The following is a 121,896-nucleotide window of genomic DNA, read 5'->3' on the forward strand; positions in this document are numbered from 1 at the left end:
TATTGTGATATTGAGAAATAGAGACCAGTCATAAAATAGTAAAAAAAAAATAAATTATAGAGTAGTGGAGGTCAAATGTAGTGGGTTGAAATCCATCACATGGCATAACGCCAGATGATGGTTTTCATTTGCAGTCCAGCTTTTTGCATAAATATCAGGCACTGATGTCATCACTCATGTAGCTCCACTTATTCAGGCCTGACCTGTTACGGGGAACAGCGCTGTTAGCACAGCAGTGGACAAGCTTTAATGGTAGTTGCCATTCACAAGTAATGTCTTAAGCCTGCAATCACTGCCTGAAATAAAAAGCTTTCTAAATGTGTGTGTGTGGGATGGGCCAAGTGTGGGGTGAAATGGAAATACGTGTGTGCACATAACAGGCCTTTTACTTGTGTTTATGTGTGTTTCCAGTCGCTGCACCTTCGCTGATGGCATGTCGGCAGCTCCCTCATCCTCACAGCTATCACGACGCACACTCTCTGCATAGGTCAATACGAAATGTCAAGTATGACGGATGCTCCCTTCACAAGATGTATGACCCTTGACCCCTCATGTAACAAGGCCGGGTCAAGATAGAACCCAAATAGCATTAAAAGTCCATCCAGTGAGCTTGTAAATGCCTCTCATTATAGCACAATTGGTTTCTTGGTTCAATAATCGCAAATGGAGATCAGTACACAGGTTTGGGCAATTCATCAAGTCTTCTCCTCTCATGCATATTAAGGAAGAATCAGATGGAGGATATCACTCCATTCATATTCATGTGGCAAGATTGAGAAATACTAGGGAGGTGGTCATTTGAATTTCAATAACTTGTCAGACGTTTTAAATTTGGGAATTAAAATTCGTGATGAGATCCTTTCCTATAACCTCATGTGACAGTTCATCCAGATCCCAGAGAATACATTTCCACCCGTCCACTGAAACCATCAGTGACCTGTCACAAACACAGCCTGATCCCTCACCTTTTAACCGCCAACTTTGGAAGCATTCATCAGTTTGAGGATGATTAGGCTTTGTGTGTGTGTGTGTGTGAGTGTGAGAGAGAGAGAGAGAGAGAGAGACAGAGAGCAAGAGAGGGAGGGAGAGGAGGGCAGAGATGGTCCAATCTGGTGTACAGTATGAATTTCCATCTGGAGTGACAGGAAATCAATGTGAAAGTGCAGCCGTTTGTGCTCCAAACCTGGATGCAGCTGAAGTATAATCACCTCACCGCCGACCTTCAGAGCTTCAGAGAATACACACAAACACACATATATATACACACACACACACACACACACACAGGCTGACAAACAAGCAGCGGCTGGCACATGTAATGTATACACATATGTGGGGCTGACACAAATATGCAGGTAAACGCACAAGTACTGATTATTGAGCCTGCTCACTCTCTCTCACTCACACATTCAGACACACACATAATGCTGGTTTAAGTATCCAGTGGAGGGCTTTGCACTGATTTATATATTCACTCCCTGGAGACCTAACCATAGCAGGGAGGAATGGAAAAAATTGTCAGACTGGCCCATAACCCACACATACTCTTCCCAATACCCTGCCTCTCACAGTATTACACATTTATTAGATATTTATTACAATAAGGCCTTTTTTTTAATTAACACTTGAAGTGGCTTTAATCATTATCCTTAGTGGGCCTAAAAGGAGAAGGATTATTGGGCTTATATTTGTTTGGAGGCAAGAAACACAACTTCAAATGAATGCTAATGTTGCTCCATATCTGCTGAATAAATAGTGTGAAGTGTCTGCTAACAAGTTTGCCAAATCAAAAAAATATTATTTAATACAGCTTTGATTAAAGGTGTGATTTTATGCAAGGGATGATAAATTGTACGAGCAGATTAGCAATGTGGTGATCATTAAGAATATCTACTATTCTAATATTTGCCCAATTATTTATGTTTATTGTGCTCAACTTTGAATCATGGTCTCTCAAATAATATGCAACTGAAGGCAACATACAGTATATTAACTCGTAGCAACGCATTTGGTCAAATCTGTGGCAGTTAATCAGTGAGCTCAGTGTACAATATGAAAAGCAAAATGCACTTAGATGCAGCAGAGCAAGGTCAATGGAGTCTTGAGAAATGGTGAATTTATTTCCTGCTACACACACTGGGCGGTCTGATGTGGGAACCAACATCGTTACACATCATTACACTTTGTTCTCAGATCTTCGTGTTGAGGTGCTTCTGGACTTAGAGGTGCTCTTTTAGCTCACACTTAATGCAGCTGCGGTGACAACAAATTGGAGACACCAGTTTTGCTCCTAATTAGATAAGTCACTCCCAGTCAGCTGGTTTAAATTCCAACTTGTCCCCAAATGTATGAAAAGTGAGAAACACACATGGTAGAAACACACTCGGCCCTTCCCCTGGAGGGCTGACTGATCTCTGCAGCCCTCAGAGAAGAGATGGCCAGACCAGCAGCTGAGACCCCACTGATTATAGTCCAGAGAGGCAGCAGGGGACAATCACGTGTGTGTGTGTGTGTGTGTGTGTGTGTGTGTATGCATGTGTATATGTATGCATAGAGGTTACTGATATCCTGCAGCTGTGTCCCATAGCTCTGAGGTTTAAGTGACAGGTTGGTGGTGGAGCTGATAGGCAGAAGGAGGAGAGCGATGGAGGGATTTGATAGCAGGGTGGAGGGGCGGAAAAGATGTGAGATGATGCAACGTTGGTGGGGGAAGGTGAGGAAGTAGGAAGAAACAATGGATATGGATACTGTTAGAGGGTGAAGGTCAAGAAAAAAGGAGGCTAGAAGGACAGATACAGACTCTGAATATGTTATGTCAGTCCATGAATGTTTCTGCATATCTATATGCATATGTATGTTTTTTAATATATATGTCTCCATGGTTTTTGAGCTTAAATATAGTTTATAGTTTTATACTGTTTGGGTATTTTGTGCCACTATTCAAAATCTCTCTCAAAATTTGACTATGTAATCGATAAGCCAGTAATAGCTGTAATAAATAGTAGCTGTAATAAATAAATGGATTTTATTCTTGCCAGTGCAAAATTAATTAAGATTGAAAGAGAAAACATAAAAGAAAGAAAAGTTCAGTTTAAACCTGTGTTTATTAAATTTTTTGAGTGGGATAACATGGAATGACCCACCTCTCTTATTCTGTGGTACTGGGAGATATTAAAGTATTAAAGTGGTACTGGAAGGTAATAAGTGATACTTGAAGATATTAAAGTATGCAAAGAAAATACACTTTCTTTGTAAGGGTTACAGATGTTTTACAGTGTCTGTAGCTGAAATCAGGATATAATTTGTTGTCGGAATTGAGAATTTACTGCCTGACACTGAATGGACACAAGCCAATATTTAATTGAAAAGAAAAACTGGCACCATCAGCTTGATTTATTGGCATAATGTATGTGTTCAGGTTCATTTCCAGGTTAATTCTAATCAGGATAGTGCTGTTTTTGCTTGTTGTCTTTGTATGCCTTCCTTTTTTGACTGTGTGCTTACATGTTTGTGTGTGTGTGTGTGCTGCCTGCTGGCCTGTATACATATAGTAAGCGTGTTTAGTCATCCACACCCAGGCGGACCAGATGGCCTGTGCTTTACCTTCTCTTCGTCACACATCATGTGATTATGGCTCCAGGTAATCCGCGCAATTATTATCAACACAGAGTTGTGTGGTCTGAATTAAATATAGAAGCACAGCATCACGGCAACAACAGCAGGGTGTTTGTGTGCCCCATCAAGGACCACACAACGTCAGCATGAGCTGGTATGTGAGGGAAATTAGTGCTAGTTTTATTTTTAGAGTGTGTCTCATTATGTGTTCAAATCTCAAATTGGAGTGCATTAGGACTTCTCTCACTATCCAAGTGTCCAGAAATGAACTTTCCATACATTTGTTTTCCTCTGTGAAAGAATTTAGATGTATTAAACCCAGTTCACAATGCAATTCATGTAATGAATTGCATTGTGAACAGTTGCAGTAGTCGTAAAATTGAGCTTCTCAAGCTGTAAACATGACATTTTCACACATACATCTTTAAAAAAGGGCTGAATTTGTGTTGGAAAACATGATGCTGGCCTCTTGAGACAAAGAGGTCTTGGTCCACAGGCGAACTATCAGGCAGCATAAAACTTTTTGGGTTTATTTTCTATTATTGATTCTGGACTCACTCATTCCTGTTTCTGGACACAATTGCTCAGCCCACTGGGAAAAAAAAAGTCTCCAGATGGCCGGTCCTCCTCTGGTCCAGTGTTTGGCTGCACTCTCTCTGCTGTGATGGCGCTGACAGAGGCAGCAGTAATTAGCCAACCTCTTCACCAAGCCTCAGCTGCAAAAGGTAAATGAATTGGACAGACATTATGACAAGGAATCAATTTGTTCAGACTGGGGGCATCTTCAAACTAGGCTCTGCCATTTCTATATTTTATGCCACCATGCAATATTAGCCAGGTTCACTTGAGGTTGCTTGCTGCATGGAATCTGAATGCATCCTAGATAAACATGCTCCAAGGGGGGGATGGTGGAAGATCCTTCACTTAAATAAAAGTCAGAACAAAATCAAAAGAAATCAGTACAGAAATATAAAAATACTGGTTTGATCCCTCTGACTGATATATTATTATATATGATGTCATTAGATGATTTATAATGAAGCATCATTGTGTAAGCAGCAGCAAGTTACTGTTTCAACTACTTTACACAGTTTTATATACAGGGACACCAGATTAATCTGATGGGTGGGAGATGATTAATGAGAGGGAAAGGAAGAAAAAAAAATCCCAAATTTGTTTTCAGTTTTGGGATCTTTCCTCTAATCCTTGATGACATATTGGGTCATTTGATCATTTATTGAAATAATACCATGGGAGAAGATTAGAGGGCAAAATCTCTATTTGGTGGAGTTGTTAACAACTCATAGACATCTGACCCAACTACACACTGCTCCCTGTAAGATTTCAGAAGAAACAGTTTGAAACAACTGGTTTAATCTGTAACAATGTGTTGTATCTTAAAAGCTTATTATTGTACTTAATTTGTGTAAAATCTCCATCTTCAAAGTAACTAGTAACTGTAAATGCCCGAAAACAACACAGTAGAAGTATAAAGTAGCATAAAGTGCAGTACTTCACGAAACATACCCAGTTACTGTATATTCTCCCACTGTCCAAACCTGACAAGAAGTGTGCAGCTGTAAGTAGCTGTTTGTGTTAAAGTAAAACACAGCTCATCTACTTTTCCATAGCTCTTTTTATGCTTCACTAGACAACATATGGTGGAGAATGACAGCACACATGGAAAAGAAGTGAAACATTAGCCACATTTGAACCCATGATCACATAATGTTATGGTGCATACGCCAGCTTGACAACAGGACGTTTCCTTCAACTTAAATTTGAATAATTTAGTTTCTTAAGGGAATCAGCTGTGAGATGTGTGTTTGGTTTTGCCGTGTCAGGACTTTCAGGAGCAGTTATAACACAGATATGCTCTATGTGTCATGAGGCTGTATGGTTGTGCAAGAACAGTGTGTGTGTGTGTGTGTGTGTGTGTGTGTGTGTGTGTGTGTGTGTGTGTGTGTGAGACGCGACCTTGACCACCCAACGGGCAGTAAGTCACAGCTGTGAGCTGATGGATTGTGCACAGCTCTTCATCCCAGCTGATATGAGAAAAGAGGAAAAGCAGCCAGCTCAGACACAGTGACAGACACCACACACACACACACACACACACACACACACACACACACAAACACACAAAATGCCACTTCTGTGTTTCCGACACACATAACTACCATATATATATATATGATATATATGATAACAAAAACTATATACATTATATGGTTATGTGAAATGTGTTTTTCATACACATGTTGTATATACTTTGCCTTTCTCTGTCAAAGGTTTAAAAGCTCTGTGAACACTCGAGAGGACCCAGCACTTCTCTGCATGAACACTTGTAAAATGTAACAAATTCAAACTTCTAACCCATGATCAAAACCTGCTGTTCAATCAAATTTGACAACTGTAATAAAGTTAGGTTGAGCTATGAAAAAAGATATTAATTTTTGGAAAAATATACAAAAACCCCCAAATAACTGATCAAAGTAAATAAATCAGCTAAAAGCTTATGAGGAACTGAATTAATGTGTTTTATGTTTAGAACTTTGGATGTTCAACATATAAACAGTTTAAGTGTGCGATATCAGCCTAAAGGTGCAAGTTAGGAATCAGCCAGAACAGCTGGTATATATGAGCTGTTGTTTCACACCTCCACCTGCTTCTGGTGTTAAAACCCAGATTAAAAGAACAAATATACTTCTGTCCTTTGAGTATCTCTACTTCACTAACTCTATGAATTCAAATGTCCATTATTTGGCCCATTGCAAATGAGTTAATAATTTAGATTCTTTTAACCCTTTAAGTCACCGTTTAATCCTTTTATCTGTGGCAAAAATAAAGTAATAATTATTATGTATCATAAAACAGGAAGCTGTGTAATTTGTTGCTCAATGGGTCTCTCTATAATAACGCTCACAGCTGCTACCCACTGCTTAGCCAGCTTCTTCTCACATTTCTTACTTCTGCAGGCTTTTCTAAAAACTCTTCCTCTGCGGAGCAGAGAGACTCCTTTCAGTGGACACATCCGAGCTTCAGTTAGATATCCTCTTTTTTCTTTCATATCAGAACTGCAGTTCAGGACGACAGTCACCAATACACACAGCTACGTCTGCATATACTCACACAGAGTGCTGGGCTGATACCACAGAGAGGCTGTAATGTGTGAAGATACGGGAGGTGGCTCACCTGGCAGAGGGAGACTGCTTACACAGGCCTGTGGCTCAAGAAAACAGTTTTTATGTATTTACATCTGCCTGCAATAGAACTTGAAAATTGATAGTCACTTTTTTCAGATCTGTAATGGAAAGTAAAACTGTCCCATGTGCAAATATACTTAAAGGGTGTAAAAATGATAAATTACGGGTGTGTCATCTTTTGAAGAATTCTGTCTGTGGGGACAATAATCTTGAATTCTAGCACATCATATTTTTTTTCATGTGTCTGAGCAATGAAATTGTCCTTTAACCTGTGTGTGCGTGTGTGTGTGTGTCCATGTGGGTAATCAACATCATATCTATATTACAATATTGTCATGTACTCTTCTAGCTGTCTCTCTATACAATCTCTTTGTGTATCACCTGCTATATTATCACATCTTTCTACTCAGGTTCAGCCGTCTTTTGCATCAGCTCACCTCGAGATTCTTTGAAAAAAAAAAAAAAAAAAAACAACGTCAGATGACCTTCCCACTCCTCTCCACACACTAAAGTAGTAGTCTTGTGGGCGTGTTTCAGCTCGGACTGAGGACAGAGGCTGAGTCTGCTCGACTGTGTCAGAGCCAAAGATGTTACACAAGCATCCATTCTTCCCACGTACTGTATATTTTTCTCACTCCTGCTGCTGTTTTGATACACAGACCTGGTAAAGTGCTGGACTCTTCCATTAGCTCCAATTGCATTCAAATGTGTGTGGCTGAGGACACATTTGCACAAATGTGAACTAAAAAGAATTCAGTCGTCTGGATAATAACAGTCCATTCATATAATCCAATAATGCTATTGTAAGGATGTTTTGCTCTGCACCTGGTTTTCATTGTGTCTTTGGCTATATTACAAGCAAACTAGATGATATGCAGTTGCAAGTTTAAAATTGGTTCTGTCTGCCACAGACATTTAGATAAACTTTTTTCAGTATGTACCCATCTCATTATCAAGGCTGTCCTTTTCAAGTTGCAGGACTAATAGGAAAGTGAAAGGCTTTGTTAGATCTACAGACAGAGAAATAATTATCACTTCTTCCATCCGGTCCAGTCTCCTCAGATAAAAGTTGTCAGGACTGCTAGACCAATGATTCATTTAAACCAACATGATGAACTAGTTCAAGTTAGACATGTACTTTTCCTGAACTGGGTGACCCGATCCATCCTTTCAGTGTGAGTGGTGACTGGTGCTTGGTAGAACATGTTCACAAATCCCTGTGTGATCTCAGTTAGATGTACTTGTTTTCAGGGTACGGCTGGTGAAAGGGAGGCGCGATCACACTCACTAAGAAACATGTTTCTGCTTACTTTTGTGTCTGACAAGCCCAGACAATCCCCTCTGACAACGGCTATCAGCAGCCATCAGGCGCCATGTCTTTCGAGTTAAGGTCCTGGATGAATGACCAGCATGTTAGATGGATGGATGATGGCTATCTTTGGTGGCAAGTTGAAGTGAGTTTTCTTTTTTCAGATGTGAGTCCATGTATTTTTTTTTTTATTATTATTACAAGTGGGATTCATTCCAGCAGGTTTGATTCAACCAAAACTTTGGTGTTTGATCAAATAACAGCAAAACTAATGGCATTCCCATCAGCCACAGCTTCACTTTGTGCTGTGCTAAGTAGCAAATTCTTACACTAAACTAAGATGGTGAATATTACAGGAGCTAGCATTTAGCTCCCCACTCTTTCCTGTTCCTGATACATACATAAAATGATACAGAACAAATTCACATTCATTTTCACCCCTTCTTTTTACTTTACACCCCTTCTTTTCCCTAGATTTCCAACTCGCCCATTTATTGAATCTCCTTTATTCGTCTCCTCTGAATGACTGGAGAAGTATGAAGTAAACACTCACGAATCTCCATGAATCGATTGCTAATGACATGCTCAGTTTCCATGCTTGTAATTATCTGAAGGCTTTTTTTTTTAACTATTGATTGTTGACCCAACATTACACTTTTCATTCAGTTTACCTTTACACAATATTGTTAATTTAATGTTAAATTAATATTAATCTACTCTGCACATTTTCCATCTGTGACTGTACCTCACACCTTATTTTGTATTTGTACATTTTTCTATTCACTGACTTTTAATTAATTACATTTTATGGCTATATTTTTTACTTTTTTACTTATTATATAACTATGTGTTGAGCAGTGGTAAAAAAAAAACAAAACATTTTCCCAGTTTTTTCAGTTTTTTTCTGATTCTCGTTTTTTAATGTGCCAGTGAAGGCATTGCAGGGTAAGGGCTGTACAAAATAAATATACAATGAAAAAAATATGCAAAAAAGGGAAACGACAGGACCAAAATAAAGCCTGTCAAAGCATAAAGAAGCAGACAGACCTCTGTTCTTAAGTTCAAAACGTCATTACAGCACAATTCCATAGGCTGGAAAAGCAAAACAAGAAGACAAAGTCCATGCCCTGGTTTAGAGTAGATGGATGAAACCCCCATCAGCAAATTAACAAGTATGTGGAAGCTTTCACATGTGCATGTTTTCACTCCTGTCCGCTGTCACAGTGGCCTGAGAGGGTGGGAGGGAGGTGAGACTTTCAACACACTATTCTTTTGACCTTCTCTTCTCACATTTCTGATGACTGCTGGGACACTGACACAAGTTCTGGGTCAAGGTCCGTAATAGAAGATCTAATAATAAAGATGTCTTGACATGAGTGCTGACATGACTGTGGGTGGATACAACTTATCAATTAAGATTTCAGTTGCATTTACAAAGTGTATACTTGAAGGATATCTTTCATAAAAATGGCTTTGATTTGAATGAACAGCCACTCCCATAACTGGCTCTGTCCTATTTGCAATTTTAAATAAATAATTTTGATATGAAACAGTCAGTGGAGAAAAAAAGAAGAAATTGAAATAAAAGCTGCAGCTTCAGTAATGTATTCTGATTTCTCACAGCGTGCTCAAAACAGCCACATCTGAACGCAGAAGTGTTTGTAGCTGTTTTGGTGGTCCACATTTGAAAGTGGGGCAGAAAAACAGCTGTCACAGCGAGCAGTGAGACATGACAATCATTTAAATGGTGAACAGTTTTGGACAATATCTTCTCAGAGTTGCACTTGGTTGTTCACATGAAAAGTGACAAAAGTAATTGTGTGGAAAAATAACCAAACAAGTGTGCTGGAGAGGGAAGTCTCCTTACTTTCTTGCCTTCATACGCCTGGCCAGTGGATGATTGCAAAATATGCAGATAATGTTCCAACGTCACGGAGGTGTGGTGGGCGCGGGGTGGGGTGTCTCTCTTTGACCGTCTGAAAAGCACTTCATGTTGAAGCACACTGACACCTTTACACTTCTTTGCCGCATTTCAGCTTAAACATATACATCAGCAGAAAAAGAAGAAGAATTCTAAAATAGAAACTCCAGGAAATGTATCATAGGTTTCCGGAAAAGCACAAATCTCCTTTGGTGCCATATCTTATTGAGACATAGAGATCAAGGCTTAAGCTCTTCAAAAAAGCTTTCAAACTTCAAATTTATAGTTTTATGTAATTCCCACAAAATCAGTTCCATATTAACTTTTATCCAAGACGCTCTGTCCTGTGTAAAATTAACAACATATGCAAAATCATGAGTCAAGTGACATTTCTCATTTATATCTTTATCACCCCAGTGGTGACTCTGGGTTCTTCACAGGATGACACCATTAACAGGAAGTGCACTCCCATAAATTAGGACATTTCTGTCCTCCCTAAATTATCGCTGCATTTTCCTGCTACTCGCTGCACCTATGCTGTTGGAGAAAAGCTACATCACACTGGAGCCTTTTGCAGATAGACCTCACACTATTTGTTCCACACTATATATACACCCATATGGTGCTCTGATTGGGCCAATTGTAGCTCTGAACTATCATTATGAAAATGGCAGGCATGTTTACAGGAAATGTTGTAGTGCCCTGAAACAAAAATAATTGGATGGAGCTGTGATGTTGTTAGAAACCAGGTCACTGATTATCGTGGCATGTAAGTTAGGTAGGTAAGTTGATTGGCATCTTCTCTCAACGTTTGGAGGGTGTTTTCTCTTGGCCACTGAAAGTTTCTTTACACAAACACAGTTTCACAGGATTATCCTTGCACTCCTGGCAATATCAGCCTGTTAAAGCCTTATGCTGTGTGTGTGTGTGTGTGTGTGTGTGTGAGAGTTTGACTTTTCTCTCATGTTGGTGTGTCTTTTTAAAGTTACCTCTACTTCTCTTATGAACATTGTGTTCTTAGACTAATTGATTGTGTGTGTGAGTGTGTCCGTATCTGAATGTGCGTATGGGCAGTGGTTGAGGAGCAGACCCCAGTTCCCTGAGCTCCCCTCCAATATCACCCATGGGCTTTGTTTTGATCCCCTCGCCAGTCATTCTTGCCACCTCTTAAGCCCCGTGCATACTATACTGCATGTGTGTGTGTGCACGGGGCCACAGGGGTGCATGCACAGTGCCCCCTTAAGCCTTTTGTGCTCCAAATTTACACCGTCTTGCCCTTATTCCCTCTGCCAATTTCTCCCCTGCTTGTTCGCCAGTGTGTGCAGTGCAGAGCTTATAACGGCAGAACAAGGCTTGGCTCTTTTCCCTGCTCACTCTGCCATCAGAAGTCTCAGAGGTATACTCCTCTTGCTGCTTCTTCACAGCCCAAGGCTTTTTTTCAAAGCGTGAGAGACAGTTGCTCTCGCCCTCGTTCCTGTGAATCCTCACTGAGAATCTTCTGCTGGATTCTTCTCGGGTTCTGAGAAGTTTGAGCTGAATGATGCATGCTTTAGTTCGCTGGAAATCATACAAGAATAGGCTGTTATCATCACGACAGTGTTTGGCATGCTACCCATCCCTTCAGTGCATCTTGCTCCACTCAATGAGCCGTTTCAAGGAAATTTTAATGCATTCCTGGTTAAAGTTCATGGAACAAATGCAGGTTTATTGCAAATGGAACACAAGATACGACACACATTTTGAATCTTGTATGAATGCAGGCATTATATTTCTCAGAAAGATACATGAGAGTACACTTACATAATCTGAAGGCTGTGTCATCAGCCTCACAATGACTGACTACACTGTATTTTGTTTAAATTTGCTCAGTTGTATTCGGTATATCTGTGTAATGTCATATTTTAAATCATTCTATGTTTTAATTCTCCTTGAATTTGTCTTTGCATCTGTACTTACAAGGCTTCATGACTTAATAGCAGCAGCAGCGTGGAGGTCTGTTTCATTGTTTACACCTTTACGGGTCTCTCCACTTGACAACAAGGCCACCCAAATGCCTTAAAGGTACATTTAGTGCAGCTTAAGTGCTTCAGATGTGTTAATGTGCTCCCTACAAGGGTAAAAAAGTCTCTAGTGTGCTTTTATGTATTCGACAAGGCAATAATGTCTGCTCTGCACTGTATTTTGGCCAACATCCAGATTACTGCAAGACTTAATCAGCTTAAAATGAAGTGGAGCAGATATTGTTTAGTGCACAAGACATAAGGTGCAGTGTGAAAGATTGTTGCTGGCCGTTAAACCACAGAGCTCTTCAGCAAAGTGAAGATTACCACTCTGATGCTTTATGACCACTGACTCTTTTTTTTTTAGAATCATTATTTTCAGTATTTAACATCAAGATGCAACAAAGGTTTGGTATTGTGCACCATTATATTAGTTAACAACAGTGCAGACACAGTAACTCTGGCCAAAACTAATCCGGTATTTTTTGTTATATTCTAATTTACTGTGAAGAGTAGTCTGTTGGGGCCGGTTTACAATAGAGCAGCAATAAGCTCTGCGTCTCCTCTGGAAGATTTGTTTTTCCTCAGAGTCCAGGATTAGAGATATTCATAGAGAGAACTACTGTATACACTCACACACACACACACACACACACACATACACACACAGCAGACAAAAAGGAAGAAAGACAGGATTTCAGAAAAATTGAAATACAGAGGTCATGGGTCCATGTTCCCCAGTTGACCTTTAACAAAGCCTCCTAGTCAGTACTTGCTGTTGCTCTGACTGTCAAGCTTTCTATTCTGTCACAGTCTATATGCAGCTTACAATGATAACAGTGACAGACTTACCACTTGAAATGTTTTGTACTTTTTTGAAAAAGTGAGGCCTTGATTCCTCCGATTTCCCATTTCTAACTGATAACTCTTGATTTTGCACGATGAAATAAAGCCTCCTGTTATAAACATGATAATAATTTATTAATATCAATAATAATCATTTGAAAAATGTGATTAGACTGTTAACATAACCTTGTTTTGCTGCGTATCTTACATATTTGTTTGTATTTTTATTCTTATGTAAACAGAGCTGCCTGAACTCTGACAGAATCCAGGACTCGATGCTGAGTGGAAGTCATGGTCATGAACATTTAAAATAAGCTATAACCCAACAAACTAATGTACTTAGTCAATGCTTCTTGGCAATGACAGTAACACTCAGTTTCTAGTAGATAGTGAGCTAACTCAGCTGTGATTGGACAATCATTGGTTAGGGGAGAGGCTTAATAAATCATTGGTCCCACCACTTACTCCTCTAAGAAACAGACACTAAAAATAATCATTGTTTTATTATTATACAGATTTTTCATGTTTAATTATTCTTTTCTGTGTAGCTTATTAAACTAAACTCAAATATTGACATCATGTCTTCAAACTCTAAATTACTAAATGGCACTCTAAACGTGACCTGCTCCACACTGCCAGGAATAAACCGGTATAGAGAAATACTGAACCTTTCATGTATTCATTGCCCTGAGAGTAATCAAATTTTAACAGTCTAAAGACACTGGAATCATCATCATGAAATATCCACCAAGTGTAAATGTTTAATGGTTGATTACAAATTCCTCCCAGGTTTCTCAAACCCCAAAAAGACAGAGGACATTACCAGTGTGTCCTCAATGGTAGCTGCAACACTGCACACTGCACTGACTGAACAACAGATACACCAATGCACACACACACACACACACACACACACACACACACACACACACACAGACACACACACACGATTGTAAAACGGACACACAGACCCTGCTATGAAGCTCACATGTACTTATCCCATGACAGACTAACGACAAACCAACCAACATGGAGAATGGTCATTAAGAGGCCTATTGACCCCCATTAGTGACTCATAGAAAGCCATGTTAATTCACAGGGGATACATTATTCTTGAGTGTGTTAATGTGTGTGGGTGAGTGTGTGTGTGTGTGTGTCTGCCTCCCTGTCTGTATTTTGACTATCTATGCAGGCATTTTTTTCTAAAATTTGGAAGATAATTATCTCTTCCGTTTGTTTATCTGTCTATCTTCTCGAGCCTTTGTGTCTCTTTCTTTTGTGCTGTACCTGCAGCAACCATTTCAATTTTCTGACAGAAAAAAATAAAATTTAAAAAATACTAGGATGTGTGCCATTAAAAGCAGGAGCGGATGCAGACAGTATCAGTGTGGGGATAATGATAGCTGGATGGCACGGCGAGGATTAACGCACGGCTAAGCTTGTTGTGACCACAGATTGCAGGGCACTCGAAATGAGCACTGCCAGGCCACGTTCATGCAGGGTGGATTAGAGTTGTGTAAGAAAGGTTGGGCTCAGGAGCCTGGATGGCAGCATGAATATCTAGATGGTCAACTTAGAGGCTGGAGGGTTTAACGGCTGGCTTGCTGACTGGCCGACTGGTTAGCCAGTCTGCTGGCTGACCGCTGGGTGGCTGGTTTGTTGCCGGGATCTTTGGAAGTCTGGCAGGCTGCCCTCTGAAGCTGTCGCTGGCAGGAAAAAGAGCCACTAAGCTGTTGGACTGACAGGTCATAATGTCAGGTCATGAGCCAGAGAGACTGCTAGTGATTTACACTTTGGTAAGATCTGCAGCACGCAGTATTTCCACAGCGACTGCTAATCAAAGAGCTATTCATATTTATTTCTAGATTACCAGATGCATTAAGCTATTAATGTATCAATCCACAAAACCATTGCAATGCCACAGCTGTCTCTTTTGATTTCTTTACTGGAATTCGCAGTAACACAGCGGCAGGGATTGTTAACATTGAGAAATCTTTCATTAACAGATTTCTCTTTTTCCCTGCCACTCTCGGTTGTGTCACTGATTAAGATACAAATTATGCACGCTCAGTTTCCAGTCTATTAGTAAGATCTAGTTGAAACTAATGTAGTCTAATACAACAGCCCTGCTATAAATCCAATCTTAATGGTTATGATGCTTATTTTTTGAGATGTTTGGACTCAACTTAATGGATCCCCTGGAGAATGCATTTTGCAGTGCTGCTGAATTGTACTGTTTAGTGATATACTGAACATTTTCAAATTTTAGTAAAAATATCTGCATTAACACAAAGTATACAGGGACAACACTGGACACTGGAGGGTAACTAGTAAGATACATTACATGACATGACTTATAAGATAAAAATATATATGATATGATATGATATGATATGATATGATATGATATGATATGATATGATATGATATGATATGATTAACTCTTGTCTCACCACATGACTTATAAGATAAAAATATATATGATATGATATGATATGATATGATATGATATGATATGATATGATATGATATGATATGATATGATATGATTAACTCTTGTCTCACCACTCACCATCTAAACAGTGCTAAAGCAGCACAAGTTGTGTTTGTCCATTTAAATGATATAAACATAAAGAACATTTTCCTTAAATTTGCCATGAATGGAACCTCAAATGAATAAAAGGAGCAAACACTGACACAAACATGATTATTTTTATATAATACTTGTACTGTTCTGTGTCCACACGTCAAACCTATTGTGCAACTCCTAGCGCATCGCACACCACATTGTGTGCCTGCTTCTAATGAAATGAACTTCATTTCATAACAAGGGAACCTGTAAACACTGGATGTTTTATAACACTTGAAGTGACACACATAATATCTATTCACTAACTAAAGTGTACTGAACCAATAAAACCAAAACCAATTCCATTAGGACTGTGGTTTACAGTGTATTACATTAGTATTAACACAGATTAAGTTGCATGCACTGGATTACTTGCAAATGTTTCAAAGATATAGCTCCCCCCACCCCCACCACCCACCCACCCACGGAGAGACAAACACACACACACACACACACACACACACACACACACACACACAGGATTCACCTGTTTTGACCTCTGAAATACCAACCTTTGAGGTCACCGAGCCACAGTCTGACTAACTCAGTAATAATACCGCTCACACTAGTCACCCTGAGATATGATTGTGCCCTTGTCATGTTGGAAAAGACTTAGTGGTGAATATCAACATCTTGATCTCTGAGTAGCACAACAACACATGGGTGTCTGAATAGTGGCTGCACAATACAGCATTGTGAAGGCAGCGACAGGCCTCATTAGCTGCACCACATCCTGGTTATCTGATCTCCATGCACAGTCTGACTTGTACCAACGCTTGTGAATTATGACTCACCTGAAGATCAAAGGCTCAAGTGTCAAACTCCCTGCACTCAGTCACATTTCCTGACAAAATGATGCCAAGAATGTGCTAACATATGTAACTGGAGACCCAGATTTGAAATAGGAGCTAATCTGGTCAGTGTTAGTCAACATTAATGCACTGCAAGTGATGAGATTTGTTTTCATGCAATGGGCGCTCACACAGAGTTGAAAAGGTGATTTGAGATGGTATTTAAATGCATTATATTATAACTGTATTTGTCCTTTGTATATGGGAGTTTAATTTTCCCTGTGTCAAATTATTCAAGTGTTCTTTCTCAGTTTACATTACCCTTAGCTTCAAACTAAGCAGGCACGTGCCGTGGCTTGATTCATTGTCAAGGACGGAACATAATACATGCTTATACAAATAACCCTCCTGCTAAGTAATACTGTTAGTGTGGGTTCTCCTCAGGACCGAGTCACTGAGATTAAGCCCTAAGGTTCACAAAACCTTCTTCAACATAATGTTACTAGGTACATTTTAAGCACCACTGAAGATAATCTTGGCATTATGGCTACGTATCACAATGGGAGTCATGTTTGAATCTTAAAAACATCAATTACTAAAGGTATTAAGTAATTTCTAACCATTTGAGGGCAGCAGAAAGCTGTAACCACAGCACATACTGTACATAATAAGATCTTACAAAGTAGACATGACAAACTTGTTAGTCAACAGTTGCTTATTTACATTACTAGCAGATATGAACAAACATTAGCATTAATTTGCTTAATATAATTCCAGCATTCACTGTCCTCTTATCTCTGCTTTGGTCTCCTTCGACTCCTGAGGGAAACATCTGGCTCTTTAGTCACTAAATGATTCACTCTGTTCACCAGACAGCTGCCAACTTTGTCTGTTGTTTGGTGCAGAGTAGGTAGTGTGAAGTGGATTTTTTAGAGCTTAGAGCACTGTTGCTGAGAACTACACTGATGAAAGCAGTGAGCCTGAACCAAAACAGGAAAATTAAGTGCCTGATGACCAGAACAAGGAGCTAACTAACATGAAAGTCCTCTGTTGAGCTGAGGGGAACTGTAGTTTGGGTAGTAATTCTCTGTGGGAATTATAATATAAAAACACTGATTATTCTATAGCCACTTTATGTATATTATTTTCTAATGTGTTCATCTGTATTTCTTAAATCTAGCCAATTATATCTGCCCTTGAAAAAGATATTCAATCATGCATACTCCTCCACACTTCACTTTGTAACAAAGCATTTCATTTTCTGCAATTTTGAAGTTGCCTTCAGCATATGTTTGAAGAGTTTATTGATCAGACTGATTAAATTGATTACCCCAGACTCACACTGCACTTATGAACTTTTACTGCCTCTGTGGACAATTATATAGTTTGGTTTAAAAGATGATTTCGAGTTCCTCCTGTACTAGTCTGCCAAACAGAAATCTGCCCCCACCCTTCATCAAATAGTTTGCTTCATTTAACCATTCAACAGGATCAAGAAGTATATGCAACACAGACCTCTTCCCTTTGCTGATAACCTTGTAGTTTTTCACTTAATAGATATGAGGTTAAAGAAATCAATTTCACTTGAGTTTAAATGACTTCATTCACTCGGATGTGCTTTGTATCAGAAGTAGAATCTTATTCTGAAGTAAAGTTTCTCAGATCTCGAGGGGGTTGGTGGAGGTTTTACAAACAAAGAGAAAAAGTGTACTTGAGGTCACAAAAGTACAATATTTTTCTTAAAACAGATTCTGTATGGGAAGAACCTTCACATCCTGTGCATTACCCAGACTTGGTTTTCCCCAAACAGTGATGCACAAAATTTAACAACTAAAGATGTTCCCAGTAAAAAGATAACCACCCCAGGAAAAGAAACAGGTGGAAAAAGTCAAGGACATATCCCAGTCTTCATGACAAGAATTTTATTTTCTTTTTTTTTTTTTTATTACATTTTGCATTAAATTAAAGAGTTTTTTTTCTTTACAACATACATTAAGCTGTGAATCAGATGTTAAGGAAGTGGAGAGAGTAGGGCAAAAAACTTTGTGACGTCACAATATCTTACAAGCTTACAAAGTTCAAAAGGTTGAGAAGAGAGTCGATTTGCATCTAATAGCAGTGTATTATAACAAGGGTGAAAGACAAAAAGGCACACACCAAAGAACCTCACTGTCCACAGCAGCCTTCACAGTCAAACCCAATCCAGTCTTAAAAACTTTACTCCGACATCAAAATGCTTGATATTGCAGAATCTGAAATTTACCCACAGCAAAATTTACTCTTCTACACAGGATGTGGACACTTAACCTTCTGACCCAGACAGATTTTCTTGTTCACATTCTGTGTAGACTGGACAGTTCTCCGAGGTGAGAAGCTGACACAACCAAACAATTTCAGACAAAGAACATTTTTCTGGGCCTGGGAAAGTTGCAGGCTCATGCGCACCTGAATCCACTGGAGGGTGCGATTAGGACCCCTTCATACTAATCTTGGGTCATTTGCACTTTGAAGATCATAGTTTTAACTAATCACTTCAATAACTGTCTCAGCTGACCCCAGACCATGTTTCTGAAGAGGGCAACTTCCCTGTCACTCCCACTTTGACCAAATGTGTTGCCCATGACCCTGTCATTTGCAACTGAACCCTGCGAGTATCTATGTACACATTTGTTAGTTAGGTCACAGATCCTACACGTCCTTCTCACGTTAGCTGTGGATTGAGACATAGTTGGCTTTCCTCCATTGAGAAACAGAAAATTGGTTGATATCAAGAAAACTTTTAGCTATCTACACATACAACACTAAGGGAGTGCTCTGTTGTTTTAAGTGTTGGGGGGTGATCAATAAAAATCCTTAAGTAAAGGAAGTGAAAGGGAGAAAAAAAAAGGTCAGATTAGTCAAACTCTCGGCCATTCTTAAGGCCTTGATAATGAGAGTTAGTGAAGCAAAATAAAAACGTATCTCTAAACGTCCTCAAACTGTGTTTTCTCTTTTTTTAAAAAAAGGGGTTAAATAAGGTAGAGTTTTTAATACCACTATTTTAAAATGTTAACTTTCTTCACAGGAACCAGCCTGTTTATGCAACTGCCTAACAAATAAGTGTTACTATGCACAGAAGAAGCCAAGAGGTGTGTTAGTAAACTTGGTGCTTACGTGTATCCCATCCTGTACAATCGCTATGACGTTGCATTATTATTGCAGTGCACCAGAAAGATACACATACATTGGCCTTTCTCAAGTAACAAATGCTAATTGTTCCTCAGTTAATCAGTCAATTAACCATCACTCCAAACAAAGAGACAGCAGAAAAAAAAGTAAAAACAAATACCAGGACTTGTATAAAAAAGAAAATCAAAAACACTCACAACGTCTTCATCAACACTGCCAGCACAACATAAAGGGTTGCTTTAAGCGCATGAATGGCACAATCAGAAATGAACCACAAAGATGTGTGTGTGTGTGTGTGTGTGTGTGTGTGTGTGTGTGTGTGTGTGTGTGTGTGTGTGTGTGTGTGTGTGTGTGTGTGTGTGTGTGTGTGTGTGCGTGTGCGTGTGCGTGTGCGTGTGCGTGTGCGTGTGTGTGCGTGTGCGTGTGTGCGTGTGTGCGTGTGTGCGTGTGTATTTGCATGTGCATGTGTTTTTGTGTGTGTGTCAGAGAGAAAGAGTAAAAGAGGAAAGAGAATCCTGCTTCCTCTCTCCCCTCTGGACGGTAAGTGTGTTATGTCTAGGGACCAGAATTACAACAATAACACCTACATTCTTTAATTGCATTTTTATCAAACCAGGGAAATATCATGATGTAAGAAAAATAAAAAATACTACAAGGAGACAAAGTTAACAGCTATGAAAGAAAACATTGTCACTACTTTAGGGTGTAAGGCACAAATTTACATGTGGAAAAAAGAAGCAGGCAATACAGATGTTTTTAGTTTGTTTTTTTTGTTTGTTTTTTTGTTTGTTTTTTTTGGCCTGCTCATCTGTGTGACTCCGGTAGAAAAGACGGTAACGTTCCAAGGCGGAGGCAACGCTCCGTTCGCTTGCAGCGTCACTTACAGCTTCTTTTTGTACGTGTGTATGCAGATTCCCATACTGTTGCTGCAGCTGGTTTTTCTTATATTTGCAACATGCAACAGTGAGCTTTGATGGCACCGGTAAGCCAGCAGGACAAATGTTACCGACTCACACAAAACCACAGTGCTGATTGAGGGAGGGGATGAGGGGGGAGGATGCTCATTGGAGGAGTGGAAGGGTGAGATTCAGGAAGTCTTTTTTTATGATTGGTCTAAACAATGGAAAGTCTGGTCCATGACGGTAAAAGTCCCTGTCTGGCACAGTTTAAATAAATATCTCCTCCTCTTCACATATATCTCAAGCTGCAGGTCCCACTGAGCACTCAGTAAGACCTAGTGGACCTTCAGTCATCAAGAAAGTTCTACTGGCTCCAGTTTAATGACTTTAAATAAGTTTTTTTTTTCTCACACTTGATTAATTAATATTAAAAGATCTCTTCTCTGTCCTCTCTCTCTCTCCGAGCCTAAAAAGTCAGTCTTTTTTTTTTTCAAAAGCACTTAATAAAAATAAATACAACAAGCTATTAGTATTAACAGTCATGTGTTATTCAGTAACCAGTACAGTAGAGGATTCTTCTGACCCAGGCTTTCAGTCAAACCCAGGCAGGACTTGATTGCTGTAACACTGAGAGGCTTTTCACAGTTTTCGACAGAACTCAGGCAGCCATCTGTCCATTCAGTCTGAGCTCAGTCTCTCTGAGTGCCTGTTCACTCAGATTCCCCAGTCCTCAAGGTACTGTACAACGATTACTCTCCAAACTCTGCGGGCTGTCTTCTTATGTGCTTTTACCAGCGTATCAAGTCAAGTCTCGGTGGCCAAAGACACCACAAACAAGAGAGCCACCGTCTTGGATGCTACAGAATGCCGTTGGATGAAATATTCAGGACAAGCATCATCTTCTTCTGTTTCAGTAGCACATGTTCCCATGTGTGTTTACAGAGGAACTGGGAGCCAGACAGAGCGTGAGCTCTATTACGGCAACAAATGACGACAACCATTTGTATAATATTTACATATTTATATAAAAAGAAAGTGTTTAGAAAAAAAAAACTGTGTTGAATTTTCCACTGTACACCAAAAACAAAAAAACACTAAAAGGAGATGCAAGTTGTACAGTATTCCCTGTTTTTTTCTCTTTCAGAAAAACCTTTCACTACTGTCTGTTCACATTGGACTGACTGGCTAACAAGCTGACTATGTGCAGGAGTCACTGGACTTGACTTTTGTTGAGAGTGAGACTACGGAGGGTTTGGGAGGGACATCAGGCTTGAGATGTTTAATGCCCGTTCGAGGCAGTGAACCATAGGAGCTCATACCAGGCTGCCGTGACAGAGATATGCCCTGTGCTGTCATTTGTATGGAGTCCACCCTCTGAGGTGCAGGCGGTGGAGTCTCCACACGGTTGAAGCTGTGATGTCTTGCCAAATGGGAGGAGTTAGATGAGTTGGTGTTGTGCTTCTTGAGGCCGGAGGATCCAGAAGCAGCGGATGCTGATCCTTTCCGGAGCCCGTAGACTGACGAATGGACCTCCAGGCGTTTGCCCATCTGTGGGACAGCAGGAGGGATGGTGAGAGAGGCCTCCCGTTGGGGCACACGAGGCGGCAGGACCCCGTCTGGATCCACCATGTTGAGGTTGTGACATGGGCTCTTTACTGTCTTGTACTCCAGGGTGGCTCCCTGGTCGTCCATGACACCATGGCCCATGCTCAGGTCACTATGGTGCGGCTGCTCCACATATTCATGCTGGTAGGACTGGTGTTGCTGCAGATGAGGCTGGAGCTGGTGCTGATGCTGCGGAAGAGGCAGGACCACCACGCTGGGGATGTGCCCCGGTGATGCCCTCAGGGGAAGATCTGTAGAGATAACGGGGGAGCCTATAGGTGGCATGTCCTTGGTGCAGGCGTTGATGAGGTTCTGGTTCCTCTCCCACTCACGGCTTCCCCGGCTGGGCTTGCGACGTGGCTGCATTGGGGTGGATTCAGGCGTTGGCAGAGCAGTGAGATCCAGGTGGTGCTGGTCTGCTTTTATCAGCATCTTCCCGTTTGGTGTCATCCTCCCATTGTGCATCAAAGGGGTGAGAATCGCCTCAGGCCGACCATCTTTGGCCTGTGTCTCAAACAGGCCCGTCAGCTTAGTCACGCTGTTCATGGATCCCCGGCGGGAGTGGAGGTGGTGGCTGTCCTTTTCCTTGCGGCCTGTCAGGTCCATGTCTCGCCGGCGGTGGTCACAGACACAGTAGACAATGATGCCAGAGAAGATGGCGCCCATGGCAAATGCTAGGATGACAGCGATGGCCAACAAGGTCACGGGAACCAGCTGGTCACGACCCTTCTGGTAGCTCTCACGGATCACACCTGCAGAGAAACGGTGAGATGACATTCAGACTGGCAGACTGACAAAGGGAAAGATGATACTGCTGCTGGTGTGTGTTGTTGTTTCTAAGAAAAGCAGAGCTGATGGGAAAGATGCTTATTATTAGACCAACTACAAAATAGAAAATGATATTGAATTACAATAATTAAAAATATTTTCTGGCTAAAAAGATTAGAGGTTTAAATAATTTCATGAAAAACATGCAAATGAAGGCGGGTTTATCCCATCATGAGGAACACCTATTCAGAACAGGCACAAATGGGAGCTTGAAGGAGCAACATTCAGTATTTCCCGAAAATCCAATCTTAGACTGAAAATGTGTTTTGGTGGGGTGATTATGATTCACATTTTAAATCCCAGATAAAACCCTCTGCTGAAATGAAAAAAGATAGGAGCGCAGATAAAGGAGCCTGAAATACCCAAACCCTTTCTTCTCATCGATGCAAATGGGAGACTTTTCATAAAGCTTGGATCCAATCTCATGAATCACAGAGAATACATTAAAAAGCCTCTGATTAGGCGCTAAATCCAATGAGCTGTGTCATCAGTGTCTTATGAAAGCGCCACTTTCAAAGACTGGCAAAGACGCGCTGCCATACAGCCAAATAAAAGATAATTCAATAAAAGCAGCTATGAAGTATTCTAGCGGTGGGAGAGTGGGAGCAGCAGGTTGTGCGTAATAAAATGGGGCTGCAATGATCTGCACACGCACATACGCATGACTGTGGACACATGCACCTCCCACACACACACACGCACACACACACAGACAGACACACTCTCATACATAAACACTGATGATAGCCTGCAGCCTGTTGATGAATGTAGACATCTAATGCAACACTTTGTTCCTCGGGTTAAACACACCAGTCCACAGCAGAGAGATTTACAATGAGTTCACACATGACCTGTGGCCAACACAGATCAGTTACCACAGACAGAGGATTAGACAGGTGGGCTCTATCATGTAAAAAGCTCCCACAGTGCACCGCTGGTCTTGATAACGTGACTCAGTTACACGTGCGTGCTGCGATCCTGGTAATATATTATTCACTGTACAGTTTTTGCTTTTGTGGAGTTCCTGTGGGGGTCATAACAAACCAGCAAACAAAAAAACTGTAAAATGCAAAAAAACACAACAGCTTTCAGTCAGTCTGGATGATATAACTAAAGATAATAACCTGATATCCATATGGAAGCATTTCAACTTCTCATAATCCATTATGCCAGTTTGCATCTCCTACATGAAGATGCAGTGAGTCCATGTTCTAAAATAAGCACTGTGTGGGTGATCTGATTTCTATAGCAGATTTCAGAAATCAAAGACATTTTCAGGTACTAGCAATTTAAAATAATTTTTCATTTTCATTTTTTAGCCACCCTTTTATGACTCTGCCTCGTCGGTCTCTCCTGTTGTTTTGTAGATTTTCACGAAAAGTAGAAATGTATTTTGAAAAGACAAACACTGTACTGTATTAAATATTTGAAATGGAAACAGGATATGAGCTGCAAACATCAAAGTTTAACACAACACAGTAATCAAAACATTTTCCAGCAAGCAGATCGATGCAATTTTCTCTTTTCACAGTTTGCTGTTTCCGCAAATCACTTCACTCTTCTTGCAAATTATCCTAAAGTGTTTCGATGTGCTCTGTAATTTTCCAAAAGAAGATGCCTCAAAATGAAGCGTTAGTTGCAATAATTCTGCAAAATCCAGAAGGGGCCGGATAATCGTGTTTAGGCTTTTCAGCTCGGCTGTGTCACCGAGGACGTACTCGGAGGATATCTTCTTTCTCTGTCTCCTAAGCGAGACATAACACAGACAAAGAAACAGCGCGGTAATCTTTTCTCATGGAACCGAAATCCAGACTCTCTTCGACTAACATCCATAATCCTCGCTAGCTGCAGTCATACATCATTAGCCCAAAAACATGACTTCAAACTCGTTTTCCCAGCTGAAATAAAGCAATACCTCAGTCACTGTATTAACTTTAAAGCTCCACCGACATAAAACAATATAAATTTAAAAAAAAAAGAACAGTTCCTTTTGCTCTGATCGTAGTAAAAACAAAACTTCACTTTCTTCTTTAATAGAGTGCTGACGACATGCAGCTCAGCCATACCTCATTTAGCATCAGACAAAAGGTTTAGAAACTTCTCTTCTGGCCAAAATTATTTCTTATCAAGGACGTGCCCGGCTGTGTAGATAGTGTGAGACGTGATGAGTGTTATCTGCAGAGAGGCATTAGGGTCTGACAAGTGTTATACTGCTCGTGTGACCAAATGGCTCGCCTGTCTGATGAAACATCTGCTTTCCATCTCATACAGTAACATCTGAGAGCGAGAGAGATACTTCTCCTCGCTGCTATCTTTCACTTTGTTGACTTTCTTCTGTCCTCACTTAGATCTTTTTTTTTTTTTTTCCTCCCACCACTTTCTGCTACTTCTCTTCTTTGCAGACGCAATGAATCACTTCCCTGACTTTCTTCTTGTTTCAGGGTGTTTTCTTTCACACTGCTCATCTTCCATATGGTAAGTGCTCTATTCAGTGGAAACTACGAAGGCTGTAATTATAAACCTCATGCGTTTTGCGAGTTCTCATCCTTTGGCAGAAATGACAAGGGTGACAGTTGCTGTGTGAGAGCTGCTGGGTTAAACATTTCTGCCCACAGTGAAGAAAAGGAAGAGGAATCCAGCTTCACTTGAGGTTAGGCCCTGAAAATCTCCAAAAATCATTTACGCAAGAAAATGAAAGGGCAGGCATAAACAAATACTTTGGCAAATCTCTATTTTACCCATAATCCATGTTAAATGTAAATACATTCATCCATCTCTGTCTGTAGTGCTTACATCCTGAGAGAGCAAGTGAAAACTGTTATGAATTTTCATGACAGCAAATTTATTGCAGCTAAAGCTTAACTTATTTCAACCACGGCTTTGGGGTTCACATTGAATAACAAAGCTGGAGGGCAGCAGAGCCAAACTGAGTGTCCGGTCTGGTGAAGGAGGTGAACTGTGGAGATGGATCTTTGCCTTCTATTCTGGGTGTGAGAGGTGGGGTTAAAGCCCTATTTAACCTGCACTGTCTGTGTCCTTTTTAAAAGATGATCCTCTCATTCTTCCCCTCACTTTTTCTCCCCTTCCATCTATCTCTCATGTTTCTCACACTCACACACACTTCCAAAGGCCACTTAGCCCAAGGCCTTAGGAAAAACACAAAAGAAAGAAGAAGAGGAAACTTTGAAGACTTCCATCTTTCATGTGAGGAATTGTTTCTCATCCTAACATCAAAGAGAATGAAAGCGGCCACAGAGGACACCTGAGCTGTCTCCCTCGAATCACAGGGCTTCAGGCTTCTGAATCAAGGTGGCTATATGGCTCATTTTTTAGAGACCCGTTTGTGATTTTGGCAAAACTTTTCAAAACTTTTACATCGTGACCTTGAAAAGTATCAAAGTGCTGCTACAACTCACAGATTTTCTGCTTTGGTCTCATCTCGCTGGCTGACTGTACAGTGACTTATAATCTTCTGGTTTCAACTCTGGCCTCGCCCCCACAATACATCGCAAGGCATCCTGCAGTTCGACACTTCTCTCAGCAGTTGAATTGATTAGAATTTCACACCGCCTCGGGCCTCAACATTCAGATATTAAACACGTATCTCAGATACTCAGATATTTCTCACTGTCAAAACAGCCTGGGTCGGCAACACTTGTAAATCAGAAACGTTGTAATCTTCTGTGACTGGAACTTGTGAATGCGCTCTCTCGCTCTCTCTCTCTCTCTCTCTCTCTCTCCCTCTCTCTCTCTGACACACATAGACACTCTTACACTTACATTTCTTCAGAGGCTCCAGCTGAGTTAAGCCCACAGAGCTCGTCTTTGTGTTGGTGTTGGGAAAACTTCAAAGGCAGTTAAACATCACAGAGGGGTTACGGAGAGGGCCCTAACCTCTGACTACAGGCCGCTACTCAAAGACGTTGTCTGCAAAATGATAAAAATCTTAATCAGACTTCACTGCACTCACTGACTCGCCACTTGTTGAAAGACGAAACGTGAACCTTGACAACTAAAGAACTAGCGAAGCAGAAGAAAGGATAAAGAGGAAGAGCAGAAAATGTTTACTCTGCCCTCACTGCAGTGGGAGCTTTAGAAACTTATTTGCTTTCAGGGACTTGCTTGATGTCATCTTTTAAAAAGAACATTGCTGTTTAGATGATGACAGCAATTCATTAAGTTCTATTGAATCTCCGGTTAGGATATTATCCCATTAAGTCTTGTGTATGTTTGCGTTCGAGAGGCTCTTAATGGTGTTATTCAATATTAAAGCATCAGACAATCCTGAGTCAGTGCACTGCATGCTAATGAGCCAGTTAAGGTATAATTAAGCCTCTAATTATATCATTTGGCACCTCAGGTATTAACACCAATGTACTACTTTATCCAGCCCCCTGAATATAAACTGTAGAATTTAATACTCACCGGAAATCAGCCTAAATTAAACATCGCTGGGAACATTTTTCATCAGCTGTTCAATGCCTTCAATTGACGCTATTACTGTTTGTATTAATGGGCAATAGACTTGTTAGAGCACACTGCCCAGCATGAACAGCTCAGCTAAAGCAATTAATCCAATTATTTCTGTATTTTCCGCTTTTACATGTTTGGACATTGAAGACAGTAGAGAAGGTTTACCACATGTATTGGAATCATAAATCACAATTTATAGAAATGTTGATTTTTCTATGGATTTTTCCCTATACTGTTGACTCAGTTGATGAGTCACAGTTATACAAATGGAGACCCACTCATGTGAAGTTAATCTCGCTTTGACTGCTGAAAGTATGTGGCAAGCTTCTGACTTGTTTGCTGATATGTGTCATTCATCCTGTTATAGGCGCAAGCCTTGATAATAGAAAACAGCCCCCACGTAATGCCACCAAAGAACAAAGACTCAGCTTGTATCTACTTGATGAGTGGCTCACTCATGGACATTGTGAACGTGATCGTTTAAATTCAGTTCAAAGCAGAATAGCGGCAGCTGCATGTGGGTTAGACAAGTTTCAGAAGCACAAAAGGATGAGCTGCTGTGATGTGAGATTCAGTCTCACATGGCCAAAAAGACAAAGCAAAGCTTTTGTATGAACCAGCAATGGTGAGACGTCTTACTGAAAAGCATAACCAAAACATACAAATGGAAAAGTAAGCAGTAAATGTGTGTGGAAAACAAAAGCGGTCTGAGAGAACAATACGCTAATCAGTGGAGGAAATTATGGCTTATGGCTTGACGTCAGTCAGGGAAGTGCGCAATGCCGGGAAACAGTCCACTGTTTCTATTATGATCCACAATGAACTGCAAATAATTCATCTGCCTCACAAAGGGCTAGCGTAATCTTTGGCCAGCGCAAAACCGTAAACCAAAATCCTGTAGTTAATACAACAGTGAAGGTGTTTGAATGACAAGAATATGAGTTGTGGGATCATTTGATTAAAAAAACATTTCCTTCGCTACAGTTCAGTCTTTCTGCATTAAAGGGCTGCTTCACCATCTTTTAACCTATATCCCATCATCCTCTTTTTATGGGATTAATCTAAATCCTATCATTCTACTGCAAGGACATATGAAACTACTGAGACTGAATTTCCCAATGTGCTCAACCTCACAGGCTGCTGAAAAACTCCACCAGCCAAATACATCATCAACTGACAGTGAGCAGAGTTCGTGTTAAACTAAAGCCTCTATTACCTCAAATCTTGTCAGCTCACCTCCAGGGGAGGGCAATTTGAGGGGAGATGTCTCTCCATAATAATCAGACAACCGAGAAATCCGTCCTCTATCTTTTTAAGCTCTCTAGTGGTCGAGGAACCATAGCTGAAGGGAAATGTGTGACAATTAGAGACTGACCGTATTTAAGAGTCATGGATACTAAATGCTCCCTTGTTCCTTGGCAGTAGTTGTTTGTTGTTTTAGTATTAGCTGCACTAATGTGGGATAAATCAGCGGTTGTACACATCTTCAAAACTGCTCAAGCTGACTTTTCTTGTTTTTGTAGTTTTTAATAGTACAAGCATAACTGTGTTTGCAAATTTGCCAGAAAAGCTAAGATCAAAGCCACAATTCTGCCCTTCTGGGGGCATGTAGCTGGACGGACTCAAGGCAATGAAGGCTGAATTCATTAAAATTTAAAACCAGAATTTGACTGTAAACAAAAAAGCTATTTTATTCTGCTAGTTTTGCACATAATTGACAGTTTTCCACCCCATAGCTACATGTAGTATTCAAGATTGACATGACATGCCCAGTAACAATGTTGAAATGTTTCTTCAACAGCCTTCCAGAAAGTGAAATGCTCAGGCTCAGACTTTTTAGTATGATAAAAAGTAGTGCTGGATTCCAGTGTGAACAGGGTCATACCCTTCCTCTATCGTACCAGCCTCACCTTGGCACACAGGTGTCAGGGAGCTGCCTGTAGCTGAAAATAACTCTTGCAGAGCAGCTGTCAGACAGTTGGCATTACAGTTAAATCCTTACATGGAGGGAAATCATAACTCTCAATAAATTACAGTAGCTCTCATTTAATGGTGAAGGAATATCTTCATAGTGCCACAATGTTGTTTTGGAAACATGACGTTGGGAAAAAAAAAATATATATATTCTGGTTCTTCAGATGAAATCTGCAAATCAAGTTTGTAGTTATCAAGCAGAAAACTGATACTTATGACTCCTGATTTTATGAATCATAATGAGCATGACAAAAGAAAACATCTCACCAGACAACCATGTCTCTTAGAAATTATTCTTATGCAGTCCTAATTTGCCTTCCCGATTGCATTGTGGTGAGAAGTGTAATTGTTGCCTGGATTTTGTGTATAGGAGTTTTCTGTGCTACACACAGTTGCCAGTTTGTTGTGCAGACCTAGCTAAAACTAATGCAGTCTAACACACATGTCCTGCAATAAATCCTCCTTCATAAAGGTTATAATGCTCAGTTTGTGTCGTGATGTTGATTAACTGTATAATCTTTTTGTCATTTGTGGTGCATTTGAACTGTGTTGCTATTATTTAGCCTGACGTTACCAATATAAACGAGGTGGAAAAATTAATAGAAACACCTGTCAGCATAACATAGTCTGTTATCGTTGTTAAAGTAAAAACACCCTGTCTCATGCCCCAGTTTTTCAGTATTTAACCAAGACCGTGATCTTTCCCTAACCTTTACCAGGTGCTTTGAGTGCCTTCACATAACCCTTAAAATGTTAATCATGCTGTTGCTGCTTTGGGCAGATTTTGTAGGAACACATATGCAACACCTTGTCAGTTTTGCTGATACGTTCATTACCAAAATGTAGCAATTTGCCAGTAATATTAATTCACAATCGCATTATGTTGATACAAACTTAATCTGGACGGCATTACATTTCCTTCAAAATGAATTTGCTGTTAGTAATAGTATATCACTGTAATTTCCAGGAGACAAGGTTTCACCAGATGCACTTGTAGGTTTTTTCTATTCAGCCCAACATCGTTTCAGCCAGGATTAGTTAGCTGGGTTAACATAAAATAAAGGACAAGAAAACTGCAGCTCGGTATGAAAACAAATGACTGAGAGGGATAGAGAGAAACACTGTTGATGACTCTGTTCAGCTGGAATAGCTCACTATATCTTTCATCCTCTCTTATTCCCCTTTCTTCCGTCACATTTGCTCAGTCAGTTTCTCTACCTTCTACCTTTTAACTCTCTTCCTTATAACCTTCACTGTTATATTATGGTTTTGTTCTGTTTAATAAATCTTTATTGTGCGTGCTCCTTCTCTCTCTCGCCTTCTCCCCTCCTTCATTTCCCATGTCTCTTCCCTTGTTGTCTCTCTCCATCCCTCTTTCCTTCCACCTCTTTTCTTGCCTGCCCCCCCACCCCACCCAGATAGCTGTTGTAATGAACCCATAAATTGGAGCAACACAGCGGTGGCTACAGGTCGGAGGTTGGGGGAGAATGGATGTAAGGTGGGACAGGGGGAGGGGGAGAGCTGAGCCTGACAGAGAAAGGGAGACAGAGGGAGAAAGAGGAGAGAGAGCGAACAGGGGGAGCAGGGCAAGGATTCATTCCTGCAGACAAGGGAAGAGATATGACTCCAGTTGGAGAAGAGACAGACTACAGGGGGGGAGACAGAGGGGGAGGAGGTGCAGAAATGGAGGAGGAAAAGAGACGGAGAGAGGCAGGGGGGAGGGGCATTGGGGGAGGACGCTCCATAAATTGGTTCAGGAATTAATTTGCACTAGGTAAGGTATAGCCTTGGAACATGCCATCCCAGTCAGATGAGAGGTCCTGTGGAAGGGAGACGGATCACAATGGCAGCAGACGGTGGAAAGTGGCGGGGTTGCTGGTTTTGGGGGCAGGTTGAGCAATGGGAGGCAAAGGGAGAGTTTTATGGTGGAGTGACAGAAGTGGAAGAAAATATAACAGAGACAGATGAGGTCCAAACAGACAGACAGACAGACAGACACCAAGCTCAAATGTACTGTGAAACACAAGCGGCCACCTGGCAACTGCGATGGCCCCACTGGAATGCCGGATAATGATGCTATTGGGTGCTAAATATCATCAGTGTGTGAACACTTGTCACTTTGCAGCATTTCTAATTACTCTGGTGGTGTTGGGCTAATACATATTGGCAGCACTGTAATATTCATTAGCTGATAAGATTCCACAATGTCTTAGCTGCAAATGGAAAAGTTGGGGATTAATTGTAATTTCTTTTAAATCACGAACAAGCTTGCAAACAACTTTGGATATGAGCTAATACATTGTCACTCAAGCAGAAACTTTTTTTTAACCTAATTTGAGAGATTGATGGTATAGTCGAATGTTTATCCCTTATGTCTTCTGTAAAACGGGTTGCATGAATCTCTGCGCCATTAAAATGCAGATAAAATGACTCATTTACATAACTCCATAATCATTTCTCATAGCCTATATTGATTCCATTTTCACTTCCAACATAAGCAGTTTGCAAAGTTTTCACAGTACAGTTGACACCTGAAGCCAGTAATACTGTGGGCGACAGGAAGGAAGAGGAGGCAGGATGGGTGGAGCAGGAAATGAATGCTGTTGACTGTGGTGCTCAATTTGCCATGCTGAAAAGCATTAAGCTGCACGGAGGCAAAACTGTGCTTAATACCATCAAAGCAATCAAGGCAGGAAAAAGGCAAATATATAAATAGCAAAAAAAAAGACATAATCTCACACCAAGCCATGCAAAATATCAAGAACTGCTCACAAGAAACCAACACAGGAAAATCAAAGAAATCTCATCAGAGCTGATTTTCAGAGAAAAGGAAAAACAAAAGACAGTAGAGCTGAAATTGATAAATACTGAAACAAGCTGCAAAGGTGTCTTATAAAAAATGATAATAATAATAATAACAATAACAATAATGATAATACAGAAAAACAGCAGGAAGCATTGTTTTGAAATGTGAAGCCCTATTGCAGTTACCTGAGCACAGAACTCCCACATTAACCCCCCCCCCCAAACAATAAGAAAAAGGGAGCCTTTATGATTCCAAGACGGCTCTTAGCTTTTGTTGTGTGTGACTCTCAAAGTATAGCATTCCTCACTATTCCTTGTGAGGCTTGAGGAATGTTAAAGCTGCTCAGGTAAAGGCAACAAGGGGAGCGACAGCATGTTGTGATGCTGGCTGTAGGCATGCTGTCTGAAGTCTCTGCCACCATTGTGCTTGGATCTACCCACTGGTGCCTTACTGCTTCCAGCTGACATGTCGCAGTCGGTGCTGTGCCTCTGTTTATTCCACAGACAGTAGACGGTGAAATGTGTGTACTGGCAGACTGAACCAACACAATGCCTTATTTTTGTTTTTGTAATTATGTGAGACGGTATGCTTTTAGGATGCCAAAGTTTGTGCCTTTCATGTATTATCATAAAATTATGGTATCCAATAGTATGGAAATATATATGTCAACACATCACTGTTCTGTAGGTGTTTCCAAAACCTTCAAAGACTCTTTCAACCATGTGGATGAAAAAAAAACTTCTGTTTGTTGTGCAATGAAATAGATTTTTATCCTGCTTGTTAGGTTGCAGCTGTACTTCCTTTCCAAGTAGCCAAGTAGTAGAAACTGAGCAAGGTGATGTGTTGATGTTTCTTTTTTTTAGTGTTTTTAGTGTCTAAGTTTTTTTTATGGTACAAGAGACCAAATATTTTTTCATTCAGGTGGTTTGAAGAATGTCTGGGGATTTTGGAAATAACTCCAGAACAATGATAAGTGTTGTCAAATGACCTTGAGGCTCTTTCAGAATCATTTTATATTTTTTTGCAAAATTGTATTCTTATCGCTGAAACTTGAATGTAGTGTTAATACATGACAGGCACACATTCGGGGTAGTTTTGTTGCATGAAAAGACGCACTGCAGCGCATGTTTTAAAAGAAACTTGACAAAAAAAATAACAAAATCTCTTAGTATAAGTTCATTAGCTGATTGTCAAAAGAAAGTATCTACCAGGCTGCACTCATGATGAATCACCATTATTAATAATCAATATCTCCTTTGATGCTGCCTCTAATAGCACGAACTATGTAATGTAGCTGGAACATGTTGCATGTTGTGTTAATAGGATCTGTAATAGGTCTAGCTGCATTATTAAGGGACATGGATCAGCAGCTCTGCAGTGACCTTTTTTTCTTCCCTCCTCCGATGTGTGTCATCCCTCTCGTCTCTTTCCCTTCCCTCCTTCTCTCTCTGTCTCATTTATCCGGTGAGCCGTCCTTGAGCCGCCACAGCATTAGGCAGGTTGTTAACACAGAAGAAAAGGGCATTCAATGTCATGTCACTGTGTCGCAAAGCATGACAGAGCCGGGGCCTGAGCCATCTTCTCCAGGAAATAAATACATCGCCATTTTCCTTTTCAGAGTGTAATGGTCTGGATATTACATCTCCTGTGGGACATTACAGTCCACGGATAATAAATCTATCCTACTGAGTGTGCATATGAGTGTTTGTGTATGCATGAACGGAGTGTGTATACGCATCTGTCTTCATATGTATGTATTGTGTGGGTATGTTTGCATACATCTCAGTGTGGGGTGTATATGCGCAGTTTTGAGGCAATTTGTCCCCTGGAGGGAAAGTGATCCAGTATCTCTGCACCTTGTCAGCTGGAAGCAGCCAGGCAGCCGTAAATCTCAATTACGCAAACCTTCCCTTCCCTTTCCCCCCTCCCTTGCCACAGGTGACAATGGACCAAATTGACCGCTCACTGTTGCGTTCCAAGGCTTACCATTTGCTTCGGGCTGAGTCTGAGAGGGCACGGCCACGTAGGGGTCCTCCCCTTTGTCTGAGCTCATGGGGGGGTCCTTCCGCTCCACCATGCGGCCCCGCCCCAGGGGGCCCTCGGCGGCCTCGGGTAGGGCCGAGGTGGGGAGTGAGAGGGTGTGGTGATGGTGGTGGTGATGGTGGCCTGCCGGACACAACACAGGTTAACCGACGCTCGGGGCAGACAGGGACAGGCTTTCAGTGCACGTGAGCACAGGCCAGCAGGGGTGCACGCAAACACACACACACACATACACATACACAAACATACACATCTATTCCTCCTTTGAAGCATGGACACATGCACACAAGGACAGCTGCTGGGCTGTGTGAGGCAACAAAGTGTCTCTCCCCCAGTGACCCCGGGCAACTCATTAGCAAGTGTGTGTGTGTGTGTGTGTGTGTGTGTGTGTGTGTGTGTGTGTGTGTGTGTGTGTGTGTCTCAGGATGGACATGTCCTTTCTTTTTTTCTGTCATTCTCTGCCTCTCTCTGTCTTTCTCACTCTCTCCCCTCCTGTTCTGACTGACATGTCAAAGCTCTGCTGGGTCTGTCAGAGCGGAGCAGAGTACAATCGTATCCCTCCACAGTCACCATGGGGTGTCTACCTTTGGTATGAAGGACAAGAGACAAACTTTCTTTCCATCGTGGCCTGTAACTTTCCTTCAGCTGCAAAGCGCTTCTGAGTCTGTTCATGTTCTTCCCCACTGCCTTTCTCAAGCTTTTCTGTTACTGTAAATCTCACTGTTCCATCTTTTTTGTCATAACGCTCCATTCATGCCAAATATTCGCAATTTTTCTTTGTGACATTTCACTGACTGTTTTTGTGTTTTCGACTGTTTGTTACACAAAAGAAGCAACTTAGAGATGCAACCATCATCTCCTCGGCTCCCTCTTTTCTTATCTTTCCAACTGCTCCTCTCTTCCTTTCTACATAGTCCCATGTACCCCCACTTTTCCCTCCTTTCTTTGTTTTAAACCGAAGTTCTCCCAAATGTTTCACATGTGCTCAGTCGCTTATCTTTATTTAGCACGGCCCTCAGCAACATGTCTAGATCAATCATCAGAAATATGTCATTAAGAGTTAATGAATTTTCTCTGATCTGACCCCTCCTTGTAATTAAAATTCCTTAATGGCTAAATGAACTGCTGGTCAACAGTTGAAGAGGGTACCGCAACACGGCCAGGAAGCAGCACTGATGATGATGAGGCTATAATAAGAACAGCACAAACTGTCTATCTGTGAAAATAAACCAAACGCACCTGAAAGTCTGACATTATCTGACAAATGTAACAAAGTACTCCATAACCTGTGGATGACATATGACACCTACACCTCCTCCCCGTCTACCACTGCACGTCTCGCTAACAATCTCTGTGCTTTCCTGCTTTCCGCCTGTCTCCGTTTTCTCATTTTCTTTTATAAGCAGAATTTCTGCACAAGCTTTGTCTGAATGTTTATTTTTGAACCGTGCTAATCACATTATCATCCCACATGCTTACAGTTAAGCCACCCTACACAAGATATATATTGTATTTAATATAATGTATTTAAGCCACACATTTAAGAAAAAAAAAATTCCCTTGATGAAGAGTGACAACACTTTTATCAACATCCTCTGTGGAGCTCAGCCCCCAATTCCCATTTTAACACGCTTTCTCCACGGAGGAGGTGACAGCAATGTGTGTGTGTGTGTGTGTGTGTGTCTGTGAGTGTGGTTGCAGATGTGCAAGTGCCTGTTCAATATGTGTTTATGCTTTTGTTTGAAGATGGGGAGACATTTTAGGAGGCTAACACTGATGCTGCTGGTAGACTACGCACATCAGACACCCGCACACAACACCACCCAGAGCCTCCTCCTCCTCTTCCTCCGTGTGGCGTGGCAATCATTAAAATGATTTATTTAACTATTGGCCCAAGGCTGAGAGATTAGTGTGACAGGCCTATTTTATAATTCATTCCCCCACCGCCAGGGGAAGTGCAATTCAGGCAGATGACACACATAGAGAGAGAACTCGGGGCCTCGGCGCTCCTCCATGGATCAGGGGAGAAAAAAAAAGCTCTAAACTGCCGACGGATGCACATCCCTCTCTTTCTGCAGATTAAAAGAGAGGCAACAGTGTCTAGTCTGGAGTAGAGGAGAGGAGAATGAAGAAGGGGCATTTATTTATCTTCAAATCCATATCAACCACTGACAGATAGACAGAGAGGCTCTGGGGCAATGGCTGAGACTTTGTTTGGGGGGTTTGTAAACTGGGTGTTATCTGTGCATGTGTGCGTTTGTGTGTGTGTGTGTGTGTGTGTGTCTAAAAACATACAGCCAAGCCTGTGGAAGCATATTCAGCACTATAGGGGTGCACACCAACACAGATGCTTTTTCCATGACCCTGGATCTCCAAAAGGAGGGAGAATCACAGTGGGGGTACAGCCACAGGGGGGTGAGAGAGAGAAAGCTGGGCTTTCTGGAACAACTTCAAAATATCTATTCTTGTCTTTCTGTATGGATCTGACTGTTTTGATCTGGCAGCTGTGAGGTACGTGCGTGTGTGTGTGAGAGAGAGAGAGAGAGTCAGTGAAAACCAAACAAACGCACCCTCCGATTAGATAAAAATAAGGTGGATATGAGTGTAGGTGTGGGTGTTATGGATAAGAGGGCCTTTGCTGCAGGCTAATCACATCTGTTTATCATTCTTGAGTGAGGAAAATGGTATCAATCAGCCAGCAGCCGAGTGTGATTGTGATATTGTGTGATTATTAGGAGAGTGAACATATCTGCACGAAGAAGCCAGCACCCAAAATATCCGTGCATGTTTACATTGGCCTCTCTGAATTAAGCATCTTTGACTGTGCGGAGAGTCTCTGCCAACTGCACATGCTTGGTCGCAGTTGGCAGAAACACATCTGATCTATGTCCACTCTAAACAGGCCAGTTTAATCTCTCTGTCTCTCTGTTGACACACATCCTGTTTAATGTGCATGTTGAGGCATTTCTGCACCATCAAGACCTGAAACCACCAACAACCAGATCCATCCAATTAATGAAGCAAAGGTCAGGGCTAATCAATGCTATCGCACAGGGGATAAAGAGGATGGGGGGGGGGGGGGGGGCAAGAAGGGAGAGAAGGTGTGACTGAACTAATAGAATCAGACTCACTATTCAGTGTTTTTAATTCTACATTCCTGATTTCTAATTCTACTAATTCTACGTCCTTTATTCTAAACACCGAAGGGGCTGGATGAGGAAATGCTACAAGAAGTGAAATTTACCGACCGTGCCTTAATGTTTCATTACCTTCGTAACTGGAAGGAACGTCTATCAAAAAGAAGGAATGAAATGAATTCAGTTAAAGCCTTGAGTCATTAATAAACCCTCTTTACACAGGTGGGAGGAGTTTTCATTTCCTTGAGAGGGAATGATTGATTGACTAGACGAAGAGGTGTGGCTGGAATTTAAGAGTCTGGGGGAGATGAAATGCAGCTCCTGTCTTTTTTCTTTCTTTATTTATTTTTTTTGATTGCCTCTACAGTTTATGTGGGATACTTACCGTTCAGCGCCACAAAGGTATCTGGAAGAAGAAGAGAGGAAATGAGGGGAAACGTGTTATTGCATGCAGAACAGAGAGCTTATGCTTTAACATGATCAAAAGCCATGACTTTTAAAGTAATTCAGAATCGACTGGCTGCTCAATGTTCTCCTTACTTTTAATCACAGGTGATCTATATGGCTTCTACAGCCAATAAAGGTACAACACTATGGTTTCCCTTGACTAAACATCCTGATGAAACTGAAGTGAAAATGCACTGCCTTCATTTACTCTGAGTAAACAGTCGAACTTGAGATGAAATGGACTATGATGAGTGATTTAATGTCAAATTGTTTTGAAGTTTCTCTTTCAAACTGAGCAGCTTAGTTGAATATCAACAGGGCACCAGCTATCCAAACAGTTATTTTGGACATGAAAAGACCAAATATACATATGTGCCATTCCCTGTGTTGTAGATTAAAAGAGACCTTTCAAAGCTTCTGAGTCTGACTGGGTTGAGAGCCCTGTCTTGTTTAATGTTTTAAAATGAGCCCTGTGACTGCTCATAAGTGAGATCCTTTCTCTGTGTGTCGCTGAATGTTTGGGTTGTGTTTTCATAGCTATTTGCAAGAAGGAACCCAGTCTTTGCGCAATGGGACACAACACTCTATTGACCGGGGGGACCAGAGAAACGGCGGGAGAAGGACAGAGAAGGATGAGAGCCGAAAGGGACAGATGGATGGAAGAGGCTGAAAGGGAGGATTGTGATGGTGGAACAGACGGGGGAGAAAGAGGTGACAGCAGCGAAGAAAGAAATGGAGGGCCGAGAGAAGAGGGAGACCAAGTTAACACAGAAGAGAGGAATGGTGGGGGGGTATGGAAGAGAGGAGGAAAGATAAGAGTGAAGAGGCCCTGCTTACTTTGGCAGTCTCCCAGGCCATCTGTGTTACCATGCTCCACGTCCTGCTCAAAGGCTGATCTGCGGGGGACAGAGACATCATGGTCAGCAGTGGAAAACAGGCCAGGCCATGAAGGCTCACCACACCTAGCAGAGTAACAAAGCTATATAGGAAGGCTACTTCAAAAACAGCCCCAGACACACAGCATACCCTATGCTTGCACAGTGTGTACTCTGCAGAGAGCCCTGTACTGGAACAAAATCAAAGAGCACCTATCAGGTACCCTGGAGGCCTAAAATCAGTGGTTATGAAGAATACTGGCAGGCGAGTAAATCCATAGCTGGCACAGTACAATAGATTTATGTTTTATTTGGCTGTAGTAAAAACAGTTATCTTATGTTGTATCGCTTTTAAAAAAAAATTTAAGTTTGACTTGATTTGCTTTCTTGCCAAGAGTTAGATGAGAATTAACACAACTCTCATGACAATATATAAAGTTACAGCCAGCAGCTGGTTAAATTAGCTTAGCACAAAAACAGCTAGAAAAAAACAGCTAGCCTGACTGTTCAAAGGTAACAAAATCGACCTGCCAGCAAAGCTCACAAATTAACACATTATACTCTGTTTGTTTAATCCACACAAAGAACATATGGTAACCTACAGTAGCATTAAAAAAGAATTATTTTTTTTTGTGAGCTTTCAAGATGCTTGTAGGTGGATTTTGCTGCCACTGGACAGAGCCAGGCTAGCTACTCCCCCCCGTTTCCAGTCTTTATGCTAAGCTAAGCTAACAGACATGACACTGGTATAGATTTTCTCATCTAAAGCAAATATTTCAAATGTTGAACTTTCTTTAGGGAGAAATACACAAAAAGTGATTCTGTTTTCATCAGCACCTCCCGTAATCTCTTTGTATCTGACATCTTCTAGGTTCCAGTGGAGATATGAGGCAACAGTCCCAATCACATGGGCCAAGACCAGGGAAGTGAGGGGTAACCATGCTTGAGGGCCATCATATGACACAGAGGGAGAGTGTTTCAGAGATGTTATTTTCTAATGCAATCTGCACAGAGACCTGTTTTCTTCCTGAAAGACCACCAAGCAGGCAGTAAGGAGATCTGTGAAACAGAGCGGACCAACTGTCAACCAGGATCACAGTCACGCATGACAGCTTTTCACAGTCCTCCTCTGCCCCCCCCCCTGCTCCGCCTCCTCCTGCCTTTTCACCCGCCTCTCATCTTCCTCACCCTTCACTGGTCACAATTATAGCATGAAGAAGAATGATTTTCCAAAACAGCATCACCCACCCCTTATCCCCCTGATCAGAGTTGAAAGCATGAACCTGACAGTGAGGACAAGAACAGCAGATTTTAAAAGGAAAATACAATTGGATTTCTGCTTTTATTCTCTCAAACCAGAAACAAAGTCAAAGTCACAACTTCATGTATATTTATATGGTGGAGGTGATTGAAAAATTTCATCCATTCATTTACTATTCATCTATTCCTCCAGTTTGACAGAACCTTAATTGGGATGGAGATGGTAAATTTTACCCTCTTGATAACCAATTTCCCTTTAAAAGCAGCCACAAAAGCAGCCACACAAACAGTGGCATCCTCTTTTCATTTCTGTGGGTACGTTTAATCTGCTTATCTGATTTGCTTATCATACACAATCATAATCACAAAGCAGACGCAGAGTTGCACAATTAAACATGTCTTAGCACAAATGCCGTTCAGGCTCTTCTCATATCGGTCAGATTTTCCTCCCAGAGATGCAATGAAACCTTTAGATGAATTCACAATGAGTAGCCGCACTACAGATGCAGTGTCTGGCCCTTACTTGGCACATGTGACAGTGAATGAACCACAGTGTGAACCCTCTGTTAAAGGGTTCATGTCCCACAGCAGCTGCATTAGAAGTGCAGAGTGTTCGAACGTGACACTACAGACGGTTCATCTCAGAGTTAAGATCCCACTGCAACCACGTAATGCATATTTAAATCTGATTCAAACTGTACATAACTGGAGGCAGCCGAGGGCCACATTTTATATTGGATGTGATTATTATGTGAGATGTGTGGTTTCACAGAGGGACTTGGTTGCTGAAATGCAGGTCAGGCGTAATAACATTAATTATTCATATCTGAAGAGAATGGGCTTCCAGGAACTTAATATACTGTACATATAGTGTAAAGTAAGTTTGCATAATGTTTCCTCAAAATTGCCCAATCATTTTGATTCATGGCTTTGATTTACAAAGAAATATCTGCAGTAAAGTCAAACTTTATTAATCAGGGGCTCACCATGTAATAAGTCAGTATATGGGCAGATTTTTATAAAACCCCAACTCTAATCCAGAGAAAAGACAGGGACAATGGCTGTGACAGTGGCTTAAATAATAAATAAATCATGAATATGCTGATCTGTTGCCAGTGAAACATGGTCATGTACCTAGTTTACATATTAACAACCATACAGATTCATATGCAATCATTTGCATGAACAGGGGGTGACTGGGGACCATATTGCAGGAGACCAGAGTGCAAGCTGTTTATAGGCAGTAGGTATAAGAGGCATAACTCCACATGGGAAAGCTGGCACGCTAACACCGGGGCCAGATGGAAGAAGAAAGGAGGGGAGGCATACAAGAGAGAAATAATATGTCAGAGGAAAGAAAAAGAAAGATGGATAAAAATAGATACACAGACAAGCATGGGGATAAGAAGATAGGTACCTGGTTAGGCAGACATACACAAAGATAGACAAGGAAACAAAGAGAAGAGGCAGTGCAGAAAAAGAGTTTTTATATTAATGAGGAAAAGAACACATAAGAAAGAGGGACTGATGTTAAGAAATAGTCTCCTTTCTACAGGGACCTGTTTGTCTGAGCAAACCTTTTTATTTAACACCAAAATGCCTCTGACTCTCCCCTCCCTCGTTTCATCCCTCCTTCTGTCCAGCCTGGCAAATGCTTTGAATAGCTCACCACACACCAACAGATCCTACCGGGCCTAATCCTCCACCCCCACCCTCTCACTTAAAAATATTGTACAGTAACAGAGCAAGGTCATCTGCCCCCTTTAATGCCACTGTGTCAGCTCCTGCTCTCGAGTGGAAACTCAATCAGAACAGTTCACTGCATCAGCTTTGCAGAATAATAATAGGATGGGTAGCGTGTGTGTTTTTGCTCCACGTGTTTTGCGTGTATGTGTGGGGTACGTGTGGGTACGTGTGCCTCTGGTCTACTGGCATGCCGGACTGATCATTTTGCAGCAGGGGGATCAAACTCATTCAGTGTCAAATAGCCATTAGAGCACTGGTCCTTTTGTTATGACTTCATCTGTAAAATGTTTTTTCCCACCACAAAACTCCATATGCTTCTTTTTTTCAGAAAGCATAATCTGGGTCTGTGTCATAACTACAGCCACAAATTATAGTTACCGTGACCATCGAGCTTTCCCCAGCTCTGCGTACCCAACCCAGAGCCTGGGGCTAACAACACTTTCCTTCCATTCATTCTTCCAATAGCCCTTTCAGCTGGAGGAAATTGCACTTACTCACCATAAAATTAGAAAGATCACAGACACGACAAATCGAGACAGGAATGCCACCAGGCATGACAAAAAAAAGGTGGGATAGTGTTTTATAAAACTTGCTTATAAACCACATGTTTCTCAGGCTCTTTAAAATTCACCATTATAATGACTGCTCTCGGCTAAAACATATAACCTGCACATTGTTTTACATGTACATGTACTGTAGCGCATTCATTACTAATGCAAAACATGGGGACATGTATAACAATTTTAAAATGTCAAACTGGTTGAATTCAACCATTCCATAGATATGAAGTTAATATGGAGTTAGGTATCGGTACAGTATAGGTTAATGGTGTGGCCAACAGTTTTGAATAATGTTACTTTGACTTTGAGAGATCATATTTGTTCCATTGGTTTTGTACAGAGGATGGATCGTAATCGATACCCATGAGCTTTAGCTGCCATTGCCAACCAGAGCTGTAGCAAATTCAAAATGACTTGGCCCTGTTCACTCCTGGCATTAACATAAGTCTTGGTTGATCTGATCACAAGTGGATGGTTCTAAGCACAGGTGTGAAAGCACCTGTGAGATCTGATCGCTCGGACCACGTTCAGAGGTTGTCTGGGCCACATGTAGCCACGTTCTTTTAGGTGTGTGAATGCAAATGCTTCCTTGGCCACAATGAAGGCCAAAATTATTTTTTACAATTTTCAGTGTTTCCCATACATTGATTTATTTGTTTAACTGCCACATATTGATTTTTTTTTTTTTTGGTCTTTTACTATTTCAAGTGTTTAAAATCTTCAAGTGTTTAAACAACCGCGCATTTGGTCTTAAACAGAAATGATGTACATGTTTATTTGCATATAGAGCAGGGAGCTGAGATCCCATCACAAGCAGTCACTCGAGACATGTTACGAGATGCATTTTAATGCCAGGTGTCAACAGACGTGCTTAGAGCTGTTCACTTGTGATCGGATCACCTGAGACAAATGTTAATGCCAGCTGCTCTGAACAGGGCCTTTGTAGCAGTTGGGAACCTAAAGTTGCAAAAGTCCAAAAGTAAACTGATTTAAACTGCTATTTTTTTCTGGTTTCTACAAAGTATAATATTTACCTTACCAGCACACTGAGCAGTATTTTAAACTATGTGATTGGATGTTTTATAGCAAAATGCAGTTCTACAGTTGTTGGCTTCTCTCCTTATGTCATGTACGCAAAAAGTAATTAGTATTTTCATGCACATCTGAGCTTTGGAAGCGTGCAAACTGCCACTCACCTAGCCTTGTCTATGCGTAAAATGAGCAGGTATTTACTTTCATAGCATGTCTCCTCCTACTTTCCAACTCTTATGTGATTGTGGTTGTGTTTACTTACTTTGTGTTACCAACTACTTGTCTACAGGCTCCTTCTGACACCCAACCACAATACGGGTCTCTGGAGGCTATACAGGACCTGGAAGACAAACACATACAATATCAGACCTTGTCATATTGTGCACTAGAATATTGTTTATCTCTCTGAGAGGGGATCTTAGTTTGAGTAGGAATGATGATTTCATATGCAGGCATCAAACTTACTTCTTGCATCTTCCATGTCTTTCACAGCGAGACAGTGGTACTTTAACCACACAGGAGGTGAAAGCGACCCACAGAGCATGACTCTTGCTGTCTATTTGCATGCCAATGATGCGCTTGTCCTCCACACCATCTATGCTGCACCTATGGGATGAAGAGAAGGAGACAGAGAGGAGGATAAAAACATTGATTATTCTGTCTTTCCTTCAACTTTTTTGTTGTTTAGGCACAAGGTCTATAAAAAGTTGGCAGGGAGAGTTCGAAGAAGTCACAAAATGAGATTTACCAGTTCATTTAAAGAGATAAAAAGAGAGAGATTAAGATGGGGCAGAGAGAGACTGTGTGGTCAGGGAGAAAAGAGATAATGCTGGACTTGAGAACATGGGGTCAGGAATAGAGTGGGAGATAAAGAGAGATAAAGAAAAGGGGTGATACAGATACACAGATAAACAGACAGATGGGCACTGTGAGCAGTCAGCAATAACACCGCACTTAACTGTAAAACCCACTAACACTAACTCAGCCCCCTCCTCCTCCTGCTCCACCATTCTTCCATTCCTCCATCCCTGCTAGTCTTCTTTGTCTCCTCGGCCCCATAGGAGCACACCCTAATCCCTCTGGGCGTGTCAAGCATCTTTCTATCCCTTCTCTCGATCCAGTCCTCTCTCCATCCCACCATCCAGCTCCCGGGATTTAATCTCCCCTTCGTAGTGCTCTGGTCCCGCATTAACGCTCTCAATTAGGGCTTAGAGTCCATCTACACTGGGTAATGCACCGCAATCGGGCCTGCGCTGATCCTGCCAGCCAGGGAGGGAAGCAGGAAAAGTCACTTACTGTACAGACTAAAGCCAGATGGCCAGCAGCCGGCGAATGCTCGCCCTCAGCCACAGAGAGAGAGAAGAAACAAAGAGAGAGAAACAGAGAGGAGGAAAGAAAGAGACACAACCAGGGAAGGGTAAAGAGGGCAGGGCCTGCCCTTCATCCCCTCCATACGGCTCGTCACATGGCCGCAGCATGTTGGATAACAAACAGTGGTAACCTTGAAAGCCCTCCTGTCAAGTCCTCGCTCTCCGTCCCTTCTTCTTCTCGGTTGTCTAACGCAATAACGTATTCTCCTCTCTGCTTCTTTCCATCTCTCCTCTCTGGGCTTCACCTCAGTTCTCTCTCCCTCCTCTGTTTGTACTGCCATTCGTTCCCCCTCATCCATTACCCCTCAACTAAATATTTGCTTTGGCAGGGTCGTACTGTGGCTGATTTTTCCTTATTCACTTCTATTCCAAATACACAACAATGCTCTACTTGCTTCACCCCACTGAACCCAGAGCACACCCACACAAACACACACACACACACTCCTGCGCACACACACGCTCACATCCATACATGTACCTAGCTGCCTTGTAATGTATTAGTTAAAGATCAGAGGCTGGCTCTGAAGACAAACACAGGCCTTGGTGTGTGAGAATGTGTGTGTATGTGTGTTTCCTTTAATCAGCCAATGATTTTAGAGGAGCTGGGCTCCGCTGTGGTTGGGAACCACAGCGCTACACTATCCAGAGCCTTCGGGTCTATGTCTTTAATTTAGTAGCTGTGGTTGGACAAAGTGTAACCTGATAAAACTCTTTTAAATGATAGAGTAGCCATCTGGTTGGCTGGCTTCACTATAGAGCTTGGGTCAGGGGAACTGACTGGTACTGATGGAGCTGGTGGGTTGGTGGGTTGGCTGAGTTGGGAGATGGTTGGAAACATACAAAATCATACACACACACACACACACACACACACACACACACACACACACACACACACACACACACACACACACACACACACTCTTGCTCTCTCTCTCTCTCTCTCTAACACACATATATGCAAAAATTGACCCTCTTTTGTTTGTAGCAACTGTATCCATGTATTTTTCTATTTCTATCCATCTCTCTCACATATGCACACGTCCACCCAGAGCTACATACTTGTCTGGGTTGTAGACGTTGAGCTCCTCCAGGAACAGGCTATCGTTGAGGAAGCCATTGTTCATCTTGGCCAGGAACTTGAGGATGATGCCTTTCTCAGACCCCAGGAAGACCACTGTGTGGTTCTTATGGGGACCCGCCTCATTGTCCACCACAATGCGCGTCAGACGATACCTGTAACAAGGAATACCAAGTCAAATCAGTCGGTTCATTGGCCAGTCTGCCCACCAATCGAGGAACAAGTTTGCCCCTTAGAAGAGCAACAGATGGTGATGAAGCCAACCAGCAGGGATTCAGTATAAATCTTTCTGTCCCAATGAAGTACTCTTTCTACTGGGCCACATTCAGAAACTTGTGAGATTAAATTTGCATTGCATAGAAAGAGTAAAGAAATAATAACGACAAAGTGTAGGCGAGTAAATTTCCCAAACAATTAATATATAAAATATAGACACCTGCCAGTCAGTGTGTTTTAGATTGGTGCCCCATTGGTGGGTGTTAAAAATAAAATTCAGATCAGATAATATGAACAGGTTTGAAGAAGTACCTCTTGAGGCTACTTACTTTTACCATCTGATTTTATCACACCACAGATGCCGGTATCCATCTCTCAATTAGTTTCAGGGCCAAGAAACTCTTCAAGTTATCAAAAAGGCACATATCTGCCTTGTGTATCAGCAAAAGCTTTTTTTCTTGACTTTTTTACTGGAGGAGATTGAATTCAAAGATTAAAGATTGGAGCTTATCTTGAAATCTAGGTAGTCCACTTTAACCCTCGTTAATGGTTTACTCTGTGTCCTCAAACGGTACATTCTGGTAAAATATTCCTTACTCTGAAGGAGAACTTATTTTGGCTGGCATTCATGTAAATTTAACCTTACTAACAGTTTACACCATGAGCCCATTAAAAAAAAACACAAGGTCACATCCTCGCATCCCATCTCCCCTCTGTTTCCATGAAATATCTTTATGCTCTGTGTCAGTGGCTTTATCCAATCAACAGCAACAGCCGTCTGAAGGCCTAATGTGGTTTTGATCTCTTCAAGCATAACAGGCGCTCTAAGGACCGTGTCAATGTGATTTGATCTCAGAGAAATAATGCAATCCCAAGGACTAAGATGTTCACTGTCTCCTATTCAGGATAATACAAATCTCAAGAGGGGAATTCTTCAGAATCCCCCCCAACGCCTCTTCCATTTAAATCACTGTGTCCAGCCAGCTGAGGTCCCTGCCATAGCACAGCCAGTCTCCGGTCAGAAAAGCTCTTTCAAATTTGAAGCAAAAGCTTTTGCTGGATATTGGGGTGACCTCTGCAGGATATTAGCGAGGGTCAAATCCTGCTACTGATTTTGCTTCCAGCTGATTTCAGTTCAGGAGCACCATTTCACATTTACACTGTGACAATTAGCATAAAAGACCTCACTCTTCTTCCACCTCATATGCCTTCATGATGTTTTTTGAGCTTACAGAATGCTTTTAACTGCTGCCTCTGACTTGCATGCAAGTCCCTGCTCACAGTGGTGTCATTTCAAATCAAATCAAATAGTCTGATTGCTGATTATGTAAAAACAGAACACCGTGTTATTCATAATAGGGCTGTATGATATGGTGCACTAATGAACAGAGAGAGTTATAGGGATTACCTTGATGAAAGCTGTTCATATTCTGACTAAGCCTGCTCTGTATGTAGGTCAAACCTCAGCAAAGTAGCTGCAAGATGTGATACAACACGAATAATTTGTAAAACCTAGGAAGAATTCTCTATGTATCTCATCTTTAAAGTGATGTTACCACCACTGAGGCATGTCAAGGGTCTGGCAAGCACTCCTGACCTTAAATCTTGAGCAGCTGCAATTGGGAATCAGGTCCATATGAAAAACGAGATTTTTTTCTTTTTCTTTTTTTAAACTTTTCACTAAATGCTCTGTCAGCTAGTTTTGCCCTGCCGATGGGACGGCGGTATGCTGTCGTATTCCCCCAGAGGCTGGCTGAAATGTCTGTGTGAAGTGTAGCTAAAAGTCAGACAGACCTTTATGATCAAACGGTATCAGCCACAGTGCACTGACTTTTGGGAAATGGGTTCAACTCTAGAAAGTCATGAGAAAAAAACGAACTCAGAACAAAAAAAACAAAAACTTTTACTGTCCTAGTATCCTCTCTTTGAAATAACTTCAGAGGATTTAAACAAGCAATTTGCAACCACAGACTAAATGTTGCCTAAATCTCATGAAGAGCATAAAGACAGACATCACAGAGAATTCAAACTGTTTACTCTGTCTTTATCACATCACTACACAGTCAGGGAGGATGACAATATAGTATAGCGTATGGTGTGTATCAGTATTTCCTCCACTACGATGAAAATAGGTCAGCAGCTAGTTTGTGGTGGAGTACTACTGCGTTTTAATGAGCCGTCGGACTCTTAGTGCAGCACTTCACGTAATTATTGTCCTGGGCCTAAGAGGCTCATAGACCTCTGATTACAACGGCCTTTGGAGTGTGTAATACGTACCGGACCATGGTCTTGAGGAACCAGGGCCTGTTAGCAATGGAGGGCACAGCCTCGTCCATCAGAGGATGCATCTTGATGAAGTTGAGTGTGTCGTCGGGGAACTCATTGGATACTTTGTACCTCTCCATGGATGGAGTGCCGGCACAGTTGCCAGGTCTGTAAATGGAGAGCAGGAAGAGGATGATGGTGATGAGGAGGAGGGATGATGAGAGAGGAAAAAGTAGGGAGCAATAGGAGTGGAAAGCTTTTTTCACGGTCAGAGCTCCAATAGAAGACAGAAAGTTCTACTTCCCTAAAATCAATGAGAGTGTAGCTTTAAATTACTGAACTCTCATTCCAAGAGGCTTCAGTCAGAGCAGAGGACATAAGATGTCTTCTTTTCTCTGGACCTGTGGTAAAGCACTGAGACATTCTATCTATCTGATCCTTTTACAGGGAGTTGGTGAGCTGCTTGTAAAAGAGAAGCTGCTTTTGATAGCATATCCCCTTTGCAGGCATCTCACCTCTGAGAGCTTGTAAAACCCCTTTACTGCGTGGTCTTTGATACCCTGCCATGCCACATAATCCACACCAGGCCCTAGAAATATTAGCCCGTCGGCCACTGAATGTCTGACGCTGTCAAAATGTCAGGACCAGAGTCTAAAATATACTGAATGTATATGTGTGTGTGTGTCCATGAGAAAGGTATCTTCATGTTCCTATGAAAATCTTCCCTCATATGTTTTTAGAAGTGGTGATGTACACATGAGTATAAAGAAAATCCAGTGATAAAGGAAAATCCTTCAGCCATTGTGTGCATTCCTAGATCCATCTTTGTCATGTTTATACAGGGAAAGGCCAGAATTTCAAGGACAAATACAATTTGATTTGGTTTTTATAAAAATGCAATAGTGCAAGAGAAAGTGAAGTACTACTGTATAAAATCTATAAAGAAAATATACAATAAAGTTTTTTTTACCATTCAAGTTCAACTGAAATAAATAATATAAATAAAAAATCTGATAAGGTCAAGCTAGCTGCTGATAATGTTAAATTAACCTCCAGGCTGATTAAGTGGCAGCATTTCAGAACCATTTGTCACTGTTTAAAAAACAAAAAAAGTAACAGTAATTGCCAGTGCTATAACATTTTTGCTGTAGCTACATTTATGTCTGCGGACATATGGAGAGCAGAGCGGAAACAGACATCACTTAAATACGAAAATCTGTAAATGATTCAGTATGAGAGAGTAACACATGGAGGAGCAGTCTGCTGCAGGGCCAGACCTGGGTGGCATTGTTACAGCTCTCCGTCTGTTTGCCTGCAGATAAAAGGTCTGAACGCAGCAGAGGATAGAAATGAAATCAATCGCATCAATCACTGCAGAAACAACGGCAGCCATATCTGATCTTTGCAATGTCTGAAACTTGTTGAACATAAGCAAGCAATTACATGCTAATTGAAGGAAGCGGGCAAACTCACACATATTCACACAATGCACAGAGATGAATGCACAAAAGAGTACAGTACCAGGCTCTCTGCTGGTGAGGTACCGCCTCCTCAGCCATATGGGAACACGCACACCCGCACAGGGTACCAACAATTATCATCGCCCAGATCTTTGTAGTAAATCTGTTTTTTTTTCTGAGGATAAGAGAGCAGCTCTTGGCGCGCTAATTAGCAAGCAATAGATGGGAGATTGATCGGGCTGGTGCATTCGTGGAATTAGCCAGCCATCTGTAAAATGATCTCATGCTTCATTTGTTGATAGCGAGCCGTTCTTTAATGCAATTGCGTGTGAGGGAGAGGTGAGGTAATGGGTTAGGGGTGTAACTGTGAAGAAATGTGGTGTCTGTGGGCGTGTGTCTGTGAACACGGCGCGTCAGTGTGACGCAATGTGACATAGGATGAGTAATCCCGGACAAAAAAAAGTAAAGATGTATTAAAAATGACGCAACATGAGTTAAAATTTCAGTGCTATTAACACATCATAATTCAACAAGTCTTGTGCTTTGACTAGGGGGCCATATATTGTGTGTGTGTGTGTGTGTGTGTGTGTGTGAGAGAGAGAGAGAGAGAGAGAGAGGCAATGCAATTGAATGTTACAGTGTTCATGTGCAACTGTGTTAAGTCTGAAGTGTGCTTGTGTGTCTGTGCCTGTGAGTGTTTGTGTGTGTGTGTGTGTGTGTGCAGTGGTTAATTAACTGCTGTTGTACCTTGGCTTGGGAACCTTCTCTTCAGGAAACGGCGTCCAGGTGGAGTCTGGGGATTTCTGCTCTTTGAAACGCCCTGTGAATGTGTTGGCCACCTCCGCCATGTCGTAGGCGCACACTGCTGAGCCTGGGATACTGCAACAAAAAATAAAAAAATAAAAAAAACAAAAAAAAACATATAAACAATCCCCTGACAGAACACATCACAGAAACACCTTTCGAAGTCTGGACTATCTCCAGGGGACAGAAAAATGGTTTTACAGTCCCCTTTCAGAAGGGATAAATCCCTTCAGGATGTCTCATTTTAGCTCCTCCATATTTACACAGGTTGAGACAATCAGGTTTGTTATGTTGTCAACGTTTTGGTAGATTAGAAAAATAAGAGGTGTTGAGATCTGTATCTATAACTTCTCTCACCAATAAAAGAAAACCCCACATTTGATGGTTAAAAAGGTGCAATTTCCTCCATTTAATTGAATTGATTGATTGTTCTAATTCTGGTAGCAATTATTCTCATTTCTGTATTGATTACAGTTTCAGAGCTATTGTATCAGCATACTGTAGTGTTATTGAATAGGCTGTGGTAGTCTGTGAGTTACACTGTCTGTGTCTGCCAAGCCCCATGAGGACACACATTCCCTAACCCTCCCCTCTAAGACTGGGTTTCCCCAAAAGCCTCGAGGCATCAAAGTTCATCACAAGTCCACTGTTAGGCAAGAAATATGGACAACAGATTATCTTATTATTGCTATTCATTTAAAGGGGAAAAACACCCATCTTGTGATAGCAGCGGAGCCACTGGCTACTGTCCGTCTGTGTGGAATCAATGCATAGCAGCTTGCTGAGTCACTTTTCTATTTTCCCTGCATCTGCTCTCTGAAATAAAAACTAAGAAGTGTTTATTCTTTATCAGACTTTCTTTTAAGAGACATATCTTTGTCTCTGTCAGCTGGCCGGATTTTCTGGCTGTTGCATCATGGGTTAAACTCATCAACTAGACACTGGGGAGACAGCATACACAAGGGCAGTATTATAAAGAGCAAGGTCAGAGAGCTGTTAATTCTTGGCTTAGCTACTAAATTACAGTAATTACCCTCTGCATTGGGCATGTACAGAAAGTTAGACAATCGCACGTCTTTTTATAACAGGCTGCTAACAAGGCAGATAGATGGTGATGGTGAGCGAGCTGGCTAGTTGGCGAGAGACTGGGTGAGGCGACAACCCCGACAGACAATTAAACGACACACAACCCTGAGAGCTGCCTACAGTCTGGACGTGCTCCCTCTAATTTCACCCCCTGACTATGAAATGGAAAATTAATGCCAGGATCAAAACTGGCGCTTATAGAAATTTTCAAAAGGCCCTGCTTCATTGGGTTTTAATGTCCATTAACCATGCTCAATTGCACTGTCACAAGCAATTGTCTTATCTGCTAAAAAGCAGCCATAAAATGGAAAATTACAATATGTGCGAGCTATCAGCCAAGCTTTATGGCTTTGTGGTAATTTTCAATTTAGATAAAAACTCCCCCTGCCTATGAATGAATATGAATATGAAAGCAGCTCTGAATATGATTTGTAGAAGGGAAAATAAAATTGAACACCTGCATGTCATAAGGGCAACAAAACTGTTTTGACAGAAGATGTAAATGTTGACCCAGTAGTCTCAGGAAGTGCAAGAGGCGAAGCAGAGGCGAGCTCCACTTGCATTAACAAAGGTCAGGCTGTCATAATGTTGATGAATTGAGGGAATTTTTAAAAGTGTTTCAAACTGAGAAAGATAATTGGTTTAATAAATGTTAAGTGCAGCACTTGTTGACACACATGAACTCATTTGTGACAAGAGAGAAGAAGACGGCCGAGTAAAATGACCTAAAGAGATCAATTCCATCTCTTGCTGACCTCAAAGCTCTTAAGGTTCAATACACCTGTTGCCTTTTCATTTTACTACTTTTTATTTATATTATTATTTCTGTTCTTCAGGGTACCTGTTGTAAGGTGTGGAGAAAGTTGCCATCACCACATCCCTCCCGTTGATGTGGATGACATCTGTCACCGCCTGCAGGATGTTGAAGTAGAAGTGGGAGTCTCCGGGGATGGAGCAGTTCAGCCGAGACTTGAGGAAGGAGGTCCACTGCTTCTCCAAGACACGAGGTGAGCCACCTCGGTCGTTCTTACAAACCCTGGCCACCCGGGGAAACACCACCTGCCATACAAGAGAGACACAGAGCTGAAAGATTACATTTGAATAACTCAGGGTTTTTACATCAACATATCAAATCTGCAGTCTCAGTGTCTCTGCACTGAATATTTAGCAGTCCATCAAAAGAGAGCTCCACCAATTTAGCATTTAGTGAGACTAAAGATGGGGAGTTAAAAAAACAAATTGATGCTGGGGATTTTGCCTTTTTTTATTTAATGCCTTCTTCCTTCTTGTCTAAAAGAATGGAAACCTGAATGTCTACATTTCCATGAAGCTGGAACATGTGACACAAGAGCCACTGAATGGACCATGGTGGTGAGAAAGTCAAGAATAAACATTGAACCTAACTTTTGAATTAGATTCCCTGTTTGGGTCTTTGAATGAGAAAAATTCTTGGGAGACACCACAGTGTCTTAATCCAATGTTTCATTGCTTTATACAAAATTAAAGACAGGGGAGAGTGAATTGGTGTGTTTGATATGCTGTTAAAGACTCAGCACCTTGGCAACAGAGAATGTAGAGCATATAGCCTCAAAATGGAGCCGGCGCTGTAATTACAACTGTGCCGTAAGATCATGTAGCCAGTATTGTAATTAGTTGTTGTCACACTATACTTAACAGCTATAAATCTAACCCCGACCTGAAATTGCAGCCTAGAGTAAACAGTGTGAATGGGAGCGAACATGCATTTAAACCTGCTCCCTACACACACGCCAACACACACACACACACACCCTCGCCCATGCATACACCACAACCCTCCACCTTCCCATTCACACACACACACATACACACACACACATACACACAAAAATATGCATACAGAAAACACACAGCTCCTACTAAGAAATACAAACTAAGACTCTCTGTCTCACATGCAGGCCTGTTCCCTGTGAGATTACTGGGCACTGAGATTACAGAGAAGGTATTACACAGAACAGGTGAGGCTGTCAAGCTGAATGTGGAATTATGTCAGCTTTACATATTATAGTTCAGTGTGTCACATTTCTACTCCCTGCAGATAACTGAGCGCTGGTTTATCTGTGTGTTACTTGGGCGCAGCAGCACACACACACACACATACACACGCACACACACATAAATGGTGCAAATACACACAAGACAGTATAACATACATGACTTTCGATGAACAAATATTTTACTTGAGGCTTGGTAATTCACATGTGCAATGAAATATCTATCATTTTACATTTTCCAGATAACAATGCAACAAATGTAACAAGCCAACATTAAAACAAAAGCGAACACAAAATTGCCACAGTGGATTTGTCGGCTCGCCGTAAAGCAGCGCTGACTATTTACATCGTTAGAGAAGGCCATTCTACTGTATAACAATGAAGAGATATCATTCACTAAATGTTAAATTGCTCTCTGCACCGCCAGTTCCGCCACCACATGCATAATTATACTGACACTGCTTTCAAAACAGCCGGCAGATTGAGAGGTCTGATCTGTATTCATGCCCTGTATAACACATGCCTGTCACTTCTAGCGGCGAATCCATTATTTCTGTGATTCTCGTTACCTCCGCTCTAGTCCTGTCTCGTCCCTTCTCTTTCTCACTCTCTCTTTAGTGTCTCCTTTCATTCATACTGAAAAATACATATTGAATGATTCATTTCCATAACACATTTTCCTCTACCTGGTATCCAATTAAACTTTCTTAGGGCAGGGTACAAAATTGAATTGGGGAGATTAATAGAAAAATGTCTGTTAATGTCTCTCTGGTGTAAAAACCTGAGGAAAACCTGTTTCTTCTTCAACTTCCTTTCTCAGAGACACTTGGGTGGGATTCCTCTTGAGAAACATTGAGATGGCAGGTCAAACGGGAGCATTGCAGGACGGACGTGGACGTGCAATTCAAGGGATATATTTAGACTTCAAAATGGGATCTCCAGACATCCACAGATTTTTCTTTTTGAATCTATTTTAGGTCCTGCATCCTGCCCAGTGTTTATCTGCTACTGAAAAATGTTTTGGCCGCATTACAGCTCTTGAAAGCCTCCTTCCAGTTGTGTGATACACCCATATCCTGTTAGTTTCCTCAGGCACTTCCCGATTCTCTCGGTAAATAGGAAGTCACCTCTCATTAGAGTTCAAACAATAGCTGAAAAATAGGGCCTGTGCTTACCTTTCCCATTGTGTTGTACTCCATGGCAATTTCCCGAAAGAAGAAGTAGATGAAGTCTCCATAATCGACTGCCTGGACAAAGTAGGGTTCTGCAGGAGGAAAAAAATATAAAATATTAGTAAAAAAAAAAAAAAAAAAAAAAAGTGTTGGTTTGCGATGACAAAGCAGTTCTGACACCACATTTCACAGTCAACAGCCACAATGTCAGTCATATTATGCAGAAAAGCACCAACTGTGAGCCTTGAGTGCCTCAATCTACCATCCATCACATCAACGAAACAATTTGCATGCAAGGAGAGAGGGATCTCTCTCTATTGAGTTTTGACAGGCTGGACTTCAGTTTGTTTCTCCCCGGGGCAGAGCAATTTCCTGGCTACATCAACTCTACCAGGACAGGTTGGCAAAAATGACTGCGTCAAGCAGAGCGTGTAGCATTAGCATAAATGCTCCCACTCCTCACACATAGACTCATACACAGAGGTGCAAAGACACGTGAAGCACAAATTAAGAAAAACACAAACAGACATGTCCAAACCTTGGCTTGTTTTCTAAACTTGTCATTCAGCTGAGTGCTTTCCAACTGCAGGGACATTGTGTGTGTGTGTCCCATACTCACCTTTCAGCCATTTGGAGTCATGTTTGACAGTGCGCAGAGTCGGGCTGTCTCCTAGGCTACGATAGATGACCGCATCGATCGCTAGAAAGTCTGTTACGGTGGCCGAGTACAGCTTGCCATCTGGAGAGGGAGCACAGACACGGAGAGAGCAACAAGGAGGAAAGATGGAGATTGAGAGGGGTGGGGGGATGAAGAGGGAGAGCCACAAGGAGGAGAAAAAAGGTGAAGGAGAGGTAAAGTTTGGTCCAGAGAGAAGCCACTCAGAGATTCCAGTCGGTGGCTGGATACACAAACATGTTTCAGACCTGGAAAATGAATGAATCACACAAAGCAAAGAGACTCTCTCTGATGGACAACAAACAGGGCTGCACAAACACTCGGGCATGTTGCACATTTGTAATTGCTCGCTCTCGCAAACATTCTTCAAAAGCTCAGACAAACACCGAAGCCCCGCACACACTCTATCTCTCTCTTTCTCTCAGAGCACCACAGAAACCCACAGTCACACACTTAAATGCACGTACGTACACACGCATGCCTCACGAACACAATCCACCACCGGCATGACCTCAGCCCGCCTCGGCTTTAACCACAGTGGAAAGTCAAACTACATAATTGAAAGGATAGCAGTCAGAGGAACCCTCTTGATTACTCAGTGCTTCCAGCTCCTTCCAAGCAGCTCTGCTACACATTAACTGGTCAAGCTACGTGTTTGCTCTCCTTCTGGGCTCCAAACAGGCAGGGACAGCTCATCAATAGTGCCATAAATCAGTTCACAGCAAATATGAATGGGGACTGGATGTCTTTAGCAGCCTGCGGGTCCGTTGCATGAAAAGAATCGCACCCCGCCAATGGAAGGCTGACTCACTCTGGTCCCATCCGTTTCTGACTTGTTTTTAAACTTGTGCATTTTGGAAGAAAAGTGAACAAGAGAGATAATAAAGGGATGACAGAAAACTACTTTAAAAGAAACAGACAGATGATTCTGTTTCTTCTGTTCCCACAATACTACTGATGTGTTTCTAATAGTGCTCTAATAAGCAGCAAGTTCCTGACACAGAGCAAATGTATCCCAAGTCCGATGATTTGCTCTAGTGCTTGTAACACAGATTGGCTTTCCTTCTTTGACATGTTGTCGGAGCACTGCCATTAGAATAAACCACAGAGTATTAAGAACAATATTAAATATAAGCGCAACTAATCCCCTCACTCAAATAGATGTACCTTTCCCATCTAGCTCAAATATGTTCCAGCGTTTAATAAGCGCAAAATTAGGATTAATGTTTTTGCCTCATGGCAGTCAATGAGTGATGGCGGTATCACATACACAATCTATTTTCACCTGATGGCAAGTAGTGAAGACTTTCACCAAAATTAAGCGCAGAGACTTTGAAGTTTGAAAATCAGTCAAGATGTGTGTAATAAATTGTCAGTCAAACATACACAGATGGGTGTAATCTTACCAGCAAAGAGGGCAACATTGGCATGCTTGGCATCATATGGACAGCGCGCCATCCCACTGATCTCCTCTCCCAGAGCCTCCAAGGTGTCCATCTAGGGTCAAAGATGAGGTGAAAGGTCAACAAAGGGTCAGGACAATGTGGTAGTGTTGTCAAACAAACAGTGCAATGCAATAGACAGGAAATGTCGGTCCCCAGTTGGAGGAAAAGATCTAGAAGAGGGAAAGGAGAAATGTGCTCAATTGTCAAAACAATGAAAATCTGAAGGCCGGGCTAAAAAAAAAAAAAAAAAAGTACTGTGTTAAAATGGAAAAATATAGTGTGAGTCAAAAATAGTCCCAAATAGTTGTGGTACCCAGCCCAGGAATGTGTCCATCTAACTCTGACCTAAACTAATATCCCGTGGATGGAACTCTGGTGTCCTACTGAGACCTGTCAAAGCAGCCCATCTGGGAAACTGTCATGGAAGGAGATAAAAAAAACCCCAAAAAACAGATGATTTTCCACAGAAATATGTTTCACAGTATGGGTGGATGTGGTTTGCTTTCCCCCTGCCATCCTTTATCCTTCAGCTGTACCGGTGTTAAAGAAGAGTTTTAACAACCCTCGAGACAGATCTTTAACCCATTTACTGTGGTGCTTTCCCCTGCCCTGATTTCTGAAGTCTGTGCTGTTGCTGTGAAGAAGAAATAAATGGATAGAGGGAAAAATGGGTGAGCACATGCCCCTGAGCAGGGAACGTGAGCAATTTTTACTAAAGCTCAGTAGTTTTAAGATCATCCAGTAGTCATTATTTTATATTTTGAAGCCCTAACTTTGTCTTGTGCTAGGAGCTTTTCCTTGAGCAAGACTTGTTCCCTGATTTTGAATATTTCAGGAAACATCCTACTTTTAATTCTTCACTTAGAATATGTAGAAGTTGTCTTTTCTTAGCACTGGGAGTGTTTTTTCTTTTGTCATTCTGTCACTCAGTAGTCCCATTTCCATGAGCTATTTTAAGGCCTTTTCCATTGTTTAAGAAGTGCTGCTGGTCTTGGTTAGGGCTTGGTAGGAATTGATTTTTTCTTGTTTTGCGCCCACTTTTTGTTGTATGATTGGCAGGGCCTGGCATGGGATCAGATGTGGGTGAAAGGTCACTACCATCCCTCCATGGGTAGGCTTGTCTTCCCCAGGATGCTCTCTTACCCTGGCTACGCCCAGGGATAAACACCAACACAAGAGAGAAGAGAAAGTCATGATATGCCGGCCAGAGGCTGAGGTCAGGGAAGATTACTGAACACACTGTTTGTCTGCAGAGTTCACAATACATAGTCATTTTTCTTCTCTATCTCTGTTTCTATCTTTCTCGTACTCTACTTCCTCACTTCCTCACTTTCTCCCTTTCTCTTCACAAAGAAGAACGTAACTCACCAAGGCTGCAAGTTGCTTACACCGCCCTTTCTGGTCTCTAAACAGGTCATTTTGTTTTCTATTCCTGTCTCGACGGAAACGGTTATCATCTGCCCACTAAAAAGGTCACACACACTCCGGCGCAATGCTGGAAAAGCCTGCCAGAGAAATTGTTGAGGCTGATTTGGCAGAGAAAATTACAAGTGACCTTTTACAACAAACACAGAACCACCAGCAGCAGCGCATTTCTCGATTTCTCAGTCCTACTGGTTCTTCAAAAATTATAGGAGGATAATATATGGAGGCGAGCTGGTTTGAAGAAATATATTGTTATTAGACAGGGGAGACTGTAATTATAGATTAGGCTGAGTTAATCATAAGGGACGTGAGTCGCTGAAGGTCAGGTGTGTCCACTGAATCACAGCGTCTGTGTGTACAGAGCGACGGGGCAACTCGGTTAAGCTTGAAACGTCAGCAGCTTCTGTGTCAGCTACCTTAACACAAACACTCCCTCCTCTGACACATCACAAACACCGCTCTCACACATCTCTCACGCCACAGCAGCTACCCCCACCCTCACCATCTCCTCAGTTGATTTCACCAGGGAAATGACCTCTGTCTACTGGGCCTGGCTTACTGTCACTGATCTATTCCTGCTGTTTGAACAGAGGAAGGCACTCCCAGCCCGGCCACTGATATTACGTGCAGCTCCAGTCTCCTGTCAAGCTGGCATGTGTGGAGAAACAACAGCCGAGTGCTCGCTTGCATGCTGTTTGCCTTGTCTGAAGCAATATTCTGTATTTTTGAAAGGGGCAATAGCAATCCATAAAACTGCCACAATGACGCACAACATTTTGAAGCATTACCATAAAGAAATGTGATGTTTAAACAGCCAGATGGATTTGTTTACCTTGTTTACCAGGCAAACCTTATTATGCTGTCACCTCCACTAGCTGCTTCAGCTTTGTAGAAACACAATTCAAAGTAATGGGAAGGGAACAGTTGTGCTGTCACACTTTGTCAGTGCTGCCTTAACAACACACTGTTCAGAGGGGATCTATTGTAGCTTAGCAGACGAATGTACAGTAACCTTGGCTCGGGGTGCAGTGTATCTAGATGAATTAATTACTACAACAGCTCATCAGTGTTTTCCATAGGCTATATGCTAGTTAATTAGACAAACACAATGTCGATCCAAAACATGCCCATCAGGAGTGTTATAATTGGTTCAGCATCAGCTTCGCCACTCAGGGTGAGGGACATGTTCTACTTCTTTGCCTCTGTTGTCTTCACGAGGACCCTGTTATGGGCTTTATTCATCACCGCTGAGGGATTTGTGAAATCTTACTGAGGACAAACTTAGGGTAAACTGAGCCAGCAACCCACTTATCAACTGTTTGCTTGAAACAGCTTCTTTGAAATATTACGTACATGTTTATAAGCATAGTAACGAGCGTCTTTGCTGAGGCGTATCCTTGTGCAAACTGACACTGGTTCCAAAATAATCTTAATGATTTTATGTTAATAATCTGTCAGGAAGTGTAGCAACAGTTCATAAAGGGCCCAAAGAACCGGAAGAAAAGTTTTTCAAAAAATGTTTCTTTTACCAATCAACATCAATATTGAGCATTTTGCAGCTGAGTTGAGTCCCTCAACTCAGCATTTCTTGGTATGCAGTCCATATTTCCACCTGCACAATCTTCTCCCTCTATAAAGGTCAAATGCTCAAGTTCACACCTGGGCCAGAAGTGGTTGTGTAAACCAAACAAGGACACATCTCCCTGGGAGATTAATAGTTGTGGCCCATTTCTCTGCAATCTGTTTCTGTGCCCTGGGAGGATGAACTCTTTTCCCTGATCACCTTTTACACCAGAGCAGGAAACTGGAGTATTTGCAGCTGTTGAAAGACATGGAGGAAGGAGGAAGGAGCTCATTTATCTGAACCTTTGACTTCTAAAATGATTGATCTCTTGTGGAGAAAATGATGAACAAACATTACACAAATATGACAAGAATTTGTGGTTGTGAAATGTACAATCATTAATTACGTTTGACAATGTAAACTGTTGTCTTTCTTTGTAATCAACATCATGACAATGACACAGCTGCTGGAAAAGCAGCAGTACAGAAAGACATGGATGTATTGTCACCTTGTTGATTACAGTTAATTCCTGTGTGGGCATTCATCATATTTCAAATGCAAAGGCTTGACACAGATGAAATTTCCCAGTACACCTCAGTCCACCAGTATCAAGTTGAGGACCCATCACCTGGGACTCACCGCCTCCAAGACTCCCCACTGATTCCCCCCACTTCGCCCGGCAACAGGCGATGAAACTGAGTCCAGTCATATATCAGCCCAGCTGGATGGGGTGTTTATTATTACAGCACAGCAAGGGAGTGACAGAGGGAGAAAGCAACAGAGGGAAAGATGGCAGAGTGGTTGGAGCAGCGGAGGGGGAGAGGAATTAAGGCTGGCAGGAGAGGAGGAGAGAGGGAGGAGGCTGGGAGGGAGGGAGGACGAGGAGAAGTGAGGTAGCTGGGTGCTGTGTAATGCCGAGCAAAAGGACTGTGACATGGCTGTCACAGGGGTCTGTCAGTTTGTTTTTTTTCTGTATGCATGCATGTGTGTTTGTGTGTAACCAAGCTCTGACACTACAGACACAAGGTGAAGGAAGGATAACGAGAGGAAGCTAATGAAGAGAGAACATTGAGAGGTTTGGGGGAAGGAAAGAGGTAAAAATAAATAAGTAACCAGGCAGGGAAGGTGTTTGAACAGAAAACAAGGTGGGGTGTTGCTGGTTTTAGGCAGGTGCCCTCGCTGCTCCCTCTGTCTCCCCCCTCTGTCTCCCTCCACCTCTGCTCCCCCTCCATCGCTTCCCACTCACCCTCGCAGCGTTGTTGATTAATGTGGGATGAGGCTGGCCCCAAAACAGAAGCTCTTTTCAGCACTGTCACACTGGGGAGATGGAGAGGCAAACTGTGGCCAAGGTGGATTTAACCACAAACACACACACACAAACACACACACACACACACACAACACTCACACAACACACGTTTGACCAAGCAGAGTGGATGAGCCCAGCACGCCATCAAAGGCCTGGTATCTGCCCAGAGAGCCTGCCAGCCTGCCAGCAGTACAGTGTGTGTATGTGTGTGTGTGTGTGTGTGTGTGTGTGTTTGTGTGTGAGTGTGTGTGTGTGTGTGTGTGTGTGTGTGTGTGTGTGTGTGTCTGATGATTTTGTAGAATGTGTGTGTTGTGTGTTTGTGTGTTTGCACAGTTGTCAGTGTTTATATGGGGGCCTTCACACTTCTGTTTCCTACACATGTGCCCAGGCATTTGTATGTGCATTTGCATGTTTGTGTGCAAGTGATCAGTGGTACCTTTTACAACATTTTAAATGCTTTTAATATCTTACACTTTTGACAACCTTTACATTTAATCTGGTTTTTTTTGTGACATAATGATTCAATCATTTCCAGTTTAAAATTGCTATTTTATTAAACTAAATAAATTACAATTACATATTTTTTTAATGGAAAGAACAGTTTAAAACACATTAAACTGACTCATATACATGTACAGTATACCATTATGATCTGCATGTGTGAACTGAACAGACACATATTAATGAGCAGTTGAATAAAAAAATTATATTTTATCACACTGTTATGGAAGATTTTTTTTCTATATTCCTCATTTATTTTGTGATTAAGTTAACATCGTTCATCATGTGTGTTTGCACAGGTAAGCATGCTTGTGTGTGTGTTTGTGCATGTGTGTGTATGTGTAGGTGTGTTTGTGTGTGTGTGTGTGTGTGTGTGTGTGTGTGTGTGTGTGTGTGTGTGTGTGTGTGTGTGTGTGTGTGCTTGGCCATTTTACCAAGCCTCTCTGTGTTTTACAACTCTTTCCCTCAGTTGCCCTTAACTCCACCAGACTAGCAGCAATATCAGGGCAGCAACAGCTAACACACAAACCTTGAAACCATAACCGGAGTAGCTATAAAAACTAACCACGCCTGATAAATGCGGCGACATAAATTCCTCTTTCCCTGCAGGAAGAGTCAGTGAATTGAAAGACGTCCACTCTGTGTGCTTAGCATGCTGAAGCACAAAGCCAACGGAGCGGAGATGTCTTGTTTTTCTGGTAAACAGATCTAGTGAACCAAAGCAGGAGATTTTTCCCCGCAGGCTCCCTAGATAACATCTCTGTGTGCTGTGACCATCACATCACATCCTAACAAACCAAACAATAACATCCTTCAGGACAGAACCTCTGCTGAGTCGTTCAGTCTGCCCTCCTGTCATTCTTATTGTTTGCCTGTTTGTCTGATTGCCTCTCTGTCTTTCTGTGTTGCCTGTGCAATGTTGTTCATATCTGATTTCTCTAGACGTTCAAAATAGTTCCCCGTCCTGGTACTTAACATGGAATGACATTGATGTTAAAACCATATTTGCTGCAATTTTGTTACTTTCAAACATAATTCAAACACAATATGTGCCTTAGAGACTGATAAAATCTAAATCAAAACTAAAATGACCATATTTTGTTTAACTGTCCTAACGCTTGGTCAGCCAAGCTGCTGCAGAAACATAAATATTGTCTTGTGAATGAGAAAAGACTTAGTCATTGTAATGGCAATTCTGCTCATTTTTCACAGCATGAAGGATCAGCAAACATCACATTTATGTCACCAGGGAAGGAAAAAATTGGGACATTTTGAGCAGTTTGAAGACAGCCTGTCTGCTTTGTGTTTGCCTTTCTGTCTGCTTGTATGCTTTAAAATCAGTGTGTTGTGTATGTGTTGGGTTTTTTTTTTTTTATCCATCTGTTCATCTGCTTCCCTCTCTATCTTTTCTTGACATCTCACTTTTAGTCTATCAAAGTCACTCTTGATGTCTCCCTGGTCTCTTTCTTGACCTGAGGTCATGAAAATGCATCTTCATAAGGTGGCTTTGCTTTTCCTGCAGGATTCTTGAAACTATTCCAGACATGCGTGCATGCATAGAGCCAGGCAGGCATCTGTTTACGGGGGAAGGCTGAATCGGATTTCAGGACTGTGCCTTCACTTGCGTTTCAGTGTGTGTGAATGAGTGCATGTGTATGTAAGAAGGTAGGTAGTTTAGGTTTCTCTGCTTCTAAATTGAGCGTGTCAAAGTACACCTGGAGATAAAGACACAGGAGGAGGGCTTGCTGAGCTGTGAAAGCCATCCATCTATGTCCAGTGCGCCATAGTTGACGCCCCTAAACTCCCACATGACTGGGGTTGACAAAATACCCAGTGTATGTGTGTGTGAGAGAGAGTGTGTTACGGAGAAAGCAAGACAAAGTAAGAGTGGACAGAAGTTTTAAAAGTATGTATCTGCACAGATGAATATCTGTCACTGAGGTCAAAAAGAGCACCAGAGAGTAGTGTTCATATTTGTGTATGTGCGCGAGTGTGTATTTGTGAGTGCATCCCTACCTTGTAGGTTCGGCAGGAGGGGTTGAAAGCGTTGGTTCCACAAACAAACAAGGTGTCATTATTTTGCTGCAGGAGGACTTTGATGAAATTGTGACACTCATCCTTCAGGAAGCACAAACCGGGAGAGAGACAAAGAGAGAAAGAAGAAAGGAGGTCCGACATTTGTTTCTTTTATAATACACACTTTTACACTGAAAGCCACATGTGGTTTTTTGGAACACGATCTTTCTTTTCTTTCTTTCGATGAACAGCGTGAAGCGCTCTACAGACAAGTGAAGGGAGAAGCATACCAAACCAACCTCAGCATACAATCATGAAATTTAGCATTTCCCTTTGGTACATTAAGACGTGTTAACAGTAGATTTCAATTTGGCATTTAGTGTCACATTAATAAAAAAATCAATATTCATTTTGCACAGTTTTGCTAGAACTGTACACTGAATCCAGAGAAAATACAATCAGACTGCCACTCATAGCAGAGGGTATATGAAACACAGGGAGTATGTTATTGCATCTACAGAGTCTCCCGTGTTAATGTGTGAGTGCATATGTATGTGTGAGAGAGAGACACTGTGTGAAATTACATCTGTTTCAGCTTGTCTGTACTGTGTGATTCGCTAAAGAAGTGTTCTGTGAGGAATAGGGTGACATTTGTTCTATAAATGAATTAAAGGTGTAAGATGCAGTGTTTGTGTGTTTGATTGTCTGTGTTCTTCTCTACCTTGTGTTTCCCTTTCATTCTGCAAGTGTCCACATCTGCCTGTCTGGACTTCCATGTCATTTTCTGTGAACAAAAAAAATAGATGGAGGTAGAGGAGAGAGAGAGAGAGAGAGAGAGAGAGAGAGAGGGAGAGAGAGGGAGAGGGGGGGAGTGGGTCAGAAAGCAAACAAGATAAACATTAAGGTAGGAGAAGGAACTCAATAACCAATCCATACTGAGATCAATAATCATCATCTGAGATTCTCCCTCATTGATTCCCCTCATGAGGCACACGCTCTTGAGGTGAACTTTATTCCAAGTGCTGATCGGAGATCAGTTTACCTCCTTGAACTTCAAAATCTCTGCCAGAGAGGTGGAAATACGATAGTGACCCTGGATCAGAACAGATTCTGTCCAAGGACGGATCCTGCTTCAGAGCTCATTTCTGTGGATTGATAGGTTGGCTGGCCGTCCTTACACACACACACACACACACACACACACACACACACACACACACACACTCACATTTACACACACTGCCTTGGCCTGTGGGTCAGTGCTACCCAATACCTGTCAGTCAACTACAAACACACAAACGTATACACCCTCTTTCACTGTCACACACACTTATCAGTCAATGCTAAGTTATATCTGGTATCCAGCCACACACACACCCCTCTCTGTCTCTGCCCTGTGTGGCCTGAGGGTCAGCGCTGAGCCACTGGTTCAGCCCGCCACATACTCGCCGCTGTTGTACAACATGTTTGGAGCTTGGCCACTGATTAAAGACCCTCAGTCATCAATCAATCTGCACGTCTCCCACCAGCCTTTCATCTGCAGCCTGCTCTCATTAAGACCCACTTGTCGGGCGATGACATTGAAGTGGATGAGGTGGAGGCATGGCGGGTTGTTGTATACACGAGAACGGCCTTGTTTGAATTCTGTTTGCATGCATTATGATAAGGGCAAGTGATGCCAGTGAGGAGTGGTTGGAATGGTGGTTGGAATGAAATGGAGAGTGGGTTATTACAGCTGAGTGTCTATGTAAATCTGAGGTGCTTTTTTGAATAATCTGAAAACATACAATGAGCTTCTGGATCCCACTTGTCCTTTTCGCCCTTCTGCAATTCAACTCATCTTCCCTATCCTTCTTTTTCCTGCTTATCCTCCTCTGTCCCCTTCTCCTCCTCCTGCTCCTCCTACTTCCCTCCCTCACTTCCTCTACTGTCCTTTTAGTGACAACCATCAGATCTTCCGCTGTCCAACTGATGAGCGCGTGTGACGCAGGCATTTTGCTAGCTACTGATTGGATAATCTTCTTAACAGGGTCACCACGGTGAGCACGCCAAGCTCACACCGCTGAGCGGGTGAGTAAGACCGCTGGCAGGAACACATATATGCACACACGCATACACCCACGTGTACACGTAAACACACAGTGGCACTGAGAGCCAGGTTATTAGGGTTACGTTGTCAATCACAGCACTCTGAGAACGACACGTCCTCAAGGAGACAGACGTCTCACTCACCTTACTGAAAAAGATCTCGTCACTGTTGGCAGTGTCTGTGTCCACCGTGTATATGTGATCCCTGCGAGCAATTGAGGGCGGGTGGGAGAGAGAGAGAGGGGGGGGAGATGAGAAGATAAGAGGTCAGACAGCAGCAGACAGTCAAAAATTCAACAAACAATAAACCCATTGCTTTTCTTCACTCTGCTTTCCCCCTGAAGGCAGCAAACAACGTCAGAAAATGGGGCTTTGTATAAACTTTGTTCAAACTTCAAGAAATGACAATAAACAAAAGGAGGCCAGAGCTATTTGCTCTGTCAGACAGAAACAGTCAACAAAGGTTTAGAGCGCTGTGGCGCAGGCCTGGGGACAAAAGCCTCTTTGTCCCAGAGAAAGGTCTTGAGGGGGGGGTGAGGGAGGAGGGGAAGGTTGAGACGGGAGGTGCCAAGTCACTCAGAGCTGTTCAGGTCAATTAAGCCTAGTGTTTGAGCTACAGGAAATCTATACTAACACTCATTATAGCTCAGACAAGAAGACTTATGTGTGCTGGCCTGGAAATATACAGGCTTCTCTTTTATTACAAAGTCCAGTCATATAGGTCTCAGCAGGGCATATGGAAGGCATAAAACCCACAAGGGTTAACTACATCACAGACAGACCGACCGGCTGGTTGACTAGGCATGTAGCTACACCTACTTACTGTGGAGAATTAGGGTACAGACAGGGAGAGGGTGGGTGCAGTGATGGTTGGGGGAGGGGGCAGAAGGTGTAGAGGTGGTGTGAGCGGAAGCGGCAGAAAGAAAGAGGGATTTACCTCGTTTGAGGAGAGAACCAAAGGTGACCGTGCCAAACGATGTAACTGCTTTAATTTGTTGGAGATTAGCTGTTGAACGTGTTTTTAATCAAAGTGTGTAACAGTGGCATCGTCAGACTCACGGCTTAATTACGTTCCAGCTCCCCAACCTGCGCTCAGCCAGCCAGCCTGCCTTGCTCTCTCATTAACTAAATCTAATAAAGTCTTTGGAGGAACAGGCATCTTGAAATGAATCCACTTATATCGCTTTCCTGGGGGCCACCGCCATCTCCTCCAGGATAAAACCCAGTCTACTGTACATTATCAGCCACCATGCTTAAATTGAATAATTAATCTTTGAGAGCAGCTGAAATTAAGAAAACAGTGCTGCTCACAGTTCCTGTGAGCTCATGGACAAAATCTGTCAGTGAAATTTTTTATTTGTGATCTGTCAATTCTCCCTCTTTCCATGTCGACACTGAAATTAAAGTCAAAAACGAAATTAAATTTTCAAAATTAACATAACACGTCGCATAACTCTGCACTACACCTTGCTTTATTCATCTTCCCAAATGTTTTCAGCTATCTTCCTTCACCAGGGTGGAGTTCGTTTAAAGTTTTTGTATTTACAGCCCATTAATCAGTGACTTACAGATCACTATAATTTCAACATCATTTTTCAAACTCTGGTTTCAAAAAGCTACTATACAAATCTCTCTGTCTTTATGGAAAATATCAACTAATTTCAAAGTCAATCTGCGGCTGATCTTACCATGTACAGTTCATCCCCACACTGAACTGTTATTTTCATGTTCAGGAAAGGAGGAAGTCGACCTCAGGTCACTGAGATGCCTCTCATGTCCTTGCTATTTTCAAGTTCACTTGCTTTAGCAAATGCCAGATGCCGACTGTCACTGTGCAGTCTGCCATGACTAAAAATCGAGTATTTCAGGCCAAAACCGCAAACTCCACTGTAAAACGTTTTTCATTAAGTCTCTCTGGTCGCGCTACCATTACACTTCTCCAGCTAATTGATCTGGATTGTATTTCCAGGGTTCCTGAACGGCCCCTCTGTCTTTCAGTGTTTCTTTCAACCTTGCCTTCAGTGTAACAGGATATACGCAGGTCATGGGGCTAAAGTAAACTTGATTATTAAAAATGACAACTGTAATTTGTCAAACATAAAAAGGAAAAAAAAATCCATACCATCCTATATAAAATAGAGTAAAGACAGTGAAGAAGAAGCATTTAAATGGAAAAAAAATGATGGGTGATAACAGTGATGGATGATATCACTATAATGTTCAGACCTGTTACCTAAAGTTCAGCAACTTGTTCATTCAATTTCATTTATATCTTTATATTAAACTTCAAACTTTATATTAAAAGGACAAAACTAAATCAAAAGCTATTAAATCAAAGGATTACTTGGATTTAGTATAATCCCAAGGGTTTTTTTACTGCCTGCAATTTTAAAACAGCTCATAAGTAATGTGCAATTGACTGCTCCATAATTTCGACAGTAACCTTCCCAGCTATCCTCCCTGTCTTGTGCCTCTCTTGTCCTGGTGCTGACAGCGTCCTCGAGGGCCGAGGCTTTCCAGCCGCAGGGATTTTGGTTCCAGCAGAGATTAGAGGGAGCCAAGCGATGAGGCGTCCCTCAAACATCCTGACTGGAGATGGAGGAGGACAATGGAGCGGCTGTGTCTGTGTCAACACCAGCTTTCCAAACACACACATGTGCAACACACCACCACCCCCCTCCTTTACCCAAAACATGCTCACACAAACACACGCACCACATGCACCCCTTCCCCTCTTCACCACTGCACCTGAACTCATATTACAACATATTCACTTCCCCCTGGAGCGTGAGTCATGTCTCTGTAACTTCACAGTGAAAAAGAGAAAATGAAAAGCAGAGGAAAGGTCTTCAAGAACTACACTGGCGGTATTGTATGTTGTAGGCCATTAACTACAAATTGAAGACAGTTAACGTTATTGCGTACCATTTTCCAAAGAAAACCTTAAGTTTTTAAACTGATGTCCTTTCAGGCAGCCACTGGTTTCCATTTATTTAATACACTTTGAAGATAAACTTGTAGAGAGAAACCTACTTGAAATACATGATCCATCACAGCCAAGATTTAATTGCTTTTTTTTCCTGGCAATGTTATGCTCCTGTCACAAGGTACAATCTGACTTTTGACATAATTTCACAAAAAGCTTTGCATTCACAAATTATCACAGTTTTTATTATTATTATTATTATTATTATTATTATTATTATTATTATTATAGAGTTACTGGACAATGAAACTAGGGCTGCAACTAACAATTGTCCTCATGATTGATTAATCTGCCCATTATGATAATTTTGTTCATATTTTCCTGTTATGAAAAAGACAGCTGTCCTACTTCCCCAAGCGCCTAAAGCCAAGGTCTCATTTCTGACTTCTTGCCCACTGAGCACATTTCAGACTTAACAACCTGAGAAAAAGCTGCTGTCCTGCTGTGGCAGAAATGTGACAAAGAGTATTCTTAGAACCAAATTGTATTATGCAAATGCCTGTTCCCATTTGCACTTAGCTGTTCACTGTGAATGCAAAAATATGTCTTCTATTGTTTCCTGGTATAGAATCTATTCACACTATATGTACACATTTACATTTTACTTGTGAAATGATTTATGAGAGTGAAAAATTTTGTATCAGTGTTCCTCCACTACATTTGCATACTATCTGGACTAATCCAGGCGTTTTAGAATAGGTAAATTCCTACAAAAAGGGAGCCATGCTTGAACTATTGTTCCCTTGTATCCTACAACCTTTTCTGAGTTCTGTTTATTTTATTTATTTATGTATTTATTTTTTGCTTATATTTGTTTGTAGTTAGCCAAAAGGGAACCATTAAAGTATGCAGAGTTAGCTGATAGCAGTTCCTGTTTGCAATTTATCCATGGATGTGCAGACCAAAGCATTAGTTTGGGACTTCGATACTGAAGATAACTTAAAAATGGATGGATTCTCAGGCAAGTTCTGGAGTTATAGGGAACATGTTTCTTCTATGATATCTAAGGGAATTTATGGACGTTAATTTGTGATGGACAATGCAATCCTCAGTGGAAAATGTAAGTCACACTGAAACTAAAAATCTGTGCATCATGTGTGTGTGTTTTGATTTGATTGAGGTACGACTCCAAGAAGGAGTGTTATTTCTGACTGTAGTCAGGCGCTAAGGGTTCCAGATTCAAACTTATAGTCCAGTCAGACTTGGTCCAGTGTGATCAGGCCTTTATTTGGATACAAGTGACTTAATTTACTGAAATCCATTTGAGGAGGTTTTGCTGTTTCCCGTCATTTTCTTTCTCTCAACTATGATTCAGACATGTTCTGAAAATGGCACAGTGATGTTACACAAAACATAAGGGTCTATAGGAGCTGTGCTGTTGATGATGAAATTCGAAACACCGTAAGAGTCTGAGTAAAACAAAATAACGGACGCCTTTGATAACCGAAGGGCCAGTCAATATGAATCACTTGGCGCGGGCTTCACATTTCCCGAAATTCAGCTGCAAAAATGTGTGAGTAGGACGGAAGGTATGCAAATATCCTCTTAGACAAAAATATGGAGGAACGGTTAAAGGATGCATACAGACGGAAAGAAAGAGCTGAAAGATCAAGGCTAGACAGTAGACCAACTGAGCGCGGGCAAGAGTGTGAGATTGAGTGCAGCAGAGTGACATAGAGGGTCTCCATCGGACATGTAGCCATGCGTGGCCATGAGAACACAGGGGCTTTGTGTGGAAGAATGTCGTTTTCATAACAGCGCATTTCTTTTGGGGTGACCGCGAGCCAGCTTGGTCCATCTGCTGGGTCTTTGTCGAATTATCTCGCACTCCAGTAGCAGAAAAGAGGGGAATGTGATTAGCATGCACCCCGCACCTTGTGCCACCACCCCTCTTTCTGCAAACTAAATGCCTACACGTCCACCCTCCTCTCCACCCCCCATCCTTTCTCTCTCATCACCCTCTTCACCCATATTCCTCTCTCTTCATAACTGGATCATGGGTGGTAGAAGAGCGTCCATTGTACATTGTTTTGGCTTTCACTGGTTCAAATCCTCTTCACAAAGTGGAAGGGAGGGAACTGGGGAAGCCAGCAGGCACCTTTGGGCTGTGAAGGGAGTTGTTGAAGCTCTGAATGGGCTGAGGGCATCAAGAGGCCCTCGGTGATGTGGTGGCATGAAATACAACAAGCCAGAGTTCACTCACCCCAAAGCTGAGGCAGGTTGTTCTTTTCGAAGGTTGGCGTTCTCATTACGGTTTTCTACATTCTCTCCACATTTCCTTTTGTGTGATTGTATATGAGTGCATGTGTGTTTTTTTGTGTGCAGCGGTGTCAGTAGTGTGAGGGGTTTGGTTTGAGTAGACACACAATTAGGCAGGCATGCATAATAACTGCATAAAAGATGTGATTTTTGTTATATTTACTCATTCAAATTCATCCAATAGTCTATTTCTATTGCTTGAGAGCCCAGTAAGTAAGGAAATTAGTAATTTTGCTCTCATATTAATAATTCTTGCTTTTGAGTTTGTTGTTTGTGCTTCTGAATTACTTAATTTGTGCACACCAACTAATAAAACACATCATTAAGTAATACTGCTAACATTTTAACATGCCGTAAAAGGATGTCACAGATAGTACCATGTTGTTTCCTGTTAAGTCAGTGACTGGGTAGGCACCTCACCACCGAAACACACCTCCTAGCCTGCTCCTGTCAAACTAACCAGACTAGCCACAACAGTCTATAACTAATATAATTAATACAGCCAGGCTCTGTGACGTTGGATTAAAAGTTGGATGAATTGATAAAAAGGCCTTCGGAGTAAGAAAGTATCTGATGTACTTGCAGGGTTACATGTTAGCTATAAAGTTGTTCCAACTTTTACTTCAGGTGATTATGATTACTGGAGCTGCAAGCTTTATTTCAGAGTGTGGACGTGGCTGGATGTCGCTGTCGCTGCAAGGAGAGAGAGAGGAGGCAACCGTGTAATCCCCATCATTAGTGGGTTTTAACAGGATTTGGTGCAGCTACAATAATGGAGACTCTAGTGGCCTCCACTGTGAGACCCAAAGAGACCCGACAGGGAAGAACAGCGGCCACAGAGGCGCAACTGTTCCAGAGGACTCAACTGAGAGAAGGTAATCGGGATTTTGACTCTAACTCTATGTGTATGTGTGTCTGTGTGTGTTTGTGTGGTGTGTGTTTCTTTGTGAGTGCTAACGGCAACCACAAATTTTGGTCCCTCCACTCTCACACCGATCTTTCCCTCTGTCTCTTGCTCTCTCTCTCTCCCATACACACACACACACATTCTCTCTCTGGTTCCCATGCTTCCCAGCCTCATAGAGGGGTGTAAACAGAGTGCGGTTGATGTTACCATGGCAAACGCCGACCGAGGGCCGGGAATGGCGACTATGCCCTGCATGCGGAGAGACCTGGGGCATACTTGCGAGGCAGGGTATACAGTGACACATTTACACACACACACACACACACACATGCACAATTATGTATGGACTGACTGTCTCATTCTCTGCATGTGTTCTCTCCTCCTGTTCCCACATCTTATCCTTCACCTTAAATGGAAAACCTAGTTTCCATAACCTGGGTTGCATTTGCATAGCTTTAGCCATCATTCCCATAATACTGTATTCATTAATTTCACTACTGATCATTGCAACATTGCTGAAAAGAATCCCGATGAGGAAAAAAAAAAACATGAACACGCAGAGGCCCGTGCTAGCTGAATGTATTTGTGACAGAAAACAAAGGAAAAAAATTTGATTGTTACCCAAACTGTTTTAAACATCAACATTCTGACTTCCTGGTGCATTTTGGGTGTAGTCACCTTGTGTTTTACCTCAGTAAAGTGGGTTAGATACTGTGGATAAACTGTTATCTCATTTACAGTCTGTTGAATCATCAGACTGTTCCATTTAAAATTTTCCCCAGATCTCAGCACTTACATCCGGAGAGTATGAAGTCATCATAACTGATGGAAACGACCACAAAGGTTTGGTATCTTACAGCTGTACACACACATCAACACCTATATTCATGCTCACACATCAGATATTTTTTTTCCACAGATCAAAATGATAAATCTTCCATTGCACTGTGATGAATTCCCACTGAATGCTCTACATAGTGTACCCTGACCATGAAATATGGGCCGCTGGGATAGGAATCCTCCTGCGTCCATCTCTCACTGCATCAAGAACAGTTTATTGCTCTTACTGAACGTGACTCTGCTGCTAAACACCTAAAACACACACAACAACAGACGCAGATAAACCACTGAGCCTATACATGACAAAGTTTTTATGTTCAGTACCCTTACTTCAACATACAGTGCCTCATGTCTCACTTGTCATGGTTAATGTATAGCTAATTTCTGCAATAAAATATGTATAAATCTGCAGCTTTACACAAGGTTGAATCTTGTGTCCATCATTATGATTTCAGAAACAAACACCTCTTCGTTATGAGTCATAAATAACAACAATCTGTATGCAGAGATTGATTTAAAGAAGCTCAGAAAATCTACAATGTATCCCTATTGGTAACAGCAGATATTTGAGGTAAAGTGAAAGAAATAAATGCTGTACTCAGACCAGTGCCTGTCTTGCTAAAAGTGAACAGACAAGAGGCTTTTTGACAGCAGTCTGATATCTTATCAGGCTGTACTGTCACCCTGTATAATGCACCTGATGGAAACTGAGTGATGGAATATGATTCAGGATATTAAGAAACTGAACTATTCATGTTGTGAATTCATAATCAACAGTCGATACATATGAGTCTATAAGGTTTATACATATTAGAAAAGCCAAATGACCTCATCAACAGAGGCTGTTTTGTTCAGTATCTTCCCACATATAATGGCTGATACAGGACAAGGAGCAAAAGGAGCATCTGATTCCACCAAATCAATACATTTCATTCAAGGCTCAAAACTGAGGATGAATTATCAATCACTGCATCTGTTGCTCTGAGTTCCTCCGTTTGCCAAAGATTTGACTCTGTCCCTCTATGGATTAGGCCACTTTTGTCTATTTACAATTTCATCAGTTGCTATGTTTGCATGCATCTCGCAGTTTAAAACTCTTGTGATTTCTTTGCCAGTGCCAAAACAGGAGCCAAAGGGATTTAATACACTGAGCAGCCATTCAAAAAACAGCCTGAGACAGTGTTGGGCTTTGGATTACATTCACAGTGGCCATCTGCAAGCCCAAGAACTGAGGCTCATTGGTGTAGAGGCATGATGGCAAAGCTGTGTGATGCTGGCCCCAGAATAAACAAGTCATTTGACTGGACAACCATCATAAAAGCAACTATTGATGTTGCCTGTTTTTTTTTTTCTTTTTTTTTTTTCTGCTACATTGTTCATTGTTTCGTAGCTCAAGTCTTGCTGGGCTGGCTCGCTTTCAAATTGATTTCTGAAGTGGTGATTGTCTTCGCTGTTTGCCTTAAACTGTATGTCATTCAACTTTTACATGTCTTCATCGATATCCTGTTAGTGCCAATGGATCTTTGTGCACTCGCTGTCATTTTGTGTCCATGTAATTGACTCCAACAGTCTTCTCTGTGTCAGGATCAATGGTGGTCATCCGGCTCGGTCTAATCTGAGGCAGCCATTCCAGTCATTCAGGGGTCACATACCCTGGCTATGTGTCAGCATTCCCGTCTGCTTTAAGCAAGTATGCAAGTGTGAGACCGACGCACCAGGTGACCTCACACATGCACACACAAACGCGTGCATAACTCACTGCAGACACGATCATGGGCCGTAGCAGCCGCGCCCACAGGCACACTAACACATGTTCACCATCCCCAATGTATATATCCACACACACACACACACACATACTTCTACATATCACAGTCAAGAAATCACTTTTAAATCCCTTAAACAACTGGTCTGCACTAAACTGGGCAACACACACGCACACGCACACACTCACATACACACCCCTCCAATAAACCCTCTGTGTCTCATGTCCCTCCCCTATCCCTCAGGCCACTACCACCCCATGTGGAGCAGGTGGGCGACTGGCAGACCAAAACCTCTGGTGATCCACACACACACACACACACATGCTCTCTCTTTCGCTCTGTTTCCTTTCTCCCTCTCCCCACACCTCGTCTTAATGACCTCAGATATGTTAAAAAGCTCTGCCACTTAAAGCAGTGGCCTCCCTCGGCCACTTAATTTGACATGCTTGGGAGGAAAACAAAGACAGAACCCCTATTGTGGCTTTCAACGGTATCCAATCAAGCCTGCCACTCAATTAGCCATGGATGGAAAAGAACAAGCAGATAAGGATCCATTCTATTAAGACCTTTTCAATACTGACTTCATGTTATACTGCACATTCAGTCCTCCGTTGCATGTAAGCTTGCCTATTGATGCTTTGGCCACAGACCTGACTGACGTTACAGTGGCATGAAGTGAGGCAACGTGAACATTTTCTAAAATACAGACAACAAGTGAGAAAACATAATCAATGTTGGTTTTCTCTATGGCTACAGATGGTGTAATGGAGCTATATTATCTCAGAAAGTTGAGTCACACGAAAATAAACACACAGGTGAGAAACACATTGACAGATAGACAGAAAGCAATAAAGGCAGGTGACAGACAAGGGAAAAAAAGCTGCCAGACAAAGAAACAAAGCGCTCTAAAAATCGATTTGCGAGGGTAACTGAGCTGCCAACAAATAAGGAATCTAAACTTCTGCTGTTTATCAGTATGTGCATTACAGCTGTATGGATGGTGCCTGTAGACTCTAAATGTGGAATATAGCAAGTAGTCTTTTCTAAAGATTAGAGACTCTTTTCTTTGATATTAATGTGATGTAGTCTTCATCTGTATAAGTGTGTCAAGGGGTGTGTGTTTGTGTGAGTTTCTATGTCTGCCTGGATGTTTAAAAAAACAAAAAAAACAGGGCACAAGTCTTCAGGGACATTTTTCGAGGTGAGAGGGGTTTTGGCAGACGCCAAGCCAAAAATAGAAAACAACAAAGGAGTAATGAAAGAAAAAGTCCAGATTGCTTTTAAGTCTCAGGATTTTGCTCTGAATTAGTCCCTCCAGATTCAGGACTAGAACAGCACAGCAGGGCTCCAAAGTTCAGTTCGATAGCCTGACTGCCTTGGGTCTAACAGCCCTCAGACATTATCGAGTTAAAACAGGATCACATGTTGACAATCCCCAACTAGCAACAATGGATGAGACTCATGCATAGCTGAAAGTGAACTTCAGTCAGCAACTGAACAGTCAGTCAGTCAGCAACAGCAACCTGCACTCTTATCCCACAAAGTCATAAAACCTGCAGCAATTAGAAGTGTCTTCTTGAATTTATGTCTGTTTGAAATAGCAACTTTATTTGAGGGTCTCCTGGGTGTGGAGAAAACACATATTCAAAAAAAAAATAAGCCATTATCACTCACCTGGCAGCAATATATAACGTCCTGTTCATGATCATGATGAGCTGGATGTCCAGTTTGTGCCTCTGTGTGTTGTTCCTGCCAGGTTTGTGGCCTACAAATGCTGGATACTGCTTTGTGTCTGCAAGGAGAGGACAGAAAATTAATCCCTGCATCTGTTAACCTTACATAACTGCAGTAACTGTATTAATAGCCTCTGGATTTTTGAATTTATGAATTTGACAGCTTATATCAAGTGTCTAATGGGTTTTAGGTCAAATATCAACCCATGTGTCTTAGCTGGATGAGAAAATGCCGCCACAGCTGTTGGCTGAGCTCCGCAACCATAAATTGTAGGCTAAAAACGTGCTGCGCTGTACCATGCAATCGTTGTACTGTTAGTGGCTTTGGGTGACAGGGTTTGGTTTGAACAAACAGTCTGATATAGGGGTGTACGTAAGGCTGGCTGGCTTCAGTTTCAACTCTCCTGGCCATGGAGATACAGCGTCACGCCCAGAGAGAGCAAGACAGGATAGGACAGAGGGTGAAACACAGAGAGAAACAATGACCGTATCTTTATAGCCTGCAACAGTGCTAACACTATCACACACAGCATTAGGAGTCCAACAGAAAAATAGCGGATTATCCTTTGATGTGGGGTGGGCTCCGTTTCAAATGCTGCTGCTTTAAGTCCTTCGTTTTAGTGTGTGTAGAGGGCCTATCCTTGGGCGCCAAATTACGCTCCATGCTTTCAAAATGCACTCAGTGTAGGAGGAGGTGGGGGTTGCAGAGGAGGCAAGGGGTTGAGAGGGATGTGAAGGAGCAAAAGGATAGAACAAGTGACAGAGATGCCGAGAGGGGGACTTGCAGAGTGGAAGATAAAGAGGAGAGGGCATGGAGAGAGCGAGGAAGGACTTGTGATGACAGGAGGGAGAGTGCCCCAAAAGAGAAAGAAAAGAGAGGGAAAGAAAAGAAAGAAAGAGGGATGTACTTACAGTTGCCGTGTGAGATGCTAATAGGCTCGCTGTCTTCGGGGAAGCCCGCCCCGGCTATTTGCAGTAGCGTGAAGTAGAGTAACAAGGCCTCTGACCTCATGGTCGCACCAACGCTGCTGCTGCTGCTGCTGCTGGTCCTCTGCTACAGATTTACCTCAGCCTGTGCAAAGAAAGAGAAGTGGCGACAAGGAGGAGAGGGAGGCAATGGAGGAGGATGAAGGGAAGAAATGGGGAAGGCAGGAGGAAAAAAAACAAAAAAAAAAAACAAAGTTTGTCAAATAAATCAATTTTCAACTGACTGCCTCCTCAATTATTTTCCCTCCGTGCTTTCTGCATTCTTTGTGTGAAACAAAGAAATGCAGAAGTTAGGATGGGGAAGGGGGGAGGAGGAGGAGGGGGGGGGGGTTGCAAAAGAAAGGAGTTTGCCAAACAAATTCAAGTCCACCTGAATTAGCTGTTTGTGCATTTTGCACGGCCCGTTGCAATCTGTCAGAGATATATTTATATATGCATTTTCGATGACTCAAGTGAGCCGTGTTGCAAGCGAAACAGAATTAATTGGATTAGGGTGGTAATATGCGTCATAGATCGATGTCAGGCAGAGCAGATCTCTGAGCTTCTCCCTCTCTCTCTCTCTCTCTCTCTCTCTCTGTGTGTGTGACAGGGTCTTAGTGAAGTGGGAGGGCTCTTGTTGAGATTAGCCTGCTGTAAAGTAGAAACTGTACCTGGAGATGGAGCGGGATGGCATGGCAAGTACCTAATTTCCCACTTGTCAGTCAACTGTAAGGGTAGCAATCCCACATCCTGAATCCTACAGGCTGATGACTACTGCAGGCCAAATCTGTGCATCAGTGAGCCTGTTTCACCACAGTGATGGTTAAGGAGCCACATGGAGGCTTGTGCTTTCTTTTCTTTTCTCTTCATCTCATTTCTCCTACTCTTGGTCCACCTTCAATGCCAGGTGTTGACTCGGTAGGTGTGATGACTATCCATTTGAATGCTGAACCTCAATGCCTTTTTTTCCTTAACTATTTACCTTCAAATCCTGGAAAAAACAATGTTCTCAACAAGGTAATTTTCTTATGTAATGTATATGTGCCTCCTGAAGTGGATTTTATAGCAGATGCTCCAAATTGTGTTGATGTAATGTTTTCATAGCACAGACCATGGCAACTGAGCTTTTCCTACTGCAGTTTGTGGTAACAAATTACACCCATAAATCATCCAAGACAATTATTGCGTCTGTAATCTAATCAAGTATAAAGCGTTTAATTTGCATAAAGCACCTTTTTTTTTTTTTTCTAGCTGAAGCTGCAGGGGTGAGATGTTGCCGGGTAGATAAAGTAGGGGATCCTTCAGGGATGAAGAATTGAATAAAATCGTCGATTTCATTTGCTCCAGTCTGATAAAAGTTGTTTATCCCACGCCGTATTTTCATTCGCTATTGTATGTCCGAGGGGGAACGAACATGGGGGGCGGGAGAAAGAGAGAGAGAAGGGGAATTACTTTCTCTTTTCTTTGTCATGTTTCTCTCTCTCTCTCCCTCTCCTTCTCTCCATGCTCCCGTGAATCTCATTCAGGAGAGGAATGAAAACACTATTCACTTGGAGAATCACTTTAACACTGAGTAGAATACCAATACTAAAGCCTGGATACGACCTTGATCTCACAGGCCGCTCTGTTCCCCTCCCTCCTTCCTCTCTCCTTGGCCTACTCCTCTTATCCTTACACTTTATTTTATTTTATTTTTTATTTTTTTATACTGCACTCCATGTTTTTTGAAAAGAAAAATACTAAAATGGATTTTCCCTCACCCTCACCTTTATCACACAGCGAAGGATGACTGAGCTGCACTCCAACTGTGCCTAAATTGTAAATAAAAATTGGCCTTGTCCTCTCTCTGTACAGTACAGTAAATCTCTGTGGAGGTTTGAAATGTGTTTCTCCTGAACCTTGACCCGGAAGTCCTCCAGTAATTGACTGATTGATGAGCAGGAAGTGGCATGAGGCAGGGAGGTTCGCCCTGAGGGAGCTAACACGGTGAATGACAGATGGAGGTAGTACTGAGCAAGAAAGCAAGATGTGATCTGGCTCTGTACTAAGACTCTAATAAATGGCAATAATTCTGTAATGATATTTTTAGACAGGGCCTGATTATGTCAGAATGGAATGAAAAATTACAATAGCTCCTCCTTCCATATGGATGTTGATGCTGTTAGTGTTAGTGTTTGCTGAAGTTAATCTCAGGAGATTAATCATACTCCAGACATTTATCTTGCACGTGCTAAGAAACAATGGCTGCTAAAGGCATAGCAAGGCACATCCTCTATTTATATCAATGGGGTGTAACAGGATGCTAAAAACTGTTAGTCAAACCATCTCACACTGCCTCTTGTGATACACAAAATAAATTGAGCACAAAATGACTTAAGTGAAACCCCTAAGACTTCCAGTGGCCCTTTCATTACGAGCTGCCACACACGAGTAAGGGAGCGAGACACACTGTGTCTTTACTGAATTACGCTCTTTTTGTGGAAGAGCAAATTGCTTCCGTGTGTATGTGTGTGTGTGTGTGTGTGTGTGTGTGCGTGCACGTGTGAGTGAGTGAGCTGAGAACATCAGAATCAAGGAATTGAGCCTTAAACATGTGCTCAGACTCCAGCAATAAATTACCTACCCACAAAAACCACACTTGCGCAGGTGGAAGTGTGTGGATTTCCTCTCTTATAAAAGCTCTCCTTGAAAAACAACCAAAGAGAAGAAATAAAGAGTAACCGTGGAGCCCTGTGCCTCCTCCTCAGGCTTTTAATAGATAATAACATTTTGAGAACCTTAGCTGCTATTCCCTTAAATCCCCCGCACACTTTCAGTGATAAAGTAGGTGGTTGTGAGTGTGCATAAGTGTGTTGGTGTGTGTGTGTGTGTGTGTGTGTGTGTGTGTGTGTGTGTGTAAAGCAGAAAGGGTAGTGAGGGGAGAGTTAATCAAGCTGGATGCTGGCAGGAGGCCACCAGCAGGTAATAAAAACACAAGGACCCCCCAGAATCCCTCTGAATACCCTACCATCTTATGACTAACTATACTGGCATGATTGGGCATGAACATACACACACACACACACACACACGCACACATACACGCACACACACTCACTTGCACAAAACCAGTCACCTTGTATCCCTGCAAGAGGAAAATGCATTCAGCTAGAAGCACATGAACACATGAACCCCAACTATATGAACAATAAACAAATTCCTAAAACTCAACAATCACCAACACAAAGACAGACACACACATCCACTTTCTCTACCAAGCAAGACTGAGCAGCCCCATGGGGACAGCCAATCCAAACTGCATTAGCTTTAACAACAAACATATTATCAGGGCTAATGTTGTTATTGCTTAGCCATGGGTCCTCGCAACTAAAACATACACACAGTAACACACGTTTATTAGCGTGACAAGGTCAGCCACAGTGGGGCTTCACGTGAGGAAAAGGAAGGAAATGTTACTGACATTTAGCTACGTGTTTAGTTTTACGTGCACAAACACACACATGTGAAAGCTTGGTTGGGCAGATTTTCCCAAATATACACATAAATACACACAGACACACACATACACACACACAAATGCACAACTAGTTAATCTTGAGAAGGTCCCTGCTATTCATCCCCTGAAGGCCCCCACTGTGGCAGCCATCAAACTGTGCAATGAAGTGCGAGACTGCCCTTTAATTACATCAGAGCAGAGCAGACCTGTAGATGATGGAAAAACAACGACATCAGTCCTTTCGGCAAAATGCCCCCCCCCCCAAAAAAAAAGGTTTATGCCCTAACCTAAAAATGATTCTAATTTTAACCAGAACCATCATCTTTCCCCTACCCATTAACAAGTCGTTTTGTAGCTAACACTAACCAAGCTTTATCCATAGCGGCATTAGATCATAAACTTGAAGGACTCCTTGTGTTTTTGTTTGTGTGTTCTTCACCGCTTGCTTCACGGCCACCAGTCTGTACATATTTTGAACGGCTATGTATATAAGTGTCTTTACATAGCACAGCTGTGTAGAATAGTTCCCTTAAGGCTATAAATAAGATTGTACGCCGTGGCTTCAGAAATTGCTCTGTCGTGTGATCAAACTGTGTAATAGAGGCTATGATGTATTAAAGCATGTCATTTTCAAACACTTGTCTGTTAAGAAGTGGGTTTTTGATCAGAGCCTCGTCATGAGGAAGAGGAAGTGCTCCATATGAAGGTTATAAACTGGCCGCTTCTTGTAAACGCTGTCTGACAGCTTTGGTAGGACTGCAGCCTGCTTGTGTTTATATTTGGCAGTCTGGCTAATGTCCACAGATTGGTGCTGAAGGTTTTACAGATGACAGGAATGCCAAAGAGAAGGGGTAGCTTACTGGCAATGTGCTGCTACATGTCTGCGTGTCATTGTCACCAGCCACCACATATGGAGGAGGTGCTGCTAATTGTGTATCACAGGATGCAAGCAGGATGCCACACGCCACACATGTCTGGGTTTTTGCATCAGTTCACGAATTGTTGGTTTAATCAAATTATGAGGAAACATATTTGACCCTAATAATCATGATAAACCACAGACCTCACAGTTTTCACATGTTTTCTGTCTGAAAACTGTTCACAAGTTCTGAAGTTCTGTGGATCATCATTTTTTCTGCGAAGGCAATTTAATATTGAATTTTTCCAAAGTTTTTTTTTTTTTTTTTTTTTAAATCCAGTGAGCAGTTTGACTGACCTGCATTGTAAAAAAAAGTAAGTGAGGGAAATTACTGCCTTGACAAATAAAATCAGAACTAACTGCGCGCCTCCATACTTTCAGAGATAAACCGTCCCTTTAAACATGAATAAAAGTAGTAAAAAGGGTGTCTGAGAGAGAAGAGCAGTTTGTTTGTTTGTGTGGGGCCTTTCCAGTTGCTTTTCATGGTTGCTGGAAGTGAATAAAAGCCAAAGTAATTTTACAGGCGCATGAATGACAGAGGGTACTTCCAGCAACTTCAGAAGTTGCGACTGTGTGACAATCTCACAGCGTTACAGAGCTGAAACAGACCTTACACGCAGGTGTGAACACAGCACCCCCAACGCCAGACCACACTAAAACTATACACTTTTACAGCTCAGCCACATAAATGCCTTATTGCTAAACCTAACAGGGCTTCATATCACACCTGTTTGCAGGCATACTGGAGGAAATGGGGTTTTGGGGTGAAGTGTGAGAGTAGAGGAGAAGCAGAGAAGGTTGAACAGACAGCCAGGTAAGAATAATGCATTGATCCACCATAAGGGGATAAAAAAAAAAAATGGAACACATCCAACCACGTAGGGCTCCCAAATGGGGTGGATACCTTGGCAGGTGTTTACACTTGTCAGCCCAGGCCTGATAAATCAGAGAGAAAAGACAGGAGGAGCTGTCTGCCTGAACCCAGGAGGCCACGATAAGAGGAGGGAATCGAGAGGGAGCGAGAAGGAGGAACCTGCCTGTCTTGTTGAGAACAAGAGCCAAACTAGCATCCAATAAAAGCACACACATGCAAACACACACACAATTGCATACACACACTTGCATGCATACTGTCACAAATAGTCCTTGAGCCATTAAAAGCATACTTGTGTTTTCCTTCTCCTCCCCTATTTTCCATCCCCTAGATGTTGTTTTCAAATGAATATCTGTATAGTGGTAATCCATCATGGTTTGATTATTAAAAGACAATGAAATGGACATGAATGAGGCACCCTGTCGCTGTAGGCCCCTTATTGAAATAGAGGCCCAAATGCAAGAACGTCTCCCTTTAAAGAGGTGACGGATTGATTCTGGAAGCAGGCCAAAGACGACTCAAAACGACAAGAGGGAAAAGAGAAACAGAGGAACAGCGCGGGGAACAGAAGCATAGCGCCAAGTTGGAAGAGCAGCAACCTAACAAAGACATTCAGTGAGTAGAGATAAGCCGCTATCTTTATAACTCTGCCTCTGTGATCTAAAAGCTATTAGGCCTGGACATGCCTCTGTGCTTCTTAATCATTAAAAACAATTATCTGTCGCAAAGCAATGGATATCCTTTTTCGGAATGTACTGAGGACACACAAATTACCATAGATTTAGAAATGAGTATGGTGAGAAAAAAGTGTGATGAAAAAGTATAACAAGAGGAGGAGAAGAAAGGAAAGAAAAAGAGGAGATAACAAAGCAGCGAGGGGAAGAGGATGGGAGGTTAATGGGTGTTCACTGTCAGAGAATGATCCAAAGTAAACTGACATCACACCAACCCTGCCACCAGCAGAAATCGACGGAGGGGAAAGATGAGAGGGGATAACTACCTACAACCCACTACATTGTTCTCAAAAGTAGGTCAAGAACTTGTCAGGCTGCTGGTGCTGAGATGAGGTCCCGAAATTAATCTGGAAAAACCTTTAATAGCTAAAGGTTTAGTACTAGACAAAAAAAAATGTTACATGGAGGTAGATTATTAGCCTATAAATACCAGGAAAGGGATGTCAAAATGTAATATTCAACACAACAAACAGACAGGGAGAGAAGGGAAATAACATCCAAAAAAATATCTGCTCGATGCTTTGAGTCTCACTATTGCTCTCTCTCTCTTTTCATCTAAGCTAGGACTCTGGTCTAGACTGCAAATAACACAACAGCTACTGGATGGATTGCAATGAAATTCAGTTCAGATATGCATGGTGCAGAGATGATAAATCCTAAAGACTTTGATAATCCTTTCACTTTTCCTTAAGCACCACCATGAAGTTGTCATTTGCGGTTTTAAGTAAATGGTCTCAACAACTGTTGAATGGATTACCATAAAATACAGAACAGACATTCATGTTCCTCTTGGGATGAACTGTAACTGTGGCAAACCCTTAACTTTCCTCTACTGCCATCATCAGGTAGGAATTTCAATTTGTCCAATACCTTTCCATAGCATTCCCATCAGCCTCAGATGTACTTAGCATGCTAAGTAGCAAATGTAAGATGCTAACACGGTTAAGATGAACCTCGAAAACCTTACACCTGATAAACATCAGCATGTTAGCATTGTCAATTTGACCGTGTTAGCTTGCTGACGTTAGCATTTAGATTAGATTTACTCTCACAGAGTTGCTAGCATGGCTGTAAACTCTGTCCTGTTTATTCTTTGTCTATCAGCCCCACATAGCCTCTATCACTCCCTCTTTCAGACTTAATGAAAACATTTATTATGGTATTACCATCATTCCTCCCTTTCTCTGCTCTCCTCATACCCTTAATTCTCTTTTCACTTCTCTTCATCTCTTCGTGAATGGCAGTAAAAAAAAAAAAAAAGAAAAAGTGCAGTACAGGCTGCTCCTTTGCTTTGTCTGGGAAAAGCATTTATGAGTCAAAACAAGCCCCCACTCGGTGACATACATTCAAACACACTCAAACATAAAAGCCAACACACACACACACACACACGCACACACACAACTGCTGCTTAAGAGATTGACCTGAAAAAAAAACAAGGTTACACATTTAAATATCAGAACCTTTTGCAGGCCTGTCAATCATCGCTCGCAACGATACAAGCGGGGCAACTTAATCAATCTGGAAAGAGCTGATACAGAGCTGTGTGGGGGAAGCAGAGGAAGTTGCTGCTGATAAGGACATGGTTGGTACAGTGGCACGTGGCATTCTCTGCCTCTCTTTTGATCCAATTATCTCTTTGGTCTGATGGCACTCGGCCTGCACTTTATGATTGTTCAACATCATCCTGCTTATCCCTTTACTCTTTACATGGCTTGTAACATAAGGCCGTACTTTTGTCGAGCCATATAATAGTTCATTTTCAACAAAGATCACGCATCTAGTGATGAGTTTGACCCTGGTCAAAAGAGCAAAAGCAGCTGAGAGATACAAACTGAGACTCTGTTTCTCCTGAGGTACAGCAGGGAAGATCTAGCTGTAAAAAAAAACAAACAAGCAAAAAAAAAAACATCAGAATGTCAGTGAGCTAAATGCCACATTAACTCTGCAGAGGGAGAAATGCTGGAATGACTGAAGCACAGCACCCTGTGGAGCTGCGATGGGGGTGTTGAAACTGTCATACGGCATAATGCACATTTTACTTGGAAACTCATTTTATGAAAGCCGACTGCAGGGTGCCTTCAGGCGATGCTGCGCCATGCCATGCTATGCTTAGTCATGATACAGACCTGGGCCTTCCAGCCTGTAAGGTCGGTGAGTCAAGTTATGCTCTAAATTAGGCTGCCTCGGGTTGAAAACATACAACAGTATGTTTAGAAAGTGTGTCCGATGCAGGAGGAACTAAAAGCAGGAGCAGATAACACTTCAAGGAAGGGGTTAAGCACATCCTCCTCAGGCTCTCGTCCTCAGTAAACATCAGCTAAGCCATCAGCAGGGAAAAGCATAACAGAGAAATCCATTTCTCTGGGTGTCTGGGTAAGTATTTCCAAATCCAAAATGCATGAGCCCTATAATGATTTTTTATGTAATTTTTACAGGAGGAAAAAAAAAAGGTTCCCTAACAGGAGGAGAGGAAAGCTTGATAGACTTGCGGCAATTCATGCATACGTTCCTTGGGTCATAGAAGAAATTAGTTTGGGTATTTAGCAGAGTATGGAAGAAGCAGCTGAGGGACACTGTGTTCCTGGGGTGGTTTTCTCACAAATAAAAAAGGATGAGCAATCAATAAAACAACAGCTGTAATTCTGGCCCGAAAGCTGGATAGTTACAGACCCTTTTCCTCAACAGGCCCAGGCAGTAAATGAGAAAAGTCTCGTAGTCAATATTCAACAGTGGCTCACTAAGTGGTTTTCCTGTGGATATAACAGGCTCAAGGGGATTTGGAAGACAGAAATTGGTATTTTCATCCTTGCTGGACCTGGACTAAATAGACATAAAGTTATAATCACTATGGCATGAATGTATGAAGTCATGAAAATGATTTGCATCAGTATCTGCAACCAACATGACCTCTGCTCTTGGACTGAGGCAAGACCTTGTTGATAAAATAGTGCATGTGTGTAACCTCGCACTATGGCACAACTCTGTGGCATAAATTTAAAAAAAAAATGTGTGTGTACTGTGTTTTTTGCATGTGCTTAAGCACTCAACATATGCAGCTGTTTTATTGCTGTACTCTTTTCCTCTCCCTGCATCTAAACTGGAAAAGCAGACACAGGATGCAAGCGGGTGGCCTGCAGGGATTGAATAAGAGGTGTGATGGTTTTTTGTTGTTGTATCCATCTGGTGCAGTTTTCACATCTCACAGTCTCCTGCTTCTTCATAATAGGTGTGCTTGAGAGTTTTACAAGGTGTGATACCATCTCTATCTGTGCCTCATTGTGTACCTTATGCACTCCTGTCTGCTGCTGCTGTTCAGCAATCTTTGCAGCGTGTGCCACTTCTCGACAATGCATTTTTAGTAACTGTACGATTAGTAATGCAGTGCTGCAAAGAGTGAGCAGCATAGTGGAGACATCAACATACACATACATATCATCAGTTATACATCCTTGTGACCAAAGAAAGAGTTAAAAGCCATAAAAATGTGATGTTACCTTGTAAATAATGCTACTCAGTAACACAAGATACCATGTGCATCAGTTTCGCTCACAAAGTCTGCCAGTGTAGCGTGATTTCATTTGCTGTTTTGCCATCACCGAAAATCATTTCAGCTCTGTTAATGGCATTTTTGTGTTGAGCTCCCGGTTTATTTGATGCAGGTTCCATTATGCTAAGTGATTGAGCCGGTGTCCTCGCTGATAACTGGCTAGCTGGCCTTCAGTTCCACAGCGACCGGCCTATCAGATCTGACTGAGCATGATGCTAATCTCTATTAAGGTAATGTGCCGGCCACGGGTCGGGGGAGAGCAGAGCACACCGCTGGCACACATTTTGTTAGTCTCTGTCTCATTATCTGTCTCTATTTCTTATTCACTTAGCACAAACCACCTTGTTCAGTCAGTCTCTGTACATTACATTTTCACATTCTCTTTGTCTTCCTTTCCGTAGCTTCCTTCTCTCAGCTTCCTCGCCCTCCCTGCAACTAAACACCACATATATCTTCAGAATATAATAAAGCCTCATACCACAGACTCTGTTTCTCTCCATTTTCCTCCATGACAGGAAACATATATTTATAATAGCGGATGGAATAAACTAAACACAATTACATTCTGTGTTAGCCCGTGATATTGTGATACTGATAACAGAGTATCTTGTTTTCTGTTAGTGCATCATATCCAATAGCATTATGAATCATGTCCGATAAACCAGGACATTCAATCCAGCTGCTGCACAAGGCCACAGTCACTGACTGACAGCATGTTATACCACAGTAGCTCTTGTATTGCCACCGTACAGAATGAATCTGTCTGAATTTTGTTATCTCCACAGACCATATTGTTGGAGTGATGCAGCTCGCATCCAGCTCTAAACTAATGAATGAGATGACAATGTTCAGGCAGGCAGATCATTGAGACGCCCCGCCAGTGTGCAAAAAAAAAAAAATGTATGAAAAGAAAGAGTATTTTACAATGCAGTACAGCCAAGTACAAATAAACGTTGTCAGTCTCCAGCAGAGCAGAGATTGTCATTACCATGACCATTATGTCACAGGATGAGGTAACGCAATACAAGAAGTACAGTGATCACCTCTGACATTGGAAAGACTTCTAGCGCTATTTATTGCTTGTGTTTTGCTTCAGCTGTCGATAAATTACTCTGCAGGAGGCAACAGGGACACGTGAGAAAAGTTAAGAAACATAAGATATGACAGAGCAGAGATAAAAAAGAAGAAGAAGATACATCCAGAGATACACAAGAGAAGTGATATAAGCATGTAATCCTTCAGGAAACCGACGTCTCTGTCTCTAAACCTGATTAGAGCCAGGCCAATCACTGCAATTAGACCACTTAGTGTGTCACTACGTCCACAGTGCTGTAGACTAGCATGTCGTTGCTGGCAAGCTGTAAGACATTTCTCCTGACAACAGGAATACAAGACTAACTACTCTCCAGGCAAGCCACCAGTGGGAGAAAGAAATCATCTTCTCTTAGCTTATGAAGTAAACTAAATCAAATGTGTCTCCCTAACTGTCGGTAAAAGGCAACACATATTTTCATGTTGCAACTGATCAAAACAGTGGCCACGTGTAAACGACAGTAATAAATAAACAAAATAAAATCTGTTCACCAAATGCTGAACTTATTAACTACAAAGACTACTTTGTAGTGTAGTCTAATTATCCATTAACAATTAGCAATGAGCCTACAAACAAAATCCCTTTAGGTTTGCACGTACATGGGGCTGGATTATTAGTTAGCCTGAGCTAACTCAAGATGTGTTTATGACTGCTGTGCATGTAGCAACATTGCAGAAAGTTAGAAATAGAATGTGAGGCTTTTTTTTTTTTTTTTTTTAAATGTCGAACAAGTTATAAAACTGAGAGCATTTGCATGACAGGCACTAGAGTATAAGTTAATAAACACTGAATGCCAGGTTCATGTAATGAGCTGCATGAATACTGGTGCCACAAGAGAGGTGCATTCTTTATAATGAGACCACTAAATCAATACAGTGAAGCAGCTCTGCAGCCCCACAGTTCATTTATGCAGCAGTGTAAAAGACGGCCCCAGGATAGAAGTACAACAAGTTAGAAGAGAAGAAAAACAATTCTCCTGATGATTGTCCTGTTGTAGTCTATTGTAAGTGATGTAATGGTAATGCAAGTGCCTATAGCGCTTTAAACGCGTGGCTGGTTGAACAGCATGAGCGAAATGTACACATTCTAATTGTAAATGTAACAGCGAGTGACAACTAAAAATACATGGTGTTTTCTTGAGGGAGGCCATTTTGAAACGCAGAAATTATCGTGTTCCAGGCTTGAACCAAGAGAGGTTTCATAAGAGAAAATCAAATTAAGACAGACAGAGATAAGACATACAGTACAGTATGGTGTGGAAGCAATGAGAGTCTGACCTTGTGTTTGTTTTACATCTGCTTGAACCAGGACTCACGTCATGTGCACAGTAATTATGCTGTAATTACAGTCTATGGCTACAATGAGCACTGGCTGTACTTCAGAGACTTTAAAATCACATACTACCGCATGGAGAACAATATGAAATTACATCTGAATCACCTCAGTTCTCTAAGTGTTGGAAGATGCATAACCGAATTGACATTTGTGTTTAAATTTATTTCAAATGTCACATGAGACTTTTACAAGATACGAGATTCCTCTCCGCATCTCACTCCCTCAGCTCTGAACGTATACATTGCTGTCTCTGTCTCTGCCTCCCATCACAAATTCCAGCAAAGTGCAGATGACGGTTCTCCGATAAGTAATTTTCCATGCTGTGTCACAGCGTCTTTGTGATCACTAACTTCTTATATCAGCTGTGTCATGCAATTTTTCTAATGGAAATGTTGCATTAATTCAATGGCTAGGGCTATACATCATGTCTGTAAATCTCCCCTGTGGGGTCGCTGAGCTGAGCTGAGCTGAGCTGAGCCAGGTCAGACCGGGCTAGCTAGTTTTTATAGCTTTCACGGAACTGACTGAAAATGAAAGAGTACTGGTCTAAGTTTGAAGTGTTTAATGCTTACTTCTTTTCTTCTACATATCCCAACAAGCCAAAAAAATAACACGATAAAAAATAAAAAACTTTTTTTACTGCCACTGTTTCTGGGTGCTGGAAAACAAAAGGCACACAGCTTAACTGTGTATTTGTTTGAAATGTTATATTTTCACCTCAATTAAAGGATTACTTACTCAACTGAACAGGCTTTGGGAGCACTACAGTCATTGGATAAACCTTTAAACTCCATATTCTTGAATGCAACTCTCATCAAGTTTAAACCAGTTGCTCTTATTTTTATTGTTTATTCAAATTTTAGGATTTTGCTGAACAGCTGTGAAAAATATGTACTCAAAATAGTCAAACAAAGAAAATAGAGGCAGTATAATTTCCAGAATTCAAACGAGCAGTGCACTGGAAGAAAAACCTGTTTACAGTTTAAGATAACGCTGCATAATTGCTGAAAAGCTGCAGTCTGGAAGGTGGAAGATACAATTATTCTTTCTTATCTTTTTTTTCTCTTTCACACCATAACTCACCAAGTGTTGTTCCTCTAAAGTGATAAAAGCTTTAACAGCCACCCATTTCACGCTTACAAAGCCTGATTTTTTTTTTATTTATTTTTTATTTCCTAAAATTCTCTTTCTTCAACCACTTATCAGCAGATGAGTGGTTTAGAAGAACACACCACATGTAAGGCTTCTGCTAAAAAAAAAAAAAAAACTCACCCACTTCCTCTAGCTTTCATGTTTAACCTTATGACCTTCTAACCTCTTTGGGCAACATCTAAAGATCTGTTTTTACGACTTCCTGTCAGCGTAAGGATAGAGGAGGGAAAAATAAAAGCATATAGGGAGCCAGGCTGAAGGTGGTGAGAGCCTCAGACCTGACCTGTTGTTCTCAGTCTGAGTGATAATGAAGGCTGGAGTGTGGAGGGACTAAGAAGAGAGACTGCAGCGATGGGCGATGTTGTGTGTTGGTACCATCCACCATGTGGTTATGTGCTTACGCTCGCAGGTGTTGAGTTACAATTGGTCGGTCAGATGGTGGTTGTGTGTCTACCTGCATCTCCCGGGTTTTACACAGTGGAAAACACCTAGGGAAACCAGAGCCTGTCAAGCGCACTCGCCATGATGTTAAGCTATAATGCCAAGATTACTGCTTCCTTTCAATCACAACCGTGAAAAAGAAAATCTAGCTATTTCCTCGTCTGCCTGCCTCTTTGTCTTTCTCTTTGTCTGTCTCCTGCTCTGTCTGCCTGACTGACTGCCAGATGACAAACCTCCAGTACATCAGGTATAAAGGGGTTTAAACCGGCTTCTCTTAATTATACGCTCTCGCAGTTCATGGAAAGATCTGAGGAGAGAGTTTAAAGAGAAGTTGGGGAATGGTTGCTGAAGTGTACTGGAGAAGGGGCGGATTTAAGAGAGAAGGAATGAGCAAAACAAAAAAAAAAAAAATAACTCTCCTTTTTTGGTTAAGCAGACACATCTATCATAGCTGTTTATTCAGTGGATGAAGAGTTATCATGTCAGTCCACTTTTCAGGAGAGTTTGATGAATCGTGTGGAGGGAGGCCCCTTTTTTGTCTCAAGCACTTTGGTATTTGAAAGAGACAAAAGAACAGCAATGCTTTATCAAAACCTTCAGACACTGATTGATGACCGTAGCAGCATCTTTATACACCTTTATTTTGCTGTACTTTTTTTTTTTTTTTTTTTTTTTTTTTTTTACAGATGACTGATGATTTTGCTAATTTTATTAAACAAGACTACGCGTCTACATGCATGATAGCAGCTCTGTATGACTACGCACAGCAGTGTTTTGAGAGTGCTAAAATGCTCACTATGTCAGTGCTAACATGCTGATGTTCGGCAGGTGTGATACTTTAGCATGTTAGCATGGCAGCATTTGCTAATTAGCACTAAAGGTAAACTAGTACTGGACAAAAACACGTTTTGACCTGACAGTGGCTCCTGATGAAAAGTCAGGAACTCACCAATGTGGCAATGCATCAATTAGCTGGTGAGACATCTCACTGAAACCTACAAATGTCAACCTTACCGTGGCGCAAGAGGAAAAGTCTCTGGAAACCATGAATATCTGTACAACTTTTCAGCACAATTCATCCAATATTTATTGAGATATTTCAGTCTCGACAGATTGACATTGCCATTCATGCCTTTTTAGCATGACTTAAAGAACAATAGATCCAGGAAAATAAAGCATTTATCAGTTTAGGTAAATGCTATCGTTCGCTATCATTTCTGAAATTGGGCAAAACTGCCATCATTGCACAAAAAATGTTAGTTCCCAAAAGTTTTTTTTTTTTTTCTTATATTGTTTTGTGTCAGTGCATTGTGAGATTTGAAAACTTGAATTACTAGGCAAGCCCAGCAGCCTGTGCTACACCATATGAATATCTTCTCTTAGCTCCAGAAACAAATACTCTCCAGACATGCACACACCTACTTGTATCCAAGGGTTAAAAAAAAAGAAGAAGAGCAGTGGCATTTCATACATGTCTTCCCTTATTGTGGCAACAACCTGCAAATAGAACTTCCATTTACCCAGTTATTTGTTTCATCACTGTATATCTAGGCGCGCATGTGTGCATTTGAGGGTGTCTGCCTCTGTGTGATTGTGCGTGTGCTCTAACTAACCATCTCATTTCCCCATAGGAGGACTTAGTCTGGCTGTGACTGCATCTTCTGGCACACTCGCATTAACATTTCATCCTGATTGTCTCTGTCAAAGTAATTCATCATCATCGACTGAAAGACTGTGGCTGGAGCCTCCCCCGACTCCACATCTTTCTGTCTCTCTCTCTCTCTCTCTCTCTCTCTCTGTTAGTTTCTAGTGTCTCTCTCCTTTCCCATTCCTGCCCTTGTCCCTGGCTTTCCCTCCTTGCCTTTACCTCTCGTTCACTCTCTCAGTGTTTCTCTATCTCTCCCGTGTCCATCTGGCTCTTGAGATAACACGAGTCTGGCTCTCCTCACGCAGACAAAATATCTATAAAGATGAGCATAATCACAGTGAACTGTGCTGGTTTGGCTGTTTAGTCCAAGCGACCCTCCAGCAGAACATAATCCATCTGTCTCCCTAATTTTTCTTCACCTCAATTGTTCGTTCTCTTCTTTCCACTTCGCTACCCCTCGCTCTCGCCAGGGTTCAGATTGACAAGCAGATTATATACAGGGGAAAATGTGATTAATGAGTTTGTCTGAATAATGTAAATCTACCTAATGGCATTGAAGACACAAAATGATGCGAAGAGGAGTAGGAGGGAGGCAGAGATAGAGGAGGAGAGGGAAAGGGTTGCTCGGGGTTCAAATATCCACTCAGCTAAAAGGCAACAACAGTAAGCAGGCCCCAGCTGCTGTCACACTGGCCTTGGAGAGGAAAAAAAGGCGGACAGGCAATGTCCTCCTTTTTCTCTTTCTTCTTGTTTCCCTCATTCTGTCTTCTTTTGATGAGTCCCTGGGGTAACCCGCCCCTCCCGTCCATCCATCCCTCAATCCAATCCTCCTTTCATCCATCCAGATATGATTCCATCCAAGCCATTACCACCAGCAGCACCACCACCATCTCTAATCCAAGGACAGCGCCTGTAGCATCACAAACACGCACGCGCACCTTCACGTGCACGCAATCACAGAGAAAGCCTGTAAGATGTTACTTCAGTCTGCTAGCCGCAACAATGAAATCTGTGCTTTACTGAAAGAGTTAGGGCCCCTAAAGACATAAGAGGATCAAGTTGCTCATCCGGTAACTTAAACCATTTAACTGTTTGTGCATTTAATTCCACAGACATGCAATTTTTAAACAGAAAACAATGCGAAGGAGCTATCTTGTCAGACAATTCTCAGGCTTAATACCCTGATCAAGCTGGCTTAACGGAAATACTCCTGCAGAATTTAGAAGGCTACTCATTTGAAAGGGATTTTAACAAACTTAGCAATCATAAAGTTGCGTTTTTGTGTGTTTTTTTTTAAGACTTCAAAGCTACTTCTTTTCGCTGACACCAAAACTAAGAGTGGCCTGCTACTGTAAATGCAAACTTTTGTCTTTGTGTAAGTGATTTACAGACTAAAGTACAGCAGATCCTCCACAGCATCTAGTCTCATTGTTAAAGGAGGATCTGCGGATTATTATCTTTACTTTAAAACTCCAAGGAAACTAAATCTGTAAAAGAAGGATAATACAACAATTGGATAATTAGCGATACAGCTCATAGGTTTTTTAGACACAATCTTAGAAAGCACAGTCCAGGACCTACCCAGGGGTGATTCCCAGCTTGTATCTCTGTACATATGTATTAGTTATCCCTTTAAAAGTCCAGCTGCCGACATTTGTGCAAAAATGCAGAATATAAGTGGTGACATCTATGCCATCCGAACAGACCTAACAGTGCATCTTTCTTTTTAGTAATTTCAACCTGATAATTGCCAGCCACAGTGTTAAGGAAGTCTGGCTGAACTCATACCCTATTGCTACTAGTATGCTACTAGTAATGACTACATTTTATAATGCAAATCTGAATCCACAATCAACCTAAAATCGATAGTCACAACCCACACATGTGTAATGTGTGTGTAATTGTAAAACATAAGGTCTTTCAAATTGCTGAATTTCCACCCACAAGACTTGGGACATGACCTCGACATAGCTACAGCCCTGGTAACAACACAACCACGATTCCTTTACACAGTGTCTCCCATCATTCTGCTCTAACCCTGTTTTTACAAAATGCCTAAAATACACCTGCACTATTCTAACAGATAAGAACTTCAACTATAATAGGCAGAATTCATTAACATGTGTAAAACACACTTATATACTGTGCGTGTAATCATCCGCTATCTTTGCTTCTTTCCCAAAGCAGCTTGTTAATTGGTAATCACTTCAATTCAACAGTTTGTGAAGGAGCCAATTCAGCGCAGCATTCCAGAGGACTTCGTTTTTCAGTTTCATTTTCTTCTTGCAAAAGTAAGCCATCTGTGAAATGATGATGTGGAGATTCATCCTCTTGTGGCATATTAATATGATGAATTAAAATCACACACTGACAGGTTAAGGGAAATTTGCTTCAGATGGCTGTGAGGTGATTCAGTGAAGCTATTTAGGTTTGGCAGGGAGGTCTAGTTTCATACCTGCAGGTCTAAATATTTTTAATCGGCAGGGTATATTACCGCATTTTACGGGTAAATAGGAGAGGTGTTTTTGTGTCAATGTCATCTCCAACAGAGACAAGAGAAGATGCTCTGTGAGCAGTATCTGGCTTGAATTAGTATTTAAGGCTTGCTTAAAGGAGTTCTTCTCTTGGGGGTAGAGCAACAAGCCTGCATCTTTATGTCATCTTGAGTCTGAGCCATTTCTGTAGAATCAGTCCAGGCCACACAGGTATGCCTGCATCTGACGTGTTTCCAGAAGCACACAGACTGGCCTTTGACACCCACCATTTCTACATCTGTCAAAAGACTGAAGCTGACAGCTGAAGAGCTGTCAAAACTCCCTGTGTGAAGTAGAATGGCCCTTCAGGATTGCTCGACTACAAGCCCACTGCTGCCTTCTTGGTGTCTGTTTGCTGGCTGATGAGATTTGGTTGGTGGACGAGACAACACCAACAGACAGCAGCAGATAATCCCTTCGTGCCATAGCAGCAGAGCATGCCATGAGAACACACAGCTGACTCACTGGAGGAGGGGGGTCAGATGAGAGGGGAGGTCAAAGGTGACGGGTTTCAAAGACAGAGGTTATCATGCAAGTAGACCATCACATTGAGTTAATGTAGGAAACATGTTAAAGTACTTCTTCCCCCACTGCAAAGAAAGGCCAAACACTGAATAAACCTCATATTCACACAGACCCATGTTTTGGTGTGATGAAGAAACCCCATTTCCAAGAACTTTAGTTTATATACTAATTAATTTGCAACAGCAAATACATCTTGAAAAAACGTATGCCTCCAGGATTATGTTTTCTGTCAGCGTAATGACTAAACTTTGCTCATTTACAATTTGCCAAGTCACATAATGTTGATACTGAAAGTGTCAGTAAAATGTTTACAGAGAACTTATTTAATTTGTTTCTTGCTCTTGTACGACACTCTTCCCTAGCAACTAACTCTGATCACCTCCCTATGACTTGTGTGCAGTAGATAAATGTAGCTCTTCCTAGAAAACACATTGCTAGGGAACATAATCCTGGCACCAATTACACTGCTGTACAAAGCATAATTGGAAAAACAAATTAGCAGTATATGAATGTAATGTCAGACAAGGTTTGACGAAGGCTACACGAGTACAGCATTTGAATGGTCCCTATAGTGTATTGGCATTTAAATGTAAGTGTATGACCATATCATTAAAATCCATAAAGTGCATCATATTAATACAAATGGATGGGATAATCTAGAGAGAGATATAATCTCTTTAAAGAAACAGTATATGTTAGTACAGTTTATTTCCACTGATATTATGGTCTCTCCAATAACAATTATGCTCAATGTACTGTACGGGGCTGTGGAACTTCTGTATGACATGAATCAGGATTCAACCGACCACATGTGTCTTACATTTTCCAAATGGGTCAGGGTATAAATTATCCTCTGTAGCATAGCCTGAATACAGTCTGAGGGAAGTGACTTAGAAATCGCAGCCAGAGATCATCACTGGGCAAAAACTTTTATTTTAAAAAAGGCACAAGTGGCTGTGTTCACAAACACACATATTTTGAACTTGCAGCTACAAGAGTTAGAGGTCCACAGATTCCAATACAGCTGTGATTTCAACAGTTTGTTTTTTTTTTGGGGGGGGGGGGGGGGTTGCTTTTCTCTCAAGTGTAACAAAAAGAGTCTAAAGCAATACTATATATGTCTTACCAGTAGCACATAGGTTTAACAGCACCAGATTTATGTTTTCTTTTTCATTCTGTGCATCAACACCCTATACACCCTCAGATTACAAAATTACCGGCCCCCTCTATCCAAGGATAAGCATCTTACCCTCATATGCATGGCTTTTCCAGCATATGCTGTATAACTGCTGTATTTGCATCTAGAGCTGGTGCTGTAGTGCTGAAGAGATGCAACAACAACACAAGCTAATCCGAGCAATGTGCCTCAGAGGGGTTTAGCTGATGGGAGGGACTTAGACGAGCGAGAGCGAGAGAGGAGAGGGACTTAAAGCAGTCATTGTCCCTCCAGGAGCAGATTAACTATTTTAAAAGTAAAGGTGACATCTATTGCTGGCTCGTCATGCAGGCCGGCCAACGCGCTCAAACTCTGTGTGAGACGCCATTTCTCTTTCTACTTGTTTGGCTCTCTTTCTCTACAGTGAGCTCTTCTCAGAGCAAATATATCTTTTGCACAATTTCTGTCTTCATCTTTCTGTCCCTTCACTCTTGTGCATTCATTCTTTCTTTTCTCCTAATCAAGTAGGAGACCGGCATAAGCTCACTGAGAGCGACTCGAGCAAGAATCAGAATCGCCTGAGCAGGGAGCAGAGCCAAGGCCATAATGAAACACTGGGAGCACAGGGAGGACTGTCGATTAAAAGTTATTATGCTGCCGCGATGGCACCAGTGAGTGAATGGGAGACGTGGGGCCGTGGGGGCTCCATCCATGGGGAGCAGCACAAATGTGTGATGAGAAAGAGGGGAGTATACACATGGAGGAGCGAGGGAGATTGCACCACTAGAGAGAAGAGGGAGGTGAAAGTAGAGCAAGAGGAGGCGGCGAGTGGGGTGTAAATATGAGGGTTTCTTGTGAATGTGTGGGGAGCTGAAGAAGGGGTGAGGAGAGGAGGCACCACAAATAATCTACACAAGGGAGTAATGAGATAAGTGGTAGACTAGAGAGGGGGAAGAAGGGGGAGGAAGGGATAGTGACAGTAGGGGCGAGGGAAGAAAGGGCGCTACACACGGGAAACACTCGTGTTTACTTAAAGGAAAACAAAGACTGGCACGGAAAAGCATGGCATGGAAATGCAAATAAATCCCCGCTTGCCACCAAAGTGTTTTTATTAACTCTAAGAAGCAGTATGAAAGACGGAGGGAGGCATGGGAGAAGTAAAAAACACACGACTCCAATCATTTCTCTTGCCTTTCCTTTCTGAATATATAAGAATGTGTAAACAACATTGTGGCGTGTGTGTGCTATAATAACTCACAACAGAGTCATACTTTCCTCTCTCCCCTCACACAGCAAACCAGCCCTCTTGTGTGATCTGCATAATGCATGAATTCTCTGTATAGACTGTCAAGGGAAAAATTGGGCACGGCACTAACAATAGGAAAGCAAGCAAACTTTATGTATATGTGCATAATATGTAGTCCTAATGGATTATTACATAAGCCCTTCAGTGCTTTCCTCGAAACTGTCGGAGTCCTCCTCCTTCGCAGGATGAAGACATCCCACCATAAGTGTTCACTGAGAAGAAACATGCTGTTGATACACTCCAGCACACCAGTACATAGGGATACCCTGGGAGTGTGGCCACACACACACACCCACACACACACACACACACACACACACACAACCACACACACACATACACCCACTGAATGAATACATTGCACATGAATGCACATGAAGGTCTTTATGTCGCTGTTTCTATAAGTCTTGCTGTCTCTCCTTGTTTTTCTCCCCTGCTCAGTTGCTCACACTGCTCATACACACACACTCACATAAATACATCCATACCAACGCAATTGAGCTCCGTCATCATGAGGCCATCATGATGAGGGCAACACAGAGTTAACAGACAGCCATTTATACCACAGCGCAGTGGAGTCTCCTCAAGTCTCTATCTGGCATTAGCCCCATTGTGTGTGTGTCTGTGTGTGTGTGTGTGTGTGGCTGCCAGGCAGGGTGGGCCCCAGTGGAGAGGCCTACATGGCATGACCTCAGCAAGAGACTTCCCTCCTCCAGGCCCTGGCACACACACACACACACACACACACTCATAGAGAAACATGCACACACACACACACATTGTTCCCAGTGTTCCTGGCAGCACCAGTCGAACCAGGCTGCTCCTCCACATCTTTCAGCTGCAGTTTCTATTAATTTCCTCCAGATCTCCCTTTATCTCTTACTCTGCCATTTCTTATATCCATATTCATTTCCTGGTGAGCCAAAAACACAGACCCAGTACGGTACAGATATATTGTCCATTCTGAATATGTGAAGACGATGAAGATGTTTTTTTGCTACTTTTATTCAACACAAGGAGGCTGTAAAATGACTCAACAGCAGAAAAACAAGCTATGCCAGTTTTACTCATTGACCGTATCATTCATGTTTTGCTAGCACCACAGCAGCAGGAGCACTGGGCTTTTATGCATTGTCAGTGTTGGTCAGTAAGGCAGTTAACCTCGTTTGCGTCTTCCTCGTTTGTTTTGAGTTTGTCATGAATACATAAACTCTGTGATTTCTCTCTGCAGCATCATTTTTCCCTTACATATACAATGAGTCATTTCCTCTGAGCCTGTGCTGAAACACAGATTTGCATAACTATGGCAAGAAATGTACAGTACATTGCATTCATTCTTATGTGTTACATGATATCCTCCAAGGAACCTAAATATTACAATTTAAAGAACAAACTTACAGATTCAGTTTAGACGAAATGACTTCATAAGTTGTGGTAAAAGAAACAGTTGGAGGCCAGAAAAAAGTTTTAAAGGAAAGGTACAGATCTTTTTTTCCAGGACAAACAAACTTTCTTGTGTATATTTCATGAGAGAGCTACTTTATCCTGAGGACACATTAAAATTCCTGTTCTACCAAAGAAAAAGAAAAAAAAAAAAAAACGTGTGCCAGACATGCACAGTCAACACAATCAGCACAAAATTAGACCTGAATCGAGGCTGAATGAGGAGCTTCTGCATGAAATTTGTGCTCAGATGAGATGTTGAGTTGTCACGCTAACGAAAAGAATGAATTATAGATAGCCTGCATCACCCCACCCAACCTCTATCTCTTCCTCTCCCTCTCCCTCTCCTTCTCATTGTCTGTCAAAATGTGATGAGCTAAGAAACTCAAGAAGCAGCTTTGGGTGTGAAACTGTATCCCTCTCTAGGGGTTTCAGCCATTTTGTTGAATTTGCATCTTAACAACCTTTCTGAGTAATTGAAAAAGTGGTGTCAGAGCCCAGAGTCTTGATCTCTGATATGGTAATTACCTTGCATTTATGCCAGAGACTTTCAGGGAGTCTTGAGATCCAGAGGCAGCAGCTGTCTTTGAGGGAAAAAGCGTAATGACCTGCATATGTCTCCCACTTCTTGGGAGCTATCAAAATGCATTTGGCCAGGCATTTTCATCTGTGGTTGACATCTCTGATTATAAGATCTAGTAAAGTTGTCTAATCTTCTAACAGCAGCAGAGGGAAGGCAGCAGGGATTTGAAAAAAATGGAGGGATGGGGGTATGGGCGGAAGGATAGGGGCAGACCTTTCATGTGGTTTTACCCCACTCGAAAATGGGTTCCAGAAGCACACACAGCGCTTAATTCTAAGCTTTTGATGACATGCTACTAGTTTAACGTTGTGTGTATGTGTGTGTGCGTTTCTGCTGGAAGACGCATGTGAGGAGGCTCATCAACGAAAAACCCTCACATACACAGACTGAGTCAGAACCATGTGATCCTGTGTTAAAAAAAAAAAAGTCGAGTTTGGAGGTAAGCTGGGGAAAAGTAAGAATATGAGCCGAGAATAAAATAAGAACTTCAATGAAACAACATAAAAGTCCTTGCTAGTGACTGACGCACACAAAAGCATGTAAATGAAAATTTAGCCATACATTCTTTAATGCTGCAAGCAATTAACTGCAACACAGCCTTTGATACAAAACTCTTTCAGAAGATCCTTTCTTATACTTCCATAAAGTCTTTACTGTCCAACATGAACAGGTTTTTGATCTTTGTAGATATACCTGAAAACATGACAGCTGACATACATCAGCTCCCTGAGGGACTGCTGATGAAACCCGGCAGCTTTTATCATTCGATTCAGCTCCATCTTTCATCTGTATCTATGGATGCCAATGCCGCGAAACGTCAAAACAAATAGCTCAGAGGGACTACTTCAAGAAAGATAGATCTGACACATGGATTTGTTTGTCTTGGGTAATATAAACATCTTATTCAGTGAGTGTATGTGGATATGTGTGTCTGTGTTGGAGACTGTGCCAGGACCCTACACATACATAGGTGGCTTTAACCCTATTCTATCAGGTCTCCATTGTAAAAACAGCAATCCCTGCAACATCTGCATTTCAAAACACACACTGTTTAACTGCATCTGCGCTTGATCTGCTACACTGCACATGAGGCGACACTTTCTCTCAGTTATCATCACCCCAATCACTTGATTAGGTAAAGTCGTTTGTCAATTAAATTGCTGTCTCTGAGAGCCAGGCCAGCCGCTAATCACGGTCACATGGAGAGGGAGAAACGATGGGAGCCATGTGAGAATGGGGACAAGTTAAATGATCCATGACACAGTCATAGCTCTCATTTTTTATGCATTTAAGATAAAGTATTAGTGTTAGCTTCATCAGCTGCTTTTAACCAAAATAAAAAGCCTGAATCTAGATCGAATAATAGTGAGGGTGAAGAGGCTAAAAGCCTCATAAAAAAACAGCAGGGAGAAAAATTATGAAATTAAGCTTTTACTTAAAAAAAAATATATATTATTGTAGCTGATGGTTTTCCCCTTCCTGCAGCCCTCATGTCCTGTGCAATGTCACTGACTCCACCATTGGAGCAATGGTGCTAATTACATACAGGACATTATCCCTTGGTGTACATGTAAGTCTTCCTCTAAAGTCCCAATCAATACAGAGTTTGTTAAAGAGCCACTAATGTCCATGGCTCCATGCTTCGCAGACACTAACGACCTCGCTCTGGATCCAGCTACGACAGCTGAAGACACCCAGCACACACTGCGATCAATACTCACTCAAACTGGCCTGAGTCCTTTGCTCGCTGTCTGTCTCGCCATCTGTCTTACTGCCTCACTCTTTCTATCTCTCATTCCCATCTTTCACCCTTCCCTCACCTGTGTCATCTAAGTTCCTTATCTCTTCCCCCTCTGTAACCAAAGATGCAATCTCTCTTTGTCTCACCCCCAACACTTTCTATCGCTCCATCTATACCTCTCATCCATTCCCTTCCTCTCTCATTATTCACTCTGTCCATCTCAATCTATTTCTCTCTCTCTCTGTCTGTCTGTCTGTCTGTCTGTCTGTCTGTCTGTCTGTCTTTCTTTCTTTCTTTCTCTCTTCTACCCATCTTTCCCCCCTGTCCCTCTCTCGCGGCCCAGCCAACAGCTTCATTGTCCTTGGATCGGGGTGAACAATGTCAGCCCACATGGGGCCCCAGTGCAGTCCCAGCCGAGAAGGCAGGGTGCACCAGAGAACACCCATAACTCAGTGTTTCAACTGGGCTGCAGGATAAAGGGAAGCCTCACACATGGCTGACTATGTGGGTCAGCCTTGGATCATTTGTAGAAGAGGAGGCCAGCAACTGGCACCAGAATCCCCCACTGAGAGTATATGTGTGTGTGTGTATGTGTGTGAATGAGTGAGTGAGTGGGTGAGTGAATGAGTGTGTCGTGTCCCCTTGCAACCCAGTGGCGAGGCCCCCCTCCTGTTCATCCCAGCCAACTATTCTATGGGAAACCTGCTCTTCTCCCCATCCGCACTGCTGCCTCCCTCCACCCCCATCCTCTATGCGACCGCACCCCGATGCCTTTGTGAGGAGCCGGGACAAAACAGGGGGCTCTTTGGGGCCACCAATTAGTCCTCCCCCATGGGGTGACATGGCCGATGAATAGAGGGACCCCCAAACCGTCCACGCATATAATCTCACCCTTCCCTTTGGAGGCTACACTGTCATAGCCACACAAATTCAACCTTGTTTTCAGGAAGGTCTCCTTCTTGATTTAAAGGCACGGCCCGCTGATCCCAAAAAGCGAGCATCCGGATGCCAGTGAGTCAGTTTGTCAGGGGAATAGGATGGAACTTGTTCTTCTCACTGTGTGTTCATCTTGGAAGGCATACAAGGATGGCTTTAGGAGGGTAAGGGGGGGTTAAGAGAAGGTGAATTTTTCCCATCAATCACCAAGTGACATAAGCAACAATAACAACTTGGAATCCATTACAAAAACAAACAAAGACATAGCAGGAGAGTCTGCGGCAGGAACCTCAGACGGTGGGACAGGCTGTGTAAACTAAAGTGGTGATTGAGTAGGCGCAGGGGGGAATTTTCGAACAAGCAACCCCAATCGCTGCTGAGCCAACAGACATGTCACAGTGACGAGATGTCTCAATAGTTGTATTATCAATTCAGCGATCCCCTCCCCCACTGCTTATTGGTGCTTTCTTAGCTTTAAAGGCAAAAAAAAGGGTTTTTGAAACGGGCTTTTGAAAGCCATCCGATGATATTCATTTATAGAATTTCCAGAAAAGGCAAATTTCTCTCTGCCTGCAGTTTGGGTAAATGCTTTCATGAGTCATTACATCTCGACTCAGACTCAAGAGGATTTCATCTGTATTACTGAGCCTACGCCTTTCAACTATTCCAACACTCAAACATCCCTTAAGTCTCCTTGTCTCTCTGAAAAACAGTTATATTCTATTGACTTTTTATATGAGAGATTAGGCGTGCAAGCTGCACTCAAACAGTTTGGTACTAACCCTCACTAAATACACTGACGAACACTAATACGAACACAAACATACTCCAGGATTAAACGTGCCGTTTTCTTTTCTCCCCTCTTCTAGACTGACCATCGGCAGAGAGTTCAGAGAACATAACGGAGAGAAGAGAAACAGAAACAGAGAGAAACCGAGTTCGGACACAGAGACAGGAAGATGAATGTGGGATATTTGTGGACACGAGTTTTCTCCAGCAATCCTTTCTGCTGCTGCACACCCTCCTGTCCAATGTCACTGAGCTGAGTCCTGACAAGCTAGAGCAAGTGAGGTTTGCACAATGTCCTCATACCTGGTCAAATAACTATTTAAAAATATATCAAATAGCCCTCTGTCAAGCAAACAATATTGTGACATTTCTAAAGAATCATTTAGCCAGATCTTTCCTGAAATGTATGAAGTAATCAGTAATTTCACGGAGTAATTTCCACGGACACAGCTCCAAATCCCCAGCACTGTAGAGGCTTATCCAAAACAGGAAAGGTGTGCAGTCACTCTTCAGTTAAATGATCTACTTCAAAAAGTCATTACATAAAAAAAATAAAATAAATTAAAAAAAAAAAAACAGGCAAACACTGCCCTCTAAATAGCTGTGACACCGAAACAAAAAAACTGAAACGGAAAAATAACTACTCTCACAGAGAGGCACCCACGCTCTTTTGCTTCATCGTCACCACCTGTGGTAGAGCTCAGCCAGGCTATATAATGCTTAGCTGGAGAGTTGGGCAACATTTTATCTTTGTTTCAGTTCACATACCTGAGGAATATTTTTCTACTCCCAAACACCACACAGAGCAAGGGTCTCCAGGTTTATAATTTATGAACTACAATTCATAACCGCTGCGCAACACAAAACAAAGCAGAAACTACTTTGAAGAGGTTGTTGTGATGTGAGGTTGATGGTGTCACTTAAAGCATTTTCAGCTGGTCCTCTTCAACATTGATATTTTATTTCTTCACAGTATCACTGGTATGCCATCTGAAGGTGAGAGCTGCAGGGTGGATATGCTTTGTGGGTTCTAACTGAGAGGAAGGTGGGTGCAGGAGGGCTGCTAGGCAATAGATCAATGACTCTGTGTTCCCACTGAGAGATATAGGAAGTACAGGGCAAGCAGCAGCCGGCGTCTTAAAATAGCTTCACTGATTGCAGCTCAGCTTTAACCCAAATAATGGGGAAGCTGACCAAGGTCTGCAGAGGTCTCTACGTTTTTGATTAGCTCGTGGCCTCTGGGTAGAGTAGAGACAAAAGAGAGATTTCGTACCGAGGAGAAAAATGGGACAAGGCTGACTATCTGACTCGCTCCGTCTGCGTCTGTGGCCTTGCCCGTCTTTTTTTGAACCAGTGTTTACGTGATCGTTTGAGTAAAAGATCAGGGTGTAAGGTGGCGATGCAGCACATCCACAATAAGTCTGTGAGTGTGTATTGTGTGTGTATGGTTGTGTCTGTGGGTGCGTGTGCGGTGCGCCTGTGTCATCATCCATCACATCTGTCAGCTTAGACCTACCTAGTAATGGCTTCAGGGGAATGTCAGACAATCAAACACCCACCCACCCAGCCACTCCAGGTACACACACACACAGAATATCTCTGTCCACTTAACACATTGTGTTCTTTAAAAAAAGAAACAGCTTGACAATGAATAGGAAAGCTAAGACAAATAAAGTATTATCAAAGCCTCCTCTTCTGAGGGGACAAATCCTGCCGCCGCTGAGCCTGAGCGCACATAAGATTAAAGTTTGATTAATCTGAGCTCATTTACCAGGGTGAACAGTCAAATTTGCAAATGTTCAAGTCTGGTTCCTGAAACAACGGCAGCGCCAAAGTCATGTGGTCACCACTCAAGTTATCAGCACCCTCTGTACAGGAGGTCAGTATGTTATCAGTTTGTTTCCATCAGGACAGAGGTTCTGCCTTTCGTAGACAGAGGAGCACTATCAGGAGAGGCAAGCCAGGCAAATGCTTCAGGTTCCCAAGGAGAAAAAGTCCCCCCAGTGGCCCCTCACATTGGCACATTTTGCAGTGACAACTGCTGACTATTATAGTCTGCATGTGAGGCATTTAGGGGACATCTATGAATTATAACATCTGTATTTTGGGGAGGGGTGGGTTTCTACTGACTTTTGTGACAGGGTTTTATCAGGAGGCACCTACACATCCATCATTTGTTTGCAGGAAAATACCAAAACATTGCTAATCTGTTCTCAGTTCCTCTTTAATTGTACATGGACGTGACCACAAAAGGTTTCCCTCCTGTGAGGAAGATCATTTGAGGAGACGATTTGTGGTCACAGTGTGAAGGTATTTTTTGTTGTTGTTTTGTGTGTCACAGTGTTCCCTCGCTCATGGCTTCCCCCTCTGGCTGCTTTCTCTAAAATGGTTTTGGTGACAGTTACAGGGGTGTTGTGTACTTGTATATCTTTTGCATTTATGCATTACTGTATTTTATGCATTTGTTACTATTGGTTGTTGTTTGCGAGCCCATGGGAGACATTAAACCTACTCCACTCTACGCTACATTAATCCACGTAGGTGAAGAAAACCTTATTTTGCAGAAACCTTCCCCATATGCTTCCCCACAGAGCTACAACATCTCTTTGACTGTAGTCTTAATGTAGCTTAATGAGAAAAGACAAGACTCAGCTTTTCCCTGACCCAGAAAATAAAACAGCAGATCAGCATGTAATAAATAGAAAAACCACAAATGGAACAGTAAATAAAAATGAAGTAAATAATTAGAAAGATGATGATTCTGGACAAGTTGCCTCATTAGTAGAAGAGACTTCAGAGGAATCCATCTCATCGTGAAGTGCATTCACCAATAAGACTTTTCCTGTTGACTAAACAGATAAGCAGATTCCAGTGGAGAGCTGCTTCTGCCATAATGAAGCATCCTCTCTTTTCTTTTCTTTTCCCTCTGTCTCTGTAAATTTTTCCTCTCTGCCCCAACCCCCCCCCCCCCCCCCCCGCTCTGTCTGTTTCTCTTGCCCTCCCTTTTCCTCTTCCTCAACTTCTTTCTGCACTCACCCTCCTCCTCCCCCTCCTCCCCCTCCTTCCCCCGCCTCGGCTCGCCTTTCTCAGGGTCAATTAAGCTACAGTAACTAAACAGCAGTGCACCCTGTCACATTCCATCCAGTCCCCCTTCAATGAGTGACTACAACTTTCACTAAAACAAACGGGCTTTGAAGGAACCCGCTCCAGCAGCTATTACCATATGAACAACTCACTTCCTACCGCACAATGAACTACCTTGACAGACCTTCTCTGGCCTCAGGCTGTCCTTCGTGGAACTGTGTTATTAATGAGGTATAAAGAAGGGTCTGTGTGCAGGTTGTCTGCCCTTTTTTTACCTCAGCTGCTCTGGCCTGGTCCTGCTTTCCCAGCGCTGCAATATTTACTTCGTAGGGGGTCGACAGAGCAGCAAAGACGCTCGCTCGCGCACACCTAAGTACACACAGGCTCGCAGCGGGGAGGGCATAAGCAGAGAGAAAACACATGAAACAAAAACTTTGATGTACATTTACTCGCGCACATGTTCACTGAAAAACATGCACACGCTTTCAACTACAAGAGCACCATACTGTGCACTTGAGAGGCCAACCTCCACCAAAGGAGGATTCACGTCTCTTCTCTCCTCCTCATCCACATCCTCCTCACAGAAAAACTCCAAATCTTACAGCATGTCAACAACTGAAATCTTCCAAAGGAAGAGAATTGGTACTTATGACTCTTTTTTCTTTATTCTTTCCTAAATTCGTTTCAGACATTTTCATGGAAATAAATGCTTGTTTTGCTACTACAGCAGTTTTATCTGATTCATCTGTTAATGAAAGCTTTTCCATTTGCTTTTCTAAGGACCCAGTGGACTTTTCTTGGAAACGTCCTCTTATGCACAGGAACTGATGTGGTTTGTTGAGAGTAAATAGAGAAAGAACTGGGTAATTAGCATGAGCCACCATACAGTAGCTGAAGAGACAACAACAGAAAAAAAAGTTGACCAGAACAGCAGAAACTAGATAAAAATTAACGTGTCATTTAATTTTCCATTTATATCCAGCACAGAAATAATTGCTTATTACCAGAGATCTTGTGAAATTTCCCTGTCTTGTCTTTCCTGATCAACATCTGTATGTGCACAAGGACACACTGCAATTGTCAGTGATATTTCCTGTGGTTACAAATCTGGATATTTACATCCTGCAGGCAGGTAAATTAGCTTTTCTCACAACCTGATACTTTTTCTCTGCATCTCTATACCTTCAAGGCTTAGAGAACAGACCTGCTATACATTCAGCCAAACAGCCACATCAACTGAAACAGGGAACAAGGGGGAAATATCATATGATTTGTTGGGGCACCCAACACGAGTTTGTTTGTCTTATCTATACATTTGATCTGTTTTGGAGAGGAAGTCTTGTTGAATGGCTCTTTGTGATCGACCACTATGGCTTATATCCTCTGGCCTGCAGGGTGGGTGGGCAGAAACACAATCGGATAGGTTCGATTGAACACTCAACGACGCTCAATGGAATCATGTTCTTCTTTGTTTGAACATGAAAAATCAGATCTATAGCGCGTCTCGATACAGAAAGCACAGCGTACACCCTGCAATCAGAGCTAGTACCTACGCTAACTGTGACATGTCTTTTCATCACATCACAATGAGAGAGTAATGCTATATTCACAACGCTGCCAAAACCTGTAATTGAGCAAGTAGTCGTGCTGTTAGAAAACATGACTCGGTGTTCTTAGTTTGGCCACACTTTGATGTTCAAACTCAGGAACATATTGTAACTGAAAGAACTTGGAAACAACAGATGGTGTGACAACGTTTTATATTATGCAGCAATATTGTAACACACCTTGTTGTAGCGCTCCCAGTTAAGTTGTAGGGAACACTGGTGCCAAAAAACATCAAGCCAGAGAAATCTGCTGTTTGTGTTTAATGTGTGAGGTTTACTAGACTCTATGTGACCGAACCATTCAATTTTAGATACAACTGTAGCACTAGTCAAGGACAAAATTGTTCAGATCTTCTGGGAATGTTACTTTTTATCAAGAGTATTTGTCATGATGCAGGACATTTTCTGGGAATTCAGTTTAGAAACTGTTTATGTAATGAATAACTTCAGTAGTTTTTTTTTTTTTCAATTCAGTAAATATCTGACAAATCTAAGAAAGTAAACTAAGTAAATGATAGTAGATAGTTGGGACAGTTGACCAATTTCCATTATACAGTACACAATACAGTATATTTGCAACTGTTCATTACAATAATGGCGTTGTGTCCATACCAAGGCTGCAAGCAATTATTTCATTCTGGAATAATGTGAAGTTTCTTTCCTTAATTATCTAATTCATCCTTTTGTCTGTAAAGTGTCAGCAATTAGTGAAAAATGTTCACTGTAATTTTCAAGGGCCCGAGGTGATGAAATATTTTGTGTTATCAGAGCCAAAGAGGTTCAGTTCACCATCATTTAAGGCAAAGAGCAGCATCACGCCCTCCTTACTGAGAAGCTGAAACCAGCAAGTGTTTGCTTGCTTACATTTTTGCTTAAATTAATGACGGAGATGATTCACCGATTACCAAAAAAGAGGTTGCCAATTCATTTCCTGTTGATCGCTTAATTGATAAATCCATTAGATGTTTCAGTTTTAGTCCATACAAACCCAGCCAACCTCGTTCTAATGATTTCATTGCAAGCATATGACCCCAACAAAACAAAGAAAACCTGAGTCAGGCTTCTCACAGATCAGATCTTCATCTGACCACAGAGTCATCTGACTCCCTGCACATGTCCAACCTACGGACACTTGATACACAGAACCCAGCCCAAAACCCTGATAGCAGAAACCAGAGAGGGACGCATACGAAACCCAGCCCATAGCATAGCGTGTCTTCACCCTGAGGCGATGTGTGCTTCTGAGTAGCTGTGGATGTATGCGTGACATTGAGAGGCTATATCTATGATATATGTTTGCTTGTGTGCGCATACTTGCATGCCAGAGTGTGTGTAGTATATGCATGAATGTGTGTGCACTTTTGTCCGCGCATCATCTAGAATTTCCAGCTATAACCGTCACACTGCCATAAAAGCTTGTCTAAAGCTTGTTATCTCTCTAACATATTTGTTCATCAAACTCCACCATAAAATCCCTCAGAGTCAGATAAAGTTCCATCATCCGCCAGGTAATAAAATACACTATTTGTCCTCTTATACAAATGGCTGCAATACAGGTGCGCTCCTCTCTCTGTCCATTTGAGAGATAGCTATCAGTTAAAAGGGTAACCAAAGCCTCCTCACTTGTCGCGTCCTCCCCTTTTTTCTCTGCATTCAGCTCCTCATTACATCCCACTGTGAATAATATCTCCTTTTAGCTCTGTTTACTTGGGACATATGGCAGGCCTACTGTAGTCAGCAAGCTGTTCCTATGACTAACCTTCCCACTATGGTTTTGTTACTGCACTCTTATGACCACATCATATGATGACGATACTTGGGCACATTTGAACCATGAGCTTAACTCATGACAGGGGAGGTTTTGTCTAAAAGGGGAAGGCAGTGGTCATTCATGAGGGAAGACACGCGGGGCAAAAACTTCTTAATGCCTCCATTGATTACAATCTCACCATCCGCTCCTACGTGCTCCTTAGACGTAATACAATGCATCCCAGAGAATGAATAACCATTGCTAATGGCTATAAAAAGCTCTTGAGAATCGTCTAACGTTTTAGCCGCTAAAATCGATACCCCCCCCCCAACCACAATCTTTATTTAATCTCAATATAGTGGCACAAGGAATTAAGGATGAGAAGTGGATGAGAAATCACTCAGGACACTCAGAACAGAAAGGGAGACTTTATCCTAAATTGAGTGAAGCACTGTCACTACATCCTCGTACCTATCAAAGGTTTGCACACTCTAACTCTCTAACAGCATGTTAACTGGTTCCAGACTTATTCACCCATGCTAAAAATCCACCCCGTTGCTATCTGGTCAGGTGCTTTGGATAAAAATAGCACCACTCTCCCTCTGTTATGTCAGACCAACTCCTATCATTCGCAAAGGATTCCAAATAATAATCAATTAATTAAATGCGTCTCCCCTGTGCTCACCCCCTCCATTCAGTTGATGCTGTAGTCACAGCACAGGCAGCATTTACTATAGTAATTAGTCCAGTGTTACAAGCATGGAAATCACCGTGATGAAGGAATAACTATCTGACTGCCTCCAGGGTGGGACAGGCAATGAGTGCACTCAAACAGACAGTCACACCTTATTACGCAAGCGGTGGAGGTAAGAAATAAAGCCTCCCCAGGTAATTGAGGCCTTGTAGGCTGCTTCTTACAGACAATCACTCTAAACAAGACTGAGACGCTGGTGTAAAGTGGAAATGAAAATAGCTGAAAACCCCCGAAGTGGTCTCGCCTCCATAATCACCATATCTCATGGTCCAGAATAAAATATGAACTATTCTAATATTTAAAAAGGGGGGAATTATGAGTTTCCTCTGTGAAATCTAAATACCACGCTTGTCCATAGAGCTAAAATGACTTCCCTACTATTCTTACAAAAGCATTTCACATTCTTTCTTGAGCCTATAGAGCACAACTGCAACTGCATCACATATGTTGTACAAAATTATGGTCAATATGTGCTGCATAACAGCTGTTACGCGCAAAGTCCTTTAGCACTTCTACTATAGGATGTACTTCGAAGCTGTTGTATTTTGAACCTTCCATTGCTCAGCTGTCACAGGTTTATTGGCTCTAGGGCTTGCTTTATTGAATTTAGATGTTTATGTTTGTTTGTGCATGCTTGAGTGCACGCGAGGGCATGCAGGTACATGTAAGGAGTGTGCAGACTTGTGAGCTTCACAAATGATCCAATTATTGCTGACCACATCCTCATTCTTCACAGTGTTGTAATGACATCAAATATCTTTGTTCAAGTCGTCTGTGCTATCTGTGACTGTTCATTTACTGAAGTCTAGGCCACGCAGAGTCAGACAGCTTGACTAACACAAAGGCACACACACACAGACTAACACACTAAGACCTTCACCTGTTAATGTGTGATACAAATGACTGCTGCAGCGGCGCCAGTGTGAACACACCACCATGTCCCATCTTATCGGCTGGCTACATGAAAACCTGTTTGTTCTAGATAGAGTCTGCAACAATCAACCAGTCAGCTACAGGGAATTCAGCTGGCCCTGGATGACTGCACCTCACAGGACCGAACAGGGACACAAATCCACCACAACACAGGGGAAGGATGAAGATCAAAGTCAGGTACAGACTGAATGACAACAATAGGCCTACACCGCAGGATCAGCTCAACACTCCAAAACCCCGAATCTTATCTAGGTCAGAGCCGAAACTCCAAAGACTCACCCCACCTCCTTTTCTTGCTGTCTGATTTCTTTGTTGTCATATGTGGTGATGTAACGTACTGTAACTTTGCAGTGTAAACTCAATATGGCGACCAGGTAGTGGAGCCATGTGTTGAAAACACTCAGAGAATAGCAACACAACTCTTTCTAATAACTGCGTCACTGAGGACCTACTGAAAAAGTAATGTTCCAAAACTTTAAAAGCTTGTGGTCTCCTAATTCTCAATATAGTTAACCATGAAATACAGGTTTAAAAACTGCAGAAAAGCGTTCTACGATCCCCTGATAGGGATATGAATTAAAAACAAAAGACAAAATATCACTTTAGGAAATAAAGTAAGGTGTTCAAAGTTGTAAAAGAGTCAGCTACGCCATGTAAATGATTTACAGATACTGGGTCTAGATAGTCTCACCTGCCATCCTGTGTTCCTATCTAATTACCAGGCTAGCATTACTAGACTAGCTAGCATTACTACATAGAGGCACTCAGTGTTAGCTCACATGTACTCTGACACAAACACACAGAAAGAAAGGGAAGAAGAGAGAAACTAAAGAGGGGGTGACTAATGAATTGGCTGTCGTCTGTTTTTCCTACCTGTCAAACAGCTGAGAGCAGCAGCTTAAAGCCTAATGCAAACAGGATTTAATACTGAGAAAACACAACACAGCTCTAAAAAAAACTCTCCCAAAAACAGGAATAATACCCTGTGATGATGTCTGACCAGTTTTGACTCATCAAACCCTCTTCTGAGGAGCTGGGCACATAGCCATGACTCCTCACTCAGACTCTAAACCCAATTAAATAATCAAGGGTTCAACTGCTGGATAATACCACAATCAATAAACAGAGGATTTGTCAGCTATTTGGATGAAATTAAACAGATCCCACAAGAAACAAATACAAAGAACTTATCGGTGAAGCAGATGAGACAGTCCCAGATTAGTTGAGGATAGTAGATCAAAAGACACAGCATTTCAGTATGCAGCCTCTGCACTGGCCAATCAAACCAAACTACTCGGAGACTAAAATAGGCCTCATTGCAGAATTCTCATTCTCTACACACTCCACTTTAGGCAGGTGTGCATACGTACACAAACAAGACACTGGTTCAGATGCATGCACATAACCACAGACACTTCCACAAACTGAAGCAGAAGCAATCACCTCGTGGATAATCAAGTCAACACACAATCAAAACCTTAAGAGGTTGAAAAACGCAAGGCTTTTTAACAAATAATGTTTAAAAAAAAAAAAAAAAAAAAAGCCCCCCAGTAGACTGTAATGAATGAATCAAGCCAAGCATGCTGTGAACATTATCAGAGAAAGGAAAGAATGAATACATTATCATGCAAGGCACAACTTCTCTTTTCCTGCCTCACAGCTTGTCTATCTTCCAGCCTATCAACCTGCTTGCCTGATTACCTGCCCACATAGAGAGCATCTTTTGTCCAGATTAAAGGGGCATGAATGGGGGCAAGGTGAAATATTATTTCTTTTCATGAGAATTCATTTGGAGACGGAGACTGTCTGTCTGTTAGTCGTTTTTCCGGCCTGTGTCTTTGCCTAAATGTTTCCTCCCGTCTCCTACAAATTAAATTCATTAACAGCTAATTTGCATTAATGAATATGTTTTGAAGAAATATACTGATATTTGCAAACTGCTCCATGCAAGCGCAAAATGTTCACACCGAAAGTATTGTATCCCATATTGGCAGCTAAAGCATGACTAAAGGAGCAGTTTGACTTTCTCGCTAAAGCAAATCCACAACTTGAACCAAGTGTTTTAGCCGCCTAAACATAACAACACATGAGCTACAGAACATTCACCTTGGCCTCCTTCCTGTGAACTCTGTGTAGACTAAGGATGTTATCTCTTCTGGTTTGTAAAAACATTGTCAGCAAATATAATTCAGGCAGCAGTTACAGTTCTTCCATGAGGTATTTGGCAAAGCAAATTAAGTATTTAAATATAGCTCAGTGGCGATACTGTTGTCTCTCTACCTGTCTACCTGCAGGTTTCCATTTGACTATCAGACTTTCTTCCTCCCGGTGTCAGTCCCAGCTGCTGTGACACCATACATTTAATCAGTCCAGCGGCCCTGGCTACACTGAGCAGTCTCCCTGTGCTGACTGAATTGTGTGCATGTGTGTATGTGTGTGTGTGATGTGAGTGGGCCTTTGTGAGGCCTCCACTCAGCAGAGTGATGATAAGTACTCCCAGCCCAGCGCTCTGCATGAGCTGATGGGCAGACAGGCCAAGAACACTGGGGGCCTTGTGGTTGGGCGTGTGTGTGTGTGTGTGTGTGCATGTGTGTGTGTGTACATGTGTGAGTATCGTGGTGAAAAGGGGGAATACGGTGGCTGGGGACTGGAGAGTGTGTGTGGTGTGTGTGTGTGTGTGTGTGTGTGTGAGTCTGTGTGTGTTTCTTTTTTCATCAGCCACGCCACCAGACCATGCCACATGGCTGCAATTTGTTCATTAGCTATGTAATAAATGTACACACACACACAGAGGTAATATTGTTCCGAGTTCTGCCTGATTGGATTCTGAAATAGAGGACCCTCAGGGGAATCACTTGTAGTCTGCCAGCAACTGTGACCAGGAGAAGCCAGATTTCTTAACAAGGTTTGAGGCAAACTCAGAGGAAACACATGTAGTCTGTATTTTTCTATTTGCTGTGAAGCACTGTGAATATACACTAAAATAATATTGCTTATGCAATTTCACATATTAGTGATTTTTATCCACAAACTACATCTAAATTGTTTAGATTGCTTCTATACGGTTGAGTGTAAAAGTCTTTCCTCATCTCATTTCATGTTTATGTTTCAGAATAACTACAGGTCATTATAAAGATTTACCAGTCACCTGGAAATAATTAATATTCACCCAGGTCCAATTGCAGCAATCTATCATCATCATCAGTGCCACAGATGAGCTAAGGCTGGTTGTTACAAATTACTCGCTGTCTAGGATATCAGTCGACGCTTATTAGAGATGAGGTTGTCCCGCCAGGTTTAGGGTCAGCTGATAAATGTTTGTATCATGGGATAAGGAAGAAATATTAGGTTATGTGAAACTATATAGCCGCTGACAGGCCATTCAAACAGAAATGTTACTGTTGAGGAAATCCAGAAACATGGATAATAAACAAAATCTGTCCATGCTTGTTTGGCACGCGCGTGGAAACCAGCAGTGGGGCTTTGGAAGAAGAAGCTGCTTGTTCCACATTCAGCGAGGCTTATAGCCTCTGGGAGAGTATGACTGCTGCTCTGCCATGAGCATACAGATCACCTTACACACTGGCTTTCCTCTGCTTTGATGACTGATGCACACACACCCACACGCATGTCCACACACACACACACACACAGCCATGCATGCCTGCCTCCAGAGACACTCAAGAGCATTAAAACAACGGATTTGCACACACACACATGCACCTTTACCCCATCCCCCACGTGGATTAATTCACCTGCTGCACCTGAGAATGCGACCGCTATGATGTCACCTGCAATCCCATCACTTCAAAGGCACAAAAGCACCTCGGTGGCATCAGCACAAAGAGCAAACGCACCCTCTCACTTCCTCCTTTGTCCCTCTGTTCCTTAATGGTTATCCCCCTGCACAAAGTCCATACATGGTGAAGGGAGAATTACACAGTGCACTCTACAATCAGGTATTCTTGGGTTCATGCCCATTGGCACTAACTGTGTGCACCACTGTAATAATGACAAGCTTTCTTTATTCCTCTTCTTTCTTACTTACGTTAAAAAAGACTGCCCTGGTGCGTGATTGTGTGTGTACGTACATGTGTTTGTACATGAGCTTTGTGTACATGCATTTGAGCTAAAGGTGGTTGTGCGTGCTGAGAATCCCGTGATTACAGTGCTGCCACTTGCCTGTTCTCCAAAAACTCCCATTGGAAAAGCTCACAAGTGCAGTATGATATGATGAGACAAGGCGATAATACAACCACCACATTAGTGCATGGTTAGCCATTAAAAGACCCAAATGAGATTATGAGGTCATATGGGAGGTACAAAGCCTACAGCCAAAACAAGAACTGCTTCTCTCAAAGTAACAGCACATGTTCGGTATTCCTTCTGCACAGGGGGAAGAAAATTTTGAGGTAGAGAGAAAGAAAACAGGACAGGAAAAGGAAGAAAGAGAGAAGGACAGACAGATAAATACAAAGAGACAGAGACAGAGAGACAAGGCCTGATAGCAAGAAGTATTCCCTGCCTTGGAAATTTCCATAGCGGTCGCTTTCCGTAGTAATCCATCATTGAATAACACATGAATTCAGCATGATTTACCATCAAAACATCCAACTGAGCATGAAACAGGAGGCCCTGGCCCATCTTCCATCTCAGCTGAGTGGAAGGTTTTTCCATTGTAAAGCAAGGTGAAATAACAGCCAGCCAATGCACTGTAACACACTGGAGATGCACCAGCCCCATGAACATGCTATTCACAAGATGATGCCTACTGTGAAAATATTCTTTTGCTCTCTTTAGGATGCAGATAGCAGAGTTTACATATATATGTGTGTGTGTGTGTGTGTGTGTGTGTGTGTGTGTGTGTGTGTGTGAGAGAGAGAGAAAGAGAGAGAGAGAGAGAGACTGATGAAAAGATTCATGCACAGAAGGAGATATTGGGTTCACTGCTGAGATAAAAATGGAATCCATTTTGGTTCTTGAAGCACACTCATCCATGGTGTGAGGACCTGCTCGGTGCATAAGCCTGCCATTGCTCTTTCAATCACTTCCCCTCTTTCCTCCTCTGCTCGGTTTCAATTGTTCCGCCTTCCCCTCGCTACACTGTTTATATCATTTCCTCCTTTTCTCCACAGTCACACCTCTGTCCTTTCCTTCCCTCCTCTCCTCTCTCCTCCTCCTCCTCTTCCTCTCACTTCTCCTCTCTCCAGGCAGCCAGGCGCCCCAACACTGTCTCAGGTCCTGAAACTATGGCAACGGAATGAGAGAGAAAGCGCTCTCTATGATTAATAGATGAGAGATGCAGTGCCAATCGCTGGGGCCTGGGGAGGAGGGACAGATGCACTCGAACAACACCACGCACACATGCATGCACTGTCACAAGAGTGTACACACTAAGTACACACACTCACACCCCACCACCACCACCACCCCAACCAACACACACACATTAACCACCCTCAGTGCTTTGTGGTACTACCCGCACAGAAAATGGGAAAGGGTCTGACATACACAGCTCAAAGAGATACAGTGAGTTATAGGCAGAGTTAGGGCTAAAGGAGCAAACGAAGAGGCGGCAGAGTTCCTCTGCTGCTTAACATCCACATGACACATACCTCCTTATTGGCTGCCAACAAACAACCTAACCACAGAAATAACCACAAGCCACAGCAGCGGATGCGGCCCTAATGAGTCTTAACAGATTGCGACTGTCTCCATGACTCACAGCTGGCTGCTCTCACCTGTAAAAGCACAACAGCGGGACGGGAACTAGGACATTGTTTTTTTTTTGCAATTAACCACAATTAACATCATTTGATCTGTAGTACAAGACTTGACTTATTTCAAGGCCAGTCATTCATCCACCTTCCAGGAAATCACACAAAGCCCTGCCGCCTTTGGATTATCCATGCAAATGCATTTCCTTTCCATTTGAGTAATGACAGAAGACCAAAGTCAGCTATGACAAAGGTATTACCGCATGTTAATGTCGCATGGACTAAGTATTTAAAATATAAAATTTCCATAAGGGCAAAGCAGATGTTATAAGCTGAGGTTAATGTTTCTGTTGATGCCTTTTATTGTTTGACACGCAAGTGACAAAGTTTGGCTCCTCAACAATCTTCTCTTAGATGGGCTGGCTATCACTTTCTAATTCACGTAATTTCCAACAACAAAGCTTTGCCAAGGACCAACAGCCAATACACCAACAGACATTCAGCCAGTTCTGCCAACTGCGCCCAGCCCAAAATAAGCCTTTTGCTTGGTCCTTTCATGCCTCTGGCTTTCTTGGCACATAAAACACGCTCAATCAATTATGCTAATGTAACGAGTATGAAAAATGTTTAACACATGGACGGTTAATTCAGTGGCTGTACTGCACAGTCATTTATGAGGAGCCGGAAGGGTTAAGGCTAAGTGGGAGAAAGCAGCCAGTTAGAACGACACAGTTAAACGTGGAAAGTGGAACGCCATGCGTCCACGCGTGTATGTGTGAGAGCGAACATGGACCAACACGCTGAAGAAAGTGATTAGCGAGTGATTACATTTTCAATGAGCCATGCTGTGACTAGAGCACAATGAACCATACTGCGCTGTGAGATATATTAGATCCCTATAGTCCACTGAATATCATTTATCATCGCCTGTAAACAGTGGGCGATAGGTTCCAACTTAACTTGAAAGGATAGGGGGTAGTGAGCAAATAAACTGCAGGTTCTTTGGAAAATCAAGTATATAAACAAAGGAGATACATGGAAAATTAGACACAGGCCTGCTGCCATCTCCTCTCATCCTGTATAATGTCATTCAGTAGGTTTTCTTCGATAAAATGAGAGGCATTTGTCAAATAATGAGTTCAGCTTCAGATGGTCCAGAAAATCATAACCAAAACAATTGAGAGCAATGGAGCAGCAGAGGGTTCCACAGAAAATGTTTATACAGAGGAGGAGTTGTGTAATTTATTATAGCAGGTTGCAGTATCTTCCTGTTTCTTGTCACCTTCTGAATCACAACAGACTCCCACTAAATCTGAACAGCCAACTTGAGCGCAGCTAAAAATCAGCAAATGCGCCGTGCAGCATCAGTGAAGGATGGTTCCATTCAAATACAAGTGCCTCTGATTATGATGACCTGTATTTCTAAAACAAAATGAGCTAAAACATATACGCAAGCTCATGATTATACTTTTTTAACGTTCTGCTGCTGGAGCAGATTCAGCGTTAAGGCAGTGTAATTGAAGCAGCAGCGATTTAGAAGGCTGTGAAATCTGGAAAATGGGTTAAGCATCAATAAATCAAGCGGCAGATGAGTGAGAGGGGTTTGATGCTTTCTCACACTCTAATTGAAAAAATAAATAAAAATAAAGCACCAGCCCACACACCAAGGACGTGCATCAATAAAGCATGGCTTTTATAAAATATGCATAAATACACACACTATTGAATACTACGTATTGACACTGACTGAACGAGGACCTGTGGTTAACAGCAGCTGACCGGTCTCATTGTTTATAATGGAAGGCCAATTCATTTGAACAGGGAAGCCATTTATCAATTATTCAGACCTAAAACACTCAGACTGCAACTGCATTTGTCTTAACTGGCAAAGGTAAATACTAACTCTCTCTATCTTTCTTCCTCCCTCTCTGCCTCTCTCTTCCTCTCTCACACACACGCACGTGCGCACGCGCGCACGCACGCACGCACACACATACAGTGTGACAAATTCACATCAGTCACACACAATGCCATCCCCATTGCTGTTGTGAGGGGATCGGCAGATCAAACTCTCCGCGGAGAATTGCTCCAAATACAAGCAACAACTAAGGTCGCTCTGCTCTATTCTGCCTCCCCAGGAAGAGAACAGGCAGGCTGCTGTCACAAAGGTAAATCATGCTGTAATTCATGTATCAGCACCACAACATGTCCACATGTATACAGTGTTAATGACAGGATTATCACTCGGGCTTGTGGTGTTGTAGCCTTCATAAAACAGTATGGTGGGATTTACAGCCCGTGCAACATCTCCAAAAAATGCCTCCGGGACATATGAATGCCTTGAGGCTAATGTTGCAGGAGGGGCAGTGGTAAAATGGTAAAACATTCTGCTATTGCGCATACAAGATCTATGTGTAATCCCCAGCACAGTATGTATACTGACTGCAAAAACAAAAAAAACATAACTAAACCATAAATAAGGTAACAGATGAAAAAACAAAACAAGCAACACACAGGAGAACCAATTTTTTCCAGCGATTTAAGGAAAGGAAATACAAAAGCCTTTCCACTTAGAGCTGGCATGAAACATTTCTTTTTTCTCTTTCTTCTTTTTTTTTTTTTTTAAAGGTTGATACAAGAATCATGTTTCCAAAACACCATGTGCCACTGCTGAAAATCAGCTGACAGGAGGTGCGTTTCTGCTGTGGCCTCCTTGTATTCACCCATTTCTCTCATCACCTTTGCACATTTCCTTATCTATAACCTACATTTAGAGTTGCCCAAATCCTTTTTCCAGCTTTTCCCAGTGCCTCTGGGGCGAGGTGGGAGGGTGGGGGGTGGTCTTCCACACTGGGGGAGAAGAGAGGAGAAGGAGAGCACTGGGAGTAACTGGGTGTTGGCAGTCAGGCTGCTGGATGTGGTTAGTGAGGCCTCTATCTCTTCTCCCAGCTTGTTAAAGCAGCAGCACTTCATTTAATGGCAAATCCACTTCTGCAATTTTGTCTCCTGGTTAGAATTACAAACATTTGATTGATCTTTTCGACCGGAGTAATAGTGACCACTCCATCTCCTGGTAGCTTGAAATCCCTGATCACACCCTTCAGCCAGTGTGTGTGTGTGTGTGTGTGTGTGTGACACAGAGAGGATAGGTCTCTCCCAATTGAGAACAATAAAAAAAAAAAAAAAAAACTGCACGTAAAATGAGTGGTAATGAATTTGCATCTAGTCTCTGTAATTCAGGCCAGAGTTTTGAAGAAAGGATTCAAATCGAGAGGGAGATTGTAAACACAGGTTGAATCATAACTCTACATGTAAATTTCTGCTCTCACACTAAACCTTCAATCGTGAAAATAAATGGCAAATGAAAACCCCCATCATGCTCTGCAATAATGGAGCAAGCACGTCCCTGTTCGTGCGTTTTAATAATAAAACCAGATATGAATGTGTTTATTATTAGGCTCCTATAACTCCTGCTATTTTTCTTTTTTATTTCAGATCTACATCTGGTAGTTTTTTCTGGCTGTAGCTGCTGTATCACATCTTCTCAGACTCAGCGAGGTTGAAATGTAAAAAAGCGCCGTTAGCCGGAGGACAACAGTCGGTCCGAGTCCTGCAAGTTCCCACAAGCACATTTCCTTTTTGGCGTAGCGTCCGTGTACCTGCTACCCGGAATGATACTGGCACTGTTTTCGCTTGTGTCTCGGCTCAGTGTGGTCTGCAATAGGTCCTCCGAGCCTGACACTTCTTTAATCTATATGGCAAAACAGCATCTGAGGGATTACGCACGAAATTGTGGTCTGTTTATATCGAGAAGAAGGTAATTTCCCAAGGGAAAGCATCGCAGTTCTAATTTGAATTGGAAATACAGGCACTTTCTGTTTTTTATAACTTTATTAAAAAAAAAAAAAAAAAAAAAAAAAAAAAGGCTTTAATAATACGAGGAATCGCTCCAAGTTGATAAAGTAACCCCGTGAAGCTTGTGCACTTGTCGCCCGGCAGCCTGGCTGTACCAGAAAACAAGCCTCCGGGGCTGGAGAAAGACTGGTACAGGCTATGAGCGCACCTAAAGTTTGAAATAAACAAAGACATCTTACCTTCAGCTCATGAATGGATGTGCCTCGCAGTGGTTACACAGCTCTGTCCTTTAGTAATCCATGAGACGCGGCTCTCAAAGCGGTTCAGACGGCGCCCGTTTCAGAATAACAATACGAGCGCTACTTTTCTCTTGCGCTTCTTTTTGTTACATGCCGCGGTCAAATCACACCTCCTCAAATCGGAATATCCATCAGAAATCCACACTAGAGAGACACACACACACACACACACACACACACACAAAAAGCGACGGTGTGGCTTTTAAACTCCCCTCAGGTAAGCTGAACGGACGGAACCAACCGGGTGTCCCAGCACTAGCTACGGAGCTGAACGCAGTCCCTTCCACAAAAGCCGACGGTCATCCTATTTGGAGATGAAGCTTCTTACCAGACTGGAGCGGAGCGCAGCGAGCCCAGCTGTCACCCACCCGCTACACACACACACACACACACACACACACACACACACGCTCCCTCACACATACATACTGTAGGGAGGAGCTACGTCTCTAGAACGGGGAGCTATTGTGTCAATGGGTGCCAGTTATGGACAACTGTATT

At 42.1% G+C, this 121,896-nt stretch overlaps 1 protein-coding gene across 2 annotated transcripts; it reads right to left on the reverse strand.

Annotated features, from left to right (window-relative positions):
- Positions 1–20,864: 20,864 nt before the first annotated feature.
- Positions 20,865–121,682, reverse strand: sema6a (sema domain, transmembrane domain (TM), and cytoplasmic domain, (semaphorin) 6A). 2 transcript variants are annotated; one of them, XM_071483300.1, is made up of 19 exons: positions 121,336–121,682; positions 77,088–77,247; positions 76,117–76,234; positions 65,829–65,889; positions 64,318–64,380; positions 63,597–63,698; positions 56,743–56,833; positions 55,280–55,399; positions 54,664–54,752; positions 52,297–52,514; positions 50,313–50,444; positions 48,118–48,273; positions 45,606–45,779; positions 43,636–43,776; positions 43,433–43,510; positions 38,535–38,593; positions 37,636–37,656; positions 34,057–34,236; positions 20,865–22,741 (listed from the first exon to the last, which is right to left on the reverse strand). In XM_071483300.1, exons 2-19 carry the CDS (start codon positions 77,185–77,187, stop codon positions 21,582–21,584), a joined length of 3,063 nt encoding a protein of 1,020 aa, XP_071339401.1. In that variant the 5' UTR covers positions 77,188–77,247; positions 121,336–121,682; the 3' UTR covers positions 20,865–21,581. The 2 variants fall into 2 exon arrangements, with proteins under 2 accessions (XP_071339401.1, XP_071339403.1); XM_071483302.1 differs by lacking the exon at positions 34,057–34,236 and having other exon boundaries at positions 21,439–22,741.
- Between the last annotated feature and the right edge of the window lie 214 nt (positions 121,683–121,896).

This window comes from Trachinotus anak, unplaced genomic scaffold (genome assembly GCF_046630095.1).
Source record: "Trachinotus anak isolate AG129_WGS33_773 ecotype Australia unplaced genomic scaffold, CSIRO_AGI_Tana_v1 ptg000008l, whole genome shotgun sequence".
Taxonomy (NCBI): Eukaryota; Metazoa; Chordata; class Actinopteri; order Carangiformes; family Carangidae; genus Trachinotus; species Trachinotus anak.

Bases quoted from the DNA above. Each gene is read 5' to 3' on its own strand.
- sema6a (XM_071483300.1), bottom strand. From the start codon at position 77,187: ATGAGGTCAGAGGCCTTGTTACTCTACTTCACGCTACTGCAAATAGCC. The intron at 55,400-56,742 runs GTAAGATTACAC...CTCCCTCTCCAG, and splicing joins CAATGTTGCCCTCTTTGCTG to ATGGCAAGCTGTACTCGGCC. The intron at 52,515-54,663 runs GTAAGCACAGGC...CTTGTATGGCAG, and splicing joins AGTACAACACAATGGGAAAG to GTGGTGTTTCCCCGGGTGGC.